Below are 115,146 nucleotides of genomic sequence, written 5' to 3'. Positions count from 1 at the left end.
GAGACAGCTGAGGTTTACTCTTTCTGTCCTCTACAGCTGTGGCCATAAAATGAAATCGTTGTGTAAAAGCTCATGAGCGGTGGAGACCAATCTTGCCAATGGAATCCTCCTTCCCAGCTGAAAGCTCCTGCGCCTGGTCTTCACAGTCTGCCCTTCTCTTCCCATTCTGGCGTTCTGAGCTCTGATCCAAGTCCCCAACAAGCTGGCCGACAGCACCCTGAGGCTGCTTTCACAGATGGCATCACCAGACCTTCCCAAACTCCTTCTGTGAACCACTTCCCAAAGCTTGTTCAGAGTTTTCGTTCTTCTCCGACTGAGCCATGGATACCACTCTATCCACCTCCCTGTGGTTTTTAATGTTTGAGTTCTATTCACTGCTAGGGAAAATGATCACGCAGGTATTTTCTTTTAGCAGCCAATCGTTTAAGGGTTTAGACAGGGAGAGAGAAAGAGCACAGGGCTGGGCTGGGGGCTCTCCTCGCTCACCTGGCCAGGAAGGTGGGCAGAAGACAATAACGCAGAGCTTCTGCTTCACCTTTTCTTTTCCCTTAGCACCTAACTCTCCTCCCACATCAAGAAACAGCCACCCATCTCTGCCCTGCTCCCTCAGAGTGCTGACCTGAGTTTCCCACAGTTCCCCTCTTTCCCCTAGGGCGGCACATCCATGCTTGGTCTTTGGTAATGGCTTTTTAGAACTTTTCCTCTTCCTGAAATTAGAACCAGGCACAAGTTCTTTAGTCTCCAGGGTTGTCTACTTCTGTGTAGCCACTTACATGAAACACATGTCTATAAGCTCTCACTTTCCATGGGTCACTCTTCTGGTCACAGCTGTTCTGGGCACCCTGCTCGTGGAGTTACAGGTCTGTGCTCCTGGAGATGGCTGGGCTGTGCAACCAACCAAAGCTTTGATGCACTTCTGTACCATGTAGTAAAACCCTTTTCATGTTACATGTAGAACACATGACCCAATCTAACACTAATGGTGGGTGGAATCCTCATTCAGAACTCAGATCTAATCCTACATCACCTCTACTCCTAACCCTAGCCCTAGCTCTAGAAAGGGCCCTTACCTCAGCTCTAACCCTGAACCTAGCTTGAGCATTAGGCTTACTCCGAACCTTAACACTGAAAGTATATCTAAAACTGAACCGATTCTAAGCTAGCCCAAGGCAGACGCCTGAGTCCTAACGCTAGCCTTAGCCTAAACCTGACACAACTTAAAACAGACACGTAAACCTAACCCTAATCCTACCTGAGGCATAGCCATAACCCTTGGCCAAACCTAATCCTAAACAAAACTCTATAAATACCCCCTACCCTAAGCTCTGCCCTAAGCCTAACCCTAAAACTATCCCTAGCTCTACTTTAGCCCAAATTCTAACTGTAACCCTGACCTTAAACCTAACCCTGGGACTAGCTTTGTACCTAACCATAATAGCAATCCTAACCTAAACTTAAGCATCGGCCTCAATCAAGACCTAACCCTGACACTAACCACAGCTCCTCACCTGGGCCCTAGCCAAGCCCTAGCCTTAGACCTAACTCTAGCACTCATCCAAGCATTAGCCTAAGCCAGGACCTAACCTAAAGCCAAACACTAATGCTAGCCCGAACCCTAGGCCTAGACCTCACCTTATTCTTAAGCTTTACCATAGACTTCTGCCAATCGTAACCCTAAACCTAATGTTAACCCTAACACTGACCTTGATCCTCGGCTAAACCTAACCCTACTGCTAACTTTAACCTTAATGCCAGTCCTAGCCTGAACCCTAAATTTAACCTTGAAACTAACCTGAAATGTCTTAGTTACTTTCCTCTCCTTGCTGAGACAAAATACTCAACATGCAAAGTGAAAGGGAAAAAAGTTTATTTAGCTCACAGTTTGTACCGGTTTCAGTCCATAATTGTTGGATCCAAGGCAGAGTGGCCTGGCAGAGAGGCACTGCAGGGGAGAAACCGCTCACGGCAGATAGAAGGCAGCAAAGCAAGCAAGCTAGGGTCAGGACAAGCTTCTTTCTGTGCCTTATTTTGTACCCAGACCACCATGACTAAGACTGGGCCAGGCCGCGTCTTCTCCGCCTGAGCCAGGCACCATGCCACAAGAAGAGTGAGCTCCTGCCTGTCTTCACAGTGGAGGACTTGGGAAAGACTCTCCTCCCCGAGGAAGAAGCAGCAGACTATCGGAAAGATCTAGCGATGACCTGCAAGCAGAGGGCGGAGAATACACAGGAAGAACTCCTCGAATTCCAGGAGGGAAGCTGAAATAGAGAGACAGCTGCAGCAAATTGAATGCAGGACTCGAGACCTCTCATGAGAGAATGGCCGCCTTCACAGGGAACTGGGAACTGGGAAGCCTCTGTAGGGTTTCAAAAGAACACTGGAATCTGGCTCTTGCCACATGAGTGGACAGTGTGTTGAAGGCACGTATGGAGTGAACGGCTCCACGTTTGATGAACTCACAGCAACACACAAGTCAGATTGGCAGTGTGGAAAAGAGGGCAGAGAATTGTGGGGAAAATTGGAGGATCTGGAGTTAAAGAGAGGTCTTGCACATCATGGGATAATTCCAACTCAACAAAAGTATGCCAACATTGCTAACCAGTGTAGTCACTCCTTTATGTAGGAGAAGACGGAGCAACAGATTTCTGTATTGTGCAACTTTTCAGTGGATTTCAGAATTGTTTCACTATTACAACAGTACTGTATCTGCCCTGTGTCTAAGTAAAAGAAAAAAATAAGGGCTTCCATCCAAAGCTTGGACAGAAGATGGACTTCGCTGAACTTTGCAAACATCATCATTGTTTTTACCCTCTTAAAAACAGAATGCTGGGGATTTAGCTCAGTAGTTGCACCACCTGCCTTGCAGGCAAAAGATCCTGAGTTCAATCCCTGGTACCTAAAAAAAACCCCAAACAAATACAAAAGCAATCTTCAAAGATCTGTTGATGAAATTGCTATGTTAAAATTCCATTATCAGGGGTTCCTTATTTATTACTAGCAGAGAATATGACACATTTTTCAAATGTGAACAATCTTAAATTCAGCTTGTCTTTTTGCTAAGTTGATAAATGTATTTATAGGAAAGGAAGGGGGAAAAAAAAGACTGTCATTTCCTTGTGAGTGTGTATAACTTCTTCCTCTGGATGACCTGACCATAATTTGACATTGTTTCCTCTTTCACATCTGCATGAGCTAAGTGTCCATGTGGAAAAGGGCCATGAACTGTAATGGTCCCAGAGCAAACTTTTTTCTACTGGACTGAACATCTTTCCGAGAACCAGGTGGTCCTCTAGGTTGAAAATTAGGAGTTAAAGGAGAACAGGTGAAAAACATGGTAGGAAAGGGAATTTTGGACTCAGGCAAAAGTTTATGGTGAATCCAAATCAGTGTCCTGAATCCTTTGAAAACAGGCACTGGGACATCAGTACCTGACCAGTATGAGTTGCGTACATCATTGAAAATACACACCAGAGATGTTTTAGAAAAGTCAGGCAAACATCCTTTTGCACCATAAGATGTAAGAAAGACAAACAATAGACAAGACAACCATGAAATTGATCGTCAGGACTGAGAATCTAATTGGGGAAAGAGTTGAGCAAGCAGCTTGGATTGTTTGGATTTCTTGCCTTTTTACTACATATTTATAAAGTATTTCAGAAAAAGAAGATGTAGCCTCTGGGGGGAAAAACCTTTGGCTCCATCTTAGATCCCTTCTCTTTGCTGACACCCAAAGTTAAAGGAGGGAAGGTTTATTGGAGCTCATAGTTTGTACATGTTTCAGTCCATAGTCAGCTGACTCCAAGTCAGGGTGGCTTGGCAGAGGGGCATCGAGGAGGAGAAACCGTCCAAGGTTTGGCAGGGCAGGCACAGGAAGCCGAGAAGCACAGATGTGCTGCAAACAGCTACACAGCAATAAGCCTGCCTTTATATTTTGTCCAGGCTGCCCGCTCCTTGGGTGGGGCTCCTTAATCCCAACATCAAACTCATCCTCCCAGCATCACACGTCCTACATCCAGCTACCTCGGAAAAAACCCACCTATGACTGCATAAGACTTTGGGGGAACATCTGGATACATACTAGTCTTAGACGTAACTATTACCCTAACCAGAATCCTGACAGTAACCCTAACTACAGTTCTACACCTACAGAACACTTACCCAGACTTATCCCTAGCTGTATCTCTAGTACTAGTCCTAATAATAACCCTAAACCAAACCGTAATCATAGTTGAAGTGTGAGCCCTAATCCCAGCCCTAACCACCATTCTAACACTAACCCTAAAACATTACACAGCAGTATCCCTTACACTAAACATTTTGTGATCTTGTCATTATTTTCCTTCTGAATTAAAGACTCAGTTTAACACTGGTAATAGAAAAACCTGGTGCCAAGACCTTCTTTTACTTTTGTGTAGGCGAAAAATTAACTTCACTGATTTCGTAGGACATGTTCATTGAGTACTGATTGGAGGTCAATGGTGGTTTGAACTTGTTTCCCTACCGCTGCTGCTCCTCCGTGCCCTGTGTTGCATTGTTTCTACTGAGAATCCCACTGGAGTTTCACTGTGGCACTGAGGACAGGCTGTGCGTCGACCCACTCTGCAATGGATGGGAGCTCAGTGAAGCACACTTGTGCGTACGTCAAGGTGCGTCGCTGAGGGGTCGCATGGGGTACTGTGTGTCACGCCTGGACCCGTCCTCTCTGGAACCATTAACTTGCTGTGCTTCCAGCTGGCGTGAAACAAGCAGCTTTGCCCTTCTGCCTTGATGGATCTGCTCTCGAGCCGGCAGACACAGCCTGAGTCTCATGAAACTGAGGCAAACCACGCTCTCCTGCTTAGGTTGTGGGTGGCAGGACCAGCCCCGGCGACCTAGTCCGGAAAAGACGTGCCAGACGTGGAGTCCTTTGGGGGACTACGTGTGATCATGTCGTTCAGGTGCATGTGGAACAGTTTAAAGGGAAGGAATCGGAGAGGTTAGGAGATGTGTGCCGGATAAGCCCTAGAACGCCATGAGCAGAGTCTGATTGGAGCTCAGAAGACCAGATGCTGACACAACGCTCACAGGGAAGGCAAGGCTCGGGAGGTATCGCGGGGGGACTCTTGGGAACTGGGCTGAAGGCCGTGCCTGTTACATTCTGGCAAACAGACCTGGTCTGTATTTTGCCCAGGTCCTGAGACTTTCATGTCCTGCGCACCTTCCCAGCCCTGAGACACAACTCCTGACAACCACAACAGAGAGGAGAGGTTCCCTGGGGTCACAGAGCTAGTCGGGGGTGACTGGCTCTAAGGCAGAAACGGTGGCAGGGGCCAGAGACAAGGCAAAGGTGCCCAGCGCCCGGCAGCCAGGGACCCGCTTCCAGCCAAGCCTCCCCTCACAGCAGAGACTCCACTGGGCTCATCGGGGCCTGACTCCTCCGCTGAGGACAGTGGCCCTGCCTTCTGGTCAACTTCCAAACACGTGAGACTCTGGAGGGCAGCTTTAGATTAAACTGTACCATTCCACCCTTGGTCCCCCAAAGACTCGTGTCTGTCTCATACAAAATGAATCCAAAATGGAATGAGTTACGTCTTAGAGTCAAGTTGATAAAATCCTACTTTCAGGGTGGCTGAACCTTCCCAGGGAGCCTTCTGACCAAAAGAAGTACCAGCGATTCCTACCACTAGGGGGCAGGGCACTAAGGATAAGCCCTGCCGCGGGTCTCAATCTCCTGGGACCAACAGGACACAAGTGGACCAGAACAGGAAACAGGCAAGACTGAGAGAGAGCTGGGTCCTGGGCTGATCTCAGCTGCTCCGGCAGCAAAGACAAAAGCACCAAGGGCAGCCATTGCTGATTGGTGACAAGCGCGGGAAGGAGAGGAGGAGGACGCCTGGTGACGCGGTATCCCAGCAGGACCCGGAAAGGCAGGCAGCAGGGGCTCTCTGCTGGGAGAACTAGTGGTTAATGCAGAGGGAGACAGTTCAGTCCGAGTTAAGTCCACCTTGACCCGGCAGGGCCTGCTGCTTCCCGCACTGGGACTTCAGTCTCCGTAGCAGACACTGGCTTGGGATCGATCTGCACCGCCCCCTCTGCTCTCTGACATCCCCATTTGAGTTGCCCCTTTCCAGATCCTTTCCTCTCCCTGCAATAAAACCGCACACCCGTTCTTTGATCTCTTGGGACATTCGGGATGACCCCTCCCCATCTTGGATGATGTCCTGCGTTTAGGGTTAGTTCAGCATATGATGTGAATTATCTGAAGTGACCCCGTAAAGCCCCTGCACGCGGTGGATGTCCGGTGAATATTTCTTCCTGTTACCGCTCTCTCAGCTCAGGGGTCTGGCTCTTACCTCCCTGCCATCAGGTCCACAGGCTCCGGGGCCTCCGTGTAACCCTGTCCCTCCTTGCATTCCCACATGCTCAGGGCTGCCTCTTACTTCATGTTTTTCCTGAGCGCCCTGTCTCCCCAGACTTCTCCACTTCCTCCTCCTCAGACCTCGGTGGCCCACAGACTTTCGTAACTCTCTCAGCTCCCCAGAACATTAATAGCACCGGGCAGGTGTGTCTGACTCCTTTCATGCTTCCTGTGGTTGGAGCGTCCTGTGTGGTAGCGGAGAATGGCTGTGCATTGAAAACACCGTTCTACTTCTGGAGACTAAAGAAGCACATGGCTCCTCACCAGCCTGGAAAGTCTTGGCTGACTTTTGGCCTCAGTTCCATCCACTGCCTGCTCCCTTCTCCGTGGGCTCTCTTCCCACCCGTCATACAAGTCCTGCTTCTAACCAAGCCATTCCCAAAGGAACAGTCCACTCAGCGGAGCCACAGGGACGGGGCAGGGGTGGTGCCCGGGAGACCTGGCGTAGGTCCTGGAGTCCTCCAGGACTGGCGGTGAACCAGATCTGGTCTCCATCGGGAAAGCTTCTGACCCTGAGACTCAGGAACTGCATGTGTCCTCCACTTCAGGTGGAAAAAGGGGACCGAGCCGGTGTCGAGTGTCCTCTCATCGAGGCCACCAAGGAGCAGTTTGAGGTAAGGGTCACAGACTGAACTCCAGGGTCTCCTGGAGGCCACAGAGCAGGTGGGACAGCGCTGGGATGTTGGGCTCACTTCTGACATTGCTTCCATGATGCAGAACTGCTCTTGATTTGCTGTGTGTCATTTTCAGATTGTTCAATCCCTCCAGGACTCGGGTATGAGAAAGGATGGATAAATCACAGGAATGAGGCCTCACAGTTCTTAGGCCTGGGGCAGGAGTACCGCACACGTGCCAGGCGAGGCAAATGCTTTGCCACTGAGCTACATACACGGCCCCAGTTCAGTGCAATTCATTCCTGGAAGGCAAAGTGTATGACACAAAGTGAGCGAAAGTTGAGCAACGGCCCATGTTTGTGATTCTTGTCATTCAAAGCCAGTGCAACTAACAAATGTTTGCTGGACCCTCACCCCTTCCTCTTTTGGATTGACTTGGGGTGGGGAGGGTACCGGGAATCGAACTCAGGGACTTGAGCTTGCGAGGCAAGCACAGCACCACTGAGCTAAATCCCCAGCCATAACCCTTGTTCTTTTTAATCTATAAAGCTGAACCCCTCCAGTGCCAGTCAGGGCCCTGATTCTGCACAGTGAAAATCCCCGACTCCTGGTGGCCATTCTCACCTCACTTTGAATTAACTGTTGGCTCCCCTGTGCTGTCCTCAGTTCCCCCTCTAGGTTGCCTCCTAGCCTCACCTGGCCTAAGTGTGGAGACCCTTTGACCCGGCCGCAGGGTGGTGGCCAGGCCTGCATGCAGGGCAGGCTTTGGTTGTGCTGCCAGGGTGGCCTCAGGGAACCTCGGGAGAGGAGAAGGGGATCTTGCCAAGGGCCAGGAAGGGGGGCTGACACCAGGGCTGAGCAGAGGGGACCAATTTCCTCCCATGGGTGTCCAGGTCGTGAGGGAGAACCTGGAGCAGAGGCCACGTAGGTGGCGGTGAGGCTGAGTCCGCTGCACTGTGGCTGGGAGCTGGGGTTCTCGTCCCCCAGCCCAGGTGGCAAGAAGGGGCCAGCAGGGGCTCAGAGGAAGCTGCCGGCTGCAGTGCCCCAGGAGCCCGTCTGCTCCTGACCCTGCCTGGTATGGAGATCGGGTGGCGGGTGTCAGGGGAGCTGAGAACACGTTTCCAGCCAAAGGAAGCCGGGACACCTGCACTGGACGTGCAGGCCAAACCCTCAGCCTTGGCTGCGCCCACAGCTTCTTCTTTAGGCCACTGACAGGTGAAGAGATTCTTAGAGAACAGAATGGAAATTTGACTCTTTGATTGGGGCAGGGAGACAGGAAAACCCACAGACTCGGGAGGGGCTAGGCCGGTGGGTCCATCACCTTTCTGTCGCCCTGACAACATACCTGAGAAAGGGGTGTTTGGGCCCCGGGTTTCAGAGGCCTCAGTCTGTGGTCGCTGGCTCCGTGCCTCTGGGTCCGGGTGAGGGGAACATCATGGTGGGGGCATGTGGTGGAGCAACTCGGCTCAGCTCATAGAGGACAGGGGTGGGGGAGAACTAGACGGCTCCAGGGTGCCAACAATACGCCCTTCAGAGGCCCCCGTGACCTCTGCCTCCCCTCGTCCCCACCCCCTGAAGGTTCATCACCTCCCGATGGTGCGACCCGTGGGGACCAAGGCTTCAGCCCAGGACGCTTTGGGGTCTGTCCTCATCCACAGGCCCACACCAGGCCTGCCAGCGGGGAGGGCACCGCCAGGGGCAGAGCTGGAGTCCAGGAGCAGGTGCAGGCGGGGTCGGGTGGGGGAGGCCTGTGTGGGAAGGACGAGCCGGCTCCGGGCTCCAGTCAGGCGCTTGCACACTTACCCTGCAGTTCCACGTCACGGGCACGTTGCGTGTGCTGGGAGGCGGGAGAGCTGAGTGTTTGTGTATCCTGGTCTGGCTGGTGGTGACTGGCGGCCCCGCCCCCAGGGTTAGCATATAAGCCTTAAGCTCTTCCTCCTTTCTTGCCTCTGCAGTTCAGAACTGCAGACAGCTGTGATGGGCCCCCGCCCAGGAGCCCCCTGTCTCTGCTGGGCCTCATGGCTCCTCGGGGCCATCGCTTTCCTCAGTGAGTAGCCGGGATCTCGGGAAGGGAGGAGGCCCTGGGACGACTGGAGTCCTGCAGTCCTGGAGGCTGTTGGCCTCCTAAGGCTTTGGGGACAAAAAGGGAAAGTCCCTGTGCTAAGGTGGAGACCGCGGCATGGTAGCTGAATCCCGGATGAGTGGCGAGGGAACTGGCTTTTGGTGTGGAAGAGGCTAGGGATCCTGACTTAGGCGGCTTTGTGTGCTCAGAGGGATCTTTCCCAGGTGCAGCTGCCTGTGTTCGTGAGCAGGGAGAGGCAGGGGCGGCCTGGGGACAGCGATGGAGACCACGACAGGGGCCTGTCTGAGGGACACAGTGGGGAGGACGCGTTGTCCCGGCCCAGGACGGGGCGGGTCCTCAGGCCGCGCTGCTGCCCTGTGAACACAGCCGAACCGGCACCCTGGGTCTGAGCTGAGGAAGCTGCTCCTGTCTGGGCTTCTGGAGCTCCAGTGAGGGCGGCGTGGCCGTCCTGGATCCGCGTGGGGCTCAGGGGCATCGTCCCTCCATCTCGGAGCTGATGGAACACGTGACCGTGCATAGGGCGGGTGAGAACAGGGGGAAGCAGCCTGTGACCCCCTGGGGGCCCCTTCCCTGGTCCTGCACGGCTGCCCTGGGCCGGAGACTGGGCCGGGACCTCCTTCTCATGGCTGTGTGCGCCCCAGTCCTGGAGAAGCTGAGCGGGTCCCCGCGAACTCGGACCAAATATGCAGACCGAAGAGTGCTGTCCCGGTCTTCAGAGAGAAGCGTGGCTGTGTCTGCAGGCATCGGTGCCGACGGAGTTCCAGTGTTTCCTTCCAACAGAAGAGTTACCTCTGGGATTCTGGAGCCAGGGCGGTCGCCATGGCTTTATCTCATCTCCGTGGACAATTTTCGTGCCGGTTCCTGTGGACGCTGATATTTCACAAATGTCCTCCTGGTTCTTTTCACGTAGGCAGTGTTCCCTCAAGGGACTTAGTCACTTCAGAAACAGGGAAGAGAAGGTCTCATAGTCAGGTCCACAGCAGCAGGGTCTTTAAAGGAACCCTCCTTTCTGATATCTTTGGGCCACAGGCCATGGCAACCGGGAATGCCGTGCGTCTCGTTTTGGAAAGAGACAACTCAGTTCCGTAACGCACGTGCACAGTGTATCACCTTGCATTTTCATTGTGCTCGGTCATTGCTTTGATTCCGAGGCTGACAAACTGCTGACAAGTCTGTTCCACTCTTACCTGCCGTTGGCAGGACACGCGATGTTGGACTGCCTTTGTGTCACTAGCCTGCTAATGTTTAACTGCCCAGCACTTCTCTGCCCTGGGAAGTGGGCGGTCTGGACAGGCTGGTTCTTTAACCCTCAGGCAGTGGACGTCTCTGTTCTGCGCAGCCACTCCAAGCACTTGTTTCACCCTCCAGAGGGGGCACGGTAGGAGGACGAGACTCCAGCAGCTGCTGGAAGGCAGTGCAGGGAGGCTGAACTCCGGAGCAGGGAGAAGTTCAGAGAGCTGAGCGGCAGGGTCCTGGGCTCCGTGTCAGCTCTGCTTGTGAGGCCCAGGTGGGTCCCCTGTGCTGCAGACCCCCCTCCTCTGTAACAGCAAAGGCCTGCACCGATTATCTCCTAGGCCCTTCCTGTAAGCAGCAGAGCAAAGAAAACTTCATTTCTAAAAGTTTGAAGCCATTTTTAGTAGGATATTTTTGCAGTCTTCCTGGAGAAGACGTGGGTTGTCCCCCAATGGAGGGAAAGGATTCTCCTCTTCGGCCCTCTTCACCTGTGCTCCTGGGGGTTCTCGGGCTTCCCGACCTCAGAATCCCACCCAGGGATATCAGGTCTCTTCCCACAGCCTCTGCAAACTTGGTCCACAAAGCAGGCTCAGAAGGATGCACAGTTGCCCCAGTTAGAAGTAGCTGAGAAAAGCCTGAGCCAGGCCTTTGCCGGTCCCGTTGGCTCAGGGACAGAAGACGCTGGCTGTTTTCTGGGTGACCCTGTCACAGGATTGGCGGGAGGGCAGCAAACCTGTTCTGACCAGAATGCTGCCTGGAATTCCCAAGGAAGGAGCCCCTAGGCATGGGAGATACTGTCTCTCAGTGAGTCCCACCGCTTCCTTCCCCACTGGAAAAGAGGGTCGTTTCTCTGAGCCCTGCACTGAAGTGTTCGCTTATAGTTACAGCCTGTGTTGGCAGTGACACCGCCCGGCTTCCTGCCTGGGACACAGAGACAACGCTATTGCACTGGTGTTGGCAGGGAGAGCTTTCTTGTGGGTGGACAGACCAGGAGTCTGAAGTCAGGAACGGAGCTGCTGCCCCATAGGATGGGTGGGCGGGGAAGCATTTGAGGGACTGGGGGGAGCAGGAGAGGGCTGAGGGCTGTCAGGGGGAGGCACAGTGGCATAGTCTGCGTCACCCACACTGGGCCATGTGGAAGCTGTGGACTCGTTGTCATCTGAGTCTCCGGTCTCTAAACTACTCAGTCTCTCTTGCAATTGTGAACCACACGCCAGCTCCTAGTCCGAGTCTCGGCCATGGGTCCTGCCTCTTACTGACTTCTGGTTTCCTTCTCTCAAGGTCTGTGGTGGCTTCCTGAAAAACAGCCTCACATGAGGTTTTAGGAATGAACGAGTTCTGGTTTTATTGCTGGTTTCTGTGGGAAACTCCACATTGAGTGTGTGATAAACTCTGATGGAAGCTGTTACCTGCTACTTTTACCATGTTCCCCTCGTTATGCATCAAGGGAACCACAAAGTGCTAGAAAGTTGTGAAGAGAGAATCAAGGGGCCCCTGCTCAGGCCGGCAGGCACACAGCAAAGCCTTACAGAGAGGCCCTTTCTTCCATGCCCCGCAGCCTGCAGACTTTCAGGCACTCGGTAACACGGGGGTTGATGGTTGCTGTGTGGGCACAGATCGGTGAATTTCCTTTTAAACCCAAGGTGTCGGTCGGTGAGCACGGAATCCAGGGCTGGACCCTGAAACCAGAGGCACCATCAACCTGATCCACAGGATTTTTGACTCCCTGGGTCCCATCTCTGTGTCCAGGACGGGGCCCCAAGAAGGGCAGGTGGTGGTGAGGAAACCACACCAGCCTGGGAACTGGGAAGGTCTGGCTCTGACACAGGTGGGGTTGGTCCAGGTACCCTCAAGATGGTGCCCACAGTGGCTGGTATCAAGGGAGCAATTGTGCATACTGGGCTGTTCTTAGACCTGAAGAACAGCTCACTGCAGTGCGCACTATTTATGATGAAGAGCCCTTTAGAGATCGAGTGCCCAGACTGCCACCCCAGCCCACTGAATTATAGCAAAGTGCCAGCACTGCCCCTGTGTGCGCTGTTACCCGGTGCTCGGCTGTTGGGGTGATGCTGGGCCGGCCTGGCTCGGGTGTGACAGAGTGGGCTCGTTCTTGTTGCAGTGGGTATTACCCAAATGAGGAAAGATACTGAGCACTAGCGAGGATATGGAAAAACGGAACACTGTGCGCTCTGGGTGTGGATGTATGTTAGCATGGCTTTTTGTTGTTGTGCTGTTTTGAGACAGGGTCTTGCTATGTACTTTAAGGGGGCCTTGAACTCACAGTGTAGCTCAGGCTTGACTTGAACTCAAGATGATCCTCCTGCTTCAGCCTCCCGAGTGCTGGGATTATAACTCTTGCCCAGCTGGCACAGGCATTTGGACAAAGTACAAAGAGTCCCCAGAAGCTAAAAATGGACTTGCCCCATGACTCAGCTGCCTCACTCCTGCCCTGTGCACAGAGGAGCTGAGATGGGGTTGTGTAAGTGGGGTCTGTGGCACTGTCCACCCTAGCAGGGCAGGGAAGTAGCCAAGAGTCCCTCAGAGGACGGGGACGAGCCCTGCTCTAGAAGGGACCCCCGGCATGGGGAAGGTCTCACCGACCGGGGTGCTCACACCTGGGGGCGTGGGCACGGGCGGGAAGGAGATTGTCTTCGAGGACAAGGCGGCTCTGTGGCGCTCTCCCCTGGAGTGTCGGGCCCTGACCTGGTCCCCGGGAGAACAGGGGGTTCCCGGGACCTCTGGGCTGTGCCCCATGGACAAGGCAGGGCTAAGCGGAGGCAGGGCCCGGGTCTCTGTGCCCACTGCTCAGGACCTGCTGGGCCCAGGTACCAGGAGACTGGCGTGAGTCCTGGTGCCTCCAGGCTGTGCTGTCTTGGTGGCTGGAGCTCCTGCTCACCAAATGGCCCATTTCTTCCTCTACGTTTTATCTCCTCCGGAAACATTAGAAATTTATTGTTATTTTTAAGGAGCATTGGCTTCACATGGCAGAAGTTTTTGAGTAACTTTTCGAGAGCACACTTGCCCTCCCGTGCCCAAACTTGGTCAAGAGTGTGTTGGGTAAGGCACTTATGGAGTACAGTAACTGAGACGTGGTCTCTCCAGTTCTAAGTGACAGAGAGTTGTAACTGTAATTAGATCACGCCTAGCCCACCTTAACTGTGTACACCCTAGTCACAGGGGAGACAAAAATACGTGTTATCGTCTTAGTCGTGTACCTGGAGGAACCGACTGTCCCATAACTTACCGCATTAAAGCAAATCCTACACTGTCACACTTTTGGGCTGGGGATGGTCAATGCCCACGTGTGGCTGCACAGCTGGGCCTTCGGGGTCCAGTCCCACAGACTGATGGGAGGGTGGAGGAGGAAGCAGCAGGTCCGGGCACCACAGTTGGACCGTGGACAGGAGGGGACCCCGTGGCTGGCTGGCTCTCGGAGGCTGCCTCAGCCCCTCCCCACGGGGCCTCTGCACAGGGCAGCTCACGACAGGGCAGCCGAGTCCATCAGAGGCAGCAGGAGGCAGGGAAGGACGGGAGCCAGTGTGAACCCAGAGCTGTCTGTCCTCTGTGGATGCAGCCGGTGACACCCCGCCATTCTTGTGGTTTTCTGCACCCCAGAAGCCAGTCTCTGGGTGCAGTGCACACCGTAGGCTGGGGCCTGGACACGGGGGGCACAGGAGGAGGGCTCCTGGGAGCTGCTTCAGAAGCTGCCTCCTACAGTCGGACACCTACCCTATGCCCAGTGTTGGGCCCGATGCTTTGGATCCATGGCTCGTCCAGTTCACACCGCCATTTCGAGGCAGGAAAACCCCTGAGGCCATCGGGTCAGTGCGTCCCTCACCCTCCGTGTCCCATTGCGCGGATCCGGCTCAGTCCCAGAATTGCTTCCATGTGCTGTACGGGGCCATGTGAAAATCAAGGCGTGCACTGGGTGGACAGGTGGAAGAGAACAGCTGTTTCTCTCCTTGCCTCTCGGGGAGGAAATGCTCACGTCTCCCCTTTCAATTTCTCAGGTGTGTGGAGTTGTTCGGCCCAGGGCTCTGGAGGGCACCGTGCTGGGAATGAAGACTCTGCAGTCCCTGTTCTTGTGAAGGGGATCCGAGGAGGTTCTGTCTGTTTCCATGTGTCCCAGTGGCCAGGACAAGATCTAGCAGCCACAGTGGAGGAGATCATCTGGTCCTTTTCCTCTGAATCAGAACAAAAAATGATGCTGAGAGTCCACAGTGGGACAGATGCTCCACTGTGGTTCAGTGTACAGGACAAGTACAAAGGAAGGGTCCAAATGCCCAACGTGACCTCCCTGGAGATTAGGAACCTGACCCCACAGGACAGTGGGCGGTACATGGCATACGTTCTGTCAACTAGCACAGACTTTGTTTACCAGGTTTTCCACCTCAAGGTCTACGGTAAGTGACACCTCCTCAGCCTAACCCGAACCCAGTGGCCTCCCTCTAATTGGAACCTAAGGCTCTCATAGACCAAAATTTGCAGGAATCTATTCAGATTGCAGCCGCTGATATGTAATTTCTCTTCTAAGTGTGGTGTTTTTAACACAAAAACCTAAATTGAGATTTGTACGGGAGAGAAGATCCCTCCAGTGCTTTGGGGGAAGAAATTGGGCATTTGCCGATATTTGCAATACATTAGTTCTTCATAGGTCTGACTTTTTGCTTAATTTCAAATCAATCTCTACTGCTGCTGTAATAAATTAACACACACTATTGGCATCAGCGCCACAAATGCAGTTCCTTACTGTGCTGCAGCGGCCCCAGACACGGTTCTCCTGGGCTGAAGTCATGATGTGAGCAGGGCTGCGCTCCCTTCTGCGGGCTCCAGAGGAAAGCAGCCCACTCTCTCCGCTGTCCACTGCTCCATGGTGACCCGCGGTCCTCTGCTTGGTCCCCTTCTGTCCCAGACCCTTTCCCCTTCCAGAAGGGACCCCGTGTGTGGGAGATCATGGTCCCTGGAAGGGGATGGACTATCCTTTTCTCATGGAGAAATTGTCACACTTGCTTACCTAGGGAAATCAGCTGAGGCTCAGGTCAGTGGCTACCGTCACTTGCTCAGCATTTAGCTTGAGGCAAATGTGTTTTGTTTGTAAAGTGCTCCTCCCTCACGGGGCATTCTGGGCCTCAGTGAGATGGGGTTCAGGGGAGACACAGGTCACGTGTTCCACACATGTGAGGCTGTCCTTTGTGCTCACTTCCCAGAGCCAGTGTCCCCTCCGCAGATCGTGGCCGAGGCCCTGTCCGTCACAGCAGGCTGGTGCAATGTCACCCTGGAGTGCAGGCCCACAGGGCCCACAGAGGACCTGAATGTGACCTGGGAGAGCAAGGGCCTCCCCAGGGAGCTGGAGCAGACGTGGACACCAGGACCGGCCCCCAACCCCTGGACCCAGGCCGTGAGCCTGCCCCTGAGCCAGGCCAGTGGGAGCCTCACCTGTGTGGTCAGCAACCCCGTGGACCAGAACAGAGCCACCTCAGACCTGCGCGACATCTGTCCACCAGGTGAGCGCCCCCTGCTGGAGGGGAGGGCTTCCTGGAGCTCAGGGAGCCCTGCAGTCTGGGCCTCCTGACTTTCTTCCCTGCAGGCTTCAGTGGCTCCTCACCTGCACCCGGTCACCCCAGGCAGAGGTCTGGAGTCGCATCCCACTGCCGTCTGCCTGTAAATGTCCCTCACATCCCTGCCCTTCCCCGCTGGTGCAGGCAGCGGTGCCTCTCCCGGCTCATCGGTCCCTCACTGTAGGGACAGAGTGGGCTGTGGAAAAGGAGGTCAGAGTGGGGCGTGTGCCGGGCTCATCTCCGGTTCTGACCCCTGTTCCTTCCTGTAGGACGCAGGGCTCACAAGTTCTCCGCCCACGTTGTCCACGCACGGGCCCAGGCCACACAGAGCTGCTGCTGTAGCCTGTGACACTGCGCTGCCCCTGAGAGCCTGTGAGGTGTCCTCTTCTAGGCCGCCCAGGCCACTCAGCATTGGTCAGTGTGCACCGCAGTCCTCCGTCAGCTGCCATGCCTCTAGGGCGGGGGATGCAGGTCTGTTCTCTCTTTGGCGTCTCGGCCAGGTACAGCAGGTGTCACAGTTGCAGCAGACGTTCTAGTGAGTGCCTGGATGGCCTGGGAGCTGGGAGCCGTCCTCTCCTCTTTACCTTCCTCCAGGGGCGGTGCAGGCATCTGTCCCGTCAGTGTCAGTTACAATCCCTGTTCTCAGATAAAGTTCCCTTGAGCGTGACCCCTCTCCCTCTGGGCCAGCGCTCGCCTCCCTGTGATCCTGCTCCCTGCTCCCCTGCAGCTCCTCCCTGCCCGTCCCTGCCCCCTCCTACCTGTCAACCTCCCGCTCTCCCCTCAGGACTCAGTTTACCCTTACCGTCTCCAGCAAGCTTTCCCTGAAGGCCTGGCGCAGGGTTAAACTTCGGTCGCGGTGCGGTCCCTCTGTGTGGCCTCTGGTATTTTCTTTCTTCCCTCCCGGAGCCGAGTTTCTGCAGGGCGCCGACCCTGGCTTGCTCATTTCAGCGTCCGGTGTCATGCAGGAGCTGGGGAACTGGGCGAATGCTTACTCTGCGCGCTCCTTCCTTCCTGCCTCTGCATCCGGCCCTCTCTTCCCCGCCTTCCCTCTCAGCCTGGCGCCGGTGTCTCACTTCTCTCCGCCTTAACCGACTCTCCCTCTCCCGTTGACGGGGAAACAGGTGCGTCTGGACGGTCCACAGCTGGCCTCACGGGAGGCTTACTAGGGGGCTTCGTGGCTGTGCTTCTGCTCCTTGGAGCCGGACTGTGTCTGTGGAAGATCCAGGAGAAGAGGAAGAAGATGGTGGTGGGAAAAGGCAGGTTGCGCTTCCCTCCTTGGCTCTGAGACCTCCCCGCTCACCCTGTGGGCCCCGGCCTCCCTTTGTCCAGCACTTTGCTGACAGGAAGTGGGTCCTGCAGAGGTGAGAGCGGCTGTAACCATGATGGCCTTGGGTTTGTGGTGGGGGGAGCATTACTGGGTTCCCAGTACACAAAATCAATCTCCATTCTGCCAATGACTCTGGTGCAGGATTGCCTCAGGACCATGGGGTCTGCAACGATGATGTATTGTATGCAGATATTATAACACAGAATCCTCATGAAGAAAGGATTGAGGTGAGACCTGGGAGTGGTGGCCAGCCTGGCTACTCACAAGTCACCCACTGCCCAGCCCTATGCTTCCTAAACTCAGACATGGGTTATTTCTGTCCTGCCCCACTTTACCTTTTTGTAATAACAGTGTGAACTAAGCTCATTTATAATTGACTAGTGTAGAGCTTGGTTCCTGGGGAGGATTCAGAAACATTCCTGTGAATGGGCACTGATGGTGTGCAGGTCCCTCTGGGGCCACCGTACCCACCCCCAGCTTCTCCAGAGCCCCTGTCTTGTATTCCCAGAGTATTGGTGAACAACATCCAGAAGCACAGGGGGCGCTCAGTAGCGTCTACAGTAAGCTTGTTCTCCCAGGCCAGCCTACGAAGATGAATTAATTGGAGGAAACTGGTGAACCAAACACTCCTCGGACATTCTCACCTCTGAGCCTGACACCCACAGTCGCCTACTTCCGCCGGCTTTGGGTCAGCTCCAGGTGCCCTGGTCTGTGTCCCCTGACCCGGTGGTCGTCCCTCCCTGAGCACAGTTGGTCCTGTGACTTCTGCCCACAGCTCCCACTGTCCTTGCACACTCAGGTTCCTGGCACCTGACAGCCTGGGTGCTTCCTCAGTCCTGATGAGGTCCCTGATCACCTGCTCCTGCAGCGCTCCCAGGAGAGCTCTGCCCGACCCTGCAGGGGAAATCTCACCTCCACTGCTTGGTCACAAGCCTGTCTTTGGGAACAGGGGCCAGGCATGGGACCTACGAAGGGGTGTTGACTGTGCCCCAGAGGACAGAGCTCGGATGGGGTCTGGATTGCATGTGGATGGGGCGCCCAGGTTGGTGGGAGCCCCAGCTTCCTCTCACAGGCTCTTATAGGCTGTGTGTGTTCGGGGAGTCTCGATGGCCCCGCCCCCTTCTCTCCTTTCCTGTCCCCCCATGTCTTGGTCCCGTTTTCATCTGTAAAAGATCTATCTCTCCCTTTCCTATTATCTATCTTTGATTTTGTTCTTTGTGTATATTTTGGGTTTCTAATATAAGAAATGTTATGGTATATTTAAACTTGTGGTTTTTGTTTATTTAATCGAGAAGCAAAAATCCCAGTTTTGCAAATAGTGGAATTTGGTCCAGAGGTTTAATGCCTTCAGCGTTCTCCAGAGTGTGATTGGTTTGGCACCGCTCTAAGCCCAGTGGTCTGAATAAGACAGAAGGGGCAGAAAGACGGTGTTACAGGCCCTCTTGCTGCCTTTGCTACCTGGTGCCTGCCGTGTTGTGTCTCGTCTGGGATGTCTGTTTGCCATTCCTGTCTTGGTGCCAGCTGACTGTGGCCTGAACCTCTGTGAACTGTGAGCCACGTAAACCTCTTCCCTTTAACTTTGGGTGACGGGTGTGCTGTCTCAGCGACAAGTGAAAAGTATCTAACAGAGATATTTGGTGCCAGAGAAGTGGAGTTGTTGCTGTGGCATCACCTGGCCATGTGGCTCAAGAGCCTTTGGAGCTGGCTCGTGGGAAGGGGGAGATGAGGAAAGATTTGGAGACGTCAGCTGAAAAGCAGGGCTGGAAGGCGTCAGGCTGCTCTCTATGGGAGATCTGCTCAGAGCTCAGAAGGGCAGAAGGTCGGTAACGACCCAGCTCAGGAGGTTCCTACGGGGAAGAAGACTGTGTTGACTGCTGGACTCCCGAGGATGTGTGCTATGCCTTGGCAGAAAGCTTGTCTGTGGTTTGTTTATGTGCAAAGACATTTCCTGAGACTGAGATTTAGGGGTGGTGGACTAATCTTGCAGAGGAAATTTCAAGGCAGTTAAATACTGAGGCAGCAGTATGGCTCTTGTTGGGGGCTTTTAGCCAGATCAAGAACAAAGAGAATCAAGAGCAAAGAGCCCAGCAGAATGATTTAAAATGTTTTGAGTTTTGCCAAAAAGGAAGCTTCAGTGAAGCTATGGGCTTCAAAATAGAGCAGAGGAGATCTTGCTTGCTGGGAAGGACCAGGAGAATAGAAAAATGGCCTGAGTGGATCACTGGAAGTCTCAGAGTTGTAAAGGTGAAAGACTTTGCTTCGAGAAGAAAGCCCCAGAGCACCATGTTCCAGAATAGCAGGGGCTTAGGGAAGCTGTTCCTCTGTTTGATTCATAGGCACTGGCCCCGTACAGCCAAGAGAGAAGGAAGCCTGGCTCCAGGTCAAGCTGGCAGCCGACCTTGGTATCATCCACAAGGTTTTAGGCGCATGCAGAATGGAAGAGTTGCGGGCTTGCGAAGGTTTCCAACCAGATTCAAAAGAAGGCCTGGGAGGCCAGGCAGGGTCCCCCTGAGAGGGCAGAGTGTGAGGGTGTGAGTGTGAAGCTAAAGGTACAGTGGAGACCTCGGAAGTCTGAAGATGTCAGGAGTGTGGAACATCTGAGGAAAACTGCAAGGAGGGAGCAGAGCAGGCCCCGGAGAGAAGCCATCAGAGCTACAACACCCACAGTGCTGCAGGGGCAGAGCCAGCCGTGGCCTTTGGAGCTCACAGCTTGCCACAGGCTGCGTCAGATGCTGCACATGGAACAACAGCACTGAATGTTTGCCCTGCTGGATTTTGGGCTTGCCTTGGTCACATTCTTCTGTATCCCCATTTGTAACTTTGGGAATGGAAATGTTTATTTTGTGCCATTTTATGTTGGAAGTGTTTAACTTTCTTGTCATTTGTACAGGGACTTGCAGCTAAGAGTTTGCCTTAAATCTCAGAGGAGACTTTGGACTTGGACTTTTCAGCAATGCTGAAACCTCCTAGGACTTTGGCAACTCTTAGAGGCAGACTAAGTGCCTTTTGCATAAAGGGATACACACTTGTCTTTTGAGGGGGCAGGGGCGGAATGCCATGGCTTGTGTTTAGATGTCCCCCTCATGCCTTTTCAGAGGTAGCTGAATCTGGGACATGTGATGCTGGGATGAAGGTGTGTGATTCCTAAACCACTGCTTGTGAGTGATGGGTTCAGCACTGCCCTAATCCTGGTAGTCTGAATAAGACAAAAGGGGCAGAGAGACGCTGTTTCAGAGCGTCCTTGTGCCTGCCGTGTTGTGTCTCTCTATGCACCAACCCTGTCTTGGAGCCAGGTGACTGTGGACTGAACCTATGAATCTTGAGCCAAATAAATGTTTTCCCCTTTAACTTTGGTGTCAAGTATTTTGTCTCAGCAATGACAGAAAAGTAACTAATACATCTGGGTTCTTAAAAAGTGGAAGATGAAAAGGCAGAAAAGTGCATAAGAGAGACAGGATGTGAAAGGGACTTCACTCACCACTGTCAGCCATGAAGTTGGAATAAGGCAAGCACAGGTCATGGAAATGCCGTGTTCGTACATAGAAGACCCTCAGGTTACAGCCTGCAGGGAAATAAGAACCCGTGTTTCTAATGGCAAACAACAGAATGAACAGAAAATGCATTGTCCCTTAGAGTCTATTGGAAGGGATGTAACTATTTTATTCCTCTAGAATGACAAGATAGTAAGTCTGTCGTGTTAAGGCACTGAGTGTACTGTGGTCTGGTATGGCAGGAATAGAAAGTAACGCAAATACCACATCATCTCGTGAGTCCGAGTACTTTGGCTCCTCCGAGGTTACCAGCCTCAGTATCCCCCATGGATCCACACTATAAGAATCCGGCTCCTCGTCTGGCATCTCTACTGGACTGATGGTGTCTGCAGCCTGGCACACCTCAATTTAAACTCTCTAGACACGCTTCGCATACAGCGTTCCTGTCCCAGTAAAGGTCACCTCTGTCCTTCCGTTTGTTTCAGTGACAAAACTGCAAATCCTACTACGTCTTCGGTCAGTACACGAGGCACGTGGCTGATGCAGTGTGACCGGCATCCCTCATCTGGACCTTGGCAGTGGCCTTGCAGGCTCCTTGCTTCTCTGTTTAATTTCTTAAACTCCATCCACAGTGACCCTTTCACAAGGTGACTTGTGACTTGCATCATGTCACTCCCTTCAGTGGACAATTCTGGCAAAACATCAATCATTAAGACTGATTCACATGTGTGCGTCAATGTCCAAGGTGGACACAGAAAATATTGTAAAGTTTATGTTTTTTTCTCTTTCAAGATCTTAAAGACCAAATCCTATTGTCAGTAGATTTCTTCAAAATCCTAAAGAAAAGAACATGTTGGTGAACACAAATATATTTAAAAACTTGGCAGAAAATAGAAAGAGTTCATTTATGATTTGGAAAACTGAACAAAACAACCTTGAACATATAAAAAATTTAAAAATTCTGATCCCCAAATTTAAAGGCTCAAGCCATAAATGGGCATCTGAGGTAAACACACACTTCTCTGATGAAGAAGTAGAAACAGCAAATAAATACATGAAAAATATTCAACATCACTGGTCATTTGAGAGAGGCAAATTAAAACAATGCTGAGATTCCATCTCCAGGAACAATGGCTGCTCTCAAGAAATCAACCAATAACAGATGCTGGTGGGTTTGTGGGGGAAAATGAACCTTCTCCACTCTTGGTGGGAGTGCAGACTGGTGCATCCACTGTGGAAATCAGTATGGAGATACCTCAAAGAACTAGGATTAGAGGCCCCATTTGATCCAGCTATCCTGCTTCTTGGTAACTTCCCAAAAGAATTAAAAGCATTGTACCATAGCAATATATGCGCAAACATATTTATACCAGCATAATTTGTAATAGCTAAATCTTGAAAATAACCCAAACACCAATCAACCAATGAATGGATAAAAAAGATGTAGTTTTCTTTATATAATGGGTTACTACTCAGCCATAAAGAAGGACAAACCTGAAACTTTTCTATGTATATGGATGATCCTAGAGGCCATACTCTTAAGTGAAATAAATCGGACACATGTGTGTAAATATTGCATTGTTGCTCTGGTGTGAGAAACTGAAAGTATAAATAAGGACAAAATATATAACAGATATATTGTGAGAGAAGAAATTGTTCAAAATTATACTAAATGTGACATGCTTTATTAATAATTCAGGTGTCTTATACAAAAAAATGGGATAGTATTTTTGGACATGAGTTGAGCGATAGATTACCAACTGAAAATATACTCTTTTAAGATCATGATTCACAGTGTATTTACCACTATTATTTTCTAGTTATTTTTGTTATGAAAATTATTTTTCCACAGACTATTTATATTTTCTTTATTAATAGCTACTTGTATTACATTAAATTTTTTTAAAAAGGAAATGAATTCTCCTTTATTTGTTTGGGTTTTTTTTGAGACAGGATCTCACTATGTAGTTGAGACTGACCTGGAACTCACTATATAGCCCAGGCTGGTCTCGAACTCACAGCGATCTTCCTGCCTCAGCCTCCTGAGTGCTGGGATTACAGGGATGAGCCACCGTGCCCGGCTATGAATTCTCCTTTAATCATGCAGGCTGCCTGGGCACCTCTCCCTTCCCTTTTTCTGGTGAAGTCCATCCCCACGTTTGCAGTCCGCACGAGGACGGAAGGACTTTCATCAGCTTTGTCGCGTCCCTGTCCCTGGTGGGTCACACACAGGGCTGGGTGGAGGGGCCTCTGGGTGACCAGGTTGCAGGGCTGCCTGATGGCCCTGGGGAAAGCACGACCTTAGGGCTGGGAACCACTTCACCAAGTGACCGTGACTCCGACTACTTAGAGAAAGATGGGGACAGGCGGGAAAAGCTAAGGGCCTCAGTGGGGTTTCTGGCAAACTGTGATTAGAAAGACTTGAAACCTTTGCTGGAGAGAGCAGTTCAGAGAAGCAGAACTGAGAAGCAGCCTGGCCCCACTTGGTGCCAGGGCCCCCGCTCTCTCGTCCTCTCTCTCCACCTTCAGTGAAGTACGCAGGAGGCTGAGTGGGGAGGAGGCTGTATTATAGAAAGGTCACTTAGTGTGCAAAATGCATACGCAGACGTATAGATACGAATACCTATGTTCATCCTCTTACCACTCTCTTACCAAATGTACATGCAGTCTTAGTGACTGCTGACTTGGCCTTGTATGTAAGGCCCGTCCTCAGTTTTAGAGATGGCACCTTGGCAGGATAAGGAAGGGCTAATGAGCTTCCCCAGTAGGCAGTGGAGCGGGTCAGTGGCCAAGTCCGGGGTCAGAGCCAGAAGTAGCGGATGGAGTTGTAACAAATTCGGGGGGGGGGGTCTTTTCTTGGTCTGTAGTAACAGGGGCCAAGAACAAAGACGCCCCAGCCCTGGCTCCAGGCTCCCTGCCTCACTCCAGCAAGGTGGCTGTGTACCTTCTCGTTTCTCACCTCTTTCCAATAAAGTGATTCTGTTTCTCCTTTCAAAATTAAAAGAAGTTGCTACCGAAACCCACATATGCAAGAGGGGACACAGGCGGTTTCTCAGCTCTCTCCCTCACCTCGGCCTGCTCAGCACAGCTAGGTTAGCGCCCGGTGGACCTCGGCGTATCTGTCAGGTCTTTCACAAGCCGTGAAGCACACAGAGGACCTAATGAGACTTCCGGGAATGGAACTTCCGGGAGCAGCACTTGGGAAACATTTTCTAACTCCTGGCTTGACGCCCTTGAGCTTCTTGGCCACAGTGAAGACGTAAAAGTTAAGGTTGGAGAGAAAGGCAAGAGGATGTCTTTGGAGTGAGTTGGGCTGCGCGTCTTCTGCTCACCCCATGGGCTCCTGCCACAGACCCCCAGAAGGGGGAAGCCCTCAGAGAGTCGTTTAGAGAGGTTTCATCGCACCTGAGCATGGAGAGGAGAGATGCCGAGCCCACCCCTGTGACACTCAAACGGGAGGTGCTGCTGAACCAGGCTGGAACAGAGCGGGGCTGCCAGTGCGAAGGAAGTGGCTTCAGCGCTGATGGGTTAATGGTATGGTTTTTGTTAAGTGGCAGCAGCGCCTTAAAAGAGTTTTGCTCACTGATCCCGAGAGGGGAACAGAGAGAGTCTGTTGGAAATGAATCAGTCAACAGTGTTGTCCTGAGAAGAGGTGGGTGTGAGGTCCCAGCATGGACAGGTAGGGTGACCCGAGAAATGCCCTGGGGGAAAGAGTCAGCCAGACCCTGCCAAGCCCAGAACTAGCTGCTCGATGACCACAGCAGGACTAGTCAAGAACAGACTTTGCTGTCTCCTCCGCCTTCATCCTCCACTGCTCTGCTCGCTCCTTGTCCTTGGGGAGCTGGGGAGGGAGTTCCCTTTGTGTTGCTTTTCTCTGTAATCTTTATGCATCTTTGGAGGGGATTTTGTGTTGGCCTTTGTGTTTCTCTTTCCATACCTTCTTCTGCGGTGTCTGGTTCACCCAGGAAGGCTGTGAGTTGCCACTGCTAGCATCTATGATCCCTGCTACAGCCTTCAGTACCAAGAATCAGTGCTCTGACCCTCCTAGTTCTGCCCTAGACATCTGACCCCGCTTTCTTCTGAACACTTTATGTGTCCTGTAGGAGCCTATGCAAACGTTTGAATTTCTCAACCTCGTGTGCAGGCTGTGGGAAAGTTGTACTGCTCTAGATGCAGCTTTTCCGCCTAAATGCCCCGTGCTTTGGTTCCTACTGAACAGGAATTTCTGAGACAAAGCAGCAGACCCTATGAGATCAGTGCTAAGTGGATGCAAACCTCCACTTCAAGTTCCCATCCACCTCTCTGGAGTTACCATCACCTCTGCCCCAGCCGGTGGCCATGGCAACTCCCTTTCAAGCTTTAATCAGAGTCTCATCTTTAATGCATTTCATTAAAAGTTACTTTACCTCAGGAAGTTAAATAAGTATTTGCATGACTCTAAATATCCATTCATGACAAAAGTCTGGAAGAAAACAGGAATAGAAAGACCTTGTCTCAATCTGATAACAGCCATCAATGACAAACCTACTGCAGCATCATGTTCAGTGGGGAGCGGTGCAACAGTACCGGGGAGGCAGAAACAACCCCGGGCACACTCAGCTATCCGACCTTTGACAAAGCAGCCACAAAGATGCACCGAGGAAAGACAGCAAGTAGTGCTGGGAAAACTGGCTGTCCACATGCAGAAGTTTGAATCCTGACCTGTATATATCTCACCATGGACTAAACTAAAATAAAAATGGATCAAAGACCTAAATATTAAAGCAGCAAAACTCAACTGGGTGGAAGATAAAATACGTAGAACTCTTGAAGTTTTAGATGTAAGCAAGGACTTTCTGATCAGAACCGTAATTGCACAAGAAACAGCATCAAGAATCAACAAATGGGATTATATCAAATCAGAAAGCTTCTGTACAGAAAAGGAAACAAACAACAAAGAGACACAGCATGGGAAAAAATTGCCAGCTACACCTCGACAGAGGACTAACATCTAGAATATATAAAGAACAAAAAAATTAGATACCTCATAAATAAAAGACCCAATCAGAAAATGGGCAACTGAAATGAGTAGACACTTAGAGAACAAAATAAATAACACACAATAAGAAATAAGGAGAAAGTCTGTTACAAACAGGGACCAAGAGATGGAGCAATAGGGAGAGAGCAAAGGGAAGGGGACATAAGAGGAGGGCACTGAGTGATGTACCTGTACCAAATGCCACAATAAATGTAATTATTATGTATAGCAAACATGTACTCATAAAAATAGAAATTAAGAAATATATTTGCGTGTGTTTGGGTACCCCTCCCCCATTTTATAGGAAATCTGCTGGGGATACAGGTGTGCACCACTGCGCCCGGCTTCTCCTCGAATGTTTTAACTGGCTTCTTTCCTTTTCAGTGAGTGACTTGTTGAAAAGACTTCTTGGAGTCTACACTCTTTGGTTTAGGAATGCACGAATTTTTTTTTTTTTCCATCAGTGAGATAGGGTTCTTGCCTATTTCGGAAGAAATGCACACTGCAATTCTTACTCTTAAGAAGACTGCGGTCTCTGCCCCGAAGCAATTTCTGCTTCTGCCCCAAGTGAGGCAAGTTTGCTTACAGCAAGGATAGTTGGAAAAGAAAAGACACTTTGGAAACTTTCAGAGAGCAAATTACTTGAATGAACTCTCAAAGCTTCTCTCAGACAGTTGTGCTTGATAAAAATATAACAAAAATGGCTTATCTAGCTTTAGTTAAAGAAATTCCAGGCAGAGAAGCGAGAAGGAGCTCATGACAAGGGAGGGACGGACTTGAAGCTCTGGAGGCCTCAGTGGTTTCAGAGCCAGAAGCCTGCCCGAGGCCCATGGTTTATGCCCCACATGGGGAAGCCATCTAGGCTGTGAAGAGTCAGTGTTTGTCACCAGGTGGGGGCCTGTGGTGGATACTGGAAAAAAATGTTCCACCCTCTGGCCTGGGAATCAGGTTTGGGCTGCTGCCTGCCCTGAACCATGGGTGGAATCTGAGAAATTGGAATCTAATTCTGCACTGTGCATGAATGTGCACATTAAATTCCACCATGCGCTGGAACTCTGAGACCAGAAACTACCTTAAAAGTCGGTGAAGGGCCAGGGAGTTAAAAAAAAAAAAAAAAAATCAGTGAAGCCTCACTTGGGGCAGAAGCAGAAATTACTTTAGAGGCAGAGACCGCAGTCTTCTTAAGAGTAAGAATTGCAGTGTGCATTTCTTCCGAAATAGGCAAGAACCCTATCTCACTGATGGAAAAAAAAAAAAACTTCGTGCATTCCTAAACCAAAGAGTGTAGACTCAGAGAAGAGTTCTTTTAACAAGTCACAAGCTGAAAAGGAAAGAAGCCAGTTAAAAAAATGTAAGGGGATTTCCTATAAAAGCCTATGGTTTCCCCTACAGGAGAACAGTAAGGCAACGCACGGAGAGACTTCCTCGGTCTGCAGAGCATGTATGGATTCCTGTAAAGAATCATTACTGCTAAATATACAGTAACAGCAAATAATTGTTGACACGTTAGGAACTGCACATAGCTCTGAGAGAGAGTTAGCAAAAGCCGTTAATGCTAAGCCACAGTTTGGACACGACGGTCTACAGATAATCTGCAATGGAACTTCAGAGAACTGTTTAAACTCCACAAGAGATAGAGGGAAGAGGCAAGGCTTTAATACAAAATAAAATACTTTGAAGAAAGAATACGATGAAAGGAATGAGAAGGAGAAAATTTGAGTAAAGAAATAGTTCAAAGATATTCCCCAATCTAAAAGGTACCAACTGGCAATACATGTGCTGTTCTCTGCCATTTTACAAAATACCACAGAATACTTTTGGCGCATGGTTCCAGAGGTTTCACTTCAAGTCACTCGACTTCTCTTACTGGGTCTGTGGTGAGACAGAATGTCATGGTGATGGAGGACGGAAGGGTCTCCTAGAGACCAGGAAGTGGGGAGGGTTGGGGAGAGAGAGAGAGGCTGAAACAGAGACAGACAGACAGAGACAAACAGAGACAGGCACAGAAAAAAACACAAAACACAAAGTACGCCCTTCAAGGGCCTGCCCCTAGTTAGTACTTCTTCCAATAAGCCCCACCTCCTAAAGTGTCATGAAGCGGTGAAGTCAGTCACCAGTGGACCAATCACTGATGACGCCCAAGCCCTCATGGTCCAATCACCTCCCAAAGGCCTCACCTGCTGCGTGGAAGACCGGGCCTTCCACCTAAGACATTTCGGGTGACATTTCAGATCCATGCCATACAACACCCACACATAGCCAGAAATACGTGAGACTTAGCTGCTGTCTCACTCTCTAGAGAAGCGACTGTGAGTCCAGCGAGTCACAGCCCTGGAGCCTGGGCCTGACTGGAGGGGGCCCCCACTGACTGAGTGTCACACTGAGGGACACAGTAGGTCACAAACCCTGGGAACCACAGGGGCAGAAGGGGTCTTGCATGAGCAGATGAAGCAGGAGGCCCATTAGCCCCAGGCACCTTGCTCTGGACAGCGGCTTGGAACGGGAGCAGCTGTCAATCTAGAGAAATGCAGTGGAGCGTCAGCATGCGCTCAGACAGCAATATAATTCTTCAATAAAACGTGCATTTTCCACACAGCAATGACGACACCACAATATAACATCACCAAAGAGTTGTGAGACAATATTTGTCAGATTTGAATTATACAGCCTACAAAATTGTCATCTAAGAGTACTTTTAGAGGGGCTGGGACTTTAGCTCAGTGGCACCACGCTTGCCTTGCAAGCTTAAGGTCCTGGGTTCAATTCCCAGAACCCTCCAAAAAAGTACTTTTACAAGTGGGGATTTAGCTCAGTGGTTCCACCACCTACCTTGCAAGCACGAGGTTCTGAGTTTGATCCCTGGTACCAAAAAAAAAAAAAAAAGTACTTTTAATTTTTAATAGTACACATTTGTAATACATAGTGATTATATTTAATTGTGGGACATTTGTACATGTATATAACTCAATTCATTCCTTTTCCCCCTTCACCCTCTTCCTCCTTTTTTGCCAGCATCAGATTCATTTCTTTATTTTATAAATCTTTAGGAAGTTTGTTATCATAATACAGATTAACAACAAAGCTAACAGGTCAAAACATAAAACACACAAGAAAATTATAGTAATCAAGGTACACTTTTAGATACGTTGTCCATGCTGGATTTCTATAATCTCCTTTTTTCTCACCTTTTTCTGTAGTCTGTCATTTATTTTGTAATTTATTCATTTATTGAGTTTCTCATATGAGAGAAACTATGCAATATTTAAGCTTGTGTGTCTGATTTACTTCACTTAATATTATGGTCTCAACATGCATCTGTTTTCTACAAATGACTCAAATCTACCCTTCTTTATGGCAGAGTAGTACTCAATGGTGCATAAATGCCACATTTTTTATCCATTCCTCTGTTGATGGACATATTGGCTGCTTCCAAAGTTTAGCTATTATGAATTGTGCTGCCATAAACATGGCTGTGCATACATCACTGTGGTGTGATGTCTTTACCTCTTTTGGGAAGACACATAGAAAGGGAATAGCTGGGTGAAATGGAATTTCTACTTTTAGTTTTTTTTTGTTTTTTGGTACCGGGGATAGAACTCGGGTCCTTGCACTTGTGAGGCAGGCGGCGGCACCACTGAGCTAAATCCCCGGCCCTCTACTTTTAGTTTTTTCGGGAATGTCCATACTGACTTCCACAGTGGTTGTACCAGTTTACATCCCCACCAGCAACACAGAAGGCTTCCTTTTCCCCTGCCACCTTTCCAGCATTTGTCAATGGATGGTTACTTGATGATGGCCCTTCTTTATGGGCTGGGATGAAATCTCAGCATTGTTTAAACTTGCATTTCTCTAATGACTAGCAATGTTGAGCATTTTTAATGTATTTATTGGCTGTTTGTATTTCTTCTGGGAACTGTCTATGCATTTCATTTGCCCATATTTTGACTGGGTCTTTAAATTTGGGGGCCTAATTCTTTTGAGTTCTTTATATACTTACCAGTTCTTTATAGGAGGAGTAGTTTCTTCCCCCATCTTGTAAACCGCCTCCTCACTCTGTCAGTGATTTCCCTCTGTCAGTGATTTTAAATTTGGTGTGATCCCATTTGTTGGTCTTGGTATTAATTCTCATACACAAGGAGTTCTGTTCAGAAAGTCTTTGCCTACACCTATGTTTTACTTATTTTGTCTTCCGGCAGATTAAATGCTTTCCTTTCTAGTATTCAGATCTCTGATCCATTTTGATTTTAGTTTAGGGCATAGTGAGAGATATGGGCCTATGCTCAATGTTTGGCATGTGGAAAGCCAGTTTTGCCAGGGAAAGAAGCTATCTTTCCTCCAGCGAAAGTATTTGGCCCCTTTATGAAAGATAAGGTAGCTGAGGGTGCCTGGAGTTGTTTCTGCATCTTCCGGTCTGTTCTTCTTCAATCACTGCAGCTTTCTAATATAACTGGAACTCCAGAATTGTGATGGTCTTTGTCTTGCCCTTGTTGCCCAGAATTGCTTTTGTTTTTCTAGGTCTTTTCAGGTTCTATATGAGTTTGATGAATTTTTTCTAGTTTTATAAGGAATACTATTTTGATTGGGATTACATTGAATCTGTATTAAAGTTTTGAAAGTATTGCCATTTTGACTATATTGGTTCTGCCTACCCAGGATCAGGGGGAACCTTTTCATTTTCTGATACCCTCTTTGATCTTCTTTTTCAGAGTATAGTAGTTTCATTGTAGAGGACTTTAAATTCCTTGGTAAGGTTAATTCCTAAGCATTTCATTTTTCTTGATGCAACTGTGAAAGCATCATTTCCCTAATTTCTCTCTTGGTGAGTTTGTTGTTGGTGTATAGGAACACTATTGATTTCTGAGTACCCTTTTCCTATCCTTATCCCTTTTATTTCTTTCTCTTGTTTAACTGCTCTGGCCAATATTTAGAGAACTAAATTGAATGAGAGTGTTGACGGTGGACATCCTTGTCTTGTTGCTGATTTTAGGGGGAAAGCTTTCAGCTTCTCTCCATGTAAGCATGATCCTGGACATTGGTTTATCATAGATAGTTTTTATCAGATTGAGATAAAGATCTTCTATTCCTAATCTCTTCAGGATTTTTTTTTATCATGAATGGATGTTGGATTTTATCAAATGCTTTTGCTGCTTCTATTGAGATGATCACTGATTCTTGTCCTTGCTTCTGTTTATGTGTGTTACATTTATTGCTTTGCATATGCTGAACCATCCCTCCCTCCCTGGAATGGGTCCTTCTTGGTCATGAAGTACAATCTTTTTGATGATTTGCTGTATTCTGTTTGCCAGTATCTTGTTGAGGATTTTTTTGCATCTGTGTTCTTTAAAGAGATTGGCCCATAGTTCTCTTTTTTTGGTTGAGTCCTTCTCTGGCTTTGAAATCAGGTTGATGCTTATTCCCAAGAACGACTTGGGGAATACTGCTTCCCTTTCAGTTTCATTAAAGAGTTTGAAGAATAGTGACATCAGCTCTTCTTTTCATAAAATTTGGCAGTGAACCTGATGGGATCTGTGCTTTTCTTAGTTGGTAGTTTTGTTTTGTTTTTTAATCACTTCTTCAATTTCACTGACTGATATTGGGTTATGCAGGATTTTTATATCTTCTTGGTTCAACTTTGGTAGCTCATATGTCTCTAGGAATTTATCCATTTCTTCTAAATTTTCCATTCTGTTAGAGTATAAGTTCTCAAAGTAGCTACCAATAATCTTCTGGATTTCAGCAGAATCTGTCTTGATTTCACCTTTATCGTTTCTTATTGAATGGATTTGTATCCCCCCCATTTTAGTAAGATTGGATAAAAATTTGTCTATTTTATTTAATATTTCAAAAAACCCAATTCTATCTATTGATTCTGGGCATTTTTTAAAGTCTAATTTCATTTCTTTATGCTCTGATATTTAGGATTTCCTTCCTTGTACAAGATTGGGGTTCGGATTGTTCTTGTTTCTCTAGGACTTTGGAGGGCATCATTAAGCTCTTTATTTGATCTCGCTTTGCTTTTCTGATGTGAAAATTCACTGCTATAAACTTCCCTCTTCACACTTCTTTCATTGGTCTCATCGATTCCAGCATGTTATACTGGCATTATTGATTGTAGAAACTGTCTAATTTCTTTTATAATTTCATCCATGACCCACTGACTATTCAAGATGGTATTATTTAATTTCCATGTGCTTGCGTAGTTTTGGTAGTGTCTTTTGCCATTGATTTCTAGTTTCATCGCACTATGATCCAAAAATGTGCACGGGATAATTCTGACTCATTTGGGTTTACTTTGGCATGCTTCATGGGCTAGTATGTGGTCTGCTTTGGAAACGATCCCATATGCTTTTGGGAAGAACGTATACTCGGTTGCTGTTGGGTAGAGCACTCTGTAGGTGGCTATTAAATCTATTTGTTCAAAGGGTTTTCTTTGATATTTCTTTGTTGATTTTTTTGTCTAGTTTATATGTCCGCTTGTGACAGTGTGGTACTGAGGTCCCCTATTAAAATTGTATTGATGGTTATCTGATTTTTCATGTTCAGTAGTGTTTGTTTTATGAAGCTGGGTTGGCTGATATCAAGTGCATATAATGTATATAATTGTTATCTCTTCCAGTCGAATTGTTCTGTGAACTAGTAAGTAGGGTCCTTCTTTGTCTCTCCTTATCAGTCTTGGCTTGAAATCCACTTTGTCTGAAATTAGGATAGTAACTCCAGTTTTTTTCTGGGTCCCCACTGAATGCAATATTATTTTCTAGCCTTTGATTTTTAATCTCTGAGTTTAAAAAGGAACTAAACGTACTTCTCTACCAATAATCTTTTGGATTTCAGCAGAATTTATTGTGATCACCTTTTATTGTTAGGTTTTATTTCTTGATCTTTTCTGCTCATCTGTGTCTTTTGATTAGGGAATTGAGACCATTCACATAGAGAGTTAGTGCTGAGATGTATTGACTTATTCCTGTCATCTCATTATATTCCTGTTGCTGATTTCCTTATGGGGACGGGGATAAGTCTGACACTTGCCTACAGTTTGGGAAGATGACACATCAACACTTAAATGCAGCCCATCACAAGGGTCTGTCAGGAAGAACTTCCTCATATTGGGGTAAGCACCAAGTAGCACGCTCTGGGGTTACTGCTGCTGTCAGCTCCTGTCATCAGCTCTTCTTTGAATGGGGTAAGCCTGATGCTCAGGGTCACTGGCTCTCGATCTGTGCTGCCTCTACCACCTACTTGCTTCGTCTTCAAAAGCATTCTTATCTTTCAGCAAAATTGCAAGCTGTAGTGCCAGTTGCTCCTTTTCTCCGTGAGCCTTCTCTGTGGCTGCTCTTTCAGCGTGAACGTTAGAGCAGTGTGCATCCATCTGATTTCCAGGTCCTCCTCATGCTTGGAGATGGTCTGCTTCATTTCATTCATCTGGAGCTGCTTAGAGGTCAGCACCTTCTCTGCCAGCCCCACTTGCACATTTACTTCCCATAGCACTGCCTCATCCACCTTTTGTGACTCTTTCCTTGCTGGTTTCTCAGTTGTTCTCAGTGCGTTATTACGTTCTTGAAGTGGCTGGATGCACGTTGCCTGCAGAAGAGCTAACTTGGACTTTGCTTCTTCTGTTTTAGCTTGCTCCCTTTCAATTCCTGATTGCATACTCTCTGCTTGGACCTCTAACTTCTTGTTATTTTAAGGAAGCGCTAGCTTTTCACCAATCTCCGATGGGGCTGCAGAGCTTTTCCTTTCAAGGGCCTGACACTTTTCTTGAAGTCCCTGCCTTAGCTCAGCTCCTGTGAGTTTTGTATGCGCCTCTTGAAGCTCCTTAAAGAGAGCTGTCATCGGAAGGTTCACGATTAACACTTCACTTCTTTGTCCTCTTCCTTCTCTCTTTCTGTGTTCTCCTCTGTCTGAGTCCCAATCTCAGAATGACCATTTGCTTTCATTTCAAACTCTGAAATTCTTTCTTTGGCTTTTAAAAGAGAAGTTATGAGTCTCTCCACCTTCTGGTTTCTTCCCTCAGGAAGAGTGGGAGCCAGGTCACAGTTAGTTTCTTAAATTCCAAATACTTTCTGGTACCTTCTATAGAACTTCTCCTGTCACGGACTCCACTTTTGTGAACCTAGGACACCTGGTTCTTGGGTTCTTCTGTTTTCCCCGGCTTCTCCTTCGGCCATGCCAATGTCAACAGAAGTCTTTGGAAAAGCCATGAGTTGAGCTTGCGCTGCGGCTCAGAGACAATGCCCAGCACGTCTGCCTTTTCATCCTGAAGGCATAGGCATAATTGCCTTTTAGTTTTGAAATTCTGTTCTCACATTGGTCACTTCTGCTACCTGTACTTTTAATATGATTTTTAATCTCCTGCATTTCTGATGGAAACCTCATCTCAGCCTCTAAATATTTGGTCATTCATGTTTTGCGTCACTTTCTTTAGCTTGTCTTGCGTTTTAGTTGTGGATTCGGAGAGCACCTGCATCTTTTTGGTTATTACTCCTATTGTGGTATCTGTTTAGTTATATCTTCTCTAATCTTGCTGATTTCCTCTTTGAGCTATTTTCCCACATCCTCTGTTATCCGTTCAACTAATTTAGGTGTTGCCTTTTACTGTTCTGCCCCTCAGTGTCCCTTGGATTGACTTTGGGGAAGTTGGAGATTTGGGGAAGCATCTTATTGCCTTGTCTTCCCATGTTTCTATTGTTTTGTTTGTCTGTTTTGTTTTGTGATGAGGCTTGTGGATGCTTATAGTCCAAAGAATCTGTTGCTAGTATACAGAGCTCTAGTTTCTTTCAGTGATATAACCTGGGCATGGGTAATTGCAATCCTTTGCCACAGCCCCAACATCCAATTACCTTAGTTCATTTGGGAGGGGAGGATGCAGTGCAGTTAGCCCAGCACCCACCTTCTCTCAGAATGTCCTGTAGTATTAATAATGTCACAAAGGTAATATGAGTTTTGGCATATAAAGAAATAGTGACAGTTATGGGATCTTGTTAATATCGAGTGAGTAAGCTACAGCAGTATCATTCAAGATGAATTAGATATTAACATACCATAAGAACCAATTATATACCACCCTTAGTCCTAGAGAAGAAATCCACAATTATGGTGTAGACATTAAGACAGCTCAGGTATTGACTGGCATCCAATATGTACTAAATGTGACAGCTAGAGCACCACTAAGGTAGGAAAGAATTCAACAGTAATCTTACAAACAAAATACAAATTTTTAAAAAGCTGTATTGTGTGCATGCACCAACTCCCCATGATAGATGTAAATACCATGTACTGTGACTTGTACTCATAAATTTAAAAAAATCATGCCTCGTGTCCCCAGGGATGCAAGGATGACTCAACATATGTAAACCAATACATGTAAGACACCACATAAGAATATAAATCACATGATCATTTCAGTAGATGCAGAAAAAAACCTTTGATAAAATCCAACATCCATTCATTATGAAAATGTCCTTGATGGAAATTGGTATAGAAGGAACTTACCTTAAAATGATAAAAGCCATTTATGACAAAAGCACTGCCAACATGATACTAAATGTGGAAATGTTGAAAGCATTTCCACTCAACTCAGGAACAAGACAAGTGTGTCCAGTCTCACCACTCCTGTCTAATACAGTACTCAATACGTTAGTCAGAGCAATCAGACAAGAGAAGAAATAAAAGGGATTTAAATAGGAAAGAAAGAAGCCAACCTATCCTTTTTGCAGATTGCATTATCCTTTATATACAGGATCCAAAAAAATCCTACCAGAAGATGCTTAGAACTAAAAAAAAAGATTTAGCAGAGTGACAGGATACAAAATATGCCCATAAAAATCCTATTCAACAAGAATGAACTCACTGAGAAAAAAAATCAAGAAAACAATACCATTCACAGTAGTTTAAAAAATTAAATATTTAGGAATTAACCTAACCAAAGATATTAAAGGGACAGCAGCAGCAGGAACAGACAGAAGGGCAAAAGGAAAAAGGAGCAGGAAGAAGAACTCTGGATAACTCAGGCTTCCAATATTTAAAGGGTCAGGGGTCAGACACTCCTAACTCCAGGTGCCTCCCCTGGTGGTCAGACACCTCTGACTCCTGACTCCTGTGCTCCCCCTTTTATCTCTCACTGGGGTAGATGATCTGTTGCCTTGGGCATCGTGACCTCCTCAGCTTAAACATGGATAATTACTAGGATGATGCCGGGTTTATAGTTGGATATAGGGCATGGAGTGATTACCTCAACTTCCCTGTTTCTAACTGCACTAGGAAGATCTTCCTGGATTAGTTATTTCCTAGTTATTTTTGTTTTTTCTTGAACTTACTGTGAATAGTATTATTTTCATAATTTCTGAGGTCATTATTAGTGTACATAAATGCTAATGATTTTTGTATGTTGATCTTGAGGTTAGTTATTAGTTCTTAGAATTTCTGGAGTTCCTTGAGTCTTTTATACAGAGTATGATGCAGCTACAAATAATGATAATTTGAGTTCTTCCTTTACTACCTCTATCCCTTTTCCTTCTTTTTTTTTTTTTTTTTTGCCTGATTGCTCTGGCTAATGTTTCAAGTACTATATATATTGCATAGAAGTGGAGATAGTGGGCATCCTTGCCTTGCTCCTGATTTTAGGGGGAATGCTTTTAATTTTCACCCATTTAATATGATGCTGGCTGTTGGTTTGTCATATGTAGCTTTTATTAAATTTAGGTATGGCCTTTCTTTGCCTGTTTCCTTCAGGGTTTTTATCATGAATTGGAGTTGAATTTTGTCAAAAGCCTTTTCTGCATTTATTGTTATGATCATGTGGTTTTGACCTTGCTTCTGTTTATGCTATATTATATATATGGTATATATATTATATATTATGCTATATATTATATAATACCTATTTGGTATGATCTTTCTGATGATGTGCTGTATTCCATGGCTTATATCTTGTTGAAGATTTTTGCATGTATGTTCATCAAGAAGATTGGCCTGGGCCAGGGATTTAGCTCAGCGGTTTGGTGGCCTGCCTTGCAAGCGCAAGGACCCGAGTTCAATCCCCAGTACCAAAAAAAAAAGAAGCTTGGCCTATAGTTGTCTCTTTTAGCTGGGTTTTTATCTAGTTTGGGAATTGGGGTGATACTGGCTTCCATAAATGAATTTGGCTGGGAGCATGCCATTCCTTTCAATTTCTTTGAAGAGCTTGAGGAGTACTGATGATACAACATCCTTACAAGTTTTAAAGAATTCAGAAGTGAACCCATCAGACCCTGGGCTTTTATTAGTTAGTAGATTCTTTATTACTGTCAGTTTCTTTGCTTGTTATTGGGTTGCTAAGCATATTTATGTGCTCTTATGTTAGCTTTGGTAATCTGAAGGAGTCTAGGACTCTGCCCATTTCTTCAAATTTTTCTCGCTTGTTGAAACATAAGTCTTTTAAGTAGTTACTGTTTTCTAGATTTTGACAATGTCTGTGGTGATTTCACCTTTCTCATGTCTAATTGCGATGATGTGAATCTTCTCTTTTTCTCTTTGTAAGACTGGCTAGGGGCTTATCTACTTTATTTGTTCTTTCAAAGAAGCAGCTCTTCAATTTGTTGATTTTTTCGTACATTTTTTAGTCTCAATTTCATTGATTTCTGCTCTCATCTTCATAATTTCCCTCTTTAATTTTCGTTTGGGCCTGGATTGTTGTTGTTTCTCAAGTATCTGAAGGTGTCCCATAAGGTCATTTATTTGAGCTTGCTCTGTTTTCTTCATGTGAGCATCGATTGTGATGAACTTCCTCTTAGAACCGCTTTCATAGAGCACGGGAGGTTTCAGTGAGTCACACAGTTGTTATGGTTAACTTGCAGGCATTTTAAAATTTCTTTTTGATATTTTCTGTGGCCTTTTGGTTGTTTAGAATTGTGCTGTTCATTTTCCAAGAGATTTTGCCTTTTCTGTGATTTCTTCTGTTGTTGATTTCTATTTTCACTTGTGATCTAATTTGGAAAAAAGTACTGCATGCTGCAGAAAAGAATATACACTCTGGCACAGAGGGGTGGAATACTCTGTAGATATCTATTAAGTCCATGTATTCAAGGGTGTAGCTCAGCTCTGATATTTCTTTTTTTTTTTTTTTTTTTTTTTTTTTTTGGTACTGGGAATTGAACTCTGATATTTCTTTATTGATTTTTTTTGTTTAGTTGATGTATCTCTTTGGAAAGCAGGGGTTAAGATGCCCTACTATGATTTTGTTAGTGTTTATTTGATCTTTTAAATTCAGTGTTTTTGTTTTATGAAGATAAGTGCTCCAGTATTTAGAACGTATTGATTAGTGTTGAATCTTCCTGTTCCATTATTCCCACAACTGGCAGGTAGTAGTTTTCTTTGTCTCTTCTAATCATTTTTAGCTTGAAGTTTACCACTTCCGAGTTTAAAGTTGCTACTCCTGCTTTTTTTGGGGGTCTTAGTGCATGAACTATTGTTTTCCATTCTTTAAATTTTAGTCTGTGAATATCTTTTTGGATTAGATGAGTTTCTTGAGTGTAACTGGCTGCTGGCTTTTGTTTTTTGATTCCATCTGCCAATCTGTGTCTTTTAATTGGAGAACTGAGGCCATTAACATTTGGAGATATTACAGAGATATGTTGATTATTCACTATCATTTCCTTTTTTCTCTGTTGGTGACTCCTTTGTTTTTCTTTTCCTGACACTTTTGTTGTTGTTTATCCATTGACCTTCATTTCCTCTGGGTTTTTAGCTGTGTTGATTTTGATATTTTGTCAAGAATATTCTTCAATATTTCCTGGAATGTCGGTTTAGCACACATCTTTTGAGCTGGTCTTTTTCATGCATCCATTTTGTGGGACAGATTTGATGGATAAGTTAATTTGGGTTGGAAGTTATTTGGTCTCAGGGCTTGAAATACTTCATTCCAAGCTATTCTGGCCTTTAGGGGTTGTGTTGAGAAGTCTGCTTAATTCTAATTGGTTTACTTTTATATGTGATTTTTTTTTTTGGTTTTCTTTGACTGCTTTTAAAATTCTGTATTTTTTTTCTGGACATCTGGTAATTTAATAAGGATATACCTTCATGAGTTTCTTTGTCATGTTTGGTGTTCTGTACTTTAAACTCTTTTCACATATGGAAATTTTTCTTCTGTGATTTCTGTAAACATGTTAGTAAATTCATCAGCATTATCTTCTAGATTTTTCTTTAACTCCAATTAGCCTTTGATTGGTCTTCTTATTGTCATCTAGTAGTTACTGGATAATCTTCTCTTGTTCTTTTATTCTCTTTGGGCTTCTTTAAATACTTTAGCATAATTGACTATTTTGTTCTCAGTTTTAGACATTGTTTTCACATTGGTCTTTTCTGCAATTTATAAATTCTATACAGGTTTTTGTTTCAGGTATTTCTGTCTCACATCTTTTTAAGGATTCTATATCCTTGTTGAATCTGTCATTCAAGCTTTGAACTTTTTTGGTTCACTCATCCAGTTTTTTACTTATTTCCTGGTATGGATTCCTGCTGGTTGGAGCCAATGCTGGGTACCTGGTGTATATTCTGATGTCCATGGGACCAGCTCCAGAAATTAAGTGGAAGCTAGTGTCACTTTCAGTGTCCAATGAAGACCCAAGTGCTCCTAGGACTGGGGAGATTCTAGCAGGCCCAGTGAGGGAATAAGACATTGGGTGGTATCTCCAGAATTGGGCAAAATTTCAAGAGGAGTGAGAAATAATGAGCAGAGAACTGGACAAATGGGATAGATTTGAATACTGATTTCATTAAAAACAAAATTATAAGGTCGGGGATTTAGCTCAGTGGTTCTGCCACCTGCCTTGCAAGTGGAGGGACCTGATTTTGATGGCCGGTACCAAAAAATTAAATAAATAAATACATAAATAAATAACTTGTAATGATGGTGGGGACTACAAAACAATGTGATATGACAATAAAACCAGTGAGATGAGAAGAGCCACGACTCCTTATTTTCCAGGAAGTTGGTAGAGGTTTTGATTAAAGTTTAACCCAGATCTCTCAGAGAACAGGATACAGTCTCAGCTTCTAAAAAAAGTAAAGGAAAAATAGAATTAAAATTTAAACTTCATTTACATGAAGGGAAGAAGAAAGGAATAATAGAGAAAATGGAACAAACAAAATAATTAAAAAGAAATAATGCCATGTATATTGATAATCACTATCTTAAGTGGAAAAAGCCTCGTGAATTAGATAAGAGGAATGAGGAGTTGGATAGAAAACTCAATGTAGTTACATAGAGATATTATATATATAGAGAGATATTATAGTGAGAAAGAGGATTACCTTAGTCCTTAACAAAATACTCTAACCTGGATAGCTTATAAACCACAGAAATTTGTTTCTCACAGTTCTGGGGTTGGGAAGTTCAAAATCAAAGCACTGTGAGATTGGGCCCTTTTTCTGGTTCACAGATGGTGCCTTCCCCTTAGCTAGCTCTCTAGTATCTCTTTTATAAGGTTAATAATCTTATTTATGAGGGCTCTGGCTTCATGACCTAATCACTTTCCAATGATCTCATCTCCTAGTAATATCACTTTGGGGGGCAGGTTTCAACAACAAATTTTGGTCTGAATATTCAGACTATAGCAGGAGTCGTATAACAACTCTTAACATACTGGCAGTTTATAAAAACATTTTCAATAGCATAGCCTTATTGTACATAATGCAAACTTGATATAATTGCAAAGAAAAAAAAGATAAATCCAGTTTAACAGTAAAAATATTAGTATGAATCTCAGTAATTGAAAAAGCAAAAAATTAGTAAAGAGAACAATTTTCCTCATTGTGTGTGAAAAACACAACTGGCTATGTTGATCTAATGAGTAAATATCAAATATAATGCTCAATAGTTAGAGAATGCATTTTATTTTCAAGTACATATAGAAAGTTTATAAAAGTTGACTACCACTACTAATAGTCCCAAAAGCGAATCACAATAAATATTAAAGAGTTGTTAGTTTTCTTCTAGAGGTATAACACAACTTGTTTAGCACACAATAAACAACTAAGTCCCATTTTTGGAATAGAAGATACAAAGACAGCAGATATTAAAATTCTATGATAATTATTGTAGGATAATACCTTTGAAAATTTAGATTAATTTGATAATTGATAATTGACCTATTAAAACACATGAAGAAATTAAAAAATACTGTAGCAGTTAACCTTGACTGTCAATTTGACTGGATTAAGAGAGGCCTAGGAGGTTAGTAAAGCACACTTCTGGCATGTCTGTGCAGGTATTTCCTGAGATAAGAGTCATGTGGGCCAGAAAACTGGGGATGGGGAGATCCACTCTGATCGTGAATGGACCATCCAGTATGCTTGTGGCAGAGGGAAGGAAAGGGAAGACAGAAGTTGGTTTGGGATTAAAAACTCCATTCTATTTAAAAACTCCATTCTACTGATTCTGTTCCTCTAGAAAACCCTAACCCATATAAACACTAAGTACAATTGTAAGGAAATTGCAGCTGAAGTTACCAGTCTCTAGCAGAGAGAACAAAACCCAAGTAAGACTCTGACAGCTTGATACTCACCCTCCCGGAACCTATATTTAGTTGAGGGTACTGGGAGGCTGACAACATTAACAATAATTACACAAGATATTAAAAAGTATGAGTTGTTATAAAAAAAGAGCAGATAGAATCAGGAATTCTGAGGATGAGGTGAAGACTGGCATATTCGTCTTTTGAATAGGGTCTGGATCTCAAATGACCCCCAAAGTGCATTGGTAAGAGCTTCTCTTCCAGGGTGGTGCTTCTGGGGGGTCCTGGGTCTCTTAGGAGGTGGGGTCTAGTGGGTGGTCTTCAGTTCATCAGGGCTGTGCCCCTGAAGAAGATAGTGAGACCCTGATCTCTTTCCTCTGCTTCTAATATGTCATAAAGTAATAATAAAATGATGGATGCTTTTAATGGTTCATTAAGAGAATATATGAATATTTAAAAATTTAACATTATGATGAAAAACTGATAATTTAACATTTATCTTAATATATTAAAATGTGGAAAATGATAGAGTAAGAACTTTCAAGAATCTTCCTTCCAGAATGCTATGAGAAACCTACACACATTTTGAAGAGCTTTCTCAGAGTTCTGAAAATTATTCAGTGATTTTCAGAAGCCCAAATCTTTACAGAAGAAAAATTGCTTGATAAAAAGAGAGCTGTATAGTATTGCAACCTACCCCAGTCCTGTTTTGATAACAACAGAGAACTTTGCACAGTTTCTACCAGTCCCTTTCCTACCTTCCATCCCCAGCTCTGTTTTGATCTTGCCAAACAGCCCCCTGCACTCGTGGTATAAACCAGCAGTCCTGCAGGGGCTTGAGTATGGGGCTGAAGTTCTTCTTAAAGAGTTGTTTCCAGGCAACAGTCATTCTTGGTTCTCTCAGTGGTTACCAGAAAGACCCCATGCAATGCTGTCTGCTGTTTATCTCTCAGGAGATCCTTCCCTGCAAAATGCCCTTTACTTAGGGGGGCATTCACTGAAAGCCACTCCTCAAATTGTTTAACTTTCTGGCTGTGTACAGCAGTGGATAACAACGGACTCAATAGAATAATCAAATCTAATCTTTTGTTCCTTGGAATGTTAAGCCCGGTAGGAGTTTCTTTGACTCACTTGAGGACTTTGGAGTACTGGACAGTCTAACAACATAATGGATTGAGCGATAGCTATGCTAGATAGTTTTAGAGTGAGAGCTGGTCTTGCCAAAAGACCAATGTGATTTATGTTGAGGGCTTTGGTTCATGTGGTACAAAATCACTTCCAAATGACTGAGGTTAACCATGTGGGCAATTAACCATGCCTACATGATGGAGAACAAATAACTTTGATCATGAAAACTGGGCTGCAACCTGCATGTACTACCGCATGTGGCTGGAGGAAGGCAAGAGCATCCTGGCGCCTGGTGAGGGAATGATTGGAAACTGCGTAGCCATTCACCTGGATTCTTCCTTGTGTGCTTTTTCTTTCAGCTAATTTTAATTTGTATTCTTTCCAAGATTACAGTAAGCTTAGCCTTGAGTGTAATTGCTTTTGGTAAGTTCTGTGAATAGTTCTAACAAGTAGGTCTCACCCACTAGGTACATCACAACCCCTGGTTGATTCAGTGGTCACGCATCTCTGCATTAGCACTCATGCTAAAATTCCTGTCACAGAGAAAGAATTTTTAGGATGTATCACTAAGAGGCACTGGAAGGATTTATTAGACATAGATTTTTCCCTCTGTCTTTCTTTCATTCTTCCTCCTCCTTTTTTTTTTTTTTTGGTACTGGAGATCAAACTCAGGACCTTGTGCTTACAAGGCAGGTGCAATGCTGAGCTAAATCCCCAGCCCCAAGGCAGAGATTTTAGAGTTAGAATGTGGCACTCAAAGAAGTGAGACATAATTTCCTGGAATGAAGAACACTTATCCTTCTCTTGAAGTAGAAGCCCAAGGAAAAGGTGGCTCACCACTCCCCCCAGAAGGATGTAGTCCACTCTACAGGTATGGGCCCAGTTTTTTAAATGGGTAACTTAACATTCTTTGGATAAAAACAAAAACCTATTCCCTTATTTTAGAATTAGGTTCCTGCTCTTCTTTTTTAAAAAATTGAGCTAATTTAGGTATTTTCAGTATTCCTGAGGAATTATGGGTATGATGGGTCTGGTAGGGAAGGAGCCTGTAATTTACCTGAAAGAATGTTGATGTGGATCACCTTGGGCAACTTTGTCTGAGTTCCTGGAAGCTGTAGATTTTTTTTAAGTTCAATTTTTAGTTATGATTTCCTTTTCTCCTTTTTACTTATCTTATTTTTTATTACCTTATGCCATCTTCAATTTATTTTTTCATCACTCTGTAATTTTTATTGTAGAGCTTTTACTTTCAGTAGATTGATTCCTAGGTATGTTTTGAGACTTTATGTATGGAATTATTTTCTTGATTTCTTTTTCAATTGTTTATTATTAGTTTTTAGAAATATCAATTTTTATTTTCATACAGGGTCTTGCTATGCAGTTCAGGCTGGCCTTGAACTCACTCTATCCTAGTCTGGCCTTGAATTTATGGAGATCCTCCTGCCTCAACCTCCTGAGTGCTGGGCTTACAGGCATGCGCCACCATGACTGCCTCAATGATTTTTTAAATGTTGATTTTGTATCCTGCAAATTTATCAGGTGAAACAGTCATTTGGTAGAGTCTTTAGGGTATTCTCTTTCTTTGGGTTAGTTTGGTTAAGGTTTTATCAATATTATTTATATTTTCAAAGTACCAACTATATAAAGCTATGACTGCCTACATCAAATAATGAGAGAAATATCAAATAAATAGTGATGCATCTTAAATTCTTAGAAAGCACATAGCTGAAATAAAGGAATTAGAGACTAAAAGAACAGTAAAAATGGAAGGGTCAGGCAAAGGGAAAAGTGAAATAAGCAAGATTTTTTAAATGAGATAATTGACAATGTGAAGGGCCAGGGATTTAGCTCAGTGGTTCGGTGGCCTGCCTTGCAAGCGCAAGGACACAAGGTAGAGGAAAGAAAATAAGGAAAAAGAAAAAAATATGAGAAAATGAAAAAATGGAAATAAAATGTTTGTAAGTGGGGAGGGGAGGAGGGGTGAAGAGAGGGCAGGGACAAAGGGAAAAAAGTGAGAACCGAGACCTGTCATGTAAAGGTACAAGATCCCAATAACGAATGTAACTGTACTGTATACCTAAAATGTAAACTCAGTGAGAAAAAAATAAAATAAACATGGATGTGAATATACTGTTGTGGTGTGATTCTTTAATTCTTTTGGGAAGATACCCAGCAAGGGACTAGCTGGGCCAGATGGGGCATCTGAGGAATCTCCACACTGATTTCTTCATGGTTGCACCAGTCTACACCCCCACCAATAATGGAGAAGGTTCCTTTTTCCCCACGGCCCCATCAGCATTGTTTATGGGTTTATTTCTGGATAACAGCCATTCTTTCTGGAGTGAGGTGGAATCCCAGCATTGTATTCATCTGCATCTCTCAGATGACCAGTGATGTTGAACATTTTTTGTATGTTTATTTGCTATTTCTACTTCTTTGTCTGAGAAATGTCTGTTCATTTCAAGTGCCCATCTTTGGATTGGGTCTTTAATTTGGGAGGTCTGATTTTTTAAATTTCTTTATACATTCAAGATAGTAGACCTTTGTCTGAGGAACAGCTGGTAAATTTTTTTTTTCCCACATTTTGGGTTGTCTCTTCACTCGGTGGTTTCCCTTACTGTTCTTCTAATAAGATGAGATCCCAGTTGTTGATTCTTTGTGCTAATTCATGTGCAGCTGAGGTTTTGTTCATAAAATCTTTTCCTATGCCACTGTCTTCAAGAGTTTTACCTAACCTCTCTTCTAGCTGGTTTAGTGTTTCCATTTTGATGTTTAGATTTTTTATCTATTTCAATTTTAGTTTAGTGCATGGTAAGTCGAAACCCTGTTTTTCCAACACCACTTATTAAAGAGGCTATCTTTCCTTCAATGAGAGTGTTTGGCTCCTTCATCAAAGGTAAGGTGGATAAGTATGTCTGGAGTTGTTTCTGCATCTTCTAATTTGTTCCACTGATCCTCCAGCCTGTTTCTTTGCCAGTACCATGCTGTTTTTATTTTACTATTGTTTCAAATTGGGAATTGTGATATCCCCTATCTTGTCTTTGTTGCCTAGAATTTATTTTGCTATTTTAGATCTCTCTGGTTCCCAATGAATTTTTGGTATGTTTTCTCAAGTTCTGTGAAGCATGCTGTTGTAATTTCAATTGGGATTGCATTGAATCTATATAGCAGTTTTGAAAGTATGGCCATCTTTACTATATTGGTTCTTCCTGCCCAGGAGCAAGGGATATCTTTCAATTTTCTGATATCCTCTTCTATCTCTCTTTTCAGAGTGCTGTAGTTTTCAGAGTAGAAGACTTTGATTTCTTTTGTTAGGTTGTTTCCTAGGTATTTCACTTTTTTCTTTTTGTTATTGTTTTTATTTTTTTTATGCTACTGTGAAGGAAGTGGTCTCTCCAGTTCCTCTCTTAGTGAATCTGTTGTTCATGTACAGGAAAGCTATTGATTTTTGTGTATTGACCTTGTACCCAACTACTTTACTGAATTTGGTTATTAAGTCTAGAAGACATTTGGTGGAGTTCTTGGGGTCTTCTATATACAGTACCATATCCATCTGCAAATAATGATAGTTTAACTTCTTTGTTTCCTATCTTTATTCCTTTTATTTCTTTCTCTTGCATAATTGCTGTGGCTAATGTTTCCAAGTGGTGATAGTGGACATCCTTGTCTTCTTCCTGATTTTAGCATGAAAGATTTCAGTTTTTGACCATTTCATATGATGTTGGCCATTTGTTTTTCATAGATGGCTTTTATCAGGTTGAGATAGAGACCATCTATTCCAATTTTTTGTACAGCTCTTATCATGAATCATTGTTAGATTTTGTTGGACACTTTTTCTGCATCTATGGAGATAATCATATGGTTTTTGTTCTTGGTTCTGTGAATACACTGTAATATATTTATTGATTTGCGTATATCAAACCATCCCTGCATCCCTGGGATGAATCCCACTTGGTCAGGGTGTATGATCTTGAGGATCTACTGCATTCTGTTTACCAATATCTTTTTGAAGATTTTTGCATCTATGTTCATTAGGAAGATTGGCCTACAGTTTCCTTCTTTGGCTGGTCCTTTCTCTGCTTTGGGGATCAAGGTGATGCTTGATTTCAGGAATAAATTTTGGAGAATTGCTTCCCTTTCAGTTTTACTGAAGAGTTTAAACAATAGTGGCAATAGTTCTTCTCTAAATGTCTGTAGAATTCAGCAATGAAGTCATCAGGACCCAAGCTTTTCTTTGTTGGTAAGTTTTTAGTTACATTTTCAATTTCATTTATTGATACTGGGTTGTTTTGAATTTTTAGGTGTTCTATGTTCAATTTTGATAATTCATGTGTATCTAGAAAACTGTCCATTTCATTTCTTCTGTATTTTCCATCTTACTGGCTTATAGGTTCTCAAATTAGGTATTAATGATCCTCTGAATTTCTGCTGGGTCTGTTGCAATTTCACCTTTTTCATTCCTAATTACCTTGACTTGGATCTTTTCTTTCCTTTTTTAATTTTTTGTTTTGTTTTGTTTTTTGAGACAGGGTCTCACTATGTAGTTGAGACTGACCTGGAACTCACTATGTAGCCCAGGCTGGTCTTGAACTCACAGCGATCCTTCTGTCTCAGCCTCCCGAGTGCTGGGATTACAGGTGTGTGCCACCACACCCGGCTCTTTCCTTTTTTCATAAGGTTGGCTAAGCCTTTGTAAATTTTGTTTATTCTTTTGAGGAACCAATTTACTGCTTCATTGATTTTTTTTGTATCATTCTCTTAGTCTCTGTTGGGTTGATTTCTGCTCTGATCTTTATAATTTCCTCCCTTGTATGAGTTTTGGGTTTGTCCTGCTCTTCTTTTTCTAGAAGCTTGAGGTTCATCATTAGGTTGTTTATTTGAGCTCGCTCTGTTTCCCTAATATGACTATTCACTGCTATGAATTTCCCTCATAAGACTGCTTTCACTGTGGCCCATAATTCCAAAAGTTGTATTGGCATTGTTATTTAGTTGTAGAAACTGATTTCTTCTTTAATTTCCTCTGTGACCCATTGGTTGTTCAGGAGTGTATTGTTCAATTTCCATGTGCTTATGTTTTGTGGTTTCTTTTGTTATTGATCTCTAATTTCATTGCACTGTGATCTGATAATATACAGGGAATAGCTTCATTTCTTTTGCTTTTCTTAAACATGCTCTATTAGCTAGTATGTGATCTATTTTGGAGAATGACCCAGGTACAGCTGAAAAGAATGTGTACTCTGATTTTGTCAGGTAGAACACTCTGTAAACATCTGTTAGGTCTATTTTTTCAAGAGTTTGGTTGAGTTCTAGTATTTTATTTATTTATTTATTTATTTTTGTCTAGTTGATCTATTTGTGACAGTGGGGTATTGAGGTTCCCTACTATTATTGTATTAGTTTTTATTTATTTTTTCATGTCCATTAATATTTGTTTTATATAGTTGGGTGCACTAGTATTTGGTGCATATATATTTATGATTGTCATCTCTTCCTCTTGGATTTTTCCCTTTATAAGAATTTAATGGTCTTCTGTGTGTCTTTTAATTAGTGTTGGTTTAAAATCCATTTGATCTGCAAATAGGATAGTTACTCCTGCTTTTTTTTCAGTTTCCTATTGCATGGAGTATTGGATTCCACTTGTTAACTTTCAGTCTATGAGTTTTTTTTTTAATTTAGTGTGTTTCTTGCATGCAACATACTGTTGGATCTTGCTTCTTAACCCATTCTGCCAGTCTATTTCTTTTGATTGGTGAATTGAGAGCATTAACATTGATGGTTATAACTGATATGTATTGACTTATACTTGTCATGACCCTTTCCTGTTGCTGGATTTTCCCCCTTTGCATTTAATTTCTCATCTTGCTTAATGGATTTATTCTGCTGGGTTTCATGGAGCTTGAACCTTATTGTCTTTTCCTAGGATATTGTTTAAAATTAGGTGGAGTGCTGGTTTGGTATTCCTGAAATTCCTCAAGAGTTCTTTGTCATGAAAGTATCTTATTTCTCCATCAATTTTGAAAGACAATTTTGCAAAGTACATCAATTTGGTTTGGAGGCTCTTTTCTGTTAGGGCTTGAAATACTTCACTCCAGGCTCTTCTTGACTTGAGGGTTTGTGTTGGGAAGTCTGCTGTGCTTCTGATGGGCTTTCCTTTGTATGTGATTTGTTTCTTTTTTCTAACTGCTTCTAGTATTTTGTTCTTCTGTCAGGTTTCTGAAATCTTGACTATTATATGCCTCGGTGTAGATTTTTTTTATCATGGCTAGTTAGAGTCCTATATGCCTTACTTATCTGTATGTCAAATTCTTTCCCCCCTGGTTGGGAAGTTTTCTGCCATTACTTCTGTCAACAGTTTTTTATGTCATTTGTTTCTTCATTAACTCTGATCAGATTTTCTTATTCTTCTTTGCATCATCTAGCCACTGCTGGACTGATTTCTCATGGTCCCTCGCTATTTTAAAGAAATCTTTCTTTTCCTAGTCACTAATTACAATCTTATCTTTTATATCTGATATTCTGTCCTCATATTGGTTCATTCTGCTGCATAAACTTTCAGTGGAGTTTTATGGATTCCATTTGTTTCCTATTCTGCAATTCGACCATGTTCCTCAACTCCTGTATATTTTTATCTGTGTCTGCTCAAGTTATTAATCATATCTTTCAGTATGAACACAATCTCTGTTGTTATCTGAAAATTATTTCTGTTTTCATTTTTTCCAGATCCTCTTTCGTTGCCAGTTCAGGAAGTCCAGGCAATTGAGCTTCAGATTGTTACATCTTGTTGTCCCTTGGGTTTGCCTTTGGTGATATGGAAGTCTGGTTATGGGTCTTCTCATTTCAACCCAAGCAGTCTGCTGCACTTTTATTGAGGCAACTCTGCTCTCCCAGTGGGTTTCAGTTCTCAATAAGCTTCAGAGAGACCTTCTCTCTGCTGCTCACTACTGAGCAAATTCCTGGGTTCAGAATGATGTCCTTTTAGATCCCCACACTGGGACCTGAGTTGATAGTGTCTGGGCAAGCTTCTGGCTGGGACCAGCATGCACTTACTGTCCTTTTCCTACTTAAAAAAAAAAAGTAAAACCTCACACTTTGCATCCTGTCCAATTCTTTATTTAGAAGAAAGAGCATCAGAGAAGGAGTGTTTAGAAGGATCCCACAGCACCCCAGACCCTTGGTAACTTTTCCCCAGAACTTAGGTAGCAGTGTGGGTTTAGAAGCAGATTACTGAGGTCTCCATTGGGGGTGGGGTATGTTTTGGTCCTGGCCTCTCTGGCCGTTTTCCTTTCTCTCTGCTTCCTGGCTGCCTTGAGGTGAGCAGCTTCCTCTTCCATCTCTTCTGCCATATTTCTTCCTTAGAGCCAGCTCACTGTAGACTTGTAATTGGCAAAGAAAATAAAACTGAGTTGTAATTGTTTTTCTTTGAAGACAAGTGAGTTCTCCAAACTTGGCCAGGCCAAGGGTGTAAATAGCTAGCCACCCCCTCGTCTTCTCAGCCTAGATAAATGGTCAGAATGAAGTAGGATAGAAGAAATATAAATAGGTAGAAAAGAGACCAAAAACATCAGAATTTTAAAGTGGTACTTTGAAGAAAAACTGCAGCTTCAGGACACAGGTTATGCAAACCAAGTTTAAACATTTTTGTATTCTCATAAGATGTAATAAACCTTGGCAACTCCCTTTTACTTTCAAATAGGTCCAAGAATTCCATTCTCCCTTTTATTTTTTCAAATGTCCTTTATTTTTAATCCTATTAGTACACTACTCTTTTTACCTGTAAAATAGGTTTCCCCCTATGAACAGACCATTATTTTTCTGTGGGTTGGCCACTTTTCCCTATTCCTCAAACCAAGACCAAGATTGTAAATTGACAAGTTCCTCAGATTTCATCAAACCACATAAATATTCCCAGTTCCAAAATATATCCCCAGCCTCTTTCTCTCTTTCCTACACACATGTATTTCTTAGAATGAGTATTTTTACATTTATGTGTAGAGAAACTCTTTCTGCCTCTTACTGACAACTGAAAATTAATCAGAAATGACGATCATGAGCCTCCAGATTAATGCTATGGGGTTGAAAACCTCCAGTTGTTATGAAGTTTGGATGCTACAGTCTCTATCTAGAGGTGATTTCTAGGTTCTTTATGTCTGAACAAAGAATTGGGTAGTGAGGTTTTATATTTATTAGAGGTATGAAAAAAAAAAGAAACATGCTCTACACAGCAAGTTCAGGCCAACTCACAGTAGGGAAAGAAGCACACTGTCCAGGGTGATGAGAGGGGACCACAGTACAGTGGCTAAGAGTTCAATGGTGGCAATCTTTTGTATCTCCCTATCATCAGACTAAGGTCAGGTCTACACCATCCTATCAAAAACTGCTGGAATTCTCATGAGAAAAGCTGTAGACAGGACTCTGATTGGTTCGCAGTGCAGAGCTTTGAGAACTGTCCCATACATGTGTCGTGGAGCTCTGTGATCAACAGGTCACCCATTTCCCCAGCCAGTTGGCCATGCCCTAATCTCCTGCTGCACTAGGGCCCTGTCTGGTGACAATGTTACCAGCCAGTTAATCTCATATGCTCAGATTTGTTTGTTTTCTGCTGACCAAATCAAAGGAGGCCATTTATTTAAAGCTGCCTCAAATAACCATCTCCACTCCTACAGGTGGGAAAGGGTCCTTTATAGTACGGAACAGAGGGATAGGGCACCACAGCAGTGCAGCTCTCCGCATCTGATTTATCACTTCCAGCCATTTTAAGCTCACTGTCCGCATGCTTGTGGAAGGGAAATTGTAATCCAGGCCCCTGGTATCGGCATCTCCACATTCTATCACTTCTTTTGTGCTGGGGAGAAGAGGGGATGTTGATTATCTGCTTGGCAGGAAGAAGTTTGGAGAAGATGCTTATCTCTAAAAGAAAAAAATCTAACTTTGGAATTTGCATTTTGCGGTGTGGGTTACAATAAGAACATGCCAATAAATAAATAGCCAGGAAGGATAAGAAATCCTGGAGTGTTCTCTTGTCTCACTACACTCCCTTTAACTTCTCTTTTTTACTATGAAAGGCTCTTACACACTTGCACATCAAGTGGCAGTGATTGTGGTAACAACGTCCTCCATCTTCTGGGAGCTGGATTTGAGTAAATGCTTTTTCTGTCCCCCAAGTGTGCCCTCCCATGGTTCCTTGGGAACAGTAACAAACACATCTGAGCTTGAGGACCTGAGTGTCCATGACACATGCAACTGTGATGCAAAACTTGTGTGTGTGTGTCTGTCCCAGCAACAGAAAGGCAACCAATAGTGAGCACGCTTTCTCTTCCTGCTTTCTTCCTTTGCCTTCCTTTCTTTTCTCCTCCTCATTTCCTCTTCCTTCTTTTTTTGTGATACTGGAGACTGAATCCAGTGCTCCACATTGCGCTACATTCCCAACCCCTGTTTATTTTTATTTTGAGGCAGGACCTGGCTAAGTCCCTAAGTTGCCCAGGTTGGGCTTCCTTCCGCTCTCCCGGATTACAGGTGTGCACACCAGGCCCGTCCTGCGGAGGATCTCTTCTCCACAGCTGCCCGCCATCCCCGAGGGTCCTTCCTAGACTCACTCCTCACCCTGGATTTTCAGTGCAGTGAGTGTAAGTTTCTCCGTGGCTAGGCTGTGGATCCACGGTGGGCCCGAGGGCGGCCAGGCCCCTGCACCCTTCCCTCTGCCCCTTCCCTGCCCCCAAAGAATCCCGGCTCAGTATGCTACACTAACTCATCCTTTCTTGATTCCTGAGCTCTTTCTCTCCTTGGAAATACAGTTTCTCATTTCTAACTCTTAACTCTTCTTTCAAGTTTCTTTTTTGAATGACATGAAACTTCAGAGACAGAGGATGGATTATTCTTCTAACGAGTTGGAGTAGTCCTGGCTGCTTTACCTGAGCCTAAGAAAAATTACTGAAATCCGCACGTTTTGCTCCCATTCTTTCTCTCTCATTCACTCCCACCCCTGCCTCTGCTGGTGCTCACTGACGTGTCCCAGAGAACTGTGCCCCTGCCATGAGACAGAGGAGGGAGGGTGATGTTACCCAGGACCGCGGGGCCCAGTGTCACACATAAATGCCGTGATTTGTCTCTTGCTTCCCAAGTCTTGGCAGAGAGAGTTTGTGAGGGATGAAAAACATTTTTGATGATATGATGAGATGGAGCGTCATGGTCTGTATTTCATGAAGTCGTACATGGGACGCTGGGAGGCGATTGGATCTCAGGGCACGATCCGCATCAATGGATCGGCCCACTGGTGAGTTTACAGCTGACTCGCTGTTAGGAGGTGGGGTCTGGTCGGAAGACGTGGGTACTGCAATGTTTCCTGGGAGGGTTTTCTCGTCCCTGCTCCTGTCTTCACTCTCTCTGCCTCTCTGTGCTTCCCTGCCATGCCATGAGCCCCCTCTCCTCTGCCATTCCCGTCTGCCATGGTGTCCGGCCTTGGAGCCATCAGAATGGGGACTGAAACTTCTACAAACCGTGAGCCAAAAAAACAAAACAAAACAAAACAAAACTCTTATCTTCCTTCACCCGCAGGAGTTGAGTATTGTCTCAGCGATGAAGAAAGCAACTGAGACACAGCGAGATCTTTATTCACCAAAACTCTAAAAAGGCTGAGGAAGGCAGCCTAGCAAGTGGAGCACAGGTGACAGACAGCTGGAGCAGAGAGGCCATGATCCCCTCGAGGCTGTGCAGGGTGGGAAGGGTCACGGGAAGGAGAAGTAGGCTGTAAAGGAGGACAAGGAGAGGGGTGCTAACATCAGCAACTGGGCATTCACTCGGCTCCGTGGTAGAGCACTGGGCTCGCAGGCAGAAATGTACAATGTTTGATTCCCCAGCTGCCCCCATGCCACTGACAGAGAGAAGAAGCTGTGCGATATTTTGTGTTTAGAGATTTCTTTATGCTGGAGGTTGTACTCAGGCCCTCGCACGTGTTAAGCACACTCTGTACCACTGGGCTCCCCTCTCAGCCCCCGGTGAAATTATTAAGTGGTTCATTTTGATCAAAGGTAAACAGGGCAGAGCTAAAATATCAGGAGGGATTTAGTAATGCGCAAGGTTGGGATGTGATTATGAAGGCAGAGGGTTCAGAAACTAACAGAGATGGAGGATGGCTTCAGATCATCCTTGACTGTCACACAAAGTTTCAGGCCAAGTGAGGTCCCCTTCAGCCTGAATGACTTAAAGCTTCACTCACTTATGAGTGAAGGACCGAGTGGCTTCCATAGCCTCAGGGCCATTCAGAGACCAGACAGAGCACCTTTAATCAGAGCTGCACTGCACCAGAGGCTTCTGTGTGTGCGGAAGCTCCTGAGGCCCCTCTCTGCTGTGCTGGGCCTTTGTGCGACCCTGAGTGAGTCAGCTCCTCAGCAGGGCCCGAGCCCACATTCCTTTCTGGTTACTGCTCCTCAACCACAAAGAAGCCTGGACAGAGCCCTCAGGATGAGCCCTGCACAGAAACCACACGCATGGCTTCCCGGAACACCCTCTACGGCCACACCTGCCTTGCCTTTTCTGCCAGTTTTGTTTTGTGTTAGGTCTGATCTTCTCTTTTGCTCAAACATTCTCATCTTAGACCGGACTCAGACTTGGTAGAAGTAGACGCTCTCAGAGGGGACAGCCCACGTCTCTCGGCCTTTTGTTCCTTGCATTTTTCTTTGGCTTCCTTCTTCTCTGGGCCAAAAGTTAAGGATATTCCGCACCCCCTTCTGCCTTTTTCTTCAGAGTAATAAGATGGCGTTTGTGTTGCAGGGCACGTGGAGTAAGAAGATGCTGAGTCCTGGGCGCTTTTGCCCTGGGTTTCTTACTTGACTTATTTAAGGGCTTTTGGGTATCATGGTGGCAGACGTCATCCGGGACAGACTAAGAAGTGTGAATTCTGCTGGCTCTTTTGCATCGCGGGCTGTGAAGTGCAGTACTATCAGTCGGTCCAAGTATATCCTCTCTCCTATCTAAAAATAATAACCAAGGTGAGCATGCTCACATTGGCATCCGCAATGCAACCCCAAAATGTCCTTGCGTTTGCTCTTTCCGGTTCTCCTCGGTCCACGACAGGAATGCCCGACTCAGCAGGTGCACCGGGCTGCGGGTCCTGACGCCCAGTCCATGGGGAAACCCCGTCATTCCCCCCACTGATTCGCACCCTTTACCCTTCCACTCATCAGCAGCAGCTGCTGTGCCGTACACATCTTGTGGAGAGTGGGCAGTTTGCGTTTATCCACTTCATTGAGTTTCTGGAACCCATGGCTTTATCTTGAGTCAGCTGATGGCTTATGAGATGCCATGAAAAAGAGGGGTTTTCCTAGTTTCGATTTACTCTGTTCGAAGGAAACAGACTATGAGATAGACTCTGTCAGTCCATCACCCTTGTGTACAACCTAGTCATGAACACTCCCTGTGAGCTGGGTCTCATCCTGGGGGCTTTGGGGGTAGGGGAAGGAGGGAATGGATAGGAAAGAAAAAAAAATAGTCTTTTCCTTACACAAAGAAAGCCCTCGTCCTTGAGTCAACAGATAACTCATCAAAAGATGCTCAGATTCACGAGTCACCAGGGAAAACGTGAAACAAGAAGATCCGATTCTTCCCATATCTAATTGACGCACAGGTTATAATGGCACTTTTGTGAGGGTTGTGGCAAACAGGGAGATCTTGTAGGCAAAGGGTAGGAGCGGGAATGTGTAGCCAGTCTGAAGTCCATTTCTGACCTCATGTTAACACTGTGAGATGTCCCTGGGCCGGGTCTGAGGGCTCCCCAAGGATGAAATGAAGAAGCTGTCCCACCCTTAGAGAGGCCATGATCCCCTCGAGGCTGTGCAGGGTGGGAAGGGTCACGGGAAGGAGAAGTAGGCTGTAAAGGAGGACAAGGAGAGGGGTGCTAACATCAGCAACTGGGCATTCACTCGGCTCCGTGGTAGAGCACTGGGCTCACAGGCAGAAATGTACAATGTTTGATTCCCCAGCTGCCCCCATGCCACTGACAGAGAGAAGAAGCTGTGCGATGTTTTGTGTTTAGAGATTTCTTTATGCTGGAGGTTGTGCTCAGGCCCTCGCACGTGTTAAGCACACTCTGTACCACTGGGCTCCCCTCTCAGCCCCCGGTGAAATTATTAAGTGGTTCATTTTGATCAAAGGTAAACAGGGCAGAGCTAAAATATCAGGAGGGATTTAGTAATGCGCAAGGTTGGGATGTGATTATGAAGGCAGAGGGTTCAGAAACTAACAGAGATGGAGGACGGCTTCAGATCATCCTTGACTGTCACACAAAGTTTCAGGCCAAGTGAGGTCCCCTTCGGCCTGAATGACTTAAAGCTTCACTCACTTATGAGTGAAGGACCGAGTGGCTTCCATAGCCTCAGGGCCATTCAGAGACCAGACAGAGCACCTTTAATCAGAGCTGCACTGCACCAGAGGCTTCTGTGTGTGCGGAAGCTCCTGAGGCCCCTCTCTGCTGTGCTGGGCCTTTGTGCGACCCTGAGTGAGTCAGCTCCTCAGCAGGGCCCGAGCCCACATTCCTTTCTGGTTACTGCTCCTCAACCACAAAGAAGCCTGGACAGAGCCCTCAGGATGAGCCCTGCACAGAAACCACACGCATGGCTTCCCGGAACACCCTCTACGGCCACACCTGCCTTGCCTTTTCTGCCAGTTTTGTTTTGTGTTAGGTCTGATCTCCTCTTTTGCTCAAACATTCTCATCTTAGACCGGACTCAGACTTGGTAGAAGTAGACGCTCTCAGAGGGGACAGCCCACGTCTCTCGGCCTTTTGTTCCTTGCATTTTTCTTTGGCTTCCTTCTTCTCTGGGCCAAAAGTTAAGGATATTCTGCACCCCCTTCTGCCTTTTTCTTCAGAGTAATAAGATGACGTTTGTGTTGCAGGGCACGTGGAGTAAGAAGATGCTGAGTCCTGGGCGCTTTTGTCCTGGGTTTCTTACTTGACTTGTTTAAGGGCTTTTGGGTATCATGGTGGCAGATGTCATCCGGGACAGACTAAGAAGTGTGAATTCTGCCGGCTCTTTTGCATCGTGGGCTGTGAAGCGCAGTACTATCAGTCAGTCCAAGTATATCCTCTCTCCTATCTAAAAATAATAACCAAGGTGAGCACGCTCACGTTGGCATCCGCAATGCAACCCCAAAATGTCCTTGCGTTTGCTCTTTCCGGTTCTCCTCGGTCCACGACAGGAATGCCCGACTCAGCAGGTGCACCGGGCTGCGGGTCCTGACGCCCAGTCCATGGGGAAACCCCGTCATTCCCCCCACTGATTCGCACCCTTTACCCTTCCACTCATCAGCAGCAGCTGCTGTGCCGTACACATCTTGTGGAGAGTGGGCAGTTTGCGTTTATCCACTTCATTGAGTTTCTGGAACCCATGGCTTTATCTTGAGTCAGCTGATGGCTTATGAGATGCCATGAAAAAGAGGGGTTTTCCTAGTTTCGATTTACTCTGTTCGAAGGAAACAGACTATGAGATAGACTCTGTCAGTCCATCACCCTTGTGTACAACCTAGTCATGAACACTCCCTGTGAGCTGGGTCTCATCCTGGGGGCTTTGGGGGTAGGGGAAGGAGGGAATGGATAGGAAAGAAAAAAAAATAGTCTTTTCCTTACACAAAGAAAGCCCTCGTCCTTGAGTCAACAGATAACTCATCAAAAGATGCTCAGATTCACGAGTCACCAGGGAAAACGTGAAACAAGAAGATCCGATTCTTCCCATATCTAATTGACGCACAGGTTATAATGGCACTTTTGTGAGGGTTGTGGCAAACAGGGAGATCTTGTAGGCAAAGGGTAGGAGCGGGAATGTGTAGCCAGTCTGAAGTCCATTTCTGACCTCATGTTAACACTGTGAGATGTCCCTGGGCCGGGTCTGAGGGCTCCCCAAGGATGAAATGAAGAAGCTGTCCCACCCTTTTAAAACAAGTTTGCAGGCTCACGGACTCCCATCACAGAGAAAGTGTCCAGGATGGGTCAGGAAGAGGCACGGGTAAGGCTTGCCAGGCAGAGGTCACAGGCTGTGCTCAGGAACGGCGTGCGGTGCTCAGAGAATGAGAGGCTGCACAGGCGCCGGGGGACATTTAAGGAGCCATCTGCAAGACGCGTGGTGCGCGATGTGTGTTTTCCCAGTCGGGTTACAGGGCCAGCGTCCACCTGTGTTTGACGTTCAGCTGTGCTGCCACCAATATTGCTGCTTCCCAGAATTCATAGGTGAAAAGGACAGGTTCAGAGCCCAGATTTATAGGCTAAAAGGACTTTACTGTAAAAGAGCCTTGAGGAATTTTGTGTGTGTGTATAAGGGAAAGCACTTAAGTAATTTTTGTCTTAAAGCTGCAGTTTTTGTTAAATTTACATTTTAAATTCTGGAATTCCGGGCCAGGTAGTTGGTTCAGTGCTTCTGCTGCTTCCCTCAAAAGCATAAAGGCTGGAGTTCGATCCCTGGTACCAAAGAAAAAACAAAAACAAAACAACAAAAAACAAGCTCAAATTCCTTGTCTGTTCTCTACCGAGTTTTATTTCCTTCTGTCCTATCTCAGTAAATACACTATGCATTTTGGTCTGGAAATTCTACTGGTAAGCCCCGTGCATGTGCAGAGAAAGAAGCTGAAGAGCCTAAGGCCCACACTGCTGGTTGCCTACTTATCAATTTTGTGCCTGACTAAAAAGCCAATAAAAGGTAAGCAGAGATCAGAGAAGACTTGCGGGAAAGCTCTCTCCTCCTTTCCTCCTTTTCACTCTGTTCTCTTTCCTGCTGTGTGGAACTTGCATATGACAGCTGGAGTAGCAGTGCCCTGGGAGAACAGAAACCAGGATCAGAAAAGTCTTTGGAGTCCAAGAACCAGGCACTTCGTGGAGTTACACTTCCTGCCCTGTATTGCTTTCTCACAGTGTGTTTTTAATTTTTTTCTACCTTTCCTTTCTTTATTTGTTTCATTTCTTTTTCTTTCACTGTGTGTTTTTTAGACACAAGAGAAAAATAGCGCATAGTTTGTCCTGATCATTATGACTTAATCCCTCTTATAACTCACAGCCAAGTGTGTTTCTGAAAGACATAGATGTTTGCCACAACCTTGCTTTAAAGCAGCGGCGTGTACCAACAGTGAGACAACAGTTCCTCTGCCTCAACCTTTTTACAAATCCAGTACTCTTCTCAGCCCGTGAGAATCCTGGCAATGATCTTATTTCTTTTTTGAAGAATCTTGAGCTTCTCCACACTTTCACCCAGTCCTTTCAAAGGGGGAGAGAACCAAATTGTAATGTAAATATTTTGAAACTTCTGTGAAAGAAGACATGAAGTAAACAATAATTACTAATTATAAACTATATAAATGTTAGGAGAAACATGAAGGAAGGTGATCATCGTTGTAGAGGGCAGGGTCTAATGGGGCTAAACCCAGAGGGGGACCCTTTGGCACTAGACCAGGAGGGCACTGTCTCTTATGGACTACAGGGTTTCTACAGAAAGTGGCTGTTTTGAGTTGGGGTTGCTTTGTAATGTTTGACCACTGAGCTGTTGTGGCTATGTGTGTTTATCTGCTAGGACTCATTGTTTTAACAAAGTCCTGCAAATCTTTGTCATCTGGTAGAGGTGGCCTTGTGTCTCCCTCAGTTTCACTCTTGACAAAGGCCCATACGTCTCCAGGAGTAAACTCGTCATGACCTGGCTGAGATAGCAGCAACCTCGCTCCTCCAGTAAACCCCTCAGCCTCGTCAACAAAGCCCAGAAGGGGTAGAGAGAGACAGACTTGTTTGACTCTCAGCTAACAGTAGAAAACAGGAAACACTTCTCTGATAGTATTGAAACTTAGAGAAAAAATAGATTCCATGCCAGTTCCTGCACACTTTGAATATTTGGTGCCTTTCTTGTGCTGTTTAACTGACTCATCTGCTTTGCCTCATAAGGTGATGATGGAGGAGGGAGGGCTTTAACCAGTATGGAAAAAGGGTCAGCTCTGCTTGTATCTCGTTGATGTGGACTCTACCTACTGTTTTCAGTCTTAGTACCAGAAGGAAATCTTTTGAACAACGCAGTGTACCAGCGTCCATGTACAAACAGAAGCCAGGAACAACAAAGTATTTGGAGCCTGGGACCCACGCGCTTCCTGGAGTTACCTTTCCTGCTCTGCACTGCTTTCCCTCTGTATTTTTTGGACACCAGAGAAAAATCAGCCCATAATTTGTTTGGATCACCGTGAATGAGTCCCTCTCACTGAAAGTGCATTACTCACAGAGTGTTTCTGAAAGACACAGATGTTTGCCATAACCTTGCTTTAAAGCACCGTGCACCAACAGTCTAATTGTCCAGGACTTCCTTTGTCTCGTGCTTTTTTGAATTCCAGTTCCGGTCTCAGCCCATGAGAATCCTGGTAAACATCTTCATTTTTCCTTGAAGAATCTTGAGCTTGTTCACGCTTTTTCCCAGTCCTCTCAAACGGAGAGAACCAAGTTTGCAGTGGAAATATTTTTAAACTTTGATGGAAGAAGACATAAAGTAAGGAAGAATTAACAATTATAACGCGTATATAAATGTTAGGAAAGACACAAAGGTGGTGAGCGTCATCGTAGAGGACACGTTTTAATGGGGCTAAAATGCGACCCTTTGGCACTGGACAGGAAGGGCACCGTCTCTTACAGGCTACGGGGTTTCCAGAGAGCGGCGGACTCCGACAGGAGCTGGAGAGACAGCAAGGGTCTGAAAACAACCTGGAGTGAGGCCCGCACTCCACCTTTGGCTTAGGAGTCTTCTGCTCTTCTCTTGGGGCTTTTCACGCTCACTGAGAGGCCACACTGGGGTGCCGGGGAGAGGCGCTTACCTGTCAGGAAGGGGTGCTTTCGTGTTGCAAACAAAAACACTAGTAGACAATTTTTCTCTTTTCTTCTTATACCACAATCATCTCACATAACTCTTTGGAGATGGAAAAGTAACCTTTTAAAAATTATACTTTAAGGGCTGGGGCTGCAACTCAGTGGCACCGTGCCTGCCTGGCAAGTGCAGAGTCCTGAGTTCCATCCCTGGTATCAAAACAAACAAAAACCCAACAACAAGAGACAAAACCAAATATTGCATGTTAAAATGCCCAGAAACATAGGTGGAAGAACTCAGAAGAATGTTCACAGCGGTCAGATTTGTGAGGTATGATAACAAGCAACTTGGGCCAGGGATTTAGCTCAGTGGTTCTGCTGCCTGCCTCACCAGGACCCGAGTTCGATGCCCGGTACCAAACAAACAAACAAACAAAACAAAACAAAAAAACCAAGCAACTTGTTCCTCTTATAACTGGCTGGTCTCCCAAATGATGCATCCAGCACTAAGGGATGTGGATGGGCCAGGGATCCGGTCGCCTGACTCAGGGACAGCCATGGGGGCTTGGGGTGGTGGCTGCTGGCTCCCCTCCCTCTTCCTGATGATCCAAACGGGCTCCCTCTTGATTAGTGACAACAGCTCGGGCGGCTCCAGGGTGGGCAGGGGAAGGCCAAAGAGTCTGCTGAGAGAGAGAAGGGCACACAGCTGGAGTTTCTGGGGACAAAGCATCCAGAGTCCTCAAGCATCCTGAGGGCTGAGGGAAGGAAAAGGAGGCTGGGCCTTCCTGGATGCTGCAGTCACCAGCCCCTCACGGCAAACCCCCACTTTGAGGGGGTTTCCCAGCTTTGCCCGCTGTCACTGCCATCCACACAGCCCCTTCTGGGTCTGTGTTGTTTTGCTGCCTTGCCAGATATGATCTTCACTATCTCATGCTTGTTTCTAGCCCTAGCTAATCCTCCAGCCTGCTTCCTTCTGGTCCTCCAGGCTGAGGTCAGGCAGGGGGCCCCAGCCTGCTCTGCGGAGACCTCTGTGTGGCTGCAGCTGCTCCCAAGCCCCTGTGGGCAGAGGTGGTGGGGAGGGGTTGTGGCTCTGACTCGGGTTCTGGCTTCTATCTCGTTGGCTGAAAGAGGGACTGGGTTCTGCAGTCAGATCGTGCGTGGGGACAAGTGGGCACAGCTCGGAGACCGTTCCCTCTGCTGTGAGTCGGGCCTTTCAGATCCAACAGGGTCCTTCAGACGAGGACAGGGTGTCACACACCAAGTCGGAGCCTGGTTTCTTACAAGGCCTCGTCTCCGGCACACACCCGCTCCCACTGCCATCAGGAGGGCCTGGAGGCCGCTGGAACCACACAGGTAGTCACCGCAGATGAAGGGGGCCGCCTCCCCCCGGCCTTTAGAGGAGGGAATGAGAACAGTACCTTAGGGAGATTCAAGAAGGTAGTGAACCACACGGCCTTGTAATTTTCTATCTGGATGTGAAATTACAAGTAGATAAAAATTTATTTTCCGGTTTCATAATTGACAGGTTTATCGTGATCCAGCTGTTTAAAGAGACAAGGTTTTCCTCTGGGACCCGAGGTGGTGGGGCAGCGCAGAATCTCCCTGATTTCTATTATCCATGTTTTATTTTGCTCCTTAAATGACTTATTCTTTTGGTTTCTCATGTAAGAGAAACCGGGCAATATTTAGACATGAGTGTCTGATCTGTTTCCCTTAACATGGTCTCATGGTGCTCAAAGGGCTCAGACTTATCTTTCTTAATGGTCCAGTGGCACTCCATTGTGTATTAACACCACATCTTCTCCATCTGGTCATCTGTTTATGAACATATTGGCCTCTCCCAAGATTTAGGTATGACAAGTTGTGCCGCTATAAACACAAGTGAGCATGTGTCGCTGTAATGTGCTGTCTTTCACAATTTCAGGAAGACACCTAGAGTGGGAAGAGGTGGTTTGAATAGATTTTCTATTTTTAGTTTTCTGAGAAATTTCCTTACTGATTTCAGGGACGGTTCTCCTTCATTCCCACCAGTGATATAGAAGTGTTTCTTGTTCTGTGCCAGCGTTCATTATTATTTCACTTCCTGATGAGGGCCGTTCTTTCTGGAGTGACATGGAATTGAAGTGTTTTAATTTTGATTTCTCAGATGGCCAGAGATGTTGAACATTATTTCGTGTATTCATTGGCCATTTCTATTTTTTTCTGAGAAGTATCTGTTTAGTTCCGTTGACCATTTTTATTAGGTCTTTCATTTTGTGAAGGGAATCTAATCTTTTTGAGTTCTTTGTGTATTTTAGATACTAGTCTTCTGGGCAGAGTAGCTGTCAGTGTTTTTTCCCATTCTGTAGGTTGTCTCTTTACTCTATTGGTTGTTTCCTTTGCTGTGCAGGTTTTTAATTTGATATAGTCCTATTTGTTGATTTTTGATGTTATTCCTTGGAGCTCCAGTAAAGCCTTTACCTACCGCTATGTCTTCCAGACTTTCCTTTTTTTTTTTCCCAGTGGGTTGTTTTTGCTTTACTATTGAGGTCCTTCATCCATTTTGATTTGTTTTTAGCTCGTGAAAGATACGGGTTTAGATTCAATGTTCTGCACGTGTGTAGCCAGTGTCCCCTGCATTACTTGTTAAAGAGGCTGTCCTTGCCCTAGTGTGTGGCTTTTTCCCCTTTGTCGAAGCTCAGATGACAGGATGTGGTTGGGGTTGTTGCTGTGTCCTCTATGCCATCGTCCATTGATTTACATCTATTTTTGTGCCAGTACCGTGCTGGTCTTTATTTTTTAAACCACTGTAGTTTTGTAATATAATGATATGGTGATATAACTGGCATGGTGATGCCTCTGGATTTGATCTTGTTGTTCAGGATTGCTTTTGTTGTTTTAGGTCTTTTTGGATTCAATATAAATTTTAGGATTTTTTCCTGGTTCTGTGAGGAATACTGTTGGTATTTTGGTTGCCACTGCATTAAATCTATTTATTAGTTTTTTTGGTTTTTGGTTTTTTTGGTACCAGGGATTGAACTTGGGTCCTTGCGCTTGCAAAGCAGGCTACCGAACCGCTGAGCTAAATCCCTGGCCCTCTTTCAATTTTCTGGTGTGCTCTTCGATCTCTTTTTTCAGAGTGCTGTAGTTTTTCACTGTAGAGTTTTCATTTCCTTGGTTTGGTTGATTTCTAAGTATTTAGTTTTTCTTGATGCTATTGAGAATGGCATTATTTTACTAGTTTTTTTTTAGCACGTTCATTATTGATGTACAAGAATACAATTGATTTTTGTGTGTTGATTTTATATCCTGCTACATTGTTAAATTTGGCTTTCAATTCTAAGAATCTTTTGGTGAAATTTCTTTTGGTTTTCATGGTAAGCAGGCAGGTGAAGCTCACTAGCCCTCTTTCTGTCCCTTATATTTTATGCAGACTGCCTGCCTGCCCTAGGGTGGATGACTTAATCCTAGTCTTAACTATGCCAAGCCCATCAGTGGATGGACTTCATAATCACACATCCTTGGTCCGAGATCCACACGCTGTAGATCCAGCCACCTCTGAGCACCCCACCCACCCACACACCCTGACAGCATGAGGCTTTGGGGGACATTTGGGCACAAGTCATAACTCTGGTCATTTGTGTTTGTACCATTTTATTTAGCTCAGCTTGCTTTTTATGAGTGTCTTCTGTAGACATTCTGATCATTTTGTTAGGCTCATTATCTGTTTTGAGCTCACCAAATGCCTTATTAATCTGTTTTGTTCTTTTCTCTGTTATCCTTTCAAATGATTCAGCTGTGAGCTTCTGATTTCCTTCCCTTCAAAGTCCCAAGGACAAACTTTGGGAGAGGTGGAAGTTTTTGAGAGTATTTTGTTGCCTTGTTTTCTCATGTTTCTATGTTTTATTTATTTTTATATTGTTTGGGAGGGGTGCACACCCATGGGTGCGTACTGCACTAAGGCTTGCTGATTAATTGTAGTGGAAAACTTTGCTGCTAGTATGGAGACCTTTTTACTTAATGTCTGCTGTTCAGCAGTGCCCTCTGGGCATGGCTAAGTGTTGGCCTTTGCCCCTCTTCCAGGACCAACCATCTTTATTTGGGAAGGAAGGCTGCAGTGTGTTTTGCCCATTTCTCCAGGAATGGGCTTCAGTATTGTTAGTGACACAAAGGCAATTGAGATATTGGCACCCAGAGAAAACCAGTTAATAGCAATAACTATATCACTTTGGCTGCAGTAATAAAATCAGCAATAATAATGACATTTAAAACAAACAGGATGTTGACATACCTAAGAACAAATAATATGCCACCCTTAACACAGAGAAGAGATATATAATTATATTATGCACACTGAGAAAACCAAATTCTGACCTACAGTAAGTATCTCCTAATTGGAACAACTTTACCTCCATTAACAATAGAATACTATTCAACAGTAATAACATTCACTTAACCAGCTGTCTAAAGAATCATAAAGCTTAATGATAATAATGGTAAAGGAGAGAGGGAGGGACTTGGAGAATAAAGTAAATAAAATTTGAAAACTTAATGAATGGAAAATAATGAGGAGGGAAAGGTGAGGTGGGGATCCTATCATGGAGTAAAAGGAAATGAATATTATTAGAAAGCGGCCACAGAATAGAATGAACAAGAAAAAGTAGGAAAAACGATAGCAAATTATAGGAAATAAAAGAAAGATAAGAAGGATAAAGAAAAGTTAAAAGGCAAAAGACAAATAGGATTTTTTTTTAATCCAAAGAACTGATGAAGGAAAAACATTGAGTAAAAATAGTTCCTCTGTGTTTGTGAATGAGTAATTGATTTTTAAGATCTTCAGTGCTGCATATAACATCATGAATTTCTTTATCTAGCTTAGGGCCTGAGTGTTCATGAGATGCCCTCCCTGTACGTGAGATCCCTCTGTCCATCCACCCCAGGCTGTGGTAACCACCCAAGCTGACGCATGTCCTTGCTCATGCTGGTAGATGGGAACAGCAATCAGCCCTCAGGCCTCCGCTCACTGGGTTCAGGTTCAAGCAGATGGTTGCACTTACTGTCAATACTTACTAGGCCTAGTTTCTCCCTACAGAGAGCAGGCCCCTGTCCTTCCTGGCCTGAGCTGAAATATCTCAGAGGAACTATATCTTCCAGTCTGTGTCTTTTCATTGGGGTGTTAAGACCAATTTTACTGAGTGGTGTTTAGAACTTGGTGGAAGAGAGCCTTTCTAAGCTTGGAGTTCAGTAGCCTTTGAGGGTTAATGGGAGGGAGCTCATTTGGGTGCAGAGATCCACAGCTGTTGGTGAGTGTGGAAGGGATCCCACAGAAGCAGAGAGCCAGGTTGTGTGTGAGAATGCAGTGGGAGAAGGCCCACTCTAGCATGAGTGCTCCAGTCTTTTCTCCCTGCCTGGTCTACTTGCTTGAATTTAAAAGATGTCTCCTTCTGTCTCCTCCTTGAACCAGTCAGCCAGCCCATCTTTACATTTCAATGAGAGGATCTTGTCAAGGACATACAGGAGCAGTTCAGCTGACTAAGCTTCCCCAGAGATCAGAAAACTGTTCTACAATCCTTGAAGAGGTGCTGGCAACTGACCTTGAAGCTTTCACCACACCAGAAGACGACTACACCTTACTGTGGTATGGAGATGACTTCTTCTTAGCAGCTCCAACTCACAAGTACTGCTATCAAAGAATTAAAGACCTCCTTCATCTACTTTGAAAGGCTGGATATAAGGTGTCCAAGAAAAAGGCACAAATCTATCAGCAAAAAGTTCAGTGTTTTAGGTTTCAAAGTGACACAAGGGGAAAGAACACCACTTGGTCAGTGAATGGAAACAAGCTGTCTGTGCCCTTCCAACCCCAACCCCCGATGCCAAATAAGAGAGTTTCTGGGGGCGGCAGTAGGATTCTATCATATCTGATCCCAAATTTCTCCTATGGCTAACTAAGCCCCTGTATGAAGGAAGCCACAAGGGGAGAAAAGGAGTCCGTACTCTGGGAGGCTGACCAGGAGAGAACATTTGAACACGTCAAAGAATCCTTGACCTCTGCCACTCCCTGCCCCAAACTTCAGCATTTGGCACTTAAAGACTTCCATCATAGGAAGGTTCAGCCTTGCCCACCTGGGAGAAACTTTCACAGACTCAGAAGGGGAACTGACTTATCTAGGACAACAGTATTACAGTGAGACCTTAGGAAAAACCTTATGGTGGGGAAAACAAAATTGGTCACATCCATCTCCCTCTAATCCACCTTCTCATTTTCCTTCTTCCGTCCACACTTGGTACCAATTAGAGGTTCCAAGTGACTGGAAGGCACCCTCCAGCCTCTACTGGATCTGTGCGCTTCAGGTCTATCTGCAACTGCCAGCTAGATGGCCGGGCATGCGTACTGGGACAACCAGACCAACCTTCTTCCTAACCCCTTTAAAACAGGACCAGGTTTGGGGCACCCTGCTTATAGAGAAACTGGTAGAAAGGTCAAAAGGCACTAAAGATTGGAGACTGGAAGGGTAATGAATGGCCCCTAAAAAGGATTATTCAATATCATGGCCTGGCCACCTGGACAGAAGATGGTATGTGGGGTACGAAACGCCAATTTTTATACTCAAGTGCATCAGTATGTACCTGAGCTTTTCATGACTGACACCATAGAGCTTTAAACCTGCTTGCCTAACTAGTCTCAAAGATGAGAAATGTCATCTATCAAAATAAACCGGCTGTAGACTACCTGCGAGACCAAAAGCGGAGGAGTATTTGGGAAATTCAGTCTGACTGACTGCTGCCTGGAGATTGATGACAGTGGTAAGGTTATCGAAGATACAACTGCCAGAATTCGAAAGTTAGCTCATGTCGCAGTCCAAAGCTGGAAGGGGTGACCTCCAGAGACCCTCTTCAGAGGTTGGTTTTCATCTTTTGGAGGGATCGAGATGCTTCATAAGAATCGTCCTAGCTATCCTGGGAGCTGGCAGCGTTCTCCCTGGCTTCTTGCCCTGACTCCTCAGAGCAATCAGCCAGCTGTGAGACCCTGGTGTGGAGACACAACATTAGCTGTCTGCTGGCCCCAGCTGAGTATCAGCCTCTGCCTGATAGAGCTGCCTCCCCCAAACAAGGTAAATACAGATGGCGACTGTGCTCTCTGTTAAAACTTCTTTATAAAAAGCATTGAGGGAGGAAGCAGAACTTGGAAGGAAATCAGTTTTGCTTAAGCAGTTTCTTCCAGCTTCACACTGCCACCCTTCAAATCCCACTCCCCGACCTGCTAGCCTCTGTTACAGATAAGGCCAATTAAAAGATTCTTACAGAGTCCTGCAATCTTCTAGTTTCTCAGGAATCTGCTGTCCTTCAAAGCTGACTTCTGCTCTGGTACTGATAAGGTAGACAATTACAATCCTGTAAAGAGAATCCTGTGGCATCTTAAAAACTGTTTTCTCTCAAGAAATACAGATAAAGTTGACAGTTGCGTTCCTGTCCTATGACATCATAAAATTCCTGATATTTGTTTTCTTTCAAAGCTGACCTTTAAACTGTCACTGAGTCAAAACTGCCTTTGTCTCATTTTGCCCTAACCCTTTTAACAAAATGTATACAAACTGGAACCCTGCCTCTTTCTTGGGGATTCAGCCTTCAGAAATGAGTCTGCTGGGCTCCTGTGCACCTAAAATCCTGGAATAAAAATCCTCCTGTTTCTCAGTAGTCTCTCCTGTCACTCAAATTCTGCAACCATATGAGTGCCCCAGCATTGGATGCATAAGCTCCTAATTTTTATTTCATCTTAATTTTCCTTTTATTGTTTATGTCTTTGCTCATTTTACTGTTTCTAAAGTACTTTTTCTCATGTAAGTACAGCTACTCCTGCTCACTTTTTCTTTCCACTTATTTGGAATAGCTTTTCCTTTCCCTTCACTGTATGTCTTTGTTAATGAATAGCTTTTTTGTTGGCAGTGGATAGTTGGGTCATGTTTTCCTTTATCTTTTCTTTTATTTCCGTTTCCATTGTTTTGTCTTTTCAAGAAAGTCAAACGCACAGAGTAATGTAGTATGTAAGAGTTTAGGAGCGGCTCTTTTCTTTCTGTTCGTTTTAATTTGTTGCTCTGCATCTTTGCACTCCATGAGGAGCGTGCTCGTCGTGGGGAGTCGGTGCTTGTACATAACATCTCCTCACTGTATTATCATCCCCCATCTCTTGGTTCTCTTCCCTTTTCCAAAAGATCTAGCTCCCTAAATCCATCTTTTATTTTGCTCTTTATTTATATTTTAGATTTCCCGTGTAAAAGAAACACTGCAATATGTAAGCCCATGCATCAGATTCATATCCCTTAACATTATGGTCTCAAGGCCCATCCATTTTCCTTCAAATGACTCGAGTTTATCCTTCTTTATGGCAGAGTAGCACTCCATTGTGTAGAAACACCACACTTTCTTCAAGGACTGGCTATTTTCATTCAGTATAATTTGGTAGAATTGTTCAGGTTGTTTTATGGATCAATAGTACATTCTTATTAACAAATAGTACTCTATGGAATTCATTGAAACCCATTTGGGTTGTTTCTAGTTTGCAACTTTTGTGAATAACACTGCTGTGTAAATGTATATACAAGTTTTTGAATAAATAAAAAGTATCACTTCTCTGTGTTGCATGTTCAAGAGCATAATTACTGGTTCATATTGTAGTTGTGTTTTCAGTTTTATAAGAAATTGTGTATAGTGGTATGCAGATACTGAGGTACTAATCCTTGCAACCTGTGAATGTAAATTTATATGGCAGAAGACACTACAGGGCTGGGGATTTGGCTCAATGGTTCCGCTGCCTGCCTCACAAGCACAAGGGCCAGAGTTCGTTTGATTTTGTTTTTTTGGTTTTTTGAGACAGGGTCTCACTATGTAGTTGAGACTGACCTGGAACTCACTATGTAGCCCAGGCTGGTCTTGAACTTACAGCGATCCTCCTGTCTCAGCCTCCCAACTACAAGGGCCAGAGTTCGATCCCCGGTACCATTAAAAAAATTCTTAAAAGAAAAAGAGACTGTACAGATGGAGTTAAACTGATCATCTGAATAAGGTTAGATTGTTCTGGAATATTGTGGTGGATCATAAATGTAATCACGAGTATCCAGAAAAAAAAATATGTCTAAAGATTAGAAAACAATGTGGCCATAGATGCAGAGATTGGAGCACTGTGGCCAAAGTCAAGGAGAGCTTGCTGCTAGCAGCCTTAGAACTTGGAAGAGACAGACATAGGTCCTCCTCTGGAACTTGCAGAAATTCCAGCCCTGCAGGTTTTAAGCTTGTGTAATTTTAGCCCTCTGTCTCATTTCAGATTCCTGACCCCGCCCCAACTCTAACGTAATAAATGTCTGCGATTTTAAGCCACTGTGTGGTAACTTGTTAGATCAGCAACAGGAAATTCTTACACTGCCAAGCCTTTGGCTGAGCTGTCACCGACCCCAGTGGCCAGCATCACCTTAAATAGCTATGCCATTTACAGAGTAAAGGTATCATTTTAGACTAATTAATAATCCATGATTTGCTTTCTCCACACCATTGCCAACATTTACTGCTGTTTACTTTCTTTTTTAGCCACTCTAATAGGCACAAAATGATGTTTCATTGTAGTGTTAATTTATATTTTCCTTTTGGCTAAGGATGTGGAACATATGTTCATTTGCCTTTTCCTGAAACACATTTCAGGGCTATGTCTATTTCCTAATTGGAACTTTCTGTTTGAATCTGTCTTTTTTGTGTAATACCCTTTTCTATTTTATGCTTTATTGCTAGTAAGTGCAGTTTAGTACTGTTGATTTCTTCTAGATTGTGTTTGCAGTACATAATCATTACAGTCAGCATGAGGAACCCTACATGTAAATAACATATCTTCCTTTTTCTTCCCCTTTCCCTCCTCTTCTTTTCTCTCTCCATCTCTAGATACCCTACCCTTTAGCTAAAGGTCTATCTGCTTGTTTCCTATTGTCTATCTTTTATTTTGCTCTTTATTTACATTTTGGATTTCTCATATAAGAGAGGTCATAAGCCAGGCATGGTGGTGCAGGCCTGTAATCCCAGCACTCGGGAGGCTGAGGCAGGAGGATCACAGTAGTTCAAGACCAGCCTGGGCTACATAGTGAGTTCCAGGGCAGTCTGAACCCTGTCTCAAAAAACAAAAAAAGAAAAAAAGAAAAAGAAAGGTCATGAGATATTTAAGCCTGTGTGTCTGATTTTTTTCTCTCAACATTAAGGCTTCAAAGTGCCTTCATAGGAAGGTTTCCCTTATAGGAAAACCTATAAATGACTCGAATTTATCCTGCTTTTGGCAGAATTGTACTCCGCTGTGCATAAATACCACACTTTCTGTTGATGGGTATAATGGCTATTTCCAAGATTCAGCTATGATGTGTTTCACTGCTATCTATATACATGGGTAAGTGTATATCACTGTAGTATAGTGAGCTTAACACTTGAAGAAAAATACCTAGAATATGAATAGCTGGGTTGAATGGAACTTTTTAATTTGGTTTTTTTGTTTGTTTGTTTGTTTGTTTGTCTTGAGGAAACTCTATTCTGATTTCTATAGTGGGCTTAGTAGATTACAGTCCCCAGAAAAATGTAAAAGGATGCCTTTTTCTCTGAAAACTTTCCAGCATTTATTATTTGATTAATTGGTGATAGCCATTCTTTCTGGAGTAAGATGGAATCTCAGTGCTGCTTAAATGTGGACTTCTCTAATGGCCAGCAATATTAAAGAGTTTTTCATTTTTCATCCAATTTGGATTTTTTTCTTCTAAGAAGTGGCTATTCATTTCAATTTCCTTTTTTTTTTTTTTTTTTTTGTACTGGGGGTTAAACTCGGGTCCTTGAGCTCGCAAGGCACTGGAACCACTGAGCTAAATCCCCAAGCCCTCCAATTTTTGACTGGGTCATTTTTGGGGGGAAGGGATCTAATATTCTGCATTCTTTATACATTCTAGATTCTATACCTCTGTTAGAAGTGCAGCAGTAAAATTCATTTTCCCATTATGAAGGTTGTCTCTTCACTCTATTCTATATTTTACATTACCTGTTATTGGACTATTCAGGATTTTTTTATCTTTTTGTTTCAGGTTTGTTTTTTTTTGTTTTGTTTTGTTTTTTTGTACCAGGGATAGAACTCATTACCTTGCGCTTGCGAAGTGGCAGAACCACTGAGCTAAATCCCCTTCCCTTTGTTTCAGTTTTGATGATTCATATTTTATGTGTGAATTCATATATCACGGTTTATTTCTTCCAGATTTCTCAATTTGTTGGAGTAAAATTTTCACAACAGTTATGAAGAATCTTTTGATATGGGTTGCGTCCATTGTGATTTTCTTTTTTTCATTTCCATTTTTTCCTTTTCTCGTATTTTTTCTTGTCCCTTATTTCTTTTCCCCTGCTCTTACAAGTCTCTTTTTCATTTCTTTTCTTTTCTTTCCTTCCTTATTTTGTTATGTTTGGCTAAAAGTTTATATATTTTGTTTACTCTTCAAAGAACCAGACCTGTAATTCATTGATTCTTTGTATTGTTTTTTAATTTCAATTTCATTATTTTCCATTCTGATCTTTATAATTTCCTTTCTTATATGAGCTATAGTTTCAAACCGTTCTTGTGTTTTTAGGACCTTGAAGTACGTCATTAAATTATATATTTGGTATTACTCATTTCTAATGTGAGCATTCACAGTAATAATCTTCCCTCTTAGGCCCTTCTCTATTGTGTCCTATGGGTTTTTATATGAAAAACTGGCATTATATTTTTTTTGTGTTTGTTTTGGTACCAGGGATTGAACTTGGGACCTTGTGCTTGTGAGGAGGGCAGTGGAACCACTGAGCTAAATCTCCAGATCTGCATTATGTTTGATCCTAGGAATTGTTTAATTTTTTCCATCACTCATTGATTATTCAAGAGGGTGTTATTTAATATGCCAGTGTTTGCCAAATTTCGGGGTTTCCACTTATTTCTAGTTTGGGGTTTTTTTTGGTACTAGGGATTGAACTCAGGTCCTTGTGCTTGTGAGGCAGGTGGCAGAACCACTGAGCTAAATCCCTGGCCCCATTGATTTCTAGTTTTGATATGCTATGATTTGAATTTATGTATCTAGGACAATTTTGATTACTATGTATTTATTTAAGTAAGCTTTATGTGCTAGTGTGTGGCCTATGATGGAGAAAATTCCATGTGCTGCTGAAAAGAATGTGTATTTTGTTGTATAATATAGAATACTCTGTGGATGGTTATTAAGCCCACCATTTCCAAAATGTGGTTCAGCTCTGATATTTCTTTGTTGATATTTTTGTCTAATTGATCTTTTATTTGTGAAAGTGGGGTATAGAGGTCCCCACTATTTCTGTATTGGTGTATGTTTGACCTTTTCTGTCCATTATGATTGTTTTTGAAGTTGGGTGTGCCAGTATTTGGCATATATGTTTTTCCAATAGATGTCTCTTTCTGCTTAACTAATATGTAGTCAGTCACCTTCTTTGACTCTTCTGATCAGTTTTAGCTTGAAGCTCACTTTGTCTGAAAATAAGATAACTACTCTTGTTTGTTTTTAAGGGTCTGGACACATGGAATATTGTTTTCTATCCTTTGATTTTCAGTCTATGAATTTCTTTTTTAATTAAATGTGTCTTTTGGATGCAGCATACCTTTTGGTGGTTTTTACTTTTTCTAATCCACTCTACAAGTCTCTTTTTTGATTGCAGGCATGAGGTCATTTGTTTTGAGAATTATTTCTCAAAGGCATTGACTTATTTCTATCATTGCATTATTTTTTCTGTGCTGATATCCTCATTTTCCCCCTTTTGTTTAATCTTTCATCTTTCTTGATATGTTCATTCCATCAGTCCCCTGTCACTGCTGGCTTCATTGTCTGTATCTATGATATCTTAGAATATCTTGGAGATCTGTAGCCAAGAATTTTTAAGTTGTTCTTTGACCTAGAATTTCCTTATTTCTCCATGAATTTAGAAACATAACTTTGCAGGATATATTAGTCTGGGCTGAAAGTTATTTACTTTTAGGGCTTGAAACACTTTACTTCATGCTCTCCCGGCCTTTGAGGTTTGTGTTGAGAAGGCTGGTGTAATCATAATGGGTTGAACTTTATAAATGATTTGTTGCTTTCCTCTGACAGCTTTGAAAGTTCTGTCCTTGTGGGACTTCCGGGATTTTGACTATGACATGTTGTATAGAAGTTTTCTCTGCTTGAGGTTATTTGATGATCTATAGACCTTCCTTACATTCCCCACATTTGGGAAGTTTATTGCTACCATATCTGTAAACAAAATAGTTATCCCTGATGTTCAGTCCTTTGACATTGTCTAGCTCTAGTTCGTGTTACATTAGACTTCTTTGCAGCCTCTCCTAGCTGTTGGATCTATTTTCCTTGCTCCTTAGTTTTTTAAGGTATCTCTGATACATAGTCTCATTTATCCCCGCTGCCTTCTGGATCTGATACTCTCTCCTCACATTGGTCCCTCTTGTTATTCAATTGAATTCTCTATCGCTGGTTTCTGTTTGGCACACTTTTATCAGCTGTAATTCTTTGCTAATTTGTCATTCGTGTTTTAAATTATTTTGTTTAGCTCTTAAAAGTTTTATTTGAATTTTATTTAAGTTCATTGATCGATTGATTTGTTAATTCCATTATCTGTAAGGTTATAGTATCTTTGACCTCACTGAGTTTCTTTTTCTTCTTCCGTTATTTCATACAGTTCATCTGCTTTGTATTTCACTTCCTCTCCACACGCTCAGATTTGCTCTGAGTGAGCTGGGAGTTCGGTGACATTTTGCTGCCTTGTATGTGTGTGTGTATGTGTTTATAACGAGGGTTTAGGATCAACTAGAATGGAAAAATCTGTGATTAGTATAGAGATCCGTTAGCTAGTGTCTGGTTTCCAGTGATACGGTCCTGGATTTTTTGCCTCTGTCGTACAATAGGATGAGGCCCAGTCTCTGTGCTGCAGTGGAAGAATTCCTGCAGTTAGCACGTCCACACACCCAACCGTACGTCAGTCGTGTACACTGAGACCTGTTTTGACAACTTCACCATTTTATCAGTGACCCTTATGATTGAACTATTCTGCTGCCCACAGTTAGACGGGGGTGGGGAGGGAAAGGAAAGGTAAAAGGGAGGGAGAACGAATGGAGGAGGCAGAAGAGGAGAGGGGGAGAAGAGAAATCTCAATAGGTGAGAAACGAACGGCAAGTCGGTCTCTGTTGGAGTTGCTTTTGTAGCTGGGGTAAAGTGCTAGCGTTGAGGTTTGAGAGGAGAATTTTGTAAGTGGGAAAAGGAACGCAGAGTGAAGTGGAGTTGCACATTAACGGGCGTGTGAGATCGTCAAAACCTGTGATATGTTGATAGTTTATTTATATTTATGGTCTTTGCACATATTTTGCAAGGGCTACCCTGAGCTGCCCTTATAAAAGGCCTCTCTCTCTCTCTCTCTCTCTCTCTCTCTCTTTCTCTCCCTCGCTCTCTCTCAAAAAGTATAAATGAAGAAAAAGAAAGTAAGTGAATAAGAAAGAGAAGAATAGAGAGGGGAATCAAAGAAAAAAAGCAAAACGCAATGAGAGCGAGAAGAGAAATAATTAAAAATTAATAAATAATAAAAATATAAAAAAGAAACAGCAACAAAAAGTCCCCTTTCCTCACTGCAAGAGCACAAGGCCGACATCTTCTCATGGTGCCAGTTTATGCTGCCTGAGCTCAGTGGCAGTTTCCCAGCTGGGCCCTGTCCCATCCCCCACCCCCAGCTATGCGTTGCTTGATTTCCTGCCTCTGAGCCAGGAGTCCTGCAGATCCAGTTGTTTCTCTGGTCCTGTCTCCCGGTTGCAGTCAGTGCTTTTGGTGTGGCTAACTGCAGGCCTTCGTCTTGGTCCCTCGATCTATCCCGGTTCATTTGGGGAGGGGTGGATGTGGTGTGATTGGCCTGGCTCCTGGTTCTCCATCAGCTTGCACCAGAGCCCTCTTACTTCCTACCCCTTTCCCTACAGGAAAATCCTGTTCACCTTGGTGTTTTTCCTCTGTTACCCTTCCAGCTAGGGCTTCATCAGACTCTCTGTGGCCTGGGTGCCACTCTCTGTTCCTCTGCCTCGAGTCTCTTTTTAGTCTCCTTCCTCAGTGTCACTCTAACCCACATGCTAGTCAATGCCCTGGGTCTCCCAGCCTTCAGCAGTCCCCAGCAGGAGTTGCTGGGGGCTCCCCTGCGGGTGCCTGCCAGCAGGTGTGGACAGCACCCAAGACGTCCCTTCTGCACATTACTCCAGGTGTGTGGGGAAGGCAGGGTGAGTCATCCTCTTTCCGTCTATCTGGGCTCTCCTTTCCCGGACCCTGCTATACCCAGCAGATGCTTGTTTGCTGAGCTCCAGTGCTGATTTTCTCAGCATTCAGATGTGGGCTCTCGATTGGTCCACACTCCTAGATGTGGGTCTCTGGCACAGGCTCCCATGCCTCGGGTTTCTGTGTTCAGATTTGTGTTCCTAATTGGTCCCCTAACTTAAGGATTCTCCTTGCTGGCACGGCCCCTGGGCCACAGATCTCTTAGTGCTCAGGTCAGGACTATAACCGCTGGGTACATTTGTTTACAAATTCCTGAGAGGCCACCGGAATCTCCTACACCGCTTTCCAGCTTTCAATTTCTCTGAAGCCCTGCTTTGTAAATATTTTGCTTACTGTGTTCCTCTTCCCAGTGGGGAAGTAGAATGAGCTGGAGTATTTTCTTATTGAAACGCCTCCCTCCTGCGGCTTTTGTAACACCTCCACTTCCGGCTTTTCCTTGGTTGTGCCTTTCCCGCCTCTCTCAACGGGCTCAGACTGTGTAATAGCTGGTGCTACACTTTCTGCAGCTCTAACACTCCCCTGCCCTGGATTTTTGGAGAATCTCTTGGTATAAGCAGCATGGCTGTGCTCACAGCCACATCTGTAGCTCTGGCTTTTGTCCTGAACTTCAGACCAACAGCCTGTTGCCTATTGTAGCATCTGTTTTAGGGAGGCAGAGTAATATGCATAAAATGGAGTTTTTATTTTTGCCTCCTTTCACCCCAGAACTTCTCCCCGCCAGGCTTTACTAGCTCATTGAATTACTCCTCTGTCTTGCCTCTCCTTGAGCCCCAAACCTGGCAGTTACCCTGGAGCACACCTCAGCCATCCTCCCAGCTTTGCCTCCGAGTTTTCTCCGCACCTCTCCAATCTCCCCCGTCCCTGTTATCATCTCTCTCTTACCCTATTGAAAGAGCCTCCTCACTGTGGTCTCCTGTCAGTGTTTGCTTCCCTACAAGCCATTTTCCACAGAGCATCTGTTAGGAAGTGGTCATTAAAAATACAAACCGCATACTATCACTGTGCTAAAGATCAGCTAGTGGCTTCCTGCTGTACTCAGAATCCATCCAAACTCCCCACCCCTACAGAGCCTCTCTGCCTCCCGACGTCTTAAGATCTGTTCTTCACTCACTCTGTTCTAACCACGGCTTTTCCTTTCATCCTACGCAGGCCATGTGTTTCTACACCGGAAGCTTGCTGTGTGCTGTTTTCTTTGCCTGGAACTTCTCTGTCACCATTCAGGACACTGCTTAATTGAACTCTGTTTAGGGACCTTTCTTGAAAAACTGCACATACTCACACCTTTGCATCACTACTTTTCTAACACATCATCCTTTGTGCCATCAGGGTGCTCGGTCACAGGCGACCAAACCCAACTGACTGAATGGATGTGTTCATCAAAGTGTAGGAGATGCTGCAGACTTCTGAGGGTCCAGACAACCAGGCTTAGAGACCACTCACCTGGAGCCATAGCCCAAGTCAAAAGACCAGAGCTGGCCCAGTAACAGCTGGTCTAACCTGCCTGACACAGACACCACAGCCAGAGACCCTGTCACCATTGACTCGCACCACTGGCTGTGGTTACTGCTGTGAATACCACAACTGGTTGTGCAGTTCTTGTGGTCTTCCCGTTTCACTGTCACTAATTTGTGTTTGGCGGCCTGGGATGGGTGCACATAACAGCAGGAGCCCAGGTCGTGTGCTGGTTTATCTGTGAGGGACACTGAGAAAGGAGGTGGACTCTGACTCCTAACATAGAGGCTTCTCGTATTTTGAGAAAGAAATTCTGAGGCTAGGCAACAGATATGAAATCTGTACCACATCCTTTACATTTTCATCATAGCGTTTATAATGAGCTGAAACGTTTTTGTCTTTACCACCCCTTCTCACCCATCTCATTTATTAAAACAGAAATTTCATGAGAGCAGAGATCTGGCCTGGGTGTTCATCAAGCTGCCATATAGCACAACGGTCAGTAACTGCTTATTGAGTGGAGTTGGTCTGAGAGCCCAGAGGGGTAAAGCTTGTGTCAAACAAGTACAGTTTCAAGGAAGAAAGAGCAAGTCACACATCAAATGCCACAAGGCTAGGACTGAGCAGTAACAACTGCATTTGATAATTGGGGATTATTAGTGACTAATCCAGAGCAGTTTCAGAGGAATGATGTGCCAGAAAGCACACTGAGGTGGGCAAACACTTTCAAAACTAAAAGAAGGGGATCAAGGGACAGGTAAAGGGGGAGGAAGGAAGGATAAAGGGGATGAAGAAAGGAATTAAGATGTTTTGTGCACAGGTACCAACTTCCCACAAGGAATGCAAACATTACGTACTACACACATGTACTAATAAGCTAAAATAATAAAACACAAAGAAGAGTCAAAGAAAAATCATTCCGTTAAAAAGCACTGGGGAAAAAAACCCACTGACAGGGAAGTTGAATGTTAGACCTAGTCATTGGGTGAAATACTCTTAGGCAAATTCACAAGAAGTCCAGTTGCCCAGTTCTGAAAGCAAAACTGCTCTAGACCCAAGTAGAAGCTACAGTAGGTGACCAAGGCCCTGTGTCCTGGATATCCCAGGCCAGTGAGAAACCAACAATCTCCCTGGGAAGAAGAGGTTGTTTTCATCGTAGGATATATAGATCGCAGGGAAGCCAAGATCAGGAAGAGACTCAATTTAGCCCTCATGCCAGAACTAGAAAGCTGATGGGCACTCTCCTCACTGTCAGACTCACAGTTGGTCTGTCTGTCTCTCCGTCTCTCTTTCTCTGCCTCTCTCCTTCTCCTATCAGCTCGATTCCCTTGGACTTTTCCGTGTAGTAGACAGCATGTCCCCTCGCAACTATGGGGAAAGGGGACTTCCTGGCCCACCCCACATGGACAAGGTGAAGGGAGGACTCTGATGGGGGCAGCTTCGGTCACATGCCCACCCCCGGGTTGGCCACTGGCCATTGCACCAGCACCTTCTGGCTGGCAGATGTGGGACGCATGCTGCTCTCTGTACCTAGAGTTGCGTGCTGCTGTCCACAGTCACATTAGAAATACAAGGCTGGAGCAGCAGTGGCCAGAAAAGCAGAAGGGACCGGATTGTTTCCCTTCATCTTGCTTTCCTTTCCTGATGCCCCACCACGGCCCAAATCAGAGCTTCCTGCCGCGTTGCTCCCTCCTCACTGCCAGAGCTCTGAGCTCTCACCTTGGCCCTAGAGCCCTCTACTGCTGATGCCGTCCCTCCCTTGTTTCTAGGCAAGCACGAGGCTGGTGTTAAAACTTCACCCTGGCTGCTATGTTCTAAATCATGAATTTTCTGCTCCTTCTGATCCTGAAATGAGCTTTCTCATTGCAGTCTCAACAATGTTTTTCTGATTCTTTGATGGGTCTTGTTCCTCTACCTGCACTGGAGTAATTTGTGTGGGTCCACTCTCCACTGGACAGTGAGGTTCATGCCTTATTTTCTTAGGCCTTTACCTGGTATGTAGCTCATTGAGCTCCAGTGGATGCTAGGAAAGTACTCTCTGAACCACTAGAAGTAAGCAATGTTTAAAGTTTAGCTGCAGACCTTTCCCTAAATTTCTGTTCAGGCTTGACTAATATTCCTTCATCCATTGAGAAGAATATATAATAAAAATTTACATAAACAAATTGTTGAGTGAATAAATGCCTGACTTCATAAGCTTTCTTTTTTTTTCAGCTTTAATTGAGTTTATTGGTACATTTTAGGGATACAGTACAGTTACATTCATTGTTGGGATCTTGTACCTCTACATGACAGGTCTTGATTCTCATTTTTCCCCTTGCCCCTGCCCTCCCTTCACCCCCTCCTCCCCTCCCCATCTACAAACACTTTATTTTCATCTTTTCATTCTCTCACATTTTTTTTATTTTCCCTTATTACCCTTCCCCTACCCATTCCACCTTCCCTACACCTTCAGCTCCTTTCTTCCCATTTCTAAATGTTAGTAATCTTATTAGGATCTTATGCATTGTTGCAGATTATTCATACCAGGGAAACTATTCAGTATTTACACATGTGTGACTTATTTATTTCACTTAGGAGTATATCTTCAATATGTATCCATTTTCCTAAGAATGAATCTATTTTCTCGTTCTTTATGGCTGAGTAATATTCCATTTTATAGAAAAACCACATCTATATAAGCTTTCTATACTCTTGTATGTCTCAGAACATCTTGTAATAGACATTACATTTAACTTTATATTTAAATTATAATTCATTCATTCATTAAATCAGGTCCCTTAAAGGAGCTACTTAAAAATATTGTCATTCCCAGGCATGTCATGTCCAGTGACTCTGGGGAAGAGGCCCAGAATTTATACTTTTAGTAACTGATTTAAATCTGCAACTGGCAAATTTGGGCAACAGGTCAAACTGAGCCTAACCCCTTTTTAGTCGGAAGTTTGACTGGAATGCTGCCATATTCATTCCTTTACTGTAAATGTCTGCTTCTGCATGATAAAGTTTTGGGGCTATCACCTTTACAGTCTTTAAAACTCCAGATATTTACAGTTGCGCCTTTTATAAGAAAGTGTGCCCACCCCAGCCTAGATGTTCTGCTGACACAGCAACTCCTTGGAGCATCATGGGGTTATAATGAGAATTAAATGGGTGAAGCCGGGGCGTGGTGCACACACCTGTAATCCCAGCACTCGGGAGGCTGAGGCAGGAGGATCGCTGTGAGTTCGAGACCAGCCTGGGCTACACAGTGAGTTCCAGGTCAGTCTCAACTACACAGTGAGACCCTGTCTCAAAAAAACAAAACAAAAAAAGGAATTAAGTGGGTGAATGTGAAGCCCTTGGGGCTGGAACTGGAAACACAGGAGGTGTGATCAAAGCACAGCGAATGTGTACATCTTTAAAAGTATTACAGTAAAACACACATTGCTATTAATCCCCTCACAATCCTCCCTCTTCTTTCAGACACACGCATTCCATCATTCTTATCACCTTCCGAAGCGGTTCTGGAATCCTCTTTCGTAAGTGTCTGTAGTTGTGTCGTTGTGGTGCTGTCTCTCCCTCTCTCTCCCCGTCTTCCGCTCTCTTCCCTCCCTCTCCCTCTCCCCTTCTCTCTTCCTCATTCTTGAATTCATTTTTCATTTTTTCCTGCACATCCATGAGGTTTTTTAGAGACATAATTAACCTCCTAAGTACTTGTGTCCCCTAAATTGTCCTTCTAGCTTCATGCTAGATGGAAAGATTATAAATTCCAGGTGCAGATGGAAAGGTTATACATTCCAGGTGCAGATCTTCCCGAGGTCACAGAAAACCCTCCAGCAGGGTGACCTGGGAGGAGGTGAGGCCGGGGCAGCCTGGGGAAGTTCCAGGACGTGATGCCCGTGCGCTCCGCGGAGTAGACGGTGGACAGGGCTCTGCGCCCCTTCTCCGAGCAGGCAAAGCCCCCGCCACGGCCCCGGCCTGGGAGCCGGAACCCTGGCTGACGTGAGGCTGGAGCCCGGGGAGTGCAGCTGAGTGCGCAGGTGGCCGCCAGTCCCGATGCCCCACCTCCCTTCTGTCTTCTCTCGTCCCAGAGCCCATCCCCTGCCCCCAAATTCGATCGTTTGGCATCCAAAACAGCAGGCTGGCCCAAAGTCGGCTGGAGCGCGAGCGACTGCCGCAGAGAACACAGAGCTGCCCAGGGAGCTGGAGCCGACAGGGACGCGGCAACAGCTTCAGCACCGGGAGCCTGGGGCTCTGCGGCCCGCCTCGCCTGGGTGGTCAGCAACCCGCAGAGCAGAAGAAGGCAGGCTCCGCCCCGGGCCACACCTGCTCCCCAGGGGTGAGTGTGACCGACTGGAGGGCTGGGGCTCAGGACCGCTGGGCTGAGGAGCTGTCCGGGACCCCGGCCTGCAGCTCCCTCCTCCTGGAGACCGCCGCATTCCCCAGGCACAAGTGCAGCTCCATGGCCTTCGGAATCCAGGCGGAGAGGCAGGAGAAGGCCTTCAGGAAGGCCGATGAGCGCCCAGCCCTGGGGTGCTCCTGTCCCCCCACATTCCGCGGCAGCCTGAGGGCTCACCCAGCTGTGCGAGGGACTGCCCCGGAGTCAGGCAGCGCAAGCTCCCGCAGGGGAAGGGTCTGCAGCCTGGTTTCACAGCAGCCTTCCTACCTTCCTTCCCAGGACTGCGTGGCAGGAGCAACTGGGATTAAACAAGAACCATCAGGTCAGCGCCCGGTCCACCAGTGTCCCTCTGAGCCCTGCAAGTTCCTCTGGGGCTCTGGCCTGCAGCCTCTTCCTGGTCACTGAACACTTCATTCAGCGTTCAGTCCACAAACTTGCAAGGAGCACCTACTGTGTGCTGAGGGGTGAAGTGAAAAGCTGACAAAGCTCAGACAGACAGCACAGTGGGGACTGTGCCACCTCCGGGACGTGTGACCTTGGATACCTACAACCTTTCCATCTATAAAGGTGAGCGGTGAGTCTGCCTCTGCCATAGAGTTGATGTGAGAATTAAAGCAAGTGCGTGACTCACATGACATGTAGCCTGTCAGTAATCACTAGATTATAAATAGTTAGAGGAGGATGAGTAAATCTCTAAAGTCGAAGTAAATACAAGGGAGGCTCAAGGGGAAAACATTGAGAGGCTGCTACAGGACTTGGGAAAAGGTGTCACTGAGAACGGAATACCTGAGTAGGCCTCAAAAGATGAACAGGAGTTCTCCTGTGGAAGTTTACGAAACATATGCCAGACAGAGAGCACAGACACTGAGGTGTGAAGAACACAGGCCTGTCCACCCTGCTTCTTTTTGCAGGGCTCTTTCCCTGGGGGCCGGTAAGGAACAAAGAGAGACAGGCAAAATAACGCCCCCCTAGCCCTTGAGAGACAGGGATTCGAGCCGGCACAGTGAAGTAGCAGTGTCCAGGAGCAGGGAGAAGGGAAGGCAGGAAATGGACCTAGGCCACAGCGAGAAGCACACTGGGACACAGGCCCACAGCTCTGACATCCGGGCATCTTCTTCCCCGGGTTCTCTCCTGAGCACATGACTTTGGGGAGGGTTCCTTGGTGTGATTCTGATCGTGAGTCGGGGGCTGGGGTCTGGATCTGGAAGAGGAAGACGTGAAGGCTGAGAGGGTAGGCGCTGGGGAGACCCTGTGGAACGGGGGTACTCTGGAGGGGCAGTAGAGCAAAGGTAGGCAGTTGGGGGCGACAAGGGGCAGGCGAGGGTTCTTCCTGGGGAAGGCTGGGTGGAGCGTTGCAGAGGGTGAGAGGTGGGAAGGCCCTAACAGGGGTGCTGGGCACAGGCTACAGGGCAGGTCCCAGCCCAGGGAGCAAGGGCTGCCCTTCGGCTGGGCTGATGAGGGTCACCTGGGTTGGGGACGCTCACTGAGGCTGCTGGGTACAGGTGGAGCCACTTTCCTGCCTACAAGGCAGCCTTCAGCAGCTGCCCCTCTGACCCTTCCCACAGAGGACTGCACCGCCCTGCAGCCTGGTGGACTTGACAGCCACCATGCACCCTGTGCGGAGATCAGTCCGAGAGACACCCTCAGGGGGCTCTAAGGGAATCACGCAGGGCAGGTGAGTGAGGTGAGTGACAGATGCAGGGCGTGAAACCCAGCAGAAGAGACCTGAGAACCCTGGAGTGCTCCTCGCTTTAGGCTGAAACTAAGGCAACGGGAGAGGCAAGAGTGTAAGTGGCCAGGTTCCGGGGATACAAGGCCCAGACAAAGTAGAAGCAGGACTTAGCTGGGCCTGGAAGCAGGGCAGACTCAGGGTCCCAGGAGAATGAGGAAATCATCGCCTTTCCCTACTCCTCCGGCTCTCTATCCTCCCTGCCTCCACCAGCCACCCCTCTGTCAGAGCTCTGAGGCGTCCCTGGAAGGGGACTGCAGTGGCTCCTGGCCCTTTGTGGGAAGTTGGTGCCAGGGTCCTGGATGGGATGATCCCACTATGGGGAGGACCTGGACATGAGCCGGGCAGGGAGGACGGGCCCACTCACAGGGTCTATAATTCAGCGAGTCTACGAGGGACTGGAAGCCTCCATTTCTACCAAGCTCCAAAGCTCACAATTTGGAGTTGCACTGAAGAATCGCTGAGGTAAACTGAGGGAAGGCCAGAAAAGCTGCATTCTGGACTCCCAGGGGCACCAACTGTGCCTGGGTCCTCTTTGGCCTCTCTCAAAAGGGGACAACTCCAAATCATCGAGGCTCACAGAATGAGGGCCTTAGAAATCCTCCCATCTAATAAGCAGTTTGTAATGGGGCAAAGGGGGACCTCCATGCACCGCTATATTCCAGGAGTTACCTCAAACACAGAACAGGGGTCTCCTCTGTCCCAGTTTATGTGTGATCCCTAACTGCCTCAGTGCTGGTCACATTGTGGCCTCCCATCTCAGGCTCCTTGAGTTGTTTCTACCTAACCTGGGACTCAGGGAACTCAGGAAATGGCTCATCTGGACCCCAGCCACAATCTCCCACTACCAGAGAACCACAGGAAGAGGGGAGTGGTAGCTTTGGGGAAGGAAAATGAGTCAGGCAATGCCCAACCCAGAAATTCGGCTCTGTGCGGAAACCCTTCCCACCTCTGTCCCTGCCGTGGGAGCTCCCAGCCTGTCGGTGTGGAGTGGGGGAAATGAACACACTCCCAGGACACAGGGACACGAGGCCTGAAGAGGGCTGACAGTCAGGAGGGAACAGAGTCAGCAGAGATGGGTGTGGGACTCAGCTCTGATACTGACTTGTGGTTCAACCTTAGCAGCATTACTTTACCTCCATGAGTCCAGTCTACTGTTATAAAATGTAGATCAAAATGACAATGCCTCACATTTAGATAGCACTGTGGGGCTTTTCAAAGCACTTTTGCAGTGGGAGCCATCAAGCTGATGGACAAATTCGTCTAGCCGTTATTTATTAAGGGCTTGCTGTGTTCCTAGAATTGTTCAAATCTGGGCTACAAAAGAATAAAAAGTCTTTTCCCTCATAGAACACATACTTTGGTGGAGGTGGGGTAAGGTAGGGAGAGTGACAAATAAAATAACCAACACATGAAGTATCAGGTGACAATAAGTGCCAAGGAGGAAAGAGAGCAGAGAAGAGGGACAGAGAACGTAGTTGTGGGGGGTTTCACGGTTTTCTCGTGGATGTCAGAGAAAACAGCATGGAGAAGAGAGACCACGGAAGGAGAGGAGCAAGGAGCACTGTGGAGGTGCTCGGTTCCTGGAGGGAAAGTCACGTCCTGGGTAGAGGTCACAGCAAGTGCAGACTGTGGAGTTCAGAGAGGGGTCTGGGCTAAAGCTGTATACCGGGGAGTTACAGAGTGGGCAGAGGAAGCACACAGAGATGTCGCTTGACAAGCGCCTTACCTGGCTCCAAGAAGCTGACCAAGACCTCTGATCAAATAGTTATTCAACCTAATTTTCAAACCTACAACTTGAATGTAATGTGATGTTTTAGTTTTCCCAAAACTAAATCACTGATGTGGTAGATTAAGGAGAAAAACCTGGAACTTCACATCAAGATGGAGAGAAATGTAGACTCTTACACTGCTTACGGGAATGTATGTTAGCAAAGCCATTATGGGAAACGGTATAAAGGTTTTCTGAAAAACTGAAAGCAAAACTACAGGATGATCCAGCAATCCTGCCACTGGGTATACATTGAAAATAAATGCAATCACTCCATAGAAGGGATATTTGAGTGCCTGTGTTTACCTCAGTATTTACAGTAGCCAAGAGCTGCCGTCACCCAAGATGTCCGCTGGTGGGTTGTGGAAGACTAGAGGGAAGGATGAGGCCTCACTGGCCTCCTCAGCGAGCACTGAGAGGAAAGACGGCGAGTGCGCTAAGACACCGCGGGAAAGGAAAACACCTAAGGCTAAGCTACCTCCTGGAGGAGCGCGTACAGGGGAGAGACCCATGGAGCCCGTGTGACTCTAAATGCTCGCGCCCCGCCTGAGGGAATCGGCCAAGGGGCGCCAGTCACATGGGGCTCTATGTCAAAGGCTCCAGGGAGACAGGAGCCCCTGGCCCCCCAGACTTTAACCTGTTTCTGTGTCTCCTTGTCTTTCATCCTTGTCACCCCTTGGTCAGGTCTGAGCTGTAGGCTGGATCCTACAGTGGATAGATGAAACAGTCACTTATATACAAAATGGAATGGTATCCAGCCGTAAAAAGCATAAAATTCTATCATTTGCAGCAACATGGGTGGAACTGGATGATATGTTAAATGAAATAAACAGGAACAGGAAATGCTGGACATTCTATTCATTTGTGGGAGCCAAAAATACTGTATCAATCACATAGCTGTAGAGAGTAGAATAGAGGTCACTAGAGATAGGAAAAGGTGATAATGTGTTCAGAGCAATTCTACATAATTTTTTGGGGAAATCATTTTACCATTAAATTATTGGCCTAGCTCTCCAGCCTCCAGGTCGGCTATGTATGGCATGTCGAGAAAGAACTCCATTTTTGTGCATAGTCACAGCCACATCTCAATGGTCCCAAGATGCTGTGATGCCGCAGGGTAGGATTACACCAGCTGAGGATGTCCTAGGGAGAAACAAAATCTTCATGTGCACAAATTCTTCGTTGTTCCAGGATTATTGCCTCTGCCCTCTGTGTCATCTGTACTTCCTATATGGAATATAGGTGCGGCAAGCTTGGGGTCCTTTGTCTTTGCCACCAAGAGCAGCATTGATCAGGCCCAGAGCTCAGCTTCTTCTCTAAATCTCTTTTTCTGTTTTAATTCATTAATTCACCTTGTCCTGTTGGAGCTCACAGGAGACTAGGACTCACTGCAGAGGTTCTGGTAACGTCCCCTTTCCCCGTTCCCTACAATAGTGAGAGGATCCATAGTTGTGATGAAGTTGTTCTAATGATCTGTAGCACCACAGGGCAAGAAGAGTTTCAGGGTTTCCAAATTACTAGAGGAGAAGGTCACCTAAGCATGGAAATGACATTTGAGGAGATGGAAATGCTCGTTAGTCAGGTTTCATCATTATACATTGTATATAAGTAGTGAAGTAAATAGTGCACTCCATAAATAAGTACGGATATTTCACATGTTGGAAACTACACAAAAATATCTTTCAGGTATTTGATCACAGCATGAAAGAGACTGAGGCAGCTCATCAGAGGACCAGAGCTGCCTGGCGCCTCCAGTACACGTGGAAGAGGCTGTCTGGTTGGAGCTCAGCTCTGCACCAACGACATCAGAATCCCTGCCGAGGCCCCAGACAGCAGTGTGATTGCAGACCCGGGGGAGGCCAAAGCCAATGCGTATAACATGTGGCCGAGTTTGAAAATCACTGCTGCAGAATGGAGCCATCTGCCTAGGGGAAATGGCAGGGACTCTGAACTCTGAGAGGCCAGGCAGGAAGCAACGTGGGTGAGAAGTGGGCCTGAAACCAGGAGCCGCCTGGGAGGTCTGTGTAAGGAATAACAAACCTCTGGGCTACCTCACAGTCCAGGACAGAGTGCACAGAAGACAGGCATTTCGTTCTCCATCAGCGAGGGAAGGGGCTTCTAAAAGGAAACCAACCATGCCAAACCCAAACAACCAGACAGAATCGGACCAAACCCCCTGAGCGTACTTTCTGCGGAGAACTAGAGAGCAACGAGGCCTCTGGGAAGGCCCTTTCGTTCTGACATTTAGGGCTTCCTCACCATAAAACCAGCTCCTTGGCTCCACCACACAGAGCACAGCCTGGATCTCTGTTAGACAGGAGACAGGAGAGAACAAGAATCCCAGGTAGTCAAGAAAAGCTGGGGAGAAAGGGGACTCTCACACCGGGAGTCTTGTTGCGAGGAGCCTTCCAGGCAGGAACCCAGCTTCATGAACAGACACCAGGAGAGCGCCCAGGTTACGGCCTGTGTGGAGCGTCCGTGCTGCATGGGTCCCAGCTGTAACGTTACACAGAGATCATTTGGGAAGCCTCTTTCCTTTCTAGGACGGTGTCTCCAGCCTTCCCGACGGTACAGTGCTCCAGGTCCACATCACGCTGTGGAGGAGGCGGAGCTCCCACGGCAAGACACAGCTTCAATCCTCAGAAACCACACTGAGGGGAACGGATGTCAGCTTCCCGCAGGCCTGCAGAGGCTCCCTGGCCTTGGCTACCTGGCAGCAGCCTCTGGGCACCAAGCGGCTCTCAGCCACCCACGGCCACCTCGTTTTTGCTCAGTGAGCCACACACAGACCTGCCGTGGAGCTCAGGCTCCAGCTTAGCCCTGCTATGTGAGGCTGATGAATCCTCTAATCTGCCCAGAGAGGGGACTGCGAGGGCTAAGGAAAAAAGGCAATAGAGACATAATTTTGAAATACATGGGGGCCTTGGAGGTCGGTGCCAACGTGGGTGAAGACAAAGTCACACTGAGCTGGCCGTTATTGACTGGGTATGCACGGTAACCGGAGGGAGTATCCGGTGACTCAGAGGAAGGTGGTTATCTTATGTTGATAAGATTTTAGGGCTGTGAGGATGGAAAAGCATCTTTACAATAGTAAGTGGGACAAGAAAGCAGGCTAATAAGGAATTTGTCCTCCCTCAGGTGAAACCTTTGTCTCTTTTTTAATTATTACTCAGTTCCGAAAAAATTAGGACATCATCAGCTGATGTAATCTTGCCTTCGAGCGTCACAGCATCACAAGATCACTGAGGCCTCAACTTGCAACCAGAGGTACATGATTTCCGCATACCATAGCCCAAGGCAAGGTGATACTGGGCCTTAGACAATCCTAGTCATGATTATGAAATGATTTCTCCCCAAAATTAAGTAGAATGGCTCTCAACAGGCTGCTGGCCTGAGAAGGCTTGGCTGTCTCCCAGCCGGGCTGGGGGCTTCATCAAGTGTCAACTGCAGGCTCCTGAGCACATGAGTCTCACCTTCTGTTTTACACCAGGAGACCCACAGTGATGGGGAGAGGGCTCAACTGGCTCTGGGTGCCACCGAGCACCCACCCATGTCTCCTTCCCAAACTCCCTGTGGCAGGGACATTCACACCTGCGCCCCATTAGACGGACCCCTTCCTACTGGCTTCCTTGAGGTCTGCACTTCCCTCCTAGAGGAGGGGGAGCCCAGCCACACAGGTTCCTGAGTGCATCTCTGCTCAGTGGCTCTGAGCATCTCCCTCTGTCTAGGGGAGGAGGACAGACCTCGCCTCTGTGGGGGTGCGGGCCACAGCTTTCCCCCAGGGAAGAGCGTGAGTCTACAGCCTGCACCCACAGCCCCAGAATGGACTGCAGACCTTGAGGCCCTTCTGATGGGACAAAGAGGGAGGGGTAGGTCTGGTCTGAGCTGTGCACTGAGAGAATAACCCCTACTTAGGAGGGTACATCGATCCCTCATGGACCTCGGACACCCCATCGGCTCTCCAGCCTGCCCGGTGCTCGTCTTCTCCTCTGGACTATGGCCCTTCCCCGCTGGCCCTGCCTGGACATGCGGACCCTGCCAGTGCTGGGCACTTGAGACAAGACAGGTGGGCTGGCTGTGACCGTGCGCTCTGCTGCAGGACCTGGCCCTGTGAGCAGGGAGGTGGAAGACCCTCCCTCAGGCTTGTGTGAGTGCAGGGCGGGCCCTGGAGTGAGTGTCTGGGCCTCACCCATTTCGTGGCTCTGAAGGCCCTGGGAATCACAGATGCCCTGCAAACAGCTCTCATTTTGAGCAGTCGCCCACCCAGCAAACGTTTAGAGAGAATTCCTGTGTGTCTGCAATGGCAGGGATTTTCTGTCCTCCTCAGGCTGCAGCCTCCACTCCCCAGAGGGCACCTCCAGGGCAGGGAAGAAGGCTCCTCCTCGCAGCTCTCTGGCAGGTTCAGGTCAGAAGTCTCCATCTGGGTCGGGCTCAGATCTGAGACTCCGAATCCTCAGCATCCCGGTTCCCCATGGTAACGCCCAGCCCCATCCCAGGTGCAGAGAGAAGCTGAACCCAGATCTGTCCTCAGGGGATCCTGTCCCTACTGCTGCCCTGGCGTACCTTCCATGGGCCCACAGACACACGTCTGTTCTAAACTCCACTCCTCCCAGATTCTCCCTCTAACTGCTCCTGTCACCTCCCAGGTCGCTCTGGGAGTGAAAGGGAGAGAGCGTCCCAGAGCCGCCCACTCCGCCTGTGGCAGGGCGCCACCTGCCGGCCGAGGCTCACACTGCAGCCCCAGGTGTCCTGAAGGAGGCCTACACCATCTGGTCACCCCTGGACAGACCCGTCCTGGGCACCTACTGTGTGCAGACGCCTCTGGGGCACAGGGCAGAAGCAAGGCCTCCCCTCCAAGGGGAACAGGAGGCTGTGGCACAGCCAGTCAGGGCAGGGCCTGAGTGCCACTTAGAGTCCCTGGAAGCAGCTCTGGGGACCTGAACACAGCAGGAGGCCGTCCTGGCTGGGGAGAGCAGGGCGCAGCCCACGGAAGGGGAGGGGGCCAAAGATGGGAGGGAGGTGGCTGGGGACCAGGGCCAGGTCTGGGCGTGGACAGAGGCCAGGCAGACGCAGCCTGAAGAGGCTGACCCTGTAGGGCTGGAACAGGGCTCTGAGCCGGCGCCCCAGGGTCCTCAGTGTGTGGCAGCCTGGCCAGGGTGAGGGCCTCCACGCTAACTAATAAAGGAAGAGCGAAGCCCAGCTGCTCCTGCAGTTTGCCAGCAGTGAGAACACCTGGGGAGGACAAAGAAGTCAGGGCACCTGCGCTGCCTGGATGGCCCAGGTCCACGTGACCCAGGGCCCCGCAAGGCCGGAGACTCAGACAAGGATCAGAGCTCACAGGGCTGGGACGGGGAGCCGGCCCCTCACGGCCTCTCCAGTGTGTGACTCAGGTGTCCAGAGGGTGGTGGGAGCCGGGGCCAAGGGACAGAGCCAGGGCCAGCGAGTGCAGGGCTGGACAGGATGGAAGCCCAGGGTCACTGCCAGGCCAGCACCACAGACACAGGAGCCCAAGATGAGCCCCGGCCCGGAAGACAAGAGAAGGGAAGTCTGTGGCCTCCACAGGAAGTGGGGTCTGGGGCCGAGGCTGCCCACAGGCCCTTTGGCTGTGAGGGCTGCATACACATTTGCAGGCTGTGAAGGTCCACGGGGAGGGAGGTTTCCAGACACCAAGCGGAGTGGGGGCCTCAGGAGGGAGCAGCCACACGCCTCCCTTCTGCCCTGCGTGGCTGACACACTGGTGTCCTCCCCGGTCTGCAGCCCAGAGCATGGCCCATCCTCGCTGCTCAGCTCCGCCCATCCCGGGTGCACTGGGGCAGCCCGAGAGCCAGGCCTTGGGGGCAGAGCAGGCGGCTTCCACCTGCGGGGGAGCGGGGCCAGGAGGCACAGACCCCGGGCAGAGGGAAAAGCACCCACTGGGGTGGTACGGACAGCACCCACAGGCAGGGCTGGGGAGGGCCCGCAGCCGGCACGGGGAGGAGTTTGGAGAAGCGGGGCAGAGCTGCAGGTACCATGAGCACGGATGGGCGACGGCTGGCGTGTTTGAGACCAAGCGGAGGGCCCGGGAGGGGGCACGAAAGCCCGAATGCCCAGTTGTTCAGCCTTGTCGCGTAGGTCAGCGCTCCCCAGAATGTGCGCTGAGGCGGGAGGTGCCTTAGCAGGGCGGCAGTGGGGCTCCGTGTAAGGAGACAGAGGAGCAGCACGGGTGTTCCAGGTGCTGCAGAGCGAAAGAGGAAGAGGCAGGGTGGGCAGTGGTAGCGACGGCAGCAGCACCTCCGCTCTGGGGCCCTCTCCCAGCCGGCCCAGGGCTCCCAGATTCTCCACCGCAGACAACGTGGGACCGGGCGGCGTCTCTTCTTCACTCTGGAAGGTGGGCGGAACCCGAACTCACAGCCTCCCTGGGACCTCTCCATCGACTTGGCTCCCAACTCTCCCCCATGCCAGGAAGCAGCCCTCGTCTCTCCCTCGTTCCCTCCAGGGCCGTCAGCACTGCGCTGATGGTCACGGCCTGGAGATCCTCAGCCTTCTGGAAAGTATGATCGTGGACAAGTGTTTTTCATTCTCCTCAGACCTTCGGGATGTCCCACAATACCATGTCTACTGCTTAGATGATACGGTTATTTTGAGGTTCAATTCAACGTGTAATGTGGCTCCACCGAAGTGACGCATGGAAAGCCCCCCGCACATAGTGGATATTCCCCAAATGTGTTTTCACAGCTCTCAGCTGTGCGTCCTGCCCTAGATGTTCCATACCAAGGTCTTCGTGTTCCACGTCCAGAGCCTTCCCCGTCAGTTCCCGGGAGCACGTGCTCACAAGATTGCCCCTCCCATCTCGGGCTCCTCCTAGAAGCCCTTGTTTCTCTCCTCTCCAGGCTTGGTGGCACAAGCACTCTTCTGCACCTTCCTTTAATTCTCCGAAACACCAAGAGCACTGGGCGATTGCGGCTGACAAACTTCTCACACTTCTGTGGTTGGCGTACATACTTCTGTACACGTGGTGCCTCCGTGCTTGGTGTCTGACACTGACCATGAGATTAGCCATTATGAGTTTAAAACATCCCTGCCAGGTCTGGAAATGTACCCCAGGAAGGGGGGCTGCACACTGTCCCCACGCTGGGGAGTGGGCACTGTCCGTGAGTGCGCTGGGAGATCCTGTGCACAAACTTCCCAGACTCGGCCCCAAACACCTCTCCCCATGCTGACTTTTGCTACAGCCCTTCAGTGCAAAAACAACACAACTATGGTTTTTAAAAATTAAAAATAAGACCACGAAACATCCCAGAATTCTGCCAGCCTGGTGTCTAGGACTGAGCCCCAGTGTCCCTACTTCAGCCACCTGCGTGCTTCTCTCCGTGGGATCTCTTCCCGCCCCTCCTTCGAGTCATCCTTGACATCAAACAGGGCCCTGAGGAGAAGTCCTCTGAGCAGGGCTCCCGGGAGCCAAGAGCCTGATGCCCGTCGGTCGGAGCTGAGCAGGGGCGAGTTGCCAGCTGCCGTCTCCATCTGAGAAGTTTCTGACCGTGGATTCACTGAGTGACTGGAAGCAGTGTCCCCATTTCCTACAGGGGAAGGGGGACCCGTCCGACGCTGAATAATCCTCCTGCGTACTGAGGTGCAGTTTGGGGTGAGAGTCACTGACTGTACTCCAGGGACTTACGTAGGCCGCAGTGTGTGGAATGCTGTGGTTTATACCTGACCTTTTATGGTGGTCTAGATTTCTCCCTGATTAACTGAAAACTTTTCCTGGTTGTGTAAACCTAGGGGGCTTGGAGGGAAGAAAGGATTTAACTTGTCTCAGGAATGAGACTACCAAGTCCTCGAAACTAGGCGAATCCCAAGGCGTAGGAACATGGCACATGAGTCCACAGCCTCCTGCAGAAGGGAATGAAAGTCTTGTTTCTTGTTTTCTTTTGTTTTTGATACCCGGGATCAAACGAAGGACCTTGCGCTTTCGAGGCAGACAGTGACACCCCTGAGCTAAATCCTGGCCCCGGAATGAACACCTTGAAGAGGACCTTGTTCTTGGGTATGGAAGTCCTTACCTGGACTGAATAACATAAATAAGCAATGACCAATCAATGAAATGCTCCTTCTGTCACCTCCCACTACTGCAATCAGTGTCTTGATGTAGCCTCCTGGTTCCTATTTTTCCTGCAAGAAACCAGACCCCTGGTCTCAGCGGGAGAACGTTTTCCTCCGTGGCTGGAGGCCCTGGTTAACTGTCAGCACCGCAACAGAACAGAACAGCACAAAGGAGCCAGACACCACGAATCCAATTTCAAATCACTTATTCTAGACAGAGAAAGCACATATTCTCATTTTAGCTTAAATAAGCAATTTGCCGTCACATGCGCCACTCAGCCTGCCCTTTAGGCTGGCAGGTGTCATAGACCTCCAGTGGCTTCATAGGCAGTAACCTGAGGACCCGGGTGCAGGCCATGGCCGGACCTGCAGGGCCCAGCTTGGGACGTTCTGATCGGTCAGCCACTCTGGGGAGAAGGGGCCCTCCCAGGGCTAGGAGGGGCGCTGCTGCCCAGGTGAAGAGAGGAGCCCTCGGCTCATGGGTGTCCAGGTTAGGGGGAAGAGCTTAGACCCAGGCCTCCGGAGGGGGTGGTGAGTGAGAGTCAGCTGCACTGTGGCCAGGACCCTGGGGTTCACTCCTGCCCCTCCTTGTGACAGCACAGGGCTGGGAGAGGCCCAACGGAAACTGTCGGTTGTGACGTTGACGGGAACCTGTCAGTTCCTGTGTTCACCCCAGTGTGGACAGAAAGGGCAGGTGTCAGTGGGAGCTGGGACTGCTGTGAGGCCACCAGCCAGACGGAGATGCAGGCCTTGCAGTGGAGCTGCAGGCTGCACCCTCTCCATAAAGAGCTTTGTCTTTTTTGTTGTTGTTTATAGCTTCTTCCTTCAATAACTGGCAAGTATATTTCTTAGAAATTTGGAACTAAAACAATTTCACCGGGTAGGGAGAGAGGGACTCCACTGACCTCAGGTAAGCCTAGGTAAGCGTGTCCATCACCTGTCACTGGGACAACATAACGGAGAAGGGATTTTTTGGCTTACACTTTCAGAGGTTCAATCCACGGTCATCTGGTGACTTGGCTCTGGCCCGTACAAGAGGAAAGTATGGTATACAGTGATGAGCAGAGCAAAGATTCTCAGAGGACAGAAGGCGGGGGTAAGGAGAGGGAGGCAGGAAGGAGAGAGAGACACTGAATCCAGGGTGCCGGACAATACGCCCTTCAGAGGCCCCGTGACCTCTGCCTCCCCTCGTCCCCACCCCCTGAAGGTCCCATCACCTCCCGATGGCGCCACCCGTGGGGACCAAGCCTTCAGCCCAGGACGCTTTGGGGCCTGTCCTCATCCACAGGCCCACACCAGGCCTGCCAGCGGGGAGGGCACCGCCAGGGGTTAGAGCTGGAGTCCAGGAGCAGGTGCAGGCGGGGTCGGGTGGGGGAGGCCTGGGTGGGAAGGACGAGCCGGCTCCGTGCTCCAGGATGGACTCACGCCAACTTCTAACATTTTGAGCCCTTTGAGCACCATGAGACCATGTTAAGGGAAACAGATCAGACACTCATGTCTAAATATTGCCCGGTTTCTCTTACATGAGAAACCAAAAGAATAAGTCATTTAAGGAGCAAAATAAAACATGGATAATAGAAATCAGGGAGATTCTGCGCTGCCCCACCACCTCGGGTCCCAGAGGAAAACCTTGTCTCTTTAAACAGCTGGATCACGATAAACCTGTCAATTATGAAACCGGAAAATAAATTTTTATCTACTTGTAATTTCACATCCAGATAGAAAATTACAAGGCCGTGTGGTTCACTACCTTCTTGAATCTCCCTAAGGTACTGTTCTCATTCCCTCCTCTAAAGGCCGGGGGGAGGCGGCCCCCTTCATCTGCGGTGACTACCTGTGTGGTTCCAGCGGCCTCCAGGCCCTCCTGATGGCAGTGGGAGCGGGTGTGTGCCGGAGACGAGGCCTTGTAAGAAACCAGGCTCCGACTTGGTGTGTGACACCCTGTCCTCGTCTGAAGGACCCTGTTGGATCTGAAAGGCCCGACTCACAGCAGAGGGAACGGTCTCCGAGCTGTGCCCACTTGTCCCCACGCACGATCTGACTGCAGAACCCAGTCCCTCTTTCAGCCAACGAGATAGAAGCCAGAACCCGAGTCAGAGCCACAACCCCTCCCCACCACCTCTGCCCACAGGGGCTTGGGAGCAGCTGCAGCCACACAGAGGTCTCCGCAGAGCAGGCTGGGGCCCCCTGCCTGACCTCAGCCTGGAGGACCAGAAGGAAGCAGGCTGGAGGATTAGCTAGGGCTAGAAACAAGCATGAGATAGTGAAGATCATATCTGGCAAGGCAGCAAAACAACACAGACCCAGAAGGGGCTGTGTGGATGGCAGTGACAGCGGGCAAAGCTGGGAAACCCCCTCAAAGTGGGGGTTTGCCGTGAGGGGCTGGTGACTGCAGCATCCAGGAAGGCCCAGCCTCCTTTTCCTTCCCTCAGCCCTCAGGATGCTTGAGGACTCTGGATGCTTTGTCCCCAGAAACTCCAGCTGTGTGCCCTTCTCTCTCTCAGCAGACTCTTTGGCCTTCCCCTGCCCACCCTGGAGCCGCCCGAGCTGTTGTCACTAATCAAGAGGGAGCCCGTTTGGATCATCAGGAAGAGGGAGGGGAGCCAGCAGCCACCACCCCAAGCCCCCATGGCTGTCCCTGAGTCAGGCGACCGGATCCCTGGCCCATCCACATCCCTTCCTGTCCCTGGCTCTCACCAGAGCCTTTAGCACCAGAGACTCACCTCTAAAAGCAGGAATGTTCCTCTCATGCGAGGAATAATCTGTGCTGGATGGACATCATTTGGGAGACCAGCCAGTTATAAGAGGAACAAGTTGCTTGGTTTTTTTGTTTTGTTTTGTTTGTTTGTTTGTTTGGTACCGGGCATCGAACTCGGGTCCTGGTGAGGCAGGCAGCAGAACCACTGAGCTAAATCCCTGGCCCAAGTTGCTTGTTATCATACCTCACAAATCTGACCGCTGTGAACATTCTTCTGAGTTCTTCCACCTATGTTTCTGGGCATTTTAACATGTAATATTTGGTTTTGTCTCTTGTTGGGTTTTTGTTTGTTTTGATACCAGGGAAGGAACTCAGGACTCTGCACTTGCCAGGCAGGCACGGTGCCACTGAGTTACAGCCCCAGCCCTTAAAGTATAATTTTTAAAAGGTTACTTTTCCATCTCCAAAGAGTTATGTGAGATGATTGTGGTATAAGAAGAAAAGAGAAAAATTGTCTACTAGTGTTTTTGTTTGCAACACGAAAGCACCCCTTCCTGACAGGTAAGCGCCTCTCCCCGGCACCCCAGTGTGGCCTCTCAGTGAGCGTGAAAAGCCCCAAGAGAAGAGCAGAAGACTCCTAAGCCAAAGATGGAGTGTGGGCTCACTCCAGGTTGTTTTCAGACCCTCGCTGTCTCTCCAACTCCTGTCGGAGTCCGCCGCTCTCTGGAAACCCCGTAGCCTGTAAGAGACGGTGCCCTTCCTGTCCAGTGCCAAAGGGTCCCATTTTAGCCCCATTAAAACGTGTCCTCTACGATGACGCTCACCACCTTTGCGTCTTTCCTAACATTTATATACGCGTTATAAGTATGAATTCTTTATGTCTCGTTCCACAGAAATTTAGAAATATGTGCAGTAGGAGCTTGGTTCTCTCTCTGTTTGAGAGGACTGTGGGAAAGTGTGGACAAGCTCAAGATTCTTCAAGGAAAAAAAAATAAATAAAAAAAATGATCACTGCCAGGAATCTTATGGGCTGAGACCAGAACTGAATTTCAAAATACCTCAAGATGAAGCCCTGGACAATTAGACTGTTGGAACACACTGCTGCTTCAAAGCAAAGTTATGGCAAACATGTGTGACTGCCAGAAATACACTTGGCTGTGAGTAATACATTTTTAGTGAGAGGGACTAGGTCATGATGACCTAAACAAATTATGGGCTTGTTTTTCTCCTATGTCCAAAAAATACACTGAGGGAAAGCAGCAGAAAGTGTCCGGGTCCTGGACTCCAAGTACTTTTCTGATCCTGGCTTCTGTTCTCCCAGGGCTGCTGCTATGCCAGCTGTCATATGCAAGTTCCACACAGCAGGAAAGTGAACAGAGTGAAAGGAATGAAAGGAGGAGAGAGCTTTCCCGCAAGTCTTCTCTGACTTCTGTTTACCTTTTATTGGCTTTTTAGCCAGGTACAAAATTGATAAGTAGGCAGCTATCACAGTGGGACTTAATTCTCTTAAACATGTTTCTGTGTGCATACATGTGGCTGGGAGTTGCTTGATCTATTCCTAGAAGTGGAATTCCAGACAAAAATGTGTGGTATATTTACTGAGATAGGATAGATGGCATTCAAACTCACTAGAAAAAAGACAAGAAGCTTGAGATTTAAGAATTATACTTTAATAAAGAACACTGCAGCTTCAAGACCAAGAATTATGAAAGACTTTTCCCGTCCAGAAAACTCACTAAAAAAACCAAAATTCCTCAAGGCTCTTTTACAGTAAAGTCCTTTTAGCCTATAAATCCGGGCTCTGAACCGGTCCTTTTCACCTATGAATTCTGGGAAGCAGCAATATTGGTGGCAGCACAGCTGAACATGAAACACAGGTGGACGCTGGCCCTGTAACCCGACAGGGAAAACACACATCACGTACCACGCGTCTTGCAGACGGCTCCTTAAATGTCCCCCGGTGCCTGTGCAGCCTCTCATTCTCTGAGCACCACACGCCGTTCCTGAGCACAGCCTGTGACCTCTGCCTGGCAAGCTTTACCCATGCCTCTTCCTGACGCATCCTGGACACTTTCTCTGTGATGGGAGTCCGTGAGCCTGCAAACTTGTTTTAAAAGGGTGGGACAGCTTCTTCATTTCATCCTTGGGGAGCCCTCAGACCCGGCCCAGGGACATCTCACAGTGTTAACATGAGGTCAGAAATGGACTTCAGACTGGCTACACATTCCCGCTCCTACCCTTTGCCTACAAGATCTCCCCGTTTGCCACAACCCTCACAAAAGTGCCATTATAACCTGTGCGTCAATTAGATATGGGAAGAATCGGATCTTCTTGTTTCACTTTTTCCCTGGTGACTCGTGAATCTGAGCATCTTTTGATGAGTTATCTGTTGACTCAAGGACGAGGGCTTTCTTTGTGTAAGGAAAAGACTATTTTTTTTTCTTTCCTATCCATTCCCTCCTTCCCCTACCCCCAAAGCCCCCAGGATGAGACCCAGCTCACAGGGAGTGTTCATGACTAGGTTGTACACAAGGGTGATGGACTGACAGAGTCTATCTCATAGTCTGTTTCCTTCGAACAGAGTAAATCGAAACTAGGAAAACCCCTCTTTTTCATGGCATCTCATAAGCCATCAGCTGACTCAAGATAAAGCCATGGGTTCCAGAAACTCAATGAAGTAGATAAATGCAAACTGCCCACTCTCCACAAGATGTGTACGGCACAGCAGCTGCTGCTGTTGAGTGGAAGGGTAAAGGGTGCGAATCAGTGGGGGGAATGACGGGGTTTCCCCATGGACTGGGCGTCAGGACCCGCAGCCCGGTGCACCTGCTGAGTCGGGCATTCCTGTCGTGGACCGAGGAGAACCGGAAAGAGCAAACGCAAGGACATTTTGGGGTTGCATTGCGGATGCCAACGTGAGCGTGCTCACCTTGGTTATTATTTTTAGATAGGAGAGAGGATATACTTGGACTGACTGATAGTACTGCGCTTCACAGCCCACGATGCAAAAGAGCCGGCAGAATTCACACTTCTTAGTCTGTCCCGGATGACATCTGCCACCATGATACCCAAAAGCCCTTAAACAAGTCAAGTAAGAAACCCAGGACAAAAGCGCCCAGGACTCAGCATCTTCTTACTCCACGTGCCCTGCAACACAAACGTCATCTTATTACTCTGAAGAAAAAGGCAGAAGGGGGTGCAGAATATCCTTAACTTTTGGCCCAGAGAAGAAGGAAGCCAAAGAAAAATGCAAGGAACAAAAGGCCGAGAGACGTGGGCTGTCCCCTCTGAGAGCGTCTACTTCTACCAAGTCTGAGTCCGGTCTAAGATGAGAATGTTTGAGCAAAAGAGAAGATCAGACCTAACACAAAACAAAACTGGCAGAAAAGGCAAGGCAGGTGTGGCCGTAGAGGGTGTTCCGGGAAGCCATGCGTGTGGTTTCTGTGCAGGGCTCATCCTGAGGGCTCTGTCCAGGCTTCTTTGTGGTTGAGGAGCAGTAACCAGAAAGGAATGTGGGCTCGGGCCCTGCTGAGGAGCTGACTCACTCAGGGTCGCACAAAGGCCCAGCACAGCAGAGAGGGGCCTCAGGAGCTTCCGCACACACAGAAGCCTCTGGTGCAGTGCAGCTCTGATTAAAGGTGCTCTGTCTGGTCTCTGAATGGCCCTGAGGCTATGGAAGCCACTCGGTCCTTCACTCATAAGTGAGTGAAGCTTTAAGTCATTCAGGCCGAAGGGGACCTCACTTGGCCTGAAACTTTGTGTGACAGTCAAGGATGATCTGAAGCCGTCCTCCATCTCTGTTAGTTTCTGAACCCTCTGCCTTCATAATCACATCCCAACCTTGCGCATTACTAAATCCCTCCTGATATTTTAGCTCTGCCCTGTTTACCTTTGATCAAAATGAACCACTTAATAATTTCACCGGGGGCTGAGAGGGGAGCCCAGTGGTACAGAGTGTGCTTAACACGTGCGAGGGCCTGAGCACAACCTCCAGCATAAAGAAATCTCTAAACACAAAACATCGCACAGCTTCTTCTCTCTGTCAGTGGCATGGGGGCAGCTAGGGAATCAAACATTGTACATTTCTGCCTGTGAGCCCAGTGCTCTACCACGGAGCCGAGTGAATGCCCAGTTGCTGATGTTAGCACCCCTCTCCTTGTCCTCCTTTACAGCCTACTTCTCCTTCCCGTGACCCTTCCCACCCTGCACAGCCTCGAGGGGATCATGGCCTCTCTGCTCCAGCTGTCTGTCACCTGTGCTCCACTTGCTAGGCTGCCTTCCTCAGCCTTTTTAGAGTTTTGGTGAATAAAGATCTCGCTGTGTCTCAGTTGCTTTCTTCATCGCTGAGACAATACTCAACTCCTGCGGGTTAAGGAAGATAAGAGTTTTGTTTTGTTTTTTTGGCTCACGGTTTGTAGAAGTTTCAGTCCCCAGTCTGATGGCTCCAAGGCCGGACACCATGGCAGACGGGAATGGCAGAGGAGAGGGGGCTCATGGCATGGCAGGGAAGCACAGAGAGGCAGAGAGAGTGAAGACAGGAGCAGGGACGAGAAAACCCTCCCAGGAAACATTGCAGTACCCACGTCTTCCGACCAGACCCCACCTCCTAACAGCGAGTCAGCTGTAAACTCACCAGTGGGCCGATCCATTGATGCGGATCGTGCCCTGAGATCCAATCGCCTCCCAGCGTCCCATGTACGACTTCATGAAATACAGACCATGACGCTCCATCTCATCATATCATCAAAAATGTTTTTCATCCCTCACAAACTCTCTCTGCCAAGACTTGGGAAGCAAGAGACAAATCACGGCATTTATGTGTGACACTGGGCCCCGCGGTCCTGGGTAACATCACCCTCCCTCCTCTGTCTCATGGCAGGGGCACAGTTCTCTGGGACACGTCAGTGAGCACCAGCAGAGGCAGGGGTGGGAGTGAATGAGAGAGAAAGAATGGGAGCAAAACGTGCGGATTTCAGTAATTTTTCTTAGGCTCAGGTAAAGCAGCCAGGACTACTCCAACTCGTTAGAAGAATAATCCATCCTCTGTCTCTGAAGTTTCATGTCATTCAAAAAAGAAACTTGAAAGAAGAGTTAAGAGTTAGAAATGAGAAACTGTATTTCCAAGGAGAGAAAGAGCTCAGGAATCAAGAAAGGATGAGTTAGTGTAGCATACTGAGCCGGGATTCTTTGGGGGCAGGGAAGGGGCAGAGGGAAGGGTGCAGGGGCCTGGCCGCCCTCGGGCCCCACCGTGGATCCACAGCCTAGCCACGGAGAAACTTACACTCACTGCACTGAAAATCCAGGGTGAGGAGTGAGTCTAGGAAGGACCCTCGGGGATGGCGGGCAGCTGTGGAGAAGAGATCCTCCGCAGGACGGGCCTGGTGTGCACACCTGTAATCCGGGAGAGCGGAAGCCCAACCTGGGCAACTTAGGGACTTAGCCAGGTCCTGCCTCAAAATAAAAATAAACAGGGATTGGGAATGTAGCGCAATGTGGAGCACTGGATTCAGTCTCCAGTATTAAAAGACAAAAGTGTGTCCATGTTGACCTGAAGGTGAACTTTAGCTGAGTGAGACCCCCGCCCCCGGCTGTTAACTGTGCTTTCTACTTCTGTAACCTCGCTTGCTCACATCTGGCAGATTTGATCAAACAGCTGCAAGGCTCCCTAACTGCAGTAAAGCCTTATCTGAAACAGATGCTAAGGAGGGCCACTACCCTAACTCGTCCCACAAGCCCAGGGTTACATGTTCGTTCAGCCCCATAAAGACCCTGCTTCTTTGTGATTCAGGGCTGCACTTCCTTGAGAGTGGGGTCCACGCGCCGTCAATGAACTTCTCTTAGTCCTATGGATTTTCTGTCTGTGTGCCAGTTACTCTCTGTTTGGTCTAACAGTATCACAAAGGAGGAGAAGGAAATGGAGCAAGAGAAGAAGAGGAAGGAAAGAAGGAAAAGGAGAGAGGGAAAGAAAGGAAGGAAGTGAGAGCATGCTCACTATTAGTTGCTAGGTCAAAATATCTTACACTCAACTGAAAGGAGGAGACGTTGCTTTGCATCACAGTTGTAGTTTGTCATGGACACTCAGGTCCTTATGCTTAGGCATGTTTGTCACTGCTCCCAAGGGACCATGGGAGGCCATGCTTGGTAGACAGAAAAAGAATTTACTCACATTCAGCTCCAGGAAGATGGAGGACATTGTGCTACCACAAATCACTGTCACGTGGTGTGAAAGTGTGCCTCAGGACCTTTCATAGTAAGTCCTTCCTGGCTATTTATGTATTTATTGGCATGTTTTTATTGCATCCTATATTGCAAAATGGAAATGAAAAAGCTAGATTTATTTATTTTAGAGATAACCATCTTCTGCAAACTTGCTCCTGCTGAGCACATAACCAACATGCCCTCCTCTCCTGGGCCCAAAAGAAGTAAGAGAATGCGCAGATGCTGACACCAGGAGGCCTGGGCCACATTTTCTTTTTCCATAAGAATTGGGACTATTAGCTAAAGAGGACTGGAAGTGATAAATCAGACCTGGAGATCTTCATTGTCTTTCTGTAGTCCCCACCCCTCTGTTCCTTACTTACTGTAAAGGACCCTTCCCTACAGTGAATCTGAGGAAAATAAATAAAAAACTGGGTGAGCTAACCAAAACAGTTCACAACTTGAATGACAGGTTCATCGAGGATAGAGAATCCTTAAAAAGATGTCAGACAGAAATATCTGAAACAAAAACTGTATAGAATTTATAAACTGCAGAAATGACCAATGTGAAAAGTGTCTGAAATTGAGAACAAAATAGTGAATTATGATAAAGTATTCAAAGGAACCACCAAGAAAACAAGAGAAGATTATCCAGCAGCTACCAGATGTGATAAGAAGAACAATTTAAGGCTAACTGGAGTTAGAGAAAATCTAGAAGATGATTCAGATAGATGTACTAACATATTTACAGAAATCATTGAAGAAAATGTCCCAGATATAAGAAAAGAATTTAAAGCACAACTAAACAATGCTTACAGAACACTAAACATGACAAAGAAAGAAGCTTATAAAGGCATATCCTTATTTAATTACCAGATGTCCAGAAAACAACAAAAACACAGAATTTAAAAATCGGTCAGGAAAAAACAAAAACTCACATATAAAAGTAAACCAATGAGAATTAAGCAGACTTCTCAACACAAACCCTAAAGGCCAGAAGAGTCTGGAATGAAGTATTGCAAGCCCTAAGACCAAATAACTTCCAACCCACATTAACTTATCTAGCAAATATGTTCTACAAAATAAATGGAGAACTAAGGTATTTCCATGAAAAAGACCAGCCCCAAAAATATGAGTGCTAAACCAACACCCCAGAATAAATACTTTTGACAAGAACAATGAAACCAACATAGCTAAAAACCCAAAGGAAATGAACTCCAACTAAGATCAATGATAAGCAACAACAAAAGTGTCAGAAAAAGAAAAACAAAGAAGTCACCAACAGATGTGAATGGTCTCAACCCCCCAATCAAAAGACACAAATTAGCAGAATAGATCAAGAAATAAAACCTAACAATATGCAGTATATAAGATACACATTTAATTAAAAAAACTCACAGATTAAAAATCAAACGATGGGGGTGGGCTGGGAATTTAGCTCAGTGGGTCCACTGGCCTCCCAAGTGCAAGGACCCGAGTTTGATCCCCAATACAAAAATTAAAAAAAAATCAAGAATGGAAAACTATGTTCCATTCAATAGGAACACAGAAAAAAACAGGAATTGCTATCCTAATTTCAGACAAAGTGGATTTCAAGCCAAGACTGATAAGGAGAGACAATGAAAGTCTCTACTTATTAGTTCACAAAACATTCAACAGGAAGAGTTAACAAATATATACATATATGCACCAAATGTCAGCCAACCCAGCTTCATAAAACAAGCACTACTGGACATGAAAAATCAGATAAACTTCAATACAATTGTAATAGGGGACCTCAGTACCACGCTGTCACACGTGCACAGATAAACTAAACCAAAACCAACAAAGAAATATCACAATTGAGAAAAACCTTTGAACAAATAGATTTAATAGACATCTACAGAGTGCTGTGCCCAACAGCAACAAAATACACGTTCTTCCCAAAAGCATATGGGATTTTCTCCAAAATAGACCACATGGTAGCCAAAGAAGCATGCCAAAGTAAATCCAAAAGAATCAAAATTACTCAATGCATATTTTTGGACTGCAGTGCACTGAAACTAGAAATCAATGGCAAAAGACACCACCACCAAAAGTTTGCCAACACATGGGAATTAAATAACACCATCTGGAGTGGTCAATGGATCACAAGTGAGGTTGAGGAAGAAATTAGACTGTACCATCAAAAATTAATGCCAGTAAAGAATACTGCAACCTATGAGATCAATGAAAGGCATCCTAAGAAGCAGGTTCATAGCAGTGAATTTTCACATTAGCAAAGCAAAGCAAGGTCAAATAACTTAATGATGCACCTAAGGTCCTAGAAAATCAACAGTCCAAACCCCAAGCTTACTTAAGGAAGGAAATTATAAAGATCAGAGCAGAAATCAATGAAATTAGGCTAAAAAGGCCCAGAATGAATGGATACGAGTTGGATTTTTTAAAAAAATATTAAATAGACAAATTTTTAATCCAATCTTAACAAAATAAGGGGAGAAAAGAAGCAAATCTAGTCAGAAATGAAAAAGGTGAAATCACAACAGATTCTGCTGAAATCCAGAAGATTATTGGGAGCTACTGTGAGAAATTATACTCTAATAAAATGGAAAATTCAGAAGAAATGAGAAAATTCCTAAACACATATGAACAAAGCTGAATCAACAAGAGATAAATATATCAAATAATCAAATAATCCAATCAGTGAAACTGAAGAAGTGATTAAAAAAAAAAAAACTACCAACTAGGAAAAGCCCTGGTTCCATCAGATTCACTGCCAAATTCTATAAAAACTTCAGAGAAAATCTAATGTCACTATTCCTCAAACTCTTTAATGAAATTAAAAGGGAAGCAGTACTCCCCAAGTCATTGTTGGGAGTAAGTATCAACCTGATTTCAAAACCAGAATTCAACCGACAGCGAACTATGGGCCACTCTCTTTAATGAACAGAGATGCAAAAATCCTCAGTAACATACTGGCAAACATAATACAGCAAATCATCAAAAAGATTATACTTCATGACCAAGTAGAACCCATTCCAGGAATGCAGAGATGGTTCAGCATATGCAAAGCAATAAATGTAACACACATAAACAGAAGCAAGGACAAGAATCAGTGATCATCTCAATAGAAGCAGCAAAAGCATTTGATAAAATCCAATGTCCATTCATGACAAAAATCCAGAGAATATAGGAATAGAAGGTCTTTATCTCAATCTGATAAAAGCTATGTATGATAAACCAATGTCCACTATCATGCTAAATGGAGAGAAGCTCAAAGCTTTCCCCCTAAAATCAGGAACAAACAAGGATGGCCACCGTCTACATTCTTGTTCAATTGAGTTCCCTAAATATTAGACAAAGCAGTTAGGCAAGAGAAATAAATAAAAGGAATATGGGTAGAAAAGGAAGAAATTAAACGATTATTTGCAACTCAGAAATCCATAGTGCTCCTGTACACCAACAACAAACTCGCCAAGATATTAGGGGAACAATGCTTTCATAATAGCATCAGGAAAAATTAAATACTTAGGAATTAACCTAATTAAGGAACTCCAAAGACATCCTCTTCCCTTTCTCTCCAACCTTAACTTTTACGTCTTCACTGTGGCCAAGAAGCTCAAGGGCGTCAAGCCAGGAGTTAGAAAATGTTTCCCAAGTGCTGCTCCCGGAAGTTCCATTCCCAGAAGTCTCATTAGGTCCTCTCTGTGCTTCACGGCTTGTGAAAGACCTGACAGGTACGCCGAGGTCCACCGGGCGCTAACCTAGCTGTGCTGAGCAGGCCGAGGTGACGGACGGAGAGAGCTGCAAAACCGCCTGTGTCCCCTCTCGTATATGTGGGTTTCGGTAGCAACTTCTTTTAATTTTGAAAGGAGAAACAGAATCACTTTATTGGAAAGAGGTGAGAAACGAGAAGGTACACAGCCACCTTGCTGGAGTGAGGCAGGAAGCCTGGAGCCAGGGCTGGGTCGTCTTTGTTCTTGGCCCCTGTTACTATAGACCAAGAAAAGACCCCCCACCGAATTTGTTACAACTCCATCCGCTACTTCTGGTTCTGACCCCGGACTTGGCCACTGACCCGCTCCACTGCCTACTGGGGAAGCTCATTAGCCCTTCCTTATCCTGCCAAGGTGCCATCTCTAAAACTGAGGACGGGCCTTACATACAAGGCCAAGTCAGCAGTCAGTAAGACTGCATGTACATTTGGTAAGAGTGGTAAGAGGATGAACATAGGTATTCGTATCTATACATCTGAGTACGCATTTTGCACACTGAGTGAGCTTTCTATAATACAGCCTCCTCCCCACTCAGCCTCCTGCGTACTTCACTGAAGGTGGAGAGAGAGGACGAGAGAGCGGGGGCCCTGGCACCAAGTGGGGCCAGGCTGCTTCTCAGTTCTGCTTCTCTGAACTGCTCTCTCCAGCGAAGGTTTCAAGTCTTTCCACTCACAGTTTGCCAGAAACCCCGCTGAGGCCCTTAGCTTTTCCCGCCTGTCCCCATCTTTCTCTAAGTGGTCGGAGTCACGGTCACTTGGTGAAGTGGTTCCCAGCCCTAAGGTCGAGCTTTCCCCAGGGCCATCAGGCAGCCCTGCAACCTGGTCACCCAGAGGCCCCTCCACCCAGCCCTGTGTGTGACCCGCCAGGGACAGGGACGCGACAAAGCTGATGAAAGTCCTTCCGTCCTCGTGCGGACTGCAAACGTGGGGATGGACTTCACCAGAAAAAGGGAAGGGAGAGGTGCCCAGGCAGCCTGCATGATTAAAGAATTCATTTACTTTTAAAAAATGTTTAATGTAATTACAAGTACATATTACTAAAGAAAAAATATATGTAATATATATTATATATAATGTATAAATATAAAGAGGAAAATAATTTTATAACAAAAATAACTAGCAAATAATGGTAAATAAACTCAAGAAATTAAAAGTATATTTTTGATTGCTAATCCATCACTCAACTCCTATCCAAAAATACTATTCCTTTTTTTGCATAAAACGCTTTAATTATTAACAAAGTGTGTCACATTCAGTATAATTTTGATCAATTTATTCTCATTTCACAATATATGTTATATATTTTGTCCTTATTTATACTTTCGGTTTCTCACACCAGAGACAATGTGGTATTTACACACGTGTGTCCGATTTATTTCACTGAAGAGTGTGGCCTCTAGGATCATCCAAATACATAGGAAAGTCTCAGATTTATGCTTCTTTCTTTTGTTTGTTTGTTTTGTTTTTTTGAGACAGGGCCTCACTGTGTCATTGAGACTGACCTGGAACTCACTATGTAGCCCAGGCTGGTCTCAAACTCACAGCAATCCTCCTGCCTCAGCCTCCCGAGGGCTGGGATGACAGGCGTGCGCCACCACACCTGGCTTAGGTTTATCCTTCTTCATGGCTGAATAGTAACCCGTTATATAAAGAAAACCACATCTTTTTTATCCATTCACCACTGATGGCATTTCAGTTGTTACATCCCAAGATGTTGCTATAAACATGGGTGCGCATATATTGCTGTGGTGCAATGCTTTTAATTCTTTTGGGAAGATGTCCAGAAGGAGGATACTTGGGTCAAATGGGACCTGTAAGCTTAGTCTTTTGAAGACTCTCCATACTGATTCTGCAGTGACTGCACCAGTCTACATTCCCACCCGAAGTGCGGAAAGTTCCTTTATCCCCACAGTCTTGCCAGAATTACTTGTTGGTTGATTTCTTGAGAGCAGCCATTGTTTCTGGAGTCAGATGGATTTTCAGCATTGTTTTAATTTGCCTCTCTCAAATGACCAGTGATGATGAATATTTTTCATGTATTTATTTGCTGTTTATACCTCTTCATCAGAGAAGTGTGTGTTTACCTCAGATGCCCATTTATGGCTTGAGCCTTTACATTTGGGGATCTGAATTTTTAAATTTTTTATATGTTCAAGGTTGTTTTGTTCAGTTTTCCAAATCATAAATGAACTCTTTCTATTTTCTGCCAAGTTTTTAAATATATTTGTGTTCACCAACATGTTCTTTGCTTTAGGATTTCGAAGAAATCTACTGACAATAGGATTTGGTCTTTAAGATCTTGAAGGAGAAAAAACATAAACTTTACAATATTTTCTGTGTCCACCTTGGACATTTATGCACACATGTGAATCAGTCTTAATGACTGATGTTTTGCCAGAATTGTCCACTGAAGGGAGTGACATGGTGCAAGTCACAAGTCACCTTGTGAAAGGGGCACTGTGGATGGAGTTTAAGAAGTTAAACAGAGAAGCAAGGAGCCTGCAAGGCCACTGCCAAGGTCCAGCTGAGGGATGCCGGTCACACTGCATCAGCCACGTGCCTCGTGTACTGACCGAAGACGTAGTAGGATTTGCAGTTTTGTCACTGAAACAAACGGAAGGACAGAGGTGACCTTTACTGGGACAGGAACGCTGTATGCGAAGCGTGTCTAGAGAGTTTAAATTGAGGTGTGCCAGGCTGCAGACACCATCAGTCCAGTAGAGATGCCAGACGAGGAGCCGGATTCTTACAGTGTGGATCCATGGGGGATACTGAGGCTGGGAACCTCGGAGGAGCCAAAGTACTCGGACCCACGAGATGATGTGGTATTCGCGTTACTTTCTATTCCTGCCATACCAGACCACAGTACACTCAGTGCCTTAACACGACAGACTTACTATCTTGTCATTCTAGGAGGAATAAAATAAAGTTACATCCCTTCCAATAGACTCTAAGGGACAATGCATTTTCTGTTCATTCTGTTGTTTGCCATTAGAAACTCGGGTTCTTATTTCCCTGAAGGCTGTAACCTGAGGGTCTTCCGAGTACGAACACTGCATTTCCATGACCTGTGCTTGCCTTATTCCAACTTCATGGCTGACAGTGGTGAGTGAAGTCCCTTTCACATCCTGTCTCTCTTATGCACTTTTCTGCCTTTTCATCTTCCACTTTTTAAGAACCCAGATGTATTAGTTACTTTTCTGTCATTGATGAGACAAGATACCGAACAAGATACCGAAGTGAGAGGGAAGAGGTTTACGTGGCTCACCGTTCACAGAGGCTCAGTCCACAGTCAGCTGGCACCGAGACAGGAATGGCAAACAGACATCCCAGAGGAGACACAACACGGCAGGCACATGGTAGCAAAGGCAGCAAGAGGGCCTGCAACACCATCTGTCAGCCCCTTTTATCTTACTCAGACTTCTATGGTCAGAGCGGTGCCAAACCAGTCACTCACATGCAGTGGTTTAGTAATCACACACCCTTAACTTTAGCTTCATACATCCCAGATGCAGCTACTTCTGAAAAAGCATGAGGCTTTGGGGGACATCTAACCCCAAGCTGTCAAACCAGGTTATTAGTTTGGCCCCACTCAGACAATCCTGAGAATCTCTCCACTTCAAGGCCTTTCATACTGAATCATCGCAAGGGAAAGTCACAGGGTTCAAGGATTAGAGCGTGGCCAGAACCCTAGAGAGATAAAAAGTAGACAGTGAACACAGGTGGCCTAGCTGGTCCGGTCTGAACCCTGGGATACTGCACAATTTAGAGGTGGGAGAGATGAGAAAGAAACCAGGAAAAGAATCTAAGGGGCAGCCACTGAGTTGGAGAAAAAGAATGGTGGATGCAAGGACAATGTTCTGAGGGGTCAGGAAAATGAGGACTGTGAGCCGCCCATGGGGTAACGCTGTGGAGCTCCCTGGTGACCCGGAAAGGTACAGTCTCGGTACAGTGGTGGGGCCAAGGCATGACTGAGAACTCAAGATGGGGGGATTTCTCCCAAAACGGTATCCGCATGGCCAGTACCGACATGAATCAATGTAAAACATATCAGTCCTTAAAGAAATATAAATCAGTCACAATCTGATACTACTTACATGTATTAGGATGGACAGTCAGTAACCTGGATAATAACCAGACGGGAATGGATATGAGGAAATCTTGATACATCCTTGTAGAAATATCAAAAAAATGATAGCTAGAGTGGATAATAGCAAGCATGAGTGAGGCTGGGTAGCGAGACAAAGGAAGTAGTAGGTATGTACACAAAGGAAGTCCTCTACCGTGCGGGACTGGCTCAGGACCTTCCCTCAGGAGGCTGAGATGACAAGGATCTGCTGTGTGCCTGCCAGGGTGGCTCCAGTCCGGAGGTAAAGGTCTGAGGACAAGAGGAGTCCTGGTGTGGGTCCAGGCTGAGTCCAAAGGCTTAGGAACAAGAAATGCCGGTGTCTGAGTGAGGAGGAGAGAGCTGTCCAAACTGAAGCAGAGGATCGATTAGCCCTCGCTCTATGTTCCTGGTCACCTAAGACTCTCGGGAGATTGGGTGATGCTTGCCCATATTGGTGAGGGCGACCTTCTTTATGGAGTCTAATAAAGAAAATGCTAAATTCTTCTGAAAGCAGAGCCACCCAGAACAGTGACTTTGGCATGCTATAGGCTAGTCAGGTAGGCACATAAAATTTACCATGAAAGAATGAGAGAAAAGGAGCCTAACGAAGGAAAAACCAGTGATCATAATGACAGTGTAGATGTCACAGAAGAAAGAGAGACAGAGTTAAAATAAGTGAAATTATGATCTACTGGGGGCCCAAATCATGTCTTCATCACACACTCTGGAGAACGCTGAAGGCATTAAAACCTCTGGATTAAATTCCACTATTTGCAAAACCGGGATTTTTGCTTCTCCATTAAATAGAGCAAAAGCACAAGTTTAAATATCCTGCGACATTTCCTATATGAGAAACCCAAAATATACTCAAAGAACAAGATCAAAGATAGATAATAGGAAAGGGAGAGATAGATCTTTTACAGATGAGAACGGAACCAAGAGGGGGGTCAGGGAAGGAGAGAGGGGGCGGAGCCATCGAGACTCCCCCAACACACACAGCCTATAAGAGCCTGAGAGAGGAAGCTGGGGCTCCCACCCACCTGGGCGCCCCATCCACATGCAATCCAGACCCCATCCCAGCTCTGTTCTCTGGGGCGCAGTCAACACCCCTTCGTAGGTCCCATGCCCGGCCTCTGTTCCCAAAGACAGGCTTGTGACCAAGCAGTGGAGGTGAGATTTCCCCTGCAGGGTCAGGCAGAGCTCTCCTGGGAGCGCTGCAGGAGCAGAGGGATCAGGGACCTCATCTCAGGTGCCAGGACCCTGAGTGTGCAAGGACAGTGGGAGCTGTGGGCAGAAGTCACAGGACCAACTGTGCTCAGGGAGGGACGACCACCGGGTCAGGTGACACAGACCAGGGCACCTGGAGCTGACCCAAAGCCAGCGGAAGTAGGCGACTGTGGGTGTCAGGCTCAGAGGTGAGAATGTCCGAGGAGCGTTTGGTTCTCCAGTTTCCTCCAATTAATTCATCTTCGTAGGCTGGCCTGGGAGAACAAGCTTACTGTAGATGCTACTGAGCGCCCCCTGTGCTTCTGGATGTTGTTCACCAATACTCTGGGAATACAAGACAGGGGGCTCTGGAGAAGCTGGGGGTGGGTACGGTGGCCCCAGAGGGACCTGCACACCATCAGTGCCCATTCACAGGAATGTTTCTGAATCCTCCCCAGAAACCAAGCTCTACACTAGTCAATTATAAATGAGCACAGTTCACACTGTTGATATTACAGAAAGCTAAGGCGGGGCGGGACAGAAATAACCCATGTCTGAGTTTAGGAAGCATAGGGCTGGGCAGTGGGTGACTTGTGAGTAGCCAGGCTGGCCACCACTCCCAGGTCTCACCTTGATATTTCCTTCATGAGGCTTCCATACTATTATCTCCATGTAAGACCTCATGACTGAAGATTGCTTGGTCCCGTGGCAATCCTGCACCAGAGTCATTGGCAGAATGGAGATTGATTTTGTGTACTGGGAACCCAGTAATGCTCCCCCCACCACAAACCCAAGGCCATCATGGTTACAGCCGCTCTCACCTCTGCAGGACCCACTTCCTGTCAGCAAAGTGCTGGACAAAGGGAGGCCGGGGCCCACAGGGTGAGCGGGGAGGTCTCAGAGCCAAGGAGGGAAGCGCAACCTGCCTTTTCCCACCACCATCTTCTTCCTCTTCTCCTGGATCTTCCACAGACACAGTCCGGCTCCAAGGAGCAGAAGCACAGCCACGAAGCCCCCTAGTAAGCCTCCCGTGAGGCCAGCTGTGGACCGTCCAGACGCACCTGTTTCCCCGTCAACGGGAGAGCGAGAGTCGGTTAAGGCGGAGAGAAGTGAGACACCGGCGCCAGGCTGAGAGGGAAGGCGGGGAAGAGAGGGCCGGATTCAGAGGCAGGAAGGAAGGAGCGCTCAGAGTAAGCATTCGCCCAGTTCCCCAGCTCCTGCATGACACCGGACGCTGAAATGAGCAAGCCAGGGTCGGCGCCCTGCAGAAACTCGGCTCCGGGAGGGAAGACAGAAAATACCAGAGGCCACACAGAGGGACCGCACCGCGACCGAAGTTTAACCCTGCGCCAGGCCTTCAGGGAAAGCTTGCTGGAGACGGTAAGGGTAAACTGAGTCCTGAGGGGAGAGCGGGAGGTTGACAGGTAGGAGGGGGCAGGGGTGGGCAGGGAGGAGCTGCAGGGGAGCAGGGAGCAGGAGCACAGGGAGGCGAGCGCTGGCCCAGAGGGAGAGGGGTCACGCTCACGGGAACTTTGTCTGAGAACAGGGATTGTAACTGACACTGACGGGACAGATGCCTGCACCGCCCCTGGAGGAAGGTAAAGAGGAGAGGACGGCTCCCAGCTCCCAGGCCATCCAGGCACTCACTAGAACGTCTGCTGCAACTGTGACACCTGCTGTACCTGGCCGAGACGCCAAAGAGAGAACAGACCTGCATCCCCCGCCCTAGAGGCATGGCAGCTGACGGAGGACTGCGGTGCACACTGACCAATGCTGAGTGGCCTGGGCGGCCTAGAAGAGGACACCTCACAGGCTCTCAGGGGCAGCGCAGTGTCACAGGCTACAGCAGCAGCTCTGTGTGGCCTGGGCCCGTGCGTGGACAACGTGGGCGGAGAACTTGTGAGCCCTGCGTCCTACAGGAAGGAACAGGGGTCAGAACCGGAGATGAGCCCGGCACACGCCCCACTCTGACCTCCTTTTCCACAGCCCACTCTGTCCCTACAGTGAGGGACAGATGAGCCGGGAGAGGCACCGCTGCCTGCACCAGCGGGGAAGGGCAGGGATGTGAGGGACATTTACAGGCAGACGGCAGTGGGATGCGACTCCAGACCTCTGCCTGGGGTGACCGGGTGCAGGTGAGGAGCCACTGAAGCCTGCAGGGAAGAAAGTCAGGAGGCCCAGACTGCAGGGCTCCCTGAGCTCCAGGAAGCCCTCCCCTCCAGCAGGGGGCGCTCACCTGGTGGACAGATGTCGCGCAGGTCTGAGGTGGCTCTGTTCTGGTCCACGGGGCTGCTGACCACACAGGTGAGGCTCCCACTGGCCTGGCTCAGGGGCAGGCTCACGGCCTGGGTCCAGGCGTTGGGGGCCGGTCCTGGTGTCCACGTCTGCTCCAGCTCCCTGGGGAGGCCCTTGCTCTCCCAGGTCACATTCAGGTCCTCTGTGGGCCCTGTGGGCCTGCACTCCAGGGTGACATTGCACCAGCCTGCTGTGACGGACAGGGCCTCGGCCACGATCTGCGGAGGGGACACTGGCTCTGGGAAGTGAGCACAAAGGACAGCCTCACATGTGTGGAACACGTGACCTGTGTCTCCCCTGAACCCCATCTCACTGAAGCCCAGAATGCCCCGTGAGGGAGGAGCACTTTACAAACAAAACACGTTTGCCTCAAGCTAAATGCTGAGCAAGTGACGGTAGCCACTGACCTGAGCCTCAGCTGATTTCCCTAGGTAAGCAAGTGTGACAATTTCTCCATGAGAAAAGGATAGTCCATCCCCTTCCAGGGACCATGATCTCCCACACACGGGGCCCCTTCTGGAAGGGGAAAGGGTCTGGGACAGAAGGGGACCAAGCAGAGGACCGCGGGTCACCATGGAGCAGTGGACAGCGGAGAGAGTGGGCTGCTTTCCTCTGGAGCCCGCAGAAGGGAGCGCAGCCCTGCTCACATCATGACTTCAGCCCAGGAGAACCGTGTCTGGGGTCGCTGCAGCACAGTAAGGAACTGCATTTGCGGCACTGATGCCAATAGTGTGTGTTAATTTATTACAGCAGTAGTAGAGATTGATTTGAAATTAAGCAAAAAGTCAGACCTATGAAGAACTAATGTATTGCAAATTTCGGCAAATGCCCAATTTCCTCCCCCAAAGCACTGGAGGGATCTTCTCTCCCGTACAAATCTCAATTTAGGTTTTTGTGTTAAAAACACCACACTTAGAAGAGAAATTACATATCAGCGGCTGCAATCTGAATAGATTCCTGCAAATTTTGGTCTATGAGAGCCTTAGGTTCCAATTAGAGGGAGGCCATTAGGTTCGGGTTAGGCTGAGGAGGTGTCACTTACCGTAGACCTTGAGGTGGAAAACCTGGTAAACAACTTTTTTGTTAGTTGACAGAACATATGCCGTGTACCGCCCGCTGTCCTGTGGGGTCAGGTTCCTAATCTCCAGGGAGGCCATGTTGGGCATTTGGACCCTTCCTTTGTACTTGTCCTGTAGACTGAACCATGTTGGAGCATCTGTCCCACCGTGGACTCTCAGCATCATACTGAGCCCTGATCCAGAGGAAAAGTGCCAGGTGATCTCCTCCACCGTGGCTGATACATCTTGTCCTGGCCACTGGGACACATGGAAACAGACAGAACCTCCTCGGATCCCCTTCATAAGAACAGGGACTGCAGAGTCTTCATTCCCAGCACGGTGCCCTCCAGAGCCCTGGGCCGAACAACTCCACACACCTGAGACATTGAAGGGGAGACGTGAGCCTTTCCTCCCCGAGAGGCAAGGAGAGAAACAGCTGTTCTCTTCCACCAGTCCACCCAGTGCATGCCTTGATTTTCACATGGCCCCGTACAGCACATGGAAGCAATTCTGGGACTGAGCCGGATCCGCGCAATGGGACACGGAGGGTGGGGGACGCACTGACCCGATGGCCTCAGGGGTTTTCCTGCCTCGAAATGGCGGTGTGAACTGGAGGAGCCGTGGATCCAAAGCATCGGGCCCATCACTGGGCATAGGGTAGGTGTCCGACTGTAGGAGGCAGCTTCTGAAGCAGCTCCCAGGAGCCCTCCTCCTGTGCCCCCCGTGTGCAGTCCCCAGACTGGGGTGCAGAATACCACAAGAATGGCGGGGTGTCACCGGCTGCATCCACAGAGGACACACAGCTCTGGGTTCACACTGGCTCCCGTCCTTCCCTGCCTCCTGCTGCCTCTGATGGACTCGGCTGCCCTGTCGTGAGCTGCGCTGTGCAGAGGCCCCGCGGGGAGGGGCTGAGGCAGCCTCCGAGCTCCAGCCAGCCACGGGG

At 46.7% G+C, this 115,146-nt stretch overlaps 2 protein-coding genes and 3 pseudogenes across 9 annotated transcripts in view; 2 read left to right on the top strand and 3 right to left on the bottom strand.

Annotated features, from left to right (window-relative positions):
- Nucleotides 1-8,971: 8,971 nt before the first annotated feature.
- LOC104875975 (SLAM family member 9) lies at nt 8,972-81,892 on the top strand. Of its 5 annotated transcripts, none has more exons than XM_033758114.1 (6): nt 8,972-9,058; nt 14,338-14,730; nt 15,535-15,831; nt 80,392-80,447; nt 81,000-81,247; nt 81,587-81,892. In XM_033758114.1, exons 1-6 carry the CDS (start codon nt 8,989-8,991, stop codon nt 81,786-81,788), a joined length of 1,266 nt encoding a protein of 421 aa, XP_033614005.1. In that variant the 5' UTR covers nt 8,972-8,988; the 3' UTR covers nt 81,789-81,892. The 5 variants fall into 5 exon arrangements, with proteins under 5 accessions (XP_033614005.1, XP_033614007.1, XP_033614008.1 ...); XM_033758116.1 differs by lacking the exons at nt 80,392-80,447; nt 81,000-81,247; nt 81,587-81,892 and adding exons at nt 17,007-17,141; nt 17,354-17,439; nt 19,549-20,100; XM_033758117.1 differs by lacking the exons at nt 80,392-80,447; nt 81,000-81,247; nt 81,587-81,892 and adding exons at nt 17,007-17,141; nt 17,354-17,439; nt 17,791-19,631.
- On the bottom strand, nt 53,684-54,539 carry LOC117284020 (annotated as a pseudogene).
- LOC117284019 lies at nt 55,805-56,660 on the bottom strand (annotated as a pseudogene).
- A 12,217-nt stretch (nt 81,893-94,109) lies between the features above and the next one.
- On the top strand, nt 94,110-99,150 carry LOC117283986 (annotated as a pseudogene).
- An 8,381-nt stretch (nt 99,151-107,531) lies between these two features.
- The window catches only part of LOC104875972 (SLAM family member 5-like), a 16,011-nt gene continuing 8,396 nt past the window's right edge, over nt 107,532-115,146 (bottom strand). The window contains exons 2-6 of one of the 4 annotated variants that reach the window (XM_033758118.1): nt 114,188-114,580; nt 113,087-113,383; nt 111,777-111,911; nt 111,481-111,564; nt 107,532-108,140 (exon numbers count right to left, since the gene is read on the bottom strand). In XM_033758118.1, the coding sequence (XP_033614009.1) occupies nt 111,494-111,564; nt 111,777-111,911; nt 113,087-113,383; nt 114,188-114,580 (896 nt within the window). In that variant the 3' untranslated portion in view covers nt 107,532-108,140; nt 111,481-111,493. Of the gene's footprint in view, nt 108,141-110,590; nt 111,196-111,480; nt 111,565-111,776; nt 111,912-113,086; nt 113,384-114,187; nt 114,581-115,146 lie in introns of those variants that run through there. The other 3 variants (XM_010643750.2, XM_033758119.1, XM_033758120.1) reach the window with 3 other exon arrangements.

Source organism: Fukomys damarensis, unplaced genomic scaffold (genome assembly GCF_012274545.1).
Source record: "Fukomys damarensis isolate Sample0158 unplaced genomic scaffold, DMR_v1.0_HiC HiC_scaffold_33, whole genome shotgun sequence".
Classification (NCBI taxonomy): Eukaryota; Metazoa; Chordata; class Mammalia; order Rodentia; family Bathyergidae; genus Fukomys; species Fukomys damarensis.
Note: the sequence above shows the minus strand (reverse complement) of the source record. Positions and strands in the feature narration are given on the sequence as shown.

What these genes read in the sequence shown, in the direction of transcription:
- LOC104875975 (XM_033758114.1), top strand. Translation starts at nt 8,989, where the DNA reads ATGGGCCCCCGCCCAGGAGCCCCCTGTCTCTGCTGGGCCTCATGGCTC. An exon ending in TTTCCACCTCAAGGTCTACG is followed by an intron (nt 14,731 to 15,534) that starts GTAAGTGACACC and finishes CTCACTTCCCAG; the next exon opens with AGCCAGTGTCCCCTCCGCAG. An exon ending in GCCACACCTGCTCCCCAGGG is followed by an intron (nt 81,248 to 81,586) that starts GTGAGTGTGACC and finishes CTTCCTTCCCAG; the next exon opens with GACTGCGTGGCAGGAGCAAC.